This window comes from Channa argus, chromosome 5 (genome assembly GCF_033026475.1).
Source record: "Channa argus isolate prfri chromosome 5, Channa argus male v1.0, whole genome shotgun sequence".
Taxonomy (NCBI): Eukaryota; Metazoa; Chordata; class Actinopteri; order Anabantiformes; family Channidae; genus Channa; species Channa argus.
The window spans coordinates 18,012,876-18,156,195 of record NC_090201.1 but is presented as its reverse complement, the minus strand read 5'-3'; the positions used below and the strand labels follow the sequence as shown (position 1 = coordinate 18,156,195).

Here is a 143,320-nt window from a genome sequence, read left to right as displayed (position 1 = left end):
CTGTGACGCCGGTCACAGGAAAACATGAGCACAATTGTTTTTTTAAGCATGTTCACATGGTACATACAGGGTTACAGCTGCCTTATATAATGTTTTGCAGATCAGATAAAGTTGCTGAAATGCAATGTTTGGTTGCCTCCTAACATGTTTCTCATTCAAGCCAAACAATTCTACTTTGATCTCATCAGTCCACAGAACATTCTTCCAACAGACTTATGTCTTATCCACACGACCTCTAACAAACCGTAGACAAGCAACAATGGAGAGTAGTGACTTTGCCTTTATGACTCTGGAAGGAACAATATTTTTGTTCATTCTTACCTGATGGTGCATATAAGGTCCTTGTGGGGGCACTTGTGACCTGCAGGACTATCACTATTGGTATGATCTTTATTGGTTGTCCATTCCTGGGGAGGGTAACAGTAGTGTTGATTTTTCTCCATTTATACCTGATCTTCCTGATAGTCAACCCGTAGAGCCCAAACTCTAAAGAAACTCTCTTGAAAAAGACGCATTTATACTAGAATAATGTATCTTAGCAGCTTTTACAACGTAAGATATTTAAATTTTAGTTGTATTTATTTCATTATTTATTTTTAACTGATTTATTAAATGGGTTGGTTGTTTAAAACACATTGATCAAGAGAGAAATGAGACCAGCCCCTGATCTCCATAAATGTATTGTATGTGGCATTATGTTTCCCATTAACCATTTAGGAGATTAAAAAAGGTCTATCTATTCAGAAGGCAACTGCACCCATTAAAATGCTCAAATGGCAACTATTATATACAAAATAGTAATTTTGCATCACTGCATTAAATCAGCTTAGAATAAATGGTGTGAATGGAGAGTCTCAGCTTTAGTGGTGAATATAGACAGAGGTGGCCTGTGTGAAAAGACAGAGAGTGCTACTTCCAGCTCCACATTGGCTTCACACAGTTCTTTTATCCTGGCAACACCCATATAAAGCTCAAAACTCATTCTCTTTGCTTGCGTCCTCTTCTTACAAAGTCTCTTCTCTGCAGTGAGCGATTGCCATGCCAGAGCCTCAACCAGTGAACCCATCCCATGTCTTCCAGTCGATGGGGCCTTTTGCCACGCCACATTTATCACCAAGTGTACCGGCAGTGCTGGTCACGCAGTGCATCTCAGCACTCTGACAGATCATTTAATTGTGGCATCATCATCTTCAATGAGGCAGATGAAACAAAATGGTTCAAGATGGAGTATGGTATAAAAGAAGGTTAAGTTCCACCTGTGAGGGAGATGCATTAGGGAAAGTAAAAGTGGAAAGTTGGACAGTCAGATGGAGAGTTCCTGATCCTTTCTTCTTTCTTTGCTTCTTCTTTACTCCATTTATTCATATATTTTCACACTCGATGCTGCTCCGGTCTCAAAAAGCAATTTCTTTGCACCAGTGCTGTTGGACATCTTGGGCTGAAACCTCATTTGCAGAAATAGGTTTTGATTAACTTGAAAATGTTTTTACTGAAGAAGGTTTAATTACTGATCCACTTGCTGTTAAGAACCATCACCTCATCAGCCTTGGGCCCTCTAACTCAGCCAGGTTGTTACTGCGTTTGTGCCTCTCAAGAAATCATGCACTTGACACCATTTTCTGTCAAGAGTACAACCCACACAACTGAGAAAAAGGCTAAAACTGAATCAAAAGTATGTCTGTTCATGGTGAAGCAAATGAGAGAAAGAGGTTGAGTTCAATACCTTGGACAAGAGAAATGGCCTGTTTGAGATCGGCCATAGTCATTGCCATCATGGGAACGCTGTGAAATCTACCATCACATGTGTTTAACAGCATTCTTTTAATGAAAGGTTACAGCATACAGAGTTGGAACATAATGTATAATGAAAATTATACATTATGTTCCAACCTTCCGTGAAGTGACCTAAATAAATGATTTATTTATGTAAATTCAATTCAACATCAACATTTTAGGAAAAACACATACATATATCATCCAGCACCTAGCTTTACATACAGACTGAAACAAAGTGGAACAAAATCCACCTACCATCAATTAGTTCACAAATGCAAACATTATCTCATTTCTTTGGTTTGAACTGTAAGTTCAAGTTTAAAATGGAACCTTGCTTGGGAATCTTATAAAAATGAGGGTAAGGCACCATGAAGAAACAGCAACATTCATGCTACTAAATGCTGCATTTGAGTTCCCATACCATCCTACTGCTTGGTTTCTATCCTATCTACATATCTCATTTGAAATGACGAAAAATATTTCAGAAAAAAATGCTAGGTGTTGAAAAGAGTATGTTTTTAGTATGTTTTTCAGAATGACAATATCTTGGCTGGGTTGAGAAATTTCCTTAAAGATGGATTTGGGTGGTTTGATAGTGGCAGGCTGACTGCATTCACCGTTTACAGCAAAGCAAATAGATAATAATATTATTTCTAAACATGATAATTTACAAATGCCTCATCTAATGGTCCTAATAAAGCAAAATACAATATCTCAAAAACACATTACCAACCAATATCAATTCGTACTTTAGGATTAGTACGGCACAACAAGCAGTCATGTTGACTTTAAAGAACTTAAATGTGATCTTGTTCCTAGAGCTTGGTCACATGACTACATTACTTGATCCAGTCTCCAACGAAGAACCTGTAATTTAGGGGGCCTCAATACAGCTACATGTCTGTACATTGCAGTAAACAAAAACCTTTCCGAGAATAAAACAGAAATGCTACAACTCTCTAACACTGAAGAAATGCTTTCAGTGACTCCTCCTCATCAACCACACAACATCCAACTATGGATGCATGGATCATGTCACCACTCCCCAGTCTCGCTTCCTGTCTCTCTACTGCTGCTTATGCTGAGAGGAAGAAATCTAATGTCATGCCTGCCTGCCTTTGACTGTCAGGCCTTCTGACACACAAATGACACATACATGGAAGATAAATGTTAGTTACAGTATAATTTCTTCCTTGACAGTTCAGACGCAGGCCCATCACTCAATATCATCAAACTGCCGAGGCATGTACAATAAATATACAACACAGAAGAATAAGCCTGACTTCCATTACAAATCCAAACACCTCTGACACACATAGCACATTTCTAATCAAATTATTTCTACACTCATCTCAAAAAAGTTGGCTGAAAAGGCTGAAAAAGTAATTGCTGCAAAGCAAATGTGTGAGCATTTGACAACTAATTAGGTTAACTGGAAACAGGTCAGTAACATGACTGGGCATAAAAAGAGCATTTCAGAGTGGAACAAATATTAAGATGGGCAGAGGTTCAGCAATATGTGACAAATTGTGTCTAAATGTGTCTAAAATTGCAAAGACTTTAAAGATCCCACCATCCACAGTATATAATATCATCAAAAGATTCAGCGAAGAAGAATCTCTGTGCACGAGGGACAAGGCCAAAGGTCAAAACTGGATGTGTGTGATCTTCGGGGCCTCAGAAGGCACTGCATTATAAACAGGAATGATTCTCTACTGGGCGTCACTGCATGGGCTCAGGACTGTGAACACAGTTCACTGTGTAATCTACAAATGTAAGTTAAAGCTGTATCATGCAAAGAAGAAGTCATATGTGAACACAATCCAGAAATGCTGCTATGCTCTCTGGACCAAACCTCATTTAAGAAAAATGGAAAACTGTTCTGTTGTCAGATTAATCAAAATTTGAAATTCTTTTAGGAAACCATGGACACCATGTCTTACGAACTAAAGAGGAGAGGGACCATCCAGCTTGTTATCAGCAGACAGTTCAAAAGCCTGCATCTCTGATGGTATGAGGGTGCATTATTGCCTATGGCCTATGGCTTCCACATCTGCAAAGGCAGCATCAATGCTTAAAAGTACATAGAGGTCTCTTTCAGGGAAGACCTTGCATATTTCAGCAAGACAATGCTAAACCAAATACTGCATCCATCACAACAACATGGCTTCGCAGGACAAGATTCCGGGTGCTGAACTGGCCTGGCTGCAGTCCAGACCTTTCACCAATAGAAAATATTTGGCTTATCATACACCAAACAAATCTGGCAGCAAAGCCCCAGGACTGTTGAGCAGCTAGAATCCTGCCTCAGACAAGAATGGGAAAACATTCCTCACCTAAACTACAGCAACTGGTCTCCGCACTTCCCAGATGTTTACAGACAGTTGTTAAAAGAAGAGGGGATGCTACACAACGTTAAACATCACCCTGTTCCAACTTTTTTGAGATGCTGCCATCAAATTCAAAATGACATAATATTTTCCATGACATGGTACAATTTATTAGTTTCTTCATCTAATATAAATAAAATGTGGGTTGATGATATTTGCAAACCATTGCATTCTGTTTTTATTTACATTTTACACATTGTCCTAACTTTTGCATTGCAGTATAAACTGAGCTTTCTTTCTGGACATCTTCTTCTAAATAAACATGTCTAAATATCTACAAATTCTAAATTCATGTAGCCACTTTCAATAATACAAACAAACCCTTGGAAGCCAGAAGAACCCATTTGAATTGGGTCCTTTTCCTTCTATTACTATTCAAATTTAGGCTGGTGTGTGGAATTTTGCAGAGAATAGCAGGCAATGGATATTTATATACAATTCTGAAGGATACAGTTACTATGCATATCAAATGTGGATAACTGAGGGATTGTTTAGAGACTCTTCAATCCTGCTGTTCTTATGTCTCTCCCCATAACCTGACCCACCAGAGCAGAACTTGTCTTTGCTTCATGGTTCAACATTAATGTTGCTAAGAGAATTTGGTATAATTAGTTGGATGTTTGAGAGGCAGTTGGATATTAAGATGGCTTTCACCACTCTACATGATGTTGAGTGCACTGCAGTCACTTTGTTTCGAGACAGATGTTACAGCCCCCACCACCATATAGAAACTGTGGGGAGTAAGCAGGGGTTGTTTTTCTTGTGCTTTTTTATGATGTGGTTTGAAAAGAAGTCGTTTGGTAACATTTTTGTGTGATCATATTACTACAGATGTTAATGAGCTGCAGCTCAAAAAGTTGAAATAAAACTATTTATCCAATTATACGAAGGAGGCATTATCTGCCTCAGTTATGTTCAGTGGCAATGGTTTTCCACTTAAACAAGGTTAAGGTTATCATGACAAACAAAACGCATGGCTTTACTTTGTGTTTAGTGCTAACTAAGTAATCTCACATGATGTGTTTCATCAGAGTGAAGGTTTCTTGTAAAGTATGTGGAAGTTCACCAGCTCGTGCCTAGAACTCTCACAAAGTCAGTGTGGTCATCTTGGTGTGTCAGTTTCTTCCCTGATGCTGCAGGGCACTGCCTTTCCTTCGGACTGTCACATGACTGAATCCCAACACTGAGCTAGATAAACTTCCCCCAGCATTCAGGTGTGTCCCCGCTACTATTTGGACCAGCAGTATCTGTCAATTTCTCTTATCAGCTTAACTGTGCAGTGGATGGATGAGGATTTTACAGTCCATGACAATAGTTTAGTACTCCTTATTAGTACTTTGTAGGGACAAGTACTCAAATGTAGGTACTTGTACTAGTGGTATCGGGACATTCATAGGTCATAGAGTTTAAGAAAATGCTATATTGGAGTATTCAGGTGCTTTTGTGGATTTACACTGGGTACTCTGGTTCCCTCCCACAGTCCAAAGACATGCATGCTAGGTTAATTGGTGACTGGAGACTGTCCATAAGTGTGAATCTAAGAGTGAATGGTTGTCTTTCTGTTTGTGTCTTTCTTTGTTACTCCTGAGACAGACTCGAACCCTTTCCAGGGTGTACCCCACCTCTCGCCCAATGACAGCTGGGATAGGAGAAGTGTTATAATAATAGAAGTGTTCAGTGCAGATTGAAAGATTTAAAGGCTGACTACACTCGTGAAGACTAGCGAGACAAAGACAAAATGTTTTTGTGCCATTAAACAAAAATGCCAGCAATCAGCAAATCACACTTTTTTAACAGTGCAGTTTGTGTTGCAGCAAACAAAAGACAAAGAAAAGCGGTGAAATCCTGGGAAGGGAAGCAGAGAAACCAAGGACCATAGAGCCTACAGAGGGAATTGGAAGTAAAATAATGGTAAAATACAACCCACTTCAGATAAAGCTGTAGGTACTGTAGGTCTCTCTCACATGTGACATCAAAATGTTTAAAACAATCTTATGGAACGGACACAGATGGGACCTTATGTCTGAAGGTTAGAACCTTTGTGCAGCACACACTTAAAATTTTTATCTGCCGACTGTCAGAACAGACTGAGCTAGACTGGAACAGACCCAGACACACTCAAACACTCGTCACAACCAATTCACAATCATTATTGGCTCTACAACCAGTATGTGTGTGTGTGTGTGTGTGTGCTGCCTTAATATCCATTTACGTCAAACCTTGTCAATTTGGCTGATGCCGCGAATAAAGAAAGGGCATACACATAATATGTGCTGTTTAAGTAGACTGTATATTCCATGTGGCATTATACATATTCTTTAAATTATGTGATTATTTCTTGCTGGTTTTCTTTTTGTTTGTTTTGATAGAAACACATTTACTGCTAATTTTGCAAAGCCAACAATGACATTTAATTTTTACATTTAGTTTTTTGGAGGGCATCACTTTGAAACAAGTCATTTAATTCACAGAAATGTACTGTGGTTACTAGTAGGGATGCAGCCAAGAAAAACACAAGACTGAAAGAAAAAAGGAAACGTGAATGGGACATGCTTCGAAGCAAAATGGCAGAGACAGATTACAGATTAAGCGTGCCACGTCCAACTCTCTAACTCTCCTCTCTGCCTCTTTTCTCATGGTAAAAGCTCTACTTTTCTCTGTTTGGAGAAAATAGTGGGAAACAGTGAGTCAGGCTGGAGTGTTGAGAGCTGGATTGGACTGTTAATGTAACTCAGTGAATTAAGAGTCGGTTCTGCTGGTTTACCATTTGAATGCCTGGGAGGCTTGGGAAGGTGTCGAACTCTGGGCTCAAAGAGATGCTTCACAGCCTGAATGCACTTTGGCTCACAAGTACATGTCTAAATATTTGCTTCCAGGAACACAGTATGTTGTGCATAAATGGAAAGGCATTAAAATGTAAAACAACAACAGAAATTGTTATTTAAATTGGTTGTCACAAGTCAAGTCAAGTTGTTCAGTTTTACTTGCTTCTCAATACTGATTTCTGCTTGTTCCGAAAAAAGCACAGATAACAACATGCACACATAAACAATGCACAGTGTGGAACTGGAAATAGTAACATACCATGTTTTTTTTATTTGCTTTCTAGATGCATGCTCAGCAGGAGTTGTATCACCTGTTTCCCTGTCTACAGCCATTTTAATGTGGATGGAGGTAAATGTAGACATAACTTCGACCACCTGCAGGGTTTTAGAATGTAGTCAGCTAAATGTGGACAGAGTGTGAGACCTGAAGTTAGGTGGTGGTTTACTTAATGTAGCTTAAAGTACGACTTCACCAATTATCAACTTGCTTTCTATGGATTTTGTTTAGGGTGCAAATGTACATTAATGTTTTTTTTCCATAGTATGAACAACGAGATGCCACGAGATTCCTCCAAGTGAGGTACCCTGGAGGCATTTTTCAGCTAGAAGTAGAGAGATGTCTTAATATGGGGAAATCAGAGGAAACTTTTATAGCATTCAGTTCCATGTACTACCCATTCAGAATGGATCACCAGCTGTGGTGAAGTCTCCTTATTGTTTAAAAATAAAGTCAATCAGGCTCAGTTAATAAAGAACTATCTTCCTATATTAGGCATTCTAATCAGACTCACCAGGGCAGGAGTGCAACATTGTTTTTCCAACTTTATACTTATTTTTTCTAGGGATTTTTTAGGGGGGTTGTAATTGTGGGATCTAGGGAATAGGTTGGGAGAGTGACTTTATGCAGGTGAGCACTTTATTTCCCAGCAGGTGCCTTCATACACCTCGCCATCAGTGAGGCGAGCCCATCAACCGGGTCCTGATTACAGACAGAATATTTTACTGCAGCCTTACAAAACACCAGCTCAGGGTGTTATTTATAGATTTCAAATGTTCAAGTCAAATTTCGGAGTAACTTCTCTTTCAAGTTCCTAGGGAAAACCGCAGTTTGTGATGTTACTGTGCCCCATCTCCAAAGTAACCATGCAGGCCATAGGCAGCATACCATCTGCATGCTTTGTGAAAGCAAATTCTAATGAGTTTAACCTTTTAACACCTTAAAAAGGAAAAGTTATTATTTATGCGTAATGCAGCAGATTTCACATTCAACAACTTAAGACCAAACTTACACCCTCAACCAATGAGCTTCCTGATGTTTTATTTGAGTAACGAGGGATTTACAGTCAGATGTCTCAGTGTTTTAGGATGCGTGTCTGCACTGAGATTGTGTTCAGTAAGTACAAACATAGAGAAATGCATATTTTTTTCTTGTATGTCAGATACATGTTTAGCATATTACTACCAGAAGAAAAAAAGATATTTACACTCAAACCAATTTAAGTTAACCCCTCCCTAATGCTTAAGCCATTTCAGAAAATGCTTTAAATGTGAACTGCAGAAACAAAAATGTGTTTTTGTAAACTGTAAGGAACTGCGGGAACCAAATAGCATGGAGATGGGTGCCTCTAGTAATGGTTCAATTAATCATACAGGCCACCACATGTGTCACATACTAGAACAACACATTCTTTCATTTCCACATGGCGCGAAATTCCCCCTGTCCCACCGACCTCGCTTCCTTCTTTGCAGCAGGAGTACCTCCAGGCAGCCTTGCATAACAATAGCTCACAATTACCCAGACCAAAAGGCACTGTGGCAATGACAAATGTACTTTTTACAGCACTGGAGACATTATGTTCTCACATCAGAGTTAAATACCTCCTATTTATCTCAGCCAAGGCGAGGTAGAAAAAAAAGGAGCAAAAGGAAAAACGAAGCCAAGGGGGAGAGAGAAAGTCAGAGTGATCAAGACGGACAGCGAGAGCGGGGAGAAAGCCATGGGCAGTGGAGACATTGCGAGACGGCCCGTGACAACCGAGCAGGAGGACTCTGAGCTATTTCTTCCGATGTTCCCATTAGAAACGTCACATTCCAAGCGAGGAACTGCACAGTGAGAAGGTGCAGCTGCATAATGACCTATAGCTTAATTCTCAGGCACAGATGAGTGGCACAGGTTGGTCTGTGCACCTCAAATGAATTTAAACTACTGATGCAATCTAAAAAAACTTTTCTTTTATTATATGCGATTCTTAAGGTTTTTAATCAGGGCTGAGAAGTCAGTCGCATGCTTAGTCCAGAGTTTTGTCATTAAGTTTATCTTTATTTTTCAAGCCCTCAAGTGTATTGAGGAGTAGCTGCAGAAGGTTTCACATTTTGCCAATATCATCTACCTATCATGTCTACTTACTACATCATTTTTTGTCAGTTCTGCACACCATTACATGTAGGGACATCCACATATAGGCCGATTTAAGTAGATTAGGGTTTGATGTCCAGTTTGCAACACCATGAAACATACATTTAATTGCAATCATTAAAGGACGGTGGTGTGCGAGGTGTATCTCCTGCCTCCTACTTAAATGACTGGGATTCCATTTAAACACAGACAAGGTTGTCGGCAATTGAATGTCACTGTGCTGCAAACACCAAACATCATCCTGCAGTGTTATTATTACATGTTATTATTACATTACAAGTTAATCTCGCTTTGACTACAAACAGCTGACATCAGACTGAATGTCACACTGAAAGGCGTGACTTTATTTTTGGGAGCAACCAATTTCACAGTGTAACCATGACAGGACTGTCTGCCTTGGTGTTCTTTCATTTGTGAAAGTTCAAAATATAACTGAAATGCTCCACATAGATGACTTCTGTTTGTATTTGGTCAGTCCTCTTCACCAGAGGTGGCCTGTCTTTTTGTCTTACTTTCCTTTCTGAAGCAGTATTTTAGATTAGATTTAACTTTGTTTTCATTACACATGATATTATGGACATAATGTGGAAGTTCTAGGGTACTATGGACTAATATAAATTGTGCCATTAGTAAAGGCACCCAGTTCCATGCTATTTGGTTCCTGCAGTTCCTTAAAGTCTTGATTTTTGTTTCTGCAGTTCACATTTAAAGCATTTTCTGAAATGGCTTCAGCATTAAGGGGGGTTAACTTAAATTGGTTTGAGTGTACATATTTTATTTTTTTTTGTTCAGTGCTAATGATATGCTGAACATGTATCTGACAGCCAAGAAAAATATGCATTTCTCTATCTTTGTACTCAGTGAACACAATCTCAGTGCACACATGCATCCTAAACCACTAACATGGAGTGGACACCAAATATATACTGTCTATTCCCAGAAAAACTGCCATTTGGACCCTTTTATATCTATTACACAACAGTCATTTTCAGTACCGAAGCAGATCTTTTACAATCTCTGTGCCTCTGTGCCAGAGTTTGTTTGGCTCTGAGGGATTTCGTAAGCTGAGGCATAATGCATAAAGCTACAGACAAGAGGTATTTGAAAAGAAAGCGCTCATAGTATTCAGTCTTTAGCATTTAGACCATTTCATAGAGCAGTAGGCACCAGGGGGTCACGAGACATTAATCCATGTCCCTGTTATGAAGTTAGTGAATGCCCTGAAGGCCCAGCAGCATTAGGAACTGATGATACATTATGTTTTTAAGCTATGCTGGTCTTCATCACTATGGCTTCTTCATTTGCTGTGGCTGTATCTGCTGATGGGGAAAAACTGCCCATGCTGTTCATACTACTGTCCATACTACTAAAGTCCCCTGCAACAATGTAAACCTCAGGATACCTGTTCTGCTGACTGATAGCAGTGTTAAATGGCTGACCAAGTGCCATGGAATGTACACAGCTGGATCAGAAACCTCCCTGGTACTGGCATAGAGAACAGGATTATTCAGGATTTCCTTAAAAATGAATGAATTGCTAAACACAAAAAAACAGGTTTCTATATTTATGAAACAGTTATTAGTATATGCAGTGGAGCAGACTTAGTTACAGAACAGTTCAGATAAGCCATGGCCATCAGCGATATAATTATTAGATTTTCTGCCCCGTAGCCCTTCCCCCCAACAGGGATCTTAAAATTTCATAGTAATTATCCATGTGTGAAGATATTGCTATATCAAGCTGTTTAGCTTATACTTTATCGTTTTTAAATGTCCTATTTTCTTTAGCTTTACTATGTGTTGTTGCTTGAGTATAGTATGTGTGCATCTCACTCTCTTTCCATGCCAATACTGAACCCTCATACTACATGTTTTTATATTAAAAACACTGCTGAGAGGATCACAAAGGCTTTAGTGTGACTTTCATTTAGTATGTAAATGTGATACTTTAAACACAGACACTTTTATAATGTATGGGCAGGCAAATTTCACAGAGTGCCTCAATGTTGCTACAGTACATTCAGAAACCTACACCAAGACCCTTTCTATTCTGAAAGGTTTACAGTCACAGGAAGACAAAGAGTCCTCTAAAACAGTACATCAGTTGCAAAATATTCTTTTCAGCGTCAATGCCCATGTGCAGAATTAAGATGATATTCGATAAGAGTTCATTGTGGTGTGTTAGGCTCTGTCTATACCAGTCAACAGGGCTTCGCTCAAGAAGGATTCACTGCTTTCCTAAGCCACAGAACACGATTTGAGTTTGGTGGAATTGTTAGCTGACATAAGCCATTTCCTTCATTTCAAAGAGTTTCTAAAGGCTGCAAAACCCCCAGATCCTCAAATGACCTACATGTGGGAATGAGTAGAAATGTCATAGCCGTTGTTTGCATAATGGTCATGACATGGGTGGAAAAATCAGACAGCCTTACATACTATGGGTAAGAATGTGTATATTCTCGATGTCAGTGCTGACAACCGTGTCACCGAAGTCGATATCGGAAAACACAGAACTGTCTTTAAACTGTAGCATTGGAGTGAAGGCAGTTTTCTCTTAAATGAATTTAGTCTCATGGGAAAATAAATCAATTAAAAGCCTCTTATGCTCAAACAACACACAAAAGTAAACCCTCGTCTGTTTTAGTCAATAATTTTGGCCCAAAGGGGTGAAGCACTAAATAATTATACAGTTTTTCCATTATTCCAAAGTAGTAAGAGAATTGACAATTACATTTTTCTAATAAACGATGAATAGAAATAATCAAGAAATTTGTACGCCTGAGGCAAAGCAACTCAGACAGCAACACAGTTCATTTTAATGATCTCATGCCACAGTTAACTCATTGCTTTTATTGCTGTTTGTAAGGCTGGTGCCCTCCAGGCTCGTGGGAGCTCTCTGCCTTCGATGTATGTGCAAAAACTACAGTAGTTGGAAACCACATGTGTGACATGGAGTGCATTTGTCATGAATTGTACAGTACAGATTTTCAACTTGAATTTTGAAAAATAAGAAGTGTGTTTGTATCTCATTTAGGCCACGGATAGAGCAGCTGGGACCTTTTGCTCAATAATCAAAGTTTCTTCAGCTTGCTTAGAATAAAACTATACGTATTTACACATGTATATGTGTTTTTGGACTGAATTGAAATGTAAAAATAATAATTAGCTGCTTGAGGGACTCCATCATAAGGCAAACATCAGTTTATAGGCAATTTTTTCAACATTTAAATTTTTGCAACAAGGAAAATCATGTTGTACAATTGCTTCCACATTTTTCCTATACCCCTTGCTTTCCACATGAACAAATCATATAAAAAACAATTCAAATTCTCAACATAAACATGTCAGCTTTTTTGCATATGATTTATTGGATTGACCTGGAAAAGAGTACACATTCAGGTTATCTATAGCAACTGCTGCTGCACACACATTGAAAAATCACAGTCTGCTTAAAGTATCTATTATTAAGTCTCCAAAAACTCTACTGTAAATAAATTATGTTACAATGTTTTAAGCTGGTATTACTGTGAAATGATGCAGATTGCTGATGTTTTACCCAAAATTGTTTGAATGGAGAGGTTACAGTGAGCATTACTGCCTTAATATAGTTAATAGAAAAAACAATGATAAATGTAAAGAAATGAAGAAGGTCAAATGGCACGGGTATGAGTCAGGCTATCATGTGCGATCTCGTGTGTGCTTGTGTGCACCATAGATTTAAAAAAACAGAAGTAAATCCAAATAATATTAAGACTAACACACTTTTCTTGAAGGTTGGGTTGATTGCACATCGGTTATTTGGGATGTTGAGTGACCAACCGTCATTAAACTAGGTCCATTGCACCTCCAGAAAAGGTCAACACTACGTGCTATTGACATCACTTAACCATACTCACCCAGACCCAAGACTCTGCAAATTAGGTCATTTGTTGAATTCATCTATTGTAATTAGAAAGATTTATTATAATAACCCTGCATTGGACATAAGGAATAACTGATTTTGATGCCTGCAAACTATGCAGCATCTGATATTTGTGAGTCTACCACAGTATGTGTCTGTCTGACCTGTTTCTCTATATGGTGTTTGCTGGAACTGATTCAGTCTCCAGTGGACCAGAGAATCCGAACTAGCCTGGGTGGCTGCTGCTGATTCATAGAGGGAAAGAGTGAATATGACCTCAAGTGTCCCCTCCATCCTATTCATCCATCCATTCTTAATGGGATATTCTAACCTGGCTGTTTAACACACATTAACATCAAAGCTCCCCTCAACTGGAAGTCTGGTTTTGGAGGTTTTGGGCTACAATAGCTTGTTTTGTGTTTCTAATTATTTGTATTTTTTGTTTGTCAGCAACAGCAAATCCACCTTTCTCACAGCAGACAGTTGTTAAGTTTTTAAATACAGGTATGACTAAATACAATTATTAAAAACTGCATTTTATGTCCACTGGCCCTTGTATTGATCATACTAGCTTCGGATTGTCCTCACAATAAAGAGAGCAGCTTTCGTTTTTGTTCAAATGCTTAAACAACTTATTGTTTTGTTTCCTGACAATGGAGAGAGTCACAGAGGTTGAATTGTGCGGTCAGCAATCCATGTGATGCTGATACGGGGGCCGTTGTTTGCTTCCCTTTTCTTTCCTCACCCACAGTCAACTTTGTTTTCTTTTTTTGTAAAACTCATTTTTCAATGACAATGACAAAAGTTGCACATTTAGACTACAAAAATGCATTAACATGTCATTGTATACAGTAGCCTTGCCATCGAGCTTTATGACCAAACAAACAATGCATTTCTGTCCATGAAAGTGACTAGCAATCATAAATATGCAATGACCCTCCTCAGTTGTGAAGTATATTAAGGGTGTAAAGTCAAGACAACTACAAATAAATAAATGAATTAAATAAGTCAAATTGCTTCTAACATTTTGAAGTATGTTTAGGAGCATGCCACTTCTCACTAATTTTACAGCACAGGACATCACAAAAGCAGACAACATCAACATTTTCATCTTCACACTGTCATGAATACAGGCTTTTAAAGCAAAAGAGGTTCTGCACAATTTGGGCACACAAACAAAATTGTCAAATCCCACTGAAGGCCAAGAGGAGCTGCAGCTGAACCACCATAAACATGCACTTCTTGATCCCAACATTACTGGTGTGTTTGACTTGTTGCACAGAGCATCCTTACTGGGAGGTGTCTTAAATGCATGATGTTGTGTGCAGTATCCGACCTTTTTTTTTTTTTTGAACAGCTTACATTACAGCAGTGTTCATTTCTCAAGTTCCCACTGGAAAAAAAAATGCTCAGGCAATTTTATGTCATGAATGCTGCTGCTGGCGCCTCAAACTTTAGTGAACACACTAAACCTATTCTCCAGTCTTTTTACTAGCATCTGTATCTGAAAAGAGTTTCACTTTCAGCTGCTTGTAAATAAATGTCTCAGTACCAAAATTCATCTCTGTCCTCAACCACAAGAACCCTCTCAGCCTCTCAAGTCATCCAATGGTCTGTTAACCATCATCCAGTACCATACTTTTAAATGACCTTTTATTAAATGTGTTATACAAATGTGGTTCCCTTGCCATCCACATAATAACCAGATAAAAAGTTTCTTGAAGGGCTTTTATTGACTGTGGGAAGTCCTGTGTTCATGTGTTTTAGAAACTAGTGGAAAGCTGAGTAGTTGCATTGTGTGTATTTCTTTACAGATGCATCAACCAGCCAACAATTTCACATAAACATATTTCTTAGTCAGTATGTCTTTCACAAAACAGTTTAATACTAAAAGGTTCTTTTATGTGGTTGAAAACACATCATGTTGCTGTGCGGCAATTAACTCCCACATTGACACTACAACAAGTAATGAGGTAAAACGAGTTCCCATGTTTGTTTATCTATTATTGATGAATATCCATTTACTGAGGGCAAAATGAAATGAAGTGCTGCTTGACACTGAGTTCATTAATCTGTAGTGAGAAACAGTAGGAGATTGGATATTGAGAACATAGGTTCCCTGCTGTTAAAGCGGTTCTGGTTGACAGGCATAATGATGTTAGTTTTACATTAACTTGATAATATTTTTTCCTAGAGGCACTACAAAATATGCTTCCATCACAGAAGACTGTGATGAAACTTATTCTTAATGATGTTGACAGTGTGCTCATTTCTACCATTTTTTTCCCCTTGTTTTTCTTCTCATCTTTTAAAAAGGGGTAAATAAACTTTTGGAGTTGCAGCCCAAACATTATCAGTTAATACTAGATAGAGTTCAATCAGTTTGTGTGAATGGGTTTGCCCATGCAGATGGACCATTGTGTCTTTTTATGTGGTTTCACATTCATGTGAAGCTGCATTAAGCACAGCAGAGCTTTGAGCCAAAACATCAGCATGTTAACATGTTCACAGTGCAATGTTAACATGCTCACGTACAAAGTGAACTATAATCACCATAACAGCTTGGCATGTTAAAGGACTAACATTTACTAATTTGCACTGAACCCAAATGGAATGTGACGTAAAGCCATTTGTTTGGAATAAATTAAAGAGCAAGTTCACCAATTTTCAACTTGCTCCCCATGGCTTTAGTTTATTTCTATATTAGTACCCTAATGCTTTTAAACTCCTCTCTGTCTTACATATATTAAAAAATCCCTCTTCCTCTGGCTGAAAAAGGCCTTTAAATGACATCACTTGGAGGAACCTTCAGTTCAGATTATGTCATCTCTTTGCTTACACTATAGAGGTTGTGATTGTGGTCAACGTGCTTTTCCAGAGCTAACCCAGTTGATATTTTCTGAACTCCTAATCATGTAAAACAAAATCGGTGATGTCATCAGGAGGCATTTTTCAGCCAGAAGAAGAGAAATATTTTAAAAAATGGAAATCAGAGAGAAGTTTAAAAGCATTATTGTATATTTACACCCTAAACTAAGGCCATGGGGAGTAAGTTGAAAATTGGTGACGTCCTTTAAGTGATAAAACAAGCAGTGCACAATTTGAACTTTTCATTTGTTATGGTACTAGAGGCAACATACACACAGAGGTACAGTACATGGAAACTTCAATGTGCATCTGTACAAAATGTACTAACCCTAGTAGATGCTAAGATATTCCACAGGATACTTTAAAACCCAACATGCTGGTGGTACTAAAAGAAAGATGAGGAGTCATCAAACTCAGTGCACATCCTCTGAGGACTAGGAATTTGTGTTTTAAATATCACGACAAGTCATCCAAAAGTGCTCAAAGCATTTTATTCAGAAAGTCAGTGTGATTCATCATCTGTTCATCAAGGCATTCTGAACTAAAGTGGCAGACACCCTACAACCATTCATTAGTAAGCACTGAGAAGGTTAAAAAATAAAATATCACAGATGTTTTATGAAACATCTCAAACCTCTGGACAGAATTGTATTCACCATAATGAAAGGCTGTATAGTAAAAAATTTATATGCGAAAATATTTTTTTAAAATCAATTCCCATAAACTCATATAAAAAAAAAACTCAATTTCAGCCTTGGCTTTTTGAATGTGGGTCTTACAGTTGGTGTTTTTGTCTGCAATGTCTTGCTCAGCTCATGTTTGATTAATATGAAACTTTGACTTCCACCACCCATGGGTACAGACAGCAATTAACCTGTCACTTTCAAAACTAGTCCTTGGTGTATCAGAAGGGCCAGCGGGCTACCACAGCACAAACACAATGCACGCACACACACACATACAAATCCCTGTGCTGCTTCAGTGAGGTTACCTTACCCAGCAGGTAGTAATGTGTGTTATTGTTCCAGAGGGAGACGGCTCCCCCACAGCTCTGGCTGAACGCTCTTCTTTGGTTTCCAGCAGGTTGCTGCTCTCCTGTCAGCACATATGATTAGTGGTTTACCACCGTAAATGTAGGTCACCAGTGACAGCATTATTGTAACATTATGTAAATTGATTGCCATTATTCATTTTAGGAAAATGAATTGTCTCATTAGGAATATTGAACGTGTGGGAACCAGACTGATCATGGAATCGTCACATTCTCACAATATGTCCATAAGCAATACTAAAGAACATTTTATTTTCGGGAACACCCTACGCTTAAAATGATCTTTGACAAGTTAATGCAATAAAATTATTGTCATCGCTCAAATACCATTTTAATCTCTGCCTCTCAATTTTTCATTCAAAGGTGCTACAGAACAACATGTTTCATATAACCGTGGACCTGTGTGACTGAGAATCTTCCCCAATGTCTTTCATTCAAACACAGTAAAAGCTATGATGAGTACATGATTTGGGGGGGCTGCAACATCTAAGCTGTGACTTACTGTAAAGAGCAATTCTTAACTTAAAATCTATTGGTATTACTGTAATCACATCTAATTCTTTAGATGTTTTATTACCAATAGTGCATAAGATAACTATGCACTCATAAGGATGGATTTGGTGAAGTCTTTTCAACCTGCGTTAGCTTACCAATGTACGTAACACTTTCCAGAAACGTCAGCCACCTAATTACAGTAGAAAAAAACATGCATACTGCTCATAATGTGAGTGGTATTCAATCATGCTCCATTGAAGAGACTGCTGAAGAGACTGCTGGTTTCCGTTCCAGCCTTGACTATAGTCACTGATTTCACTGATTACAGTTTCACTCTGAGTCATGAGTATGGAGGGTTTCAGTATGTGGATTTCCAATGGTCTGATATTTTTTATGCAATCCTCATTCACAAAACGAATAGGAGAGAAAAGGCTGAATAATAAAATGTCAGTATTTTGTATGTGTGTTGCATATTATGTGCCTATACCGCATATGCTGACACAGATATTGAAAAGTTTTTTAAGGCCCAAGTTGCCCTATTTGGCTAGTATTTACAGTTTTTTGTTTTTTTTTTTTCAATTGCTAACAAGCATTGGTTAAATCGCTTTCAAATGGCTTTTCATTGCTTTCACACAAAATGCATTCACTGACCTCAGTTACCAAAATTCAGGAACTGCTTTTTCAGAGACTATCTCCTGCAAAGAATGTACTTTTGCAGCACAATTTTCAAATGCTAACATACTTTGTTTTACAACAGTTAAAAATGCAATCAAAACAGAATAATGGGAGTAAAGTGCATTTCTCTTGCAGCCACATTGAAATCTATAGAAAATCATGTTAAAAATATTGACAAACAGCTGAGTGCAGTCTGAAGCTGAAAACCTACCCAGGTGACATATGTTTAGCACAATAACAAGTAGATAAGGGGATGGAACATGGAGAATGTGTGTTGTCAAGGTAAGATGTCTGTTCAATAAACAAACAGAATACATACATAGCTATACTGTGTTCTTTATTTCAGATGGTAATGGAGATGGAGGCCAGACCAACCCCACATATATTCATTTTTGTGGGTGAGCGCAGAGGAAGACACATCTTTGGGCAGTGGGCAACATGTCCCAGGCCAGAGAGGAGCAAACATTACAATGTGTGCAGCGCTCTCCAATGATGGTTTGCTTTTGTACAATCCTCTCATTGGTCCCTACAATACAGAGAAGCTAATTCCTTTCTTGGATAACCTCCATAATCAACTTGTGCCAGTGGGGGAGAGAGGTCAAAGGGCAAAGAAGAAAAACATTTGTAGTTGTATGGGATAATGTGCTGCAGTCACTGACTGACTTTTTCTCTGCACGGAGGTGGAAGGTTTATGAACACTCTCTACATGACCAGCTGTCCTTACTGGATGCTATGAATGCAGGGAGTGGAGTTATTCCTCACGAAGCCTGCCAGGGTTGGATTAGATATTTTAAAAGATTCCTCCCAAGGTGCATTACCAGAGAAGACATAAGATGTGATTTTGATGGAAACATGTGACAAAATCCAAAAGAGAGGGTGTGAATGAAGTACTGTAAATCACTATGCAAAAAATATAGTGATGAATACAATGCACCATTATTTAGTACACGGAATAAAGTGCAAAGATCTTATATTATAATAAAATATTGATTCATGTGATTGCATAATTTTATTCTAATTCCAATGCATATTAATTAACATTTCTGTAAATATGCCAGTTATCTATTTTTCATCTGTAGCTTGCATTGCTCCATTGTTGCATTGCAGTGTCTTTTACAACCGCTCCAAATGTTGGACCACACTCACTGACATGTGTAATGTCGAAGGGGTCAAGCTATTCGAAGAGATTATCATTTTCATCCCAAGAAAGAATGGGCTCAAAAGTACCTACAGTGGTTTCTACATTCTCCAATTTGACTTCACCACCTCTCCTGCCCTCCTGCAGTGGAGATTCATAAGGTCCTTGACCTGATAGCACAAACAAATTATGCAAAAGTATAAACACGAGACCAGAATATTTAAATTGTCCTCCCTTAAGAAATAACAACCCTGGCCAGTGTCCTGAATGGTAACAGTACATAATTGCACATAAAGTCTGAAATCATCAGTTAACCAAAATGCTATAACAAAAATCAGCAACGGCACATTTAATACCGAACATAATGTCACCATTGTGCTCATGAAGGTCCCCTATCCACTTACATGTATTCCCTGACTTAGTTCAGTGCAAAGACTTGAAACAGAGTGAAACAGCTATACTTGCACAAAAGGTGATTCAGCTGTCAGGACCTATAAAGCTTATTAACTGACCCATTTCATCTAGTTTGTTTTTATTTGTACAAAAACCCTTTGGCCAGATTAGGTAAATTCCCATTTTATGGAGGGTTTTTTCTCCACTAGTTCCCGGCCAACAGTTTTTTTCTGTTTTGTTAATGTAAATCAGCAGATGTCAAACTTTTTAAAATTCCTTATGTAGCAAAATAAATAGTTTGACCTAAACCATATTTGTGATTCATTCAGTGATTTGAAATTGAACGAAAACCAAAATGACAATAAAAAACTGCATTTTCATTATTTACCTGGTGGCAGAAGTGTATCTGGGATCCAGTTCAGATTTGATTGGTTAAACTAAAGTAGCCACTCGCAAAATGTCAGAATATACTGTACAGTGTACAGTGTGATCAAAACTCTCTCAGTTGCTACCATTTTATTTAACTTTTTGTCCATAAAGTACAAGCTTTAAAGAATTATACTAACTGTGCATATTCTACTCCTGAGAAGTTGAATTATATATAAAAGCAAAATATCAAACAGCCTGTGCTTTGCCTATACCCACTGCTTTGCAAACTGTTGAAATCTTTACCGTTCTCACATGTGAATATTCGTACATCCATCATTCTCCTCATTGTTATGAAAAGCAGTAAACCTAAAATATGCTGAGCACTGTACTGAACAGTACATGGGTGCCATGTCACGATGACAGCACTGTTGTTAAGGTGAAAAAAAGCCATAATAGGTGATAATTGAGTGTTTCGTTCTTTATTCACAGTAATCCGAGTTAAAAATGCGGCACAACAAAAACCTATAAATCAAACTGTCAATCTGTACAGCAAAGATGAATTTCATTGCACATTAAGGATCACTGAGTTGAGTGTGTGTCTGGGTGTGACTATTCTGGCCATTTTCAGTACATTTATTTGCCACGTTAAAACTCCTTACAATGCCAATGTTCAGTATCACAAATTTAGCTGGTGACCTTCAAGATATGACTTTTTTCACTTTGATATGGAGTTAATATTGCACTAAAACCTTATTTACTTCTGGAAATCAGAAAAAAATGCATCCAAATAATTATTGCATTATATTAACTCCTCAGACATACAGTAGGTTATTGGATGAAAAGAAAAAAACATGTTTATTATTTTATGACTTCTAATGTTTAGAAGAGAAGAGAGCTTCTGTGAATATGTGTGTGTCTTTGACATTATGATTTATATCTGCATCACACTATGTCACACCTATATCTGACTGTTGAAAATTTCCCAAAATAATGGCTATTATTCAGGGTGCTATAATAGCCTCCACTTTTCTTTTAATAATTCCCACAAGTTTTGGGTCCTGGCTGCAGTGATGTGTTCTCTTTCAGCCAGAGGTGTATCACCTGGCTCACAGCCAGCAAAAGGGTGTTTGATTGGGTTAAGGTAAGGGCACTTTTTAGATCACCGAAGTTCCTTTAGACCAAACTACAGTAAGTAAAGTAAGTCTTAACAAGCCTCAATTTGTGCACCGGGGTAATGTGAGGTGAAAATGTATTTCCAAAACTAGTTTCCTAAAGGTGGACGCATGCTAATGCCACTGTTTAATGTGCAGTTGATTAAAAAATCCTAAAACCTATAAGCTTAAGAACAGAAATCCAGAACAAGCCTAAAGTTGTTCTGGAGTTTTGATTTTTATCAGCAATTGGAGGTGCCCAGTTGTCATTCTCATGTCAAGAATTAACTACAATTATACTTCCATATGGAACTCAACAACCAACAAAATAATCTTCCTTAGGCTATGTTCTTATTACAAGTGATCTTTTTGTCTCCAAGAGATTACATTTTTTCTATCAAGGTGTGAGCAAATTAAATCAGATTTCCTCCAAACAGGTCTGGGTAGCTATATCCAATCTCTGACAATGCAGACACAGACAAAATAGTTATATTGGACTTCATGTCTGTGCTCATGTGCCTGCCGTCATCGGTCAGTTTGGGCATCTCACAGTCTGGTAAAACTAAACATAGAGAATAGCAACAATAGAGATGAGAGGAAGAGGTGAGGTATTTTCAGATTTGGTGGACATTTTTTCAAGATTCAATATTTTAACAACTTCATTGATCCCACAGGGACATTGTGTTGCCTTGTTACAGCTGCTCTCCGCCTGAAAAGTAGAAGAAGGGAAAAGAACTGCCACCAAGACAATAAACAAAGACAAACTAGTGATCAATAAGTAAGGGGAAAAAATAGCTAGAGGAATAAACATAAATGAAATAAAAATTATAAATGAAATAAAACAATACAAATTGTCCATTTGGACCATTTAGTCCCCCTCCTTTTACAGAAGGGGGATGAGTTGAACAGTTTAATGTCATCTCCTGTGGCATTCTGTGGAGCACTTGACTGTAATCAGTCTCTGGCTGAAAGGAGCTCCTGTCAAACTGGAAGGAACCAAGCAATTTGTATAGAAACTCTGCAATTAGATAAGTCCATAAATCATGTTGTTATTACAGTAAAAATGTGCCTCACAGGTTTCACATGCATGTCCAGACCTCAACGGTGTGCACACCAGAGCTGGATACATGTCACTTACAAACAGGAAGCATCAACACCTAAAGGTGCTCTGACTGAAGTAATCGAAATAATTGAGCATTAAGTCATGCAATGTAAATGTAGGGGGCAGACACAAATTCCTACAAAGCTGTATGAAAGACCAAGAGAGTGAGTGTCCATTTACATTAAAAAGGAGCCGTTTGGATTCCAGATCAACAAATCCGTAGCCAGAGGAGAAAAACATACTACTATTCTCTCATCAGCTTTGCTGCACACTATACTATTCATTTTGTGACTTTTTTTTGGGGGGGGGGGTTAACAACTCAAATGTCATTGCCAGTGAAACTATGCAAAGAAAAACAGACAGAGCAAATCTGTTTTTTCCTCATTTCCCCCATCATTTTCAAACATTTCTGTATATAAATTGGCATGAATGCCAAGAAAACAGTATGGTGAGAAGCCTTTTCTTGTCACCATTAGCAGGTCCTGTGTTTCAAAAGTGGCATCAAAGAGAGAGAAGCAGGAGCATGCTGGGGGGAGTCGGGCTGTAAGCTCCAAGCTGCACACAGAGATAAAGACCAGACATATCTGTGTGTGTGTGTGTGTGTGTGTGTGTGTGTGTGTGTGTGTGTGTGTGTGTGCGTGTGTGTGTGTGTAAGGGATTAGGCTGATTTTGACTGGCTCTGCTCCATTGTGCTCCAGTGTGAAGCTCCTAAGAAGCTGCACACTGCCACATGATGGACAGGGCTTGGAATTGCACAGTTAAACCCTCCTTTCTGTGTAGCGTCTGCGTAATAAAGTCTCTTAGCCCCAGGACTCTTGAGCTGTACAAATTTGTGTAACTGGAAGAACATGCAGCAGGGGCACTGTCCTTGAATTTGTGCAATTATATACATTTGATGCTTTGTATGTGTGTGTCTGTGTTTCTATGTGTATACATGTACTGTAAAAAAATTGTGTACAAAAGTAAGAGAAAGACAGAATGCATCTTCCTCTTTCATCTTCAGACAAAAGGTGAGTTTTTGCAGTGAACTGAAATTGGCACATGAAAACAAAATGAAGAGTGCTTCTAATATACATTGAACAAATAAATACAATGATAGTAATAATGTAAGGAGGTTTAAAAGTGAAAGCAGAGCAAAAGAAAAATCCTTTTCTTCTTCTGGCACAACTGAATTAGACATTAACATAGATCCCACTTTAAGAGTTTTCTTCTGTACTTTAGTTGAAACGACATGAGCTTGTTTTACCAGTGAGTGTTTTTAATGTTTGACTAAAATCCCTCTGCTAAGTCCTGCCATGCCTGACCCTCCTCAATCCCTTCATCACTGAATAAAATCAGCTACGACACAATGAAATAATTGTGCAGCTGCTCAAGGGAACTGTCTTTGTTGCCTTTTCCATGTACTTTTCCCTCATTATCCAGGCAATTTTCTAAGATATAATACTGTAATCATAATAATAAGCAAACAACATAGTTATTTATGTAAAATTATAGAAAGGTGGAGCTGGCACCTTGTTAAGCTGAATTTTTGTTTCTGTACAGCATGTTGTGAGGATCCCCATGCCTTTCTGTTGGTGAGTTGAAGTCTGTGTTCCCATCTTGATTCCAAAAAGCATCAACACTTTAGGTCAGTGCTGCTGACGTAGTGGGTCAGGAGTGATGATTACCTTTGCCCCATCTCCTTAAAATCTGGCTGTTTTGAGCCAAACAAGATGGCGTCCCCGTCCCCCAACACAGCATGACGTAACTTCACATTCTCTACTGATGCATCTGTACATATGCTTTGTGTGTATTCTTTGCATGTGTGATCTATTAAATCCTGGACTGTTAATGGGGCCTGCAGTGTCTTGCTGTGATTCCCCACCAGCACATGTGTCTATGTAAAACACACAGTACATGACTGAATAAAGCAGTGTGTTTGTGTGTGTGTGTGTGTGTGTGGGTGTTTGTGTTACTGCGCGTGCCTGTGTGTGAGAGAAAGGTTTGTATCTGTGTCCGGTGCAGGGCATAATTCTTTATTAGAAACAGATGAATGACTCTGTTTATTCCAGAAGTGCCCCTGGGTTCAAGTCAATCCACCACGCTGGCACACACACTTACACATTTGTGCACAGTGTCTGGTAAAAACAATGAGAAGTGCGTCAGATGCTGAGTAGAAATTAGCATTTTGTTTTTGTGTCTCTGCCAACATAACAGTTTCGTCTCTGCACATAAACACAGGTAGATGAATAATAGTGTTATTCTATATCTACTCTAATGAATGCTAAAATTAAACCTTGTCAGAAGATAAACATCTTATGTGCAAAAAAGGTGTGCAAGAAGTAATTAAAGTTTTATCTTAGTTTTAAATCCTGTTTAAGTTTTTTAGCTTAATGTCCCCATCACATTTGGTCTAATTAGCCTTTATGACAAATAATCCTTCACAAAAATATGAAAGTCTCTATTTTAATTGACCTTTTGTCAACTATAAGTCCTTATTTGGCATGTTACATATGTACTTAATTCATAAAGATGTTTTTTCAGCTATAATTGGAGGAATATAAATTGAATTTCAGGGTGGGTAGAATTGCATGACCCTTGAGAAATGACATTCATTGCTATCTATCAGACAGACATGAGGGAAAATTGCCAACCTTACATTACTGGTTGTTGCTGGGATGGAATTATCCAGTACACTAACACCTCACTATTTCTGCTTAGTCAGGGAGGATAAAGCTTATTAGGTTTGGGTAGAATTTTTTTGTAAATATTCATCACTGTTCAGCATATTATCATATACCAGGATACCAGAATGTGTGACCATATGTATTTTGACAGCATTCGTATTTTTGTTAGACTACTTAAATAGAATATAATTATTTACATAAATTAAAACATGTTGCTACAGTATACCATAGATTAAGGAAATAACTATATAGGTAGCTTATTTGCTTCAAAAACAGGGAAACAGCAGCACATCCAGCTGTGTGCACAAAAGACTGCATTGTACTGCATTTACAGTACAATTCCACCACATAAAAGCAAGAGGTGAATTTGACCTCTGTAGCCTCAACTCCAGTATCAAATTAGCAACTCTCCAGACCAAAAAACATACAAAGAGAGACAAAGGCAAAAAGAGACTATATGGAGAGAGTAGATTACATAAGTCTTTCACCTCACATGCCTGACTATGTGACTGCAAAATGCCCAAGAGGCGATGGAGGAAAGCAGTGAGAAAAAGGGGAGGTGGGGGGAGCGGAGTAAATTGGAGAAAATTAAGTGGAAGCGGGGAAAGAAGAGGGATTTGAGAGAGAGACTGGGTGAAAAAGAGGGGGGAAGGAGAGGAAGGCTGATGAGAGGTTTATAAAAAGGAAAGTGAAGATGATGTAGAGGGCGCATGAAGTGGGCCTCTGTCATTCTAGTTAATGCCAGTCGCCTCGCCTCAACAACAGCAAAAAGGCTGCTGCTGAAGAGGGCTCTGATACGCTTCCTGACAAAAGCACTTATCAGATGCGGCATGGTTCAGAAAATGCTGACGTGCCGACGAAATGTTGAATTCAAGTCCACTGGAAGGCAGATTTATGACCTTATTCAAATTGTCTGGCTGATGCAATGTGTCAGAGAATGTGTTAGTAATCATTTTTTACTCATTTCAGAAATTGCTGCATTCATCCTATATAGTTTTAATTAAAGAACAATTTTTAATTATGTGATGACATATCATTTCTGTATTAAAAAAAAACCTAATGGCATAGGTTTAAAGTAATTGTAGAGAATAAGTCATCAAAATATTATGAATGAGAGTTTTGATGTTTTTTCTTTTGTTTGTATATTGAGATTCATGTTGCATGGCTGCACAGCTAATGCTATAAATCCAAATCACTGGATCTAGGAAGGATTAAGTGTTTTGCTCAAGGACACTTCAGAAGGATATGATTTGATACAGTCCCTCTGGCTGAAAGTCAAGCTCCTTACTGATCTTCCCACTCCAGTGGTGCAATGCAACTAAGTATATTTACCACTTGGGTACATTTACCCACTTGGTACTAGTTCTTTATTTGAGCATTTATGTTTCGTTCAAACGCATGAGGAAAACAGTGCTTTTTGCTCCACTTCAACTATTTGTTAGCTTAAATTACTATAATTTAAGAAATCTATCAGTTATAAATAGACGCACCAAACACATGGAGATTTATGTTCAAGTAGTATGTTAAATTTGGGTTGAAATTATTGATTTTCAGTGCATATGTTTTTTTTTCAGTGAACAAACAGTAATTTTCTTTGCATATACATCTGCAAGCACGAAACATTCTATAACTTCTGCTTCTCAAATGTGAAACTTTTCAGTTTTTTCATACAAAACACAGAATAGTTTGAAGGTTTGGACCATTGTTTAGACAGAACACGCAATCTAAAGATGTAACTTGGGTCTGCGTGTGACACGGGCATTTCTCAGAATTGTTGCAAGAAAAATCAGACGATTAATTCATAATAGTAATAGATTTTAATATGAAATGCCGTCCCTCTAATAAAAAAATAATAATAATCTAAACAGTCATAGGAGCCATTTTTCTGCACGGGTGCATTTACTATATATCACATAGTTTTGTTTTTTTTACTTTTGCTTAAGAGGTACTTTGTCCACTTGTGTTTGACCCTGCTGTGTCAATATTACTGGTGCATTTAGAAATCTGGACAGGCAAGAGCAGCTGCAGTGAAGTGGTGAGTAAAAAAAAGAGTGAAGATGAGTAAAGGATTAGGTGAGAGTAACTGAAAAGATGGTTTAAATGAAAGTCAACCACATATTGTAAAATGAAGAGAAACATCAGTCTCTCAGTGTAACAGTGGTTATTCCAGAGTCTCCTTCGCTGTTCACCTTCTCTGTGTTGACATTTGTTGGACTTGTTTACGGAGGCTGAACAAATGGTTGCAAAGTCAACTCCCAGTGCTAACAGCACAGTAAATCCTACATGTGAAGAGAAATTAACCAGAGCGTTTCTTCTCTTTTCTGTTTCTGGTGGCTGAGAAAGACATTGAAGATTATTCAACTCTCCTTTGGTTTACAGAGGGTTATGCTGATTTCACTAAAATCACTAGACAACCTATTTGACTCCTTCATAGCTCACAAATGTCTTTAAAATTGCCACATAGAAGGTGACTTACAGGTAGCTTATGATGATATATTAGCAGCACTTGACCAGTAGATGTCCCTGTTTACCTGCAAAACACAGTGCTGTGGAAAGGAATTACAAAAAGAAAGAAATGTAAAACTGCTTTTTTGTCCAATAGATAACAGTTCACAAAGAATGTGTTATGACAAGACACTTATTTGTGGCCTCTGAGGGATTTTGATATACAGAGAATAATTGAGGGAACTCAGAAGCTTAAATGATAATTCAGATATTCTTGGTTAGTGATTGATTCCCATTAGAAGCATCTGGCGTAATCTGAAAAACAGAATTATTGCACAGAACAATGTAACTGTCACTGGCCTGTGTCTTTCCCTCCAATCTGTAATTACAGGTCTTTATGGGCTTGCATAGTACAGATTGACCTTAATGCGATTAGGAAGACCTCTGACGCACTTATTGACACACACAGGCACACGCACATTAGAATACACATCTTTAATGTGCCGTTTGCGGATTGATACTTCAAACACATATACACGTGTGCAGATACACAAACACACACATATACACATAAGAAATCTGATTAGTCAGACACACAGCTGTGGAGCAGATGCAGAAAACCCTTACCACTGTTGCACAGTCTGTCTGTCATTTTTTGTACAGCCACATAGCATAATAATGACACAGTGTTTGTATGGATTATGGATTATAAATATTGATCAACCCATCTTGCAACTCATTTATCCCACGGCCCCATTGCTAAGCCTTGTTTTGTCCTCATAAAAATAAACTCACTTTCATCCAGAGGAGGAAAACTGAATGCTCAGGCTGTTTGTAAACAATGGCGGGCTTCCTGTTTTCGCAAGTACATTCAAGCTGCTCAGTTTTTCACAGAACAGCTCTGCTCAGCAACCTTGATGATATCTGTGATAGAGGAGATTTTCCCAAAGGGATCCATGAGTTCAAAATGCTTGCCTAGTTTGCTTATAAGATATGATAAGGATAAATTTTTCAATTTAGGGAACAGTTTCCTCCTTATCTCGTTTTCTCCATGACACACACACACACACACACACACACACACACACTCCTGGTCCCTTTCTTCGAACCTTCCTTTCCCTTTTATTCCCATCTTTCTTTCTTTCCCTCCTGCTCACCCCCTCCCGCCCTTCCTTCCTTCCTCTCTTTCTTTTCATCACCTCTTCACCCGCAGCTTTTCCTGCAGTAGAGAGCAGGGACAGATGGTAGCAACGCTGTATCCATTCTCCCCTGAAATCGAAAAATGATTTTGTTGGTGCATCCCCCGCTAGAACAGCGACACAAAATATGCCCGATGAATTAAAGAATCTGTGCACCCACAAAGCTGTGTCTTCACCAGGGATCTCTCAACAGTGATTTTTTTTTTTATCATGCAACAGTTATGTTTCCATTTTACGTAATCGATACAGCTGTCTACTCTGTCTGTTTAACTCCTCAACCTTCACCCGTGTTTATGCGTGTCACACTGAACCAAAGACACTTTTAATGGCTTAAGTCTGTGGCTGTTTGATGGCCGACTCACAGCTGCCACTGTTGAGCTGGTGGTGTGTTGGTTTGGCGGCACAGCTTGTGAGTAGAAAAGTTGATTTTCTGACGGATTTTGACCTCCTCTCAGGCATATGTTGAGCAGAAAGATGTTAGGAGTTTGCTAAAATCACTAAGCTTCAGACTCCAGAGGAAGTAATTTGTTGGACCAACAGGTGCAACCAAAAACATAAACAGTCAGTGAAGCACAGTCTGTACATGCCCACACAGAAAACACCTGTGTATATCTAAAATGAGAGGAATTTCAAAAATCAATTTATCATCAAAGTAACATTATATGTTTCAGTACGTGATGACAATTTTACGGTAATGACATCAGAAGAGGCAAATAAGGGGCCTAAAAAATAAAGTAAGCAACTGATAGCATCTTCATACTATCTGTGCTGAATTTCTAATTCAATTATCTTGTGTGCTTATATATTCGTTTCAAGAAATGTTCAATTCTGCTGCAAAGTTTTTACACATAGGTCACTGTCAAGCAAAGATCAGCAAACCCAGCCGTATGTTATCTCAAGGTAATAGAATAATTAAGTCTGTCCTCAAACAAATAGTCTATGGCAGAGTTATGACAAACCACAGCTGCTCTCAGCCTCCTTATGGCTCAGCACCATTTGCTCTATAAGCACTATTGTCAGTGTTTGAATAGATCAAATTATTGTAGCCTGTAAATTGTGCAAAAGTTGAAAGATAACATGAAGATGGCTATGTGTTGGGTTATTCTAATAATGATGACTCTTGTGTATTTTCTACAACAGAAATAGTCCAAGCTTTTCTAACAATAAGGCTTAATGAACCAGATGAACAAATTAAATTTTAAGATTTATAAGAATTACCTGGATATGAACCTCAAGGTCTGTCAAAGAGTGGAGTTATTGTTGTGAACAACATATTTAATATAACCACTCTGGCATAGAATTCAGTGTATTTTCTCACATTGTGGGGAAAATCTATTCACTACAGCAACATTGCAATTATGTCAAAGTTTTTATTTTGCAATGTCTTCATTTCTTGACCGGTTACTTAGATATAAACCAATAAACTGTGACACAGTTCACGCACCCGGCAGAAACAACACTGTGAAACAAGTCTGTCCTGAAAGCTCATCATAGATGGCAAACGTGCACCATTTCCTGTATGTAAAATTCCTGGAAATAAACACCAAGACCTTTCCTCTATAACTACCATTGTATGAGCCAACCAAGGGTTTTCTCAGTTTTAGTTTTATGTAGTATGTATTGTGTATTGTGAACTATACTCTATTGTGGGTTGTCTTACGTTTCTATGTACTGGATGATGTAATTAGTGACATCATATAGCTTCATACTAATGAAGCTATATGATGCCATTAGTGACATCATATGGATCATATGGATACGGATGTCGTTAGTGACATCAAATAGCTTTGATAGTTTGCCTTTGATGGTAAACCTTTGTAGTTTATATTTTATTGTCCAGTTGTCAAAGAAACAATGGATAGCAATGATTTTGTGTAGCTGTCGAGGCAAACAAACGGTTTCTGTTCTGTGAGTTCAGCCATACTTTGAGAAACTTGTTTAATGAATCTGTTTTCGACCGTGCTAGTGAGATTACTGTACTTAAACTTTTATTTACTATTGATCCGTCATCGGCTGAGCTGAGAAGCAAGTACAATAAATTTTTAATGTTCCTTCATACAACGATTTCCGGAGTGAAGTGTTTGCTGGAGCGTCAGATTCATCATATTTGAGTAAGATTGCCTCTACAACCATGCTGTCCTTGGGTCACACACACACACACACACACACACACACACACACACACACACACACACACACACACAGACACACAGTAACCTTTGTCAGTGGGTCTAAGCCCAGAGGAGTCCAGTAGAAATATCAGACAGGCAGGATTATTGCAAGATGGCTATTATAAAAGATACTTCATATTTTTATTAGTGCTCTCATACCCTGCCTCAAACTGTGCAGATGGTTCTAGCAGAAAAACAGAACCTAGATCAGAGAACGTCATATCAGTTCAGACAAAACATTAACTAAGGGTGTGTAGGGGTGTACAGCAGCTGTTTGGGGCATCGGTCATGTTTGTGTTATTTGTGGAGCAACCTGACGCTTTACATTACTTTTAAGCCACAGTGTGAAGTATCAGATACATCAGAGTCAGGGTTTATAGTTCAATTCAAATTAAATAATATCTGCTATAAAAAATTCAACAACAGATTTCCATCTGGACTGGTTGTAATAAAAGGTGTAAAACAAGGGTCATAAATCTTTGTGAGGAGGGCCAGCAAGCACTCCCTCTAACCGAAGTTTCGCTCACTCCATACTATTTTAACTCTGCTACTCTCACACATTAAATGAGCATTACTTTACTGATGTTATAGTTACAGGCTACCTTCTTGGATTGGTACCAAGAAAATGCAGTGGATTGGCACCTTGACAGCGGTAGCAATAACAGTGGGGATGAGGTGAGATACTGCATGCAGAAAAGAAGAACACATATTACACTTTAATGTTATACTTGTATGCTTACCCAGTTAATGCTGGGGTCAATGAGGACAGTGTGTGACAGTGTGTGTGTGCACTGTACTTTTGTGCACTGTTGCAGGAAGACAGGGGACACTGCTTAGTACATTGTCTGCTGAGTTTCAGTTTGAGTGTTGTGGAGTCCATGATGTTACCATGGTCCCTGTGCCTTGTCTCTATTGAAGCTCCCACTCTCACCTCACACTGATGCTGAACATACAGAAAATGGCTCAGTTGTATATAAAACTTCATTATTTGAACAATTAAGAGTGATGCTTTACAACAGTGTGGAGACCTGAAGCGCTCCTGCAGACCACACACTGCTTCGCGTCCAGATTCCGTGTCACGGGGGAAGTTATGAATCATACACACTGCACCATGGCAGTGGGAATCATAATGCGCCACTCCATCAAGTGAAAACCTGTTACCGTAACAAGGTAATTTATATGGCTGTAATTTTTCAGCGGGATATCATGTGAACTATTCAGTGCAGACAGAGGCACAGGGAGTGAGCTGGAGATACGAGGGGAGGGAGGACGATTTTTTTCTCTTTCTCACTCTCTCTCTCCCTTTGCAATTCTAACCCGTGTCCGTCACTCGGTTTCTCATTTTCACCCCTAATACAAGCTGGAATTACCGCGGGCTTCCCTGGAAATTCATTTTATAACGTAAGTAATTCTGAACGACTGTAGGCTACATTATTATAAACATTATTATTTTTTCAAAGTGATCAACTTTTTTTCTGCGTGTGAAAAAAAGTTTAAAAAAAAAGTAATTTTAATGTCAGACTATTGTTAGAAATATATACCTATATATACATGAGTTTGATGCCTTGGAGTTTCCATGTGTGATCCAACGGCGGCTCAACAGGTGGTTGTCTGCGCAAACACTTATAGTATTTTCGCCTGAGAGCCATTATTCATTTCGATAGATAAGGATCAGGTCTCTGCAGAGCACAATTCATCCGTTTCTCCTTTATAATGACACCAGGCAGCCAATGATCATTACACTTAATCATATTGAACAATTAGTGTTCGATGTATACCGTCATTTCCTGGCGCGACAACAGCGTGTGTTGCTCTAAAGCAGAAAACACGCAGCACATGCTTAGATTTTTTTCCCCTCAATCCATCCCTTTTTAACCTCTTTGCGAAAACGATGACTAAATATGAAGTAATCTCAATATTTGTGTTGCGGAGGCAGTTATTGTATCAACAGCGAGTCTATATAAAGAAAAAGTGTTTATGATCACGCAGGTCAGCTTACAGTGGAAGGTTTTAATGATAAATCAGCTCTAGGGGTCTATTAGTTGTCTGTTTATGTGAAGCTAAAAAATTGAGGGGCAGCATATGTCATAAATTGTATAAAGTATATACAGGTGTGTTTTCGTTCCAAGTACTTTTTCATTGGGACCACCAATGTGTAGCTTTCATTGTTAAGAGAGTCTCCACTTGGTTCAGTGGCTTGGGTAGACTGTAAAAATCCTCTGACACGGGGTCCAGACTGAACATCCATCACACAGCATTCACAGATGGTGCCATAGTTCATTAACAAATTCTAATAGTTTCACTCCCTCTGTCTTAGCTAATATTTACTATGTGATTTAGTGGAGGGAAGTGGGGCTGCATTCATCCAGCATGGCAGTATTTTAACATCAAAAGCATCATGGCCATTACAATGAATCATATTCTGAGGATTCTCCACTGAAAACCTTTCAGCCCCCACTACTTTTGTGACTACACCTCTGCGAGCCTCTTTCCTCCTTCTCAGTGTGTGTCATCACTGAGCAAGCTCAGACACAGATATACAGTATACACTGTATTGTATATTCAATATATATACAATCAAAAAAGATCAAAATGAATATAATTTTTGTATATCTTATTTTGCATAATGTATTACATATGTGTATTTTGTGATTACATTCAATGTGAGTGGAATTGTTATTGGCAAAATAATACATACTGTAAAAAAAATTGTGAGTATTGCTCTATACTTAGCTTTTAGTTTGACGGTCCTAAAAAGGCCAAATGACGTATTGGCGTGCTCAGATTAATCACAGAAAGACAAGTCTGCATAAGCTGGGACGCCCACCTGCCTCCATGGCAACGGGTTTATTTCAGTCTACCCTCTTAAAAATCAATATCCCAAACAGCCCAGTTAATTGATTTGCAGCTTGTTGAAATGTTTTACTATGGAACGTCCTGCTGTGCTTTGCAAATTCAAACATGTCATCAAACATGGTGCAGTGTTTTAAAAATCCTAAGACACAGATTCCATCATACAGCACAACATTGGCAGCACATTATCACCTCCTTTCTTCCAATTACACTGTTTGTCTACTGCTGTGTTGTCCACCCTCCCCTTGCTTGAGTGTTAAAGAAAGCCAGATGGACAGTGAAACAGAAAGAGCAAGATATATTTTAGTCTATTAAAACTGTATCCAAAGAAATAAGCAAGAAAAGCTTAAGGTTTAAGGTTTTCTTCTATAGTATGGACACTTGTGTCCCACTGCATCTGCTCTTTGTAGTTTATTTCTCTGCAGTCTACATTCTCCTCACTGAAACATCAGTATTGTCTACAACAACATTTTCTCTCTCTCTCTGCCTATTTGAAAAATATATTCAATTCGTGAGAAAATATAGTTGATTTGATGTTCCACAGTTGGTCACAACATGAAAAGTCCATAATTCAAGTTTTCAAAAGTTTAAGTTATATACCGGATTTTATGCTAAGGCACGAGTCATAAAAATATCCTTATATGTTCACTGTGCGTTAAACCCAGGTCAACTCTATTGAGAAATAGTTTTTATTTATTTATTATTTTTTGTCCGTTCGACTTATCCTGCAAGTTCAGGGTCGCCACAGTGGATCATTTGTCCGCATGTTGATTTGGCACAGTTTTTACGCTGGATGCCCTTCCTGATGCAACCCTCCCCGATTACTATCTGCACTATGAATGTGAAAAAAACCTAAAAGAATCTGCACAGTAAAACATAAACACCCAGATAAAGTACAACAAAATATATTTTTGAGAAAAAAAATATTGCATATTACTCAAACTCCTAATCTGTAATGTTGTTTGTGTTTTCCAGATGTCAAAAGTTTGGATTTGTGTACTAAAATGGACTATGGATTAAGGCAACATTGGTTAAGAAATGTCATTTAAAGCTGAATGTTCTGGACTGGAACTAAGTTTATATGTGATTCAACATGCTTCGGCAACAGAGTTGAACACACACCGTCCAACTGCTGTCCACAATATGATTGGATCTAGAAGTGGCCGTCCTGCCTGACATGATGGAATCTGGTCTGTCACCTTCCACAGACCCTCTACATCTCAACACCAACAGCTTTTTCAACTACAGCAACAACAGCTGGAGTGGCCTCCTGGACAGTGACACTTTGCGGAGCAATTACAACCGGACCCTACATGACCACTTTCACACTGCCCTGCTTGGGGTCTCTCTGGGACTGCTCTCGCTCCTCACCATCATAATGAACCTGCTTGTTCTCTATGCCGTGAAGAGGGAGAAGACCCTCCACACGGTTGGGAACCTCTACATCGTCAGCCTGTCGGTGGCAGATCTGATTGTAGGGACCACAGTTATGCCACTGAATCTCATGTACTTGTTGGAGGATGAATGGAAGCTGGGCAGGGCTGTCTGCCAATTTTGGCTTATAATGGATTATGTGGCTAGCACAGCCTCAATTTTCAGCTTATTTATTCTCTGTTTGGATCGGTATCGCTCTGTCAGACAGCCACTTAAGTACCTGAAATATCGAACGCGGGGGCAAGCAAGTGTGATGATTTGTGGTGCCTGGGTGCTGTCGATGATGTGGATTATTCCTATTTTAGGATGGAGGTCCTTCACACATGTTGACCTCAAACCTGAAGAGGAGAACAAGTGTGACACTGATTTCCGTTTTGTCACATGGTTTAAAGTTATTACCGCTGTCTTCAACTTCTATGTACCCTCAGTTTTAATGCTGTGGTTTTACACGCACATATATCTGGCAGTAAGGCAACATTTGCGGGACAGAGAGAGAATCATTCATCCAACCGATTCTTTTGGGGAAAATGAGAATGGACGAAGTGCTCAAATGCCTGAGAAAAATGGCTCCATCACACCAAAGAGGGAAAATAATGTTCCAATCAAACAATTTAAAAAACAACGATTGCTGGACCAGAATACTCTCGATCAGGCGTACTCCTGTGAGGAGGGTGATAAAAGCAAAACTGCTCCGTTGAGAGCTCACAGAAAAATTGGTGTAAAGTGTCCACAGACGTCATTGCTTGACATGACAACTAAAAGACTGAGAATGGCACCAGAGTCCAGAAGGTGCTCCATGTCTCCCGAGGAACCAGACACAGAGGTTCCCCTGAGTCGACTCGCTGCACCTCAGGAGGTGGTCTCAGAAGGGATTAAGGAGAACAAACTTCAGGCATCTTTAAATGAATGTCATGTCACAGTGCCAAACTCGGTGAGCGTCTGTGACATCAACCAGGTGTCAGACGTGCAGACATACACGCTGTACAACAACTACGACCTGACTCGCACTCCACCTTGGACTGAGGAGGGAGTTGAAGAAGCCAAATTAGACCCAGCTAATCATGCGACTCTAAAAGAGACGTGGCAAAAGTTTATTGACCAGTCACGTCAACGCATACAATGTCTGAGGATCCATAAAGAGCACAAAGCAGCCAAGCAGTTAGGCTTTATAATTGCTGCCTTTTTGTTGTGTTGGATACCTTACTTCATAGGTTTCATGGTTATGGCGTTCTGCAGGGATTGCGTGCACCATGACCTTCACATGTTCACCATTTGGCTAGGGTATATCAACTCCACTCTCAATCCTTTTATATATCCTCTCTGCAATGGAAACTTTAAACGAGTTTTCAAAAATATCCTTAACATTAATTTGTGACAGGTTTATGGAATAAACAGAAGAGCAATGAAACAGAACAAAGTCATGTGTCTAAGTTAACCAGTTGAATCAATTAAGTTTCAAGGTAAGATTCAACGTGTATATTAAGCAGTAAATGTATTTCCGATGTTCGTTCTATTTGGTCTTATTCTCGTAACTTATTGCACATTGTCCTCTGACTCATGGCAACATTTGAAAGAAGTTTCTGAATCTGCAGTTATTTGTTTTGTCCGCATTATGTTAACGATGACAAAAATATTGTCTGAGGCCAAAGGCCTTTAAAGGCAAAAGAATTTGACCTGTTGCCCGCAGAAATAGGGCCACAAATTTACTATCTTTATTATGGCTGCGGTCCAGAATGAGAAGGGAAAGTACTCAATGTCAAAAATGTGTTTTTAAGGGGGAAAAAGATTTTTTTTCAGACATGTAACATGATAGAACATGATGTTGCTATAAAATATTCCAAATCGTATGAGCAATTTCTTTGATTTGTCAGTTGTGACAGTGTTTTCGACATTAAAACGGGATATGGGGCCTTGCATGTCCTCTATTAGTTGTCTAATGTGAGTCCAAAAAAAGGCCTACATCTTTGGTACTGTCTAGTGATCCGTTCCCATGGGGAGGGCTAATTCATAATCCATTCAGTTGTCCCTTTATTTCACACCTCCTTTAAACATAAATGGTTTCATTGTGTTTTAACACAGTTAAATCACCATTTAGTGACAAATAGAACTGTCCTGGTCTGGTTTTATCTGTTTGTGTTTCCTCTTTAATGGTAAAGTGGGGCCGTGTGATATGATATGAAGCCCAAATAACGTATCAATTAAAACTACATCAACTGTATGCAATAGCTAGATATTTGGTATATGTTGGAATCAGTTTTAAACTGTCATAAAGACCAGTACAGTTTGTTTATGGGAACCACTTAAATTCTTTTGTCAAACTGCAGAGGAAGTTCTTCTACCAGTGCTGTCCTTTAGGAATTGATTGATAAGCCTTTTACACTCATCTGCTTTATGATGTGATGTAGGTCATAATTTCATTAGCTAAAAAGCACCAAATTTTATTCCACAATACTGTGGAAAAGCAGCTATAAATTTGAGACTAAAATGCATTTGCATTGATCAAATACTTGAAGCATCCATTAGGCTCTGGAGACAAAGCATTGTAGCACAACTAGAAAAGACTATGTCTGCAGTTCTGCTGTGAAAACAAAGCTAAATGCCATTGAAATTAACATATTATTTCATATATTATGTAAATTAAAACAATGTTCAGATTTTCTAAAGGTTTATTACAAATAAATTTGATGTTTCACATGTTACAAGCCTATTACTTCAAATAAAAGTGTGTAAACTTTAATGGCTGACAGTGGGATGCAATGCATTAAACGGCCATGTTTCACACCAACAAAATATATTGCAGACCAGGAAATGCATAATGTTTCCTGTGTGCAGTGTTCACAGACGGGTTGTGAGTCACTACTTAGCCAATCAAACAAATAAGAGGGACGTGGAACTGGTCCAAAAGAGGTGAGGGTGCGATGAAGCATGTGTATGATTGCACTGAGTGCATCTCTTGTCAACAAATAAGGCCAATGTATTCAGGAGAAAAACATTTTTCTATTAGAGTTTTTTTCCCCCCACAAATCAAAGTTCTATAAGACAAAAATAATAATGTGTAAATATGTACAGCATATTCTGTTCCATTGTGACACTGCTTTTATCATAGTGGCCACTCAAAGTTTTTATGTTCATTTAGCCATTTCTTTAGGTCTCATTCGAGCCACTCAGAGGTTAATTAATTGCACAGAGAGCAAAAGCATTGGCCTAGCACTTAATAATCACTTTCGACACATACAAAGCTTAGCTACTGTATTATGTTAGGAACAGTAGTCAGAGTACCCTTTAAAATGAGGCAGTACTACATGCAACAATTAGTTGTGTTTTAACATACTCTGCCTTTCATTGTTGCTGATTTATTAGCTACATGTAGTACAACTAAGTTTAATACAACAGTTACAAATAAATCATTTTATTAAATTATTACATTATTTTACAAATTTCATTTTTGGAGGTATGGACTGAAATAATTTGAGCTGTATAAGCCTTGTCTACAGTTAGAGTTAGGGTTACTACAACATTGTATATATGGTTGGAGTAATCTGTCTTGTGGATGTAAGGGCCAAAATGTTAGGCCCCTGTTGCACCCAAGCTGTCATTATGTACAGCACACAGCAAATTACAGATTGCAGCTGTACTGTATTTATGCTCAGAGATCGCCACTACCTGGTCTTGGGTTTTCTATAAGTTTGTGTTGAGTAAACACAACTTTTTTTCGGTATGTACAATACAGTATAGGTACAACTAAATGATCAGATAGCAGAAGCTACATTTTGACCCCCCTACCAAATAGAACCAAAGGATTGCATTATGATGCAGACATGGATTCTTTTATTTCATTGGGGGAAAATTCCCAAACAAGTCTGCAAGTAAGCCAACTAGTAACAACCATCTGGTATTTAGAAAACAGTTTGGGGTTACTGGTGGTGGGAACTGAGGAAGTTGCCCGATTTGTTCAAGTTGGCAATCCAACACTTGTTAAACATATTGATATTTAATGAATTACATCAGTCAAGTCAGTTTTAGTTATCCAGCCCAAAATCACAAATGATAGCTGAAAGAGCTTCATAATCTATATAAGTAACGCCCTCTATCCTCAGTGGCACTTTTATGTGTTTTGAAAGTGTACTGTAGTAACTGAGAACAGCAGCAACGCGACACAGCCCTATGCTGGCTGTTCCCAGTGGAGCAGTACAAACATTACCAGCTCAGTGACGATTAACTCTGACAAACCTAATAGGCATTACCTGTTGGCCAGAAAGGAAGTTAACACTCTGTTAGTTCTGCAAATATAGCCTGCATATTCGAAATTGCCAAAACTAACACCAGACTTTAACAAAATGTGGAAAGGGAAACCTGAAATACCCCAGCTGCAAATGAACAAATTTTGCAAAACAATCTGATGTGGTGTATATGTCAAATTGGTTAGCTTGGTTTTTTTTCCCCCATCCATATCTTGATGATAGGCCAGTGAAGCAGTAGTACTGGAATGACAAATCTGACTTGTTGGCAAAGAATCCAATGGATTTGAATGCAAATGTTTATTATCTTGCACTATATGTTCTAGCATGCACATGCAGAGCGTAGCAGCCAAAGGGGTTCAAGCTTTTCAGCTAAAACATCCCCTTGACCAAACATTGACACAGTGTGCTATTTAAGCAATGCCAAGCTCCAACCCAGTGACTGAACACATCATCACTTTCAGTGTTGGCATTCTTTTTATTTAAGGCAAGGGAAGCGGGTTGCAGACAACGAAGGCAGAGTACAGACCTTAGCAGGAAGTAGTCAATATTAGCCAGAAGTTGTTATTCTTGGCAGCACACGGTTCTAAAGACAGAAATGATTAGGATTTGGCAACGTGGTCAGGGGGTTAGGGAAAGCCAATGGTCTGGGCAGTCCTAGGAAACACTCTAAAAGGACAAAGTGAAAACTTTCACTGCACCCAGGTGCTTCTCTGCTCAGGGAGGAACCTCTCCACTTTTTTCCTATTAATTTGTCACTGATTTACGGCAGGTGGTTCATAGGTTTGGATTTTAATCTTTAAAACGAAGGTGCTTATTATTCAGACAGCTGTGCAGCCAACATGCCATATTTATGGTGTCTGAGTCGTTTAAGTTCAGCGGTCAGTGTACTTAAACTGCTTTGTGCAAGATCAAACATGTATCAACAGCTTTGTGTGACATTGTTTAAATTTACGGTCAGTCATTTGGCAGGTGCTTTAATTCAAAGCAACTTACTGTATTTATGAGACAAACAAGAGCAATTTGGGCCTCACTGTATTGCTTAAGGACACTTCAACATGTGGACTGGCCACCCTGAATCACGGGATTTTAGAAGTTATTGAGACTTACTGTTTACAGTGGACTTCATAAAGTACATCTGTCTGACAGGGCATAGCAGAAATTGGCCATGCCTTAGCGGCTTTGACACCTCATTGACAAAAACACCTTACGAGCTCTCCCAACACTCCTGTTGCAAAACACAGACCTATAAACCACTTGCTGTAAGTTACTGTAAGTATGTATCTCGAGTCGGCCGTGCAAAATAACGACGTAATACCACTGGCAATTGTATAAGACAGATACTGACACCTATCTATGTGCTGAGAACCTAATGCTGCAATTTGCACAAAATAAAATGCAAATACATATTTTAGAAAATTGATATGACAATTCCTACATTTTCTACACAAAGGATTTGTGTTTGTTTTATTCATGTGGCTTGGAAAAAATAGGTCACAAAAGTGACTTATTTCCAGAATAGTTTATTAAAATTATTAAAAGTTTCACATTAACCCAGATGATGTATTTGTTCTTTTCTTCCAATCTCTGCTTTGGCCCTGGTTCTTGGTGTTTATTTTCCTAATAATAATAAAAAACAAAAAATCGTGGAAATCAAAACTGCCTGCACTTCCTTTTCTTGTCCCACATTTATTATACATCTAAGAACTTAAAAGTACCAACTTAAAAGTAAAGAAAAGTTCAAAAAAAGTTACTTACTCATTTTTGCAGCTATGTACAAAACTAACTTTAAAAGCAAGAGTGTTCATTTAATTGTTCAGTTGTTTTATATAATGTAAGAAAAAAGCAAAAATGCCTTGTATGTATTTTTCCACACTTACATCTTCAGATGACTTGTTTATTTCCAAGCCAACAGTCGAACCCTCAAAGACATATATCCATCCACTACCTAACTCCTTATCCTTTTAAGGGTTGCAGGGGGGCTGGAGCACATACCAGCTGTCACTGAGCATGAGGTGGACAGGTCACCCCTAGATAATCTGTTTCAAATATTCAAATTCCCACAATGGAGAGACTGTAGGCCAAAATTTTGCTTGTAAAATGAATTAAATGATTTGTTTATCAAATAGCTACAGATTAATATTTTGTTGCTAGACTACTTAATCATTATATATCATTAGAGAACTAGTCCGTTAAAAGCCTTAAAACTAATTTTTAATTCTTAATTATACTGCTTCAGACAATTTCTTGTAATTACTACTATTTTATAGAAAACAAAGATAATTAGACTTTTAGTCAATTTATGTTGCCTACCTCTAGTATCTATGTTTAACTAAACAAAGAGAATTTTAAAAGTTTTAACTCATAGCAAGTTTAACAACTTTTACTTATTCTCACGTATAAGTTTGCGACCAGGAAAAAAGTTATTAGACGTTTAACTTTTAAGTCTAAAATGTTACGTTTGTTACGTTGGTATGTTATGCACTCACTTTGAACTCAATCCCTTGCGTTTTTCCGCAGCAGTAAAGTTACACTTTTTAGTCGGTCCCTTGCTCACTGTGGCACATCCTGGTGTCTAGATGGAGATTTACCGGTGATCACTTTAGTGTAAATGAGCTCGTAGCTACTTTGTTACCTTTTCAGAATCGCGGCTTGTATCTGCTTTAACAAAACTGTGTTTGGTTCTCGAGTTCCCCTGCTGAAACCAGTGGTAAGGATAACGCTGACAGAATATACAAACGTTTCTGATCGGTGGTTGCAGCGTTATTTAATCATTTCTTTACTCCGACATGAAAAGAAACGGTGCGTACAGGTTTTTGTCAGTTTTCTCCTGCTTCGTCGTTTGCGCGTTCTTGTTTTTGTTTTGGTTCTTTATATTTTATTCACTGGTGCTTGCACCATAAAACACACACATCTCTGTAGCCGCTAAGCTAACTGGACGGCCAACTTACCCACAGTGCTTTGCTTTATTGACAAGTCCCGCGATCATATGATCAACTCCACCAGGAAGTAAGGATTTCTGGTAAGTCTATAGACTTCAGTTTATTGACACTTGAAATATAAAAACGTACCTGACTTGTTTTCTACTCCTTTCGTTTTTCTATTTTGGAATACATTTATACTGCCTGACTATGATTTGTTTCCCTCGAATTGTTGGCTGTTAAACGATTAAACACGTTGCCGGGTGCAAAAAAACCAAAAACCAAAAACCAAAAACAAAAACAAACAAAAAAACAGATTAAGATATCAAAGCTGCTGCTTTCACGTTATGGCCTGTGTTAACTTACTAAACAGGAAGTGCCTGAAAATGTAAACATGGAATCTAAACCTAAATATAAACCTAAATTAATTGACCATAGAGCTTTTGAGTCAGGTGACATAGCATGGACATTGGGTGTGCATTAAATATTATAGATTCAATTTGCCTTGTGATGTGTGGAGGTACAAAGTAGAGTAGAGTAGAGTAATTTATTGAATCCATCAGCAATTACAGTATCTTGATTACCGAGTCATCATTTAGGTTATTTATGAAGCTAAAATACTAAGTGGGGCGGCAGTGGATCAGATAGAGTGGCTTCCTACCGACTATAGGGTCGAAGATTAACGCCCTGCTCTTCGTCCCTGCCTCCCTGGTTTAGAAACTGAACCCCTATTCCCATCCACAGCTGTGCAGTGCTGGTCCCAAGCCTGGTAGAAATTGGGGAGGGTTGCATCAGGAAGGGCATCCAGTGTAAATAAACTGTGCCAAATAAACATGAGAACAAATGTTATCAGAAACAAGAAGATGTTGCCTTGGACATTTTTGCCACTATTTTGCCATTTTGAGATCAAAAAACTAATCAATAATGATAAGAATAGGTGCACCCCTAGAATATTTTCTAGCTTCAATGATATTTATTAAGTTATATTTCCTGTAAATTCACAGTGGTGATATACTGTAAAACACAAAATAGCAAGGAACTGTGTGTTTTGTGTCTTGTTTGCAGCTAATAAAGTATTATAATGTTATATTTTTGTGTGTGGTGTGTCTTTCCTAAACCTGTGGAATACAATACAGGAATGTGAATGCAAGCAACATTCTGTAAATGTAAGGTTTGACAGATTATAGAGCCTTCAAGTGTTTTGTAACCCACAACTGTTTCATTTCACCGCTTGTAGAACTTGGCTGTGCAGTCTTTTAGTGAAGCTATCATGGCATCTGACACCAAAGAAGCAGCATCGTCCACAGCAGACCTCAAGCTGCAGTTTGCCCCCTTCAGCAGTGCTCTGGAAGCAGGTTTCTGGCACCAGCTTACTCAGAAAAAACTTAATGACTATAGGTTGGACGAGAGCGCTAAATATATTAAAGGATACTACTACAATGGTGAGCATTGTGGTTATTGTTGTTGTTGTAACAGTGACTTGTTTCTTTGTTTGACAGTTAAAGAGACCAACTTGCTAATCCAGAACAGTAATTTTTATATGACCACTCTGAACTGTTTTTATTCATGTTTGTAATTTATAGGTGATGCAGTTGGTTTGCCCACCCGCCTGACTTTAGAATTCAGTGCATTTGACGTGTAAGTATGATATGGGTTGTGGACAGTACAAATGTGAATAAATAAGACAGAGCTATCAACAAAAATCAAAACACAATTTAAACTAAAGTCAAGTTATTCATTTAAGTAAAACAAAAAGTCCTGTGATAACCATTTGTTTGAAACATAGGACACACACATTAACTGTGTGTGAAGGAACAAATTTGTTGAGACTCATACATTTATGAATGCTAGTTTCCATTTTTCACCTGTTAAAAAATAAGTGAAGCTTTTGTTGCAAGGAGAATATTTGAAGCCTGTAAGAACTGTAGCAATTGTGTGACAATTATAATGAACTATACAGTCATCAAATTGAATATAAAGACATGTATGTATGTATGTATTTATTTATTTGGTTTTATTGTTATTATTTTAATTTAAATTTTAATTTGTTTCTTTTAGGGATGGGCCAACCCCAGCCCGTTGCTGTCCAGCTGTTGGAATGCTCTATAACACCAATACACTTGACGCTTTTAAGACCACTGATAAGAAAGCTCTGCTGGAGAAAGAAGCTAAGGAGGTAAAAAACATCCAGTGGGAATTTTCTAATAAACATATTCACACACATACATTTAATACAGAATCTTTTTTTAAAGCACACCGGTCAGAATTCTCACTCAGTTGTAAATTTTCCTTACATGCTTTGTAGATTTGGGATGCCATACAGTCTGGGGCTGCAGTGAAGGACCCATCCCTTCTTTGCAGATTTATTCTGCTGACCTTTGCAGTGCGTATAACACATTTTGTTGAAATGCATAAATAAATCAATGTAAAATGTCATTCTATTTTTGCTTTTTATTTATTTATCAATTTGTTTTACCGTTTTCATCTTATTTTTATGATCTTTTGTCAGGATTTGAAGAAATACCATTTCTATTACTGGTTCTGCTTCCCGGCGCTTTGTTTCCCAGAGGGGATAAAGATTGTCCAACAGCCGTCTGTCCTGGAACAAGTTTTCTCAGCAAAACAGGTCAGCTTTTTAAATATAATTATTGAATAACTGTAGTAAAATATTTTTGAACAGTCCACTTTGAAATGATTTTGTAGGTGCATTAAATGTTCCTTCAATTAATTTTTTTTTGTTTTTGGGTGTTTAACACAATTTGTCTGTAGTGTCTATGCTCAGTACAGATTTATAAATTTACTTCATGATAAAAGTGCTGTTGTGAATGTTGGCCTATAAATTAATTTTAATTGTTTTAGTTTATATTTAATATCTTCTATTTGCTTACACTCATTTTAAAAAAAAGTGTTGTTGCAGCTTCTTAAATGTTTGTTTGTTTGAATATTCTGTGTTGGTCATAAAATTGTATAATAAATTCTAGTGAATTGCTAAGTGTCAGGTCTATCTGTGGATCCGAGGAATAAAAAGGCCTCATTAAGTGAGGGTGAGCATGAGTCATGAATAGCATGATGCCAACCATAGGTCTTTCTAGCAATATAAATTGTCAAGTTTAGTCAGTACAGCACATAACTGAGATTTACTTCATGATTAATCAGTTTTAACTCTAAGATCAGGCCAGAATACGAATGCGAACGAACTGTGTTAACCAGTCTGTCCGTGATAAACTGACACAAATGAGGTCAGCAAAGGGTTTTCTAAGGTACTGAATAATGCAAAAGTAAAACTATTAGCTACTCTATTTAAAATAAATTACGTAAACAACCATGCGTACATTATGTTCCCTCAAATGTTTCCGATTGCCAGTAAAGAAATTCCTTGAATCATGTTTCCATCTCTTCAACATAGCGATTACATTATTGCTTCTTTCTCCATTGGGCAAAATTATTTGCATAGGAATTTTCTGTGTATGTTTAGGAGCTAACTTCCTAACAATCTTTCAGAAGACCTAGGACTTGAAGTTTGCAGTTCTTTATCTAAATATCTAAATCTGCCCTCTTTGAAAACTCCTCCTTTGAAAACTCCTTTGTGGTTTATCAAATACATGTGTACATAACTATTACAATATTTATCAAGTTTTATTTACAATAAAATATTTTAACTCATGTGTTCCACAGTGCCTCAAAGCATTGTTATTATTCAGGATTACACTTTACACAGCTTTATATATGATGTACAGCATTAATACAGAGTACATTATTAAACTGTAAAAAACATTAATGTAGCGTAAATATTGCTGACTGAATTTGTTTTTCTGTCTCAGATTGCAGCCTTACAAGAGGCTTATGATGGCCTGTGTATGAAGAGAGGGACCACTGCAGTTTCTTATTTCCTAATGAAATACACAGATGACACTGTTCAGTTGGCTCCACTTCAGGACTGGGATACATTCTTCACTGACACAAAGAAGGTGTTAAGACCATTTTATTTATATAACCTAAGTTCTCACATTTGCCCACTTTTCTCGTTTGTATTATGTTTTTTAATATTTGTCATCTTTCAAACCATCACATACAAGTGGCCCATTTACAGTGGCTCATCTGTCTAGATCAGAGTTGTATTGCACATACACACAGAGATAACATAAACACACCTTGTTTTGGGTTTTTATAGGTTACTGTGGGGGTCTACGATCCATGTACTCTGTCTCAACATCCAGGCTGGCCTCTGAGAAATCTGCTGGTCCTCTTAGCTAACCAATGGTAAAACTTTTTTCTGTGTGTACGTGCTTAGAGAATATAAGGAAGTTTGGAAGATGACATCTACGTAGGTCCACACCATGCATTTAAAAACAAGTTGTTTTGAAATTTGAAAGTGTTTTTCGACTTACACTGACTTTATTCAGGAACTAAGCCAAGAAGTAAAAAACAGGAAATCCGTGCTTGACCAATTTCCTGATTCTGAAGTGTAAGGAACAGGTCACATCTGTGCAGACAAGGTGCAAATTATACTGCATGTTTTGAGGAGTGGGGGTTGTGGGGGGGGTACTGAATTGACAAATTGTTGACAAATGCTGATGTGTGCAGAGCATTTACCACATAAATGCAAAAACTAGCTCATAAAAGCAGTATATGAGTCCTGATGACTAAAAAATTATGTTACATTAGGAACAGCACATCAGTCAGATATCTGTTTCCAGAGAGGTGTTCTCATACCAGAAACATATATAATCTCCATCTGTTCCACTTCCTTACTTTAGATGAAATACAAATTGAAAATCAGTTTTTTAAAATTTTATTTTAGCTTTATTGATCCGTGTAGGGAAATTCAGAACACACCAATGAAGATACACTACACCTTGGGTTCAGTGTCTTGTCCAAGGACACGAACACTTAATTACGCTTACTCCTTTATGTCAGAACATGACAGCTGCTGTTAAGGTTGCGCTACTTGTCTACAAAGCTGAAAATTTTCTTCAGAAACAAAATACATTTAGCCAATTACCAATACAAACTGCTCATGTTATGTCCTTAGATAAAGTATCAGGGCCCTTTCCTCCTTATATTACACCCCTTCCAAATAATTGTGTCATTTCAATGAAATAGGCCATGCTATTACTCAGCATGGGTGAATTACAATGACTGGTTCATTAACCCAAGACAAACCCATCTGTGAAACACGCGACACATGGCAGCTGGTGGATGTGGAAAACACACACACACTCTTTTATCCAGGATTCTCAACCTAGGAAAACAGCATATTTTGATGATGATATATTTTGGTGGCCATTGTATTCGCATAATTTTCTGTAGTCGTTCGAATAGTAAGAACAGACCTTGTTGTGCCATTCATATACGTTCACAGAGTTTGTGGCTTGGGCAGCAGAAAAAGGAACGAATTAAAAGCTATTGTGCATTTTAACTTAAAGAATATTTGAAGAGGACAGTTATCCGAACTGAAATATCATAGTTTACTACACTGTAATGTTGGAACTCCGAATTGCGATGGTTTATTGACTCAAGTTGTTGAAGAAACGGCAGTGGCACATTGAAGCTTGTATGTGTTTCATAAGGGCACAGCTGTGGGGAGTTTTTCCAAGTTGTCAGATTTATGACACTGAATCTGAGCATCCTTGTTTACACACACTCCAGCATTTACACAGGGATTAGGAACAAGCGACAGATGCTACAGGTGTCACTCAGCTTTGTCAGATCGGAACTTTGCAGTGAAGTGTTTAGCTGATGCCGTGTATTTACATTAGTCACAGTAAAATATGAACCTTTAGAAATAAAAACATTATACTTGGATCGTGTTGCCTTTTGTGTAACAAATGAGAAAAGAAATATTAAAAGACATGAAATTTTATTGCATTATAGTATGAAAGAAAACAGCTCTGACCTCCGTTATCTACAGTGCTTAAAATAGTTTTTTATTGTATTTATTTTAACAACACTCCTACAGGACTATATTTTAGTTTTGATTTTAAACAAGCCTGCCCCTTGCGATTGTATTGCTTTTCATGTCATTATCTTAGCAAGAGATTTATCAAAGCAGAATAAGGAATGTTTTTCATTATATACACAGCAAAAGTCTTTATTTCTGCTACTGTCAGCCATATCAGTGTACTTGCCATTTACACAAATCACATATGCTTTTTATTTGTGCCCTCTGTTTCCAAACCGGTCTGCTGATGCTTTATACATATTACGAGTGTGTTCTTCTTGCATTCCAGATAGAGTTTATTTTTTATTTTTCAAGTTTAGGTATATTATTAGACTGCAATCTCATGCAGTGCTTTACAAAGCGATAATACGGGTAAATAGTTAAAACATACACACTGACATTACACATACTGTAATACATAATATAAACATGCACACCAGTGATAAGGGGGAGAAGATGTTAAACTAAAGAAATTAGAGTTTTAGAATAGATGTATAGATTGCTGAAACTCTGTGCATACAACTCTAAACTCTACATTTATTTTCTGTCACACATTTCCCCACAGAGCATGGTTTTTCCTGGCACATGTGTTGTTATTTCAAAAAGTAAAAATATTTTTTGCAGTGCATAATTATTTTAAACGGAACTCCCGTTGAGGCTCGTTTAGTTATGGTGACCTGTTGTACCAGTGGCTTATCAGCAGCAAATACCAAAGAGTTTAGTGTTCATGCACTGTATTCAGATACTGTCTTTTTCCAACACAAACCTCATCAATCTTGTGCTTGACTACAGTTGTCCCAGGGTTAAACATAAATTGTTGATACTGGCTTAGATGGGAGAAAAAAGAATTACAGCGTAGCCACAATGTCTCACTTCTTCATTTTTTTCACGAGAGTTTCGTCAACTGAATCCTTTTGTTCCATATTAGGGGAAAATGTGATTGTGTGTGGATCATATATCTGTGAGTGTTCATTCATCGATATGCTGTTTAATGTGATACAGCAGGGGACAGAGCACTTAAGTTGCAGTATATCTTAGCATGATGTGATATTGTCATAATGTCATGTTTTCTTTAGTTGTCGTTCACATTTATAACTTCTTGCATCCTCTTGTACCTTTTGAATGTGTGCGTATGTGTGGCAGGGGCTCTAAGCTGGACATAGTGGAGGTGCTGTGTTTTAGGGACAGAACTCTGCAGGGAAGTCGCTCCATTCAGCACAGTGTCATCCTACAGCTCAAACTACCTGAACTTCCCAGTAACTCAGGTAGTCTCCTTTTCTTTATTTGTCTACGGTTATATCTGTACATGTGATAGTATGCATTCACTCATTTACAAATTCATAAAAGTGCGTCTGTGTGTGTGTTTGCGCATGTGCGTACACTTATACTGTAACTGACACGAACCCTCTGTCCATCTGCTGAGACTATCAGCTTCCTTTTCAAGCTGCACTAATCTTACACAGCTTCTCCATTATTCCTTTATCTGCTTAATAAGGAATGAAAGTCATTTAAATGGTAATCCCAGGATTGGAAGGCTCTGTGATCTGTGAAGGTTTTGTGGAATTGATGATTAGATGAGGTGTCTTTGTTTACCTTAGTCTATCTTGGGTTTTATTCAGCTCACAGAGAATGTATACATGCAGCAAAAATTGATTCAGCTATTCTGTTTGGTTTAACATGTACAAATTTGGTATTGTTTCCAAAGAGATTAACCAGTCCACCTTGGCTCAACTTTTCAGATACAGACTTAGCTCTGCAAACATCTCAAACTAGTGTAAAATGATGAAAAGAGAATGAAATACAGTGGCCTCCGGAAGTATAACAACAACGAGGAGTGGAATTGGAAGGCCTTTATTAACATTGCATGCTACCATGCAACAAAATGTTTTTCTTGTTAAAAACTGGTTAAGGGGCTTGATTAAACAGGCTAATTCATTCGTTGTTGCTATACACTGAAGCCATTTAGTTTTTAGGTTTAAGATCAAACAGTGCATATAAGATGAAAGTGAAGAAGTTTAGCTTTCATTTGATGGTATTTAAACATCAATTGTTAGCAACAAAGCTCATGGGAGCTTTTGTATAAGATCACCCAAATTTGATCTTTTCCAAAAGTATTAGAACAGTTCATTAAATAAAACTTAAAATTTGGTTGCGATTTTCCTATTTTCTATAGGTGCATGTATGACTTATTGACATCACCAAATTGTTTGCTTCTTATTTTGATACACTTCTTTTTTATAAATGAAACATGGTAAGCAAAGTCTTGATTACTTGATGATCACCTCCCCCCCAGAAAACACACTATGTGATTGGCACACAGGACTATTTTCTTAAAATAAATTAGTTATGATGAAAACTGTTGCACTATTATCTAAAGTAAGAGGGACATAATGCTTGAAATGTTAAATGTAAATTTTTTATGTTGTTAGTATCTCAACCACATTTAACATATCTTCACTGTATTTATGGCCACAAACCCCTGGATGTAAATAAGAAGAAGTGAGTTTTTTAAAATAGGGTGCACCAACACAACCTGCTTTTGTGCATGTCTCCATTTGTATGAATCTTTTGCTTATTATACACTTATATTGTGTTTGTTTAATATAGCATGTCCCAAGAGTGTAGGCTGGGAGAAGAATCCTAAGGGTGCAATGGGACCCAGGATGGTCAACCTCAGTGAGTGCATGGACCCCAAGAGGTAACATATAACATACAAAAAAAGGTGCTGAAGGGGCTCTGGCCTGCTCTGCAACTGAGGCCAACACTCTACAACTGGGCTCTGGCCTGCAAATCATTAATGCATTAATACAAAAATTAAATTGTTAAGCTATTCTATCAAGACAATATGCATTGGGCAAAGTAAAGATAACTTTAGTGGTTCATAATAAGGACTTCACAATATATCTGTGCAATGGAGAAATGCAAGGGTTTCAGTTTATTCAATATACTGTCTCCAGACTTGCAGAGTCATCCGTGGACTTGAACCTGAAGCTAATGAGATGGAGGCTGGTTCCTTCCCTGGACCTGGACAAGGTGGTCAGCACAAAGTGTCTTCTCCTCGGTGCTGGGACTCTAGGCTGCAACGTAGCCAGGACTCTAATGGTAAGGCTTAAAAAACAAATGTATGGATGGTTAGGGTGATAAAAGTGAATTTGAAATATTGCATGGAAAATTATATAAACTATGATAAATAATTAGTTTGTTCAGCAGTGCCACTCATTATTAAGTATGACAGTCTGAGAAATTAATGTTTTCTAATCAAGGATAGTTTTCTGTTTTACACTAATTTAATCAAATTTTCCTGTGCTCTGTGAAGAGAAACCAGCACACTGTCATCATTTAAGTGAAAGTTCAACTTGTTTAAAAGGAAAATGTAAAGAAATCTGTCATTAACCAATGGTTAAAGTGGCTTTTTGTTATATAGTAGGCATCTATGAGCTAGAGTGTAAAGGATCATTTTCTCTGGTAACGGCACCTTTTTAGTGTTAGATAAGACACTTGGACTCAACCCAAACACAGACCTGCAGACAAACTTTGATGATTTGTGTTCTTGTCTCTTCCGTGGCCCCCATCAGGCACTGCCTGACTTTTACCTTATACTGTAAACAATTTACATTCAGTAACATCACATTCTCAAAATCGGGATGTGGTTATTTTATTTACCCAGAAAATCTAGACTTAATATAATGCTAATTAAATGGCCAGATACAAATGGCTGTTTTAAGATAATCTTGTATAAATTACAAATTTGTGGATATGTTACCTAAAATTATTCCTAACTTTCAGCTCAACTGTAGCTTATAAATTTTTCACTATTACTGGTTTATACCGTTATTAGACATAGACAACTGTTTATACATTTTGTCACTTCATTATCAGTTATCTTCTACAAATAAGTACACGTAAGAATACAACTTTGAAAGTGAATAGGATTATTTAAATAATGCATTCATTATGTGCAAACTGTGCACATAACTTCAGTTGCTGCTGCTAAGGGCAACATTCATGTCAATAAATAGTGAAAATAGCAATTCAATATTTCAAAATTGTTGTGATTAAAAACATGGATTTTGATTTATCTTTGTTCTCCAGGGATGGGGTGTGAGACACATCACGTTTGTAGACAATGCAAAGATCTCATACTCTAATCCAGTTCGTCAGCCGCTTTATGAGTTTGAGGACTGTCTCGGAGGAGGGAAGTCCAAAGCCGTGGCAGCTGTTGAGCGACTCACCAAAATCTTTCCTGGAGTGGTAAGTTCTTCAGAGGAACCTTCTCAAAATGTGAATTGTGTTTTTTTTATCTCTCCTGGTATTTGAGGAAAGGAAACTCTTTCTGCAGTTTTTGGTGAGTTTAATGTGATAGTTATGTTATTATTATGTTATGTTATTATTATCTTTAATCTTTTGTACATCAGGGCTGTGCAGTTAATAGAATTTGATTTCAGATATAAATATGACTTCCAGTGATTACAAAAACATAATAACTGAGACAAAACAATTATTGTGACCCTTTTCATTCCAGTCCTTTGATGCTAGGGAGTAGTCAGAGATAATGGTTAAAGTTGGTTCAGACTAGTGTTTTTATAGGAAAACAGACTTCACTTCCCTCAGAATCTACTCCTGAGCCTCTGGACCTAACATCAATTCTAAACTGTATTGCAGCGAATGAGAAAGACTGGTTCTATGAACAAATGTTCATAGGTGACTGGACACACAAACATGTCTTCATTCACCCTACAATATTTAGCATGCACAGTAAATATGCTCTCCTTTGGTAAGTTCAAGAAATCAACTTGTAAACTTGAACTGTAAACTTATAATCAACTTGTTAAATAATCATGATCACAATATTGAACAAATTAATTGTAATTAGGATTTTTGCCGTGATCGAGCAGGCCTAACTAACATTATAGTAATCTGAATTTTGTTTGCTATTCTTCTAATATTCCTGTTTGATGGGCTGTGTCTCAGACATGATGGCCAAGCCATCCTTGTTACTTGCATATTAATTCTGGTCATTCATCACTGTAATTATTGAGTGGGTTCCCTGGGGGAAATATTTTGCAGTACTTAATGAACAAGCAGCCAAACATGCAGCAGGACTCTGTTTCGGTGTGAAAGGGTGCTCCCATCTCTTAATAAACCACTTGGAAACACATAGACTAAATGCATATTAATTATTTGAATTAAGTGTACACCTGTACACTGATGCATGCATGTTTAGTTCTGAGAGATGCTGCTAGTAGTTCAATATTAAGATGATTCACTTTCCTCTCTTCCTGATGTCCAATATCATGAGGAATTAGCAAGGCCATGAAAGCTTGAAATAAATAAATGTAATAACCTGTTTGCTAAGTTGCTTCCCATATATATATATATATATATATATATATATATATATATATAAAAATAATAGCAGTGGCAGGCAAATAATACTCTTCCCTTGAGCCACATTTGGCTGAAAGCTGAGGTTTTCTCTTTTTAGTTTGCGCATTTACATATTTTTTTACACATCTACTCTAGTTAAAAATGTAGATACACTGCTTATGTCAAGCCCGATACATTATGACCTTATTTTTCATGTATATCAACAACAGCTTTAGGGAAACTTGTTAGTTTTGGCAAAACTGACTAAGACAAGGCACCGCACCGACTCACTTGCTGTCTGTGGTGTGATTTCCTGAACACGTTGGGTTTGAGGCCTCATTTTTGAGTAACTGATTCCTGCAAATCATCCAACTTATGATTCAATAATGTATTGTTACTGAAACACGATGGGTCTGATTTATAGTGTGACAAATGAGATGATGTCCACTGTACATGCACACATGCACACAACCGCCCACCCACATTCACTATTTCGACTGTCATGTCATCAACTTGATCTCTGAGTCTGGTTCTCTCTAATTCTTCTGGGAATAACATAGAAAGCAAAAGAACATAGCCTGACTACATTGATGGATGGCCCTGTGTTGTCACAATGTGTCTAGACAGTGTGTTTGTTTACCTCTTATACTGGCTGCAGCCATCTGCCCTCCCATTTTCATTAATGTGGGGGTGTACCTGCTTCTCCCTCCTCTGTGCTTGCTTTCCTACAAAGAAAGGGGCATCAGGTGCCAGTGGGAAAGATAAAAAGGAGTACTGGACCAATCCATTAATTGACCATAGTTCAACAAAGTGATTGTTGTAAATGTCAGAGCATATATTATATTTTGTATGTGTACATAAACTATTGAGTGAAATATATAGGCTAGTTTTGTTTTTGGGTGATGGGAGGGGGTAGCTGGTTGAACATGTCAGTTTAGAGGTGGTGTTGGTTTGTCATGAAAGGTCTTTTATGTTTTCAGTGAAGGCTTTTTCCACAGTTAGACTTATGTACGTGTGTTTTTCTCAGCTGCAGGTTGAAAATGTTTGTTGTGGAAATTGGGATATTATTATTATTTCTGCAGCCTGAAATTCCCTCTGAATGCTTAGTAACACTTACAGCAAAGTGAAAAGTAAATTCAAGACTTGATTAACAACTCCCACTTTTCAAATGTGGAGAGCAGTCCAGTGATTCAGAAAAAATTGGCTTTTCTTCTTGTTAAGATTTCACACCTCATCTCTGCCCTTTTCTTTCCTTCTCTTAACTATGAAATTATTCTTGACATTTCCATTTGCCTCACTGTCGAGTCTGCAATCCCTGGAGATGCACAGCAATACAGAATCACAGTAATACAGTTTGGCAGTGGACAATAAAAGACATTAAGTCATTGAACCCTTAGAGACCCAGTTTTACCTGTTTCATTTACTTTGCTGTGTTTCCTAAAGATGTTTTTTGTAGAACTGGAAGAAGACTCAGTGCTTTCTTTTCATACACTGCCTTGGACCTTATACAAGAGACTCATTCATACTTGTGCTTCCTGAATAAAAAAAGTTTCATTAAACCGGAACTTAGCACCCTCTTGAAAACCGTGTCTTTGCTAACCTCCAGAAGTTTCACTTCTAGTCTTCTTCTAGAGATATACAGATGTCCTCCCAGACAGGGAGATGACAGTGAAACTCTGCTTTTCAATGTCAAACAAGATTTGAGGGCTTGAATGCATAGTCCCACTTGCACCTGCAAGGACAAGAACAGTTACATCATTTTTAGGTGGGACAAGTTTTAGTATATGTTTATTTAGCATGGTTGGTGGAGGGTTTACTCTGTCCTCCAATTTCTGCTCCAGCTTTACAATTTGGATACATTTTTCATACAGTACATGCTCATGTAGATTAAAACTGAACAATGTTTTAATTGTCACGCTGGGAAAAAAGAGCCAACCAGAAATTATTCATTGTTCAGGTAAGTGAGGGGCCATTATAAAATAAACCTTGTAACTTATAGATCCCCTGCAGTATTCAGCCTCCAATTGTAGCTACTTTAGAGTTTGATATAGTTTGTAAGCTTGCTATCTCTGCCTCTTTGTCACTTCTCCCCCTCTGTACTTGCAGAAAGCAGAGGGCTACAATATGAGCATCCCCATGCCCGGCCACCCAGTGAATTTCTCTCAGGCCACTCTTTCCCAGGCCCAGAGGGATGTTGAGCAGCTGGAGAAACTCATTTCAGAACATGATGTGGTCTTCTTACTAATGGATACAAGGGAAAGCCGCTGGCTGCCGACAGTGATCGCTGGCTGTAAGAGGAAGGTAAGAAAAAGCAGTTCAATATGTACAAGGTGCAGAATAGCCACAGAAGTTTGGTGAGAAAAATCTATTTGCAGCTTTGTTAGGCTTTTAGCTCACTGTTTTGATTTTGCATATTTACTGTGAAGTACATTAGTGTCTCATCAGCGCCCTCCCAGTACCAGAAGAAATTCTGATAATTAAGCTAAACACTCAGATGTTTTGATAAGACATCTACAATGAGAGTATTAGACTTGTATCTATCAGGTGGCCAGATGCATTACTCTGAGTCAATGCTTTATTACTGCTGAATGTGTAAATATGACTAAGTCATTTATACCGGTAGCCAAAGCAACCTTTTAAATTGATTATTTTGTGTGAAGTTGTGCTTTATTATGGTTTATTTATGCTTTATTATTCTAAAGAGTCTTTTAATATTTTATGTTGTTTTTTTTTTCTAAATGATTCAACACAGCCCCCTTGTTGTGTAAAACAAGCCATTAAGTTAATTTGATTTGCTCGAAATGTTATGTTGTGTGTTTAGGAGAAGTGGAAAATAACCCCATTCAAGTCAGAGCATTTAAAATCTTTTGTTGCTGCTGCTTTATAAAACCTTTTTATTACCACGATTTACCATAATTGATATCTCAAATTTTACAGCTTGTGGTGAATGCTGCTTTAGGCTTTGACACATTTGTCGTGATGCGACACGGCCTGAAGAAGCCCCCTGTCAGTCAGAATGTCTCTGCGCGAACAGACTCGTCACCTTCTTGCTCCTCTACTTCCTCTTCGTCGTCCACACCGGCCGGGTCTGTGACGTCTGTCCCTGTATCTTCTCTGTTCTCCAACATCCCAGGGCACAAGCTGGGCTGCTACTTCTGCAATGATGTTGTTGCACCAGGAGATGTAAGAAAAACACATTTACCAAGCATACACTCAACACTCAGTGCCTTTGTTTCCTTCCACCAGCATTCATTTTTACAGCTATGCTAATTAGTTTGCTGGATGATATTCATACAATTATATTGTCAGTCTTGTGCTTAAAGCTTGTTCCACTTCCCTCAAGTATTAAAAATCAGCATAGTGGAAGAGAATTCTTCAGATTTTACAATTTTCTAGGAATGGTTTTAAACTTTCTTAGAGTATGTCATTAGCTCTAAACCTTTAGCATTTAAAAATTTCACACCTGACATAACCTTTTCCAATTTCGAGACTCACGATTTTCTCGCCACACACATTCTGCTTGTGTCAGATTTTTGTGCTCTTGGCTCTTTGTTTTTCTTTTAGTTTTTTGTTCCTCCCTCATGACCTTTTGATGGGAGTAATTTATAAAAACTGTCCATCAACTATTGAGACCTGCAGTCAATTGTTGGAGACTATTCATCTCTGACTTCTTCTATAAATGCCCTGTGGCTTCAGCCTGCTGTCACAGGTTATACCATTATTACCATTTGAATTAGAAGTACAGCTTGGTCACACCAAATTCGAAATGTTAGATATGTATTTTTTTGTCCAGAGGGCAAATGAATAGAAAGTCGGAAACTGTGTTCTTGGCATGAGTGGCTTTTGTGTTGTTTTTTTTTAAACATTGTCGATTGAAAGAGAAAAGTACCACAGACCTTCAAATACATCTGTCAATACAGTGTCATTGATCAACAAAGTGAAACATACTGAGTATGTAAATTTAGGCTCTTAACAGGCCCACAAAGAAGATTTATTTCCTTTTTTGCTGTAAAACCATGCTAGTGGTGCAACTTTATGCATTTTAGTTAATTGTTCAATGACCCACTGTCTGTTGAATATCTGCTCACTTAATCTACAGTGCATCCAGAAAGTATTCCCAGCGCTGAACTTTTTCCACATTTGTTATGTTACAGCCTTATTCCTAAATGGATCAAATTCATAATTTTTCTCAAAATTCTACGAACAATACCCCATAATTACAATGTAAAAGAAGTTTGTTTGAAATCTTTGCAAATATATTAAAAATTAAAAACCAAAAAAAATCAAATGAAATCAATAAGGTCCCACAGTTACCAGTGTCAGAGCACAAACCAAGCCAGGAAGTTCAAGGAATTGTCTGTAGACCTCAGAGACAGGATTGTATCGAGTCACAGATCTGGGAAAGGGTACAGAGACATTTCTACCGCGTTGAAGGTCCCAATGAGCATAGTGGCCTCCATCATCTGGAAATGGAAGAAGTTTGGAACCACCAGGACTGTTCCTAGAGCGGGTCGGCCAAACTGAGGGATCGAGAGAGAAGGGCCTTAGTCAGGGAGGTGACCAAGAACCCGATGGTCACTCTGAAAGACCTCCAGCATTTCTCTGTGGAGAGAGGAGAACCTTCCAGAAGAACAACTATCTCTGCAGCACTTCACCACTCAGGCCTGTACAGTGGGCAGACGGAAACCACTCCTCAGTAAAAGCCACACGGGACAACTCTGTGAATGTCCTTGAGTGGCCCAGCCAGAGCCTGACTTGAACTTCTTTCACGTTGTCATTATGAGGTACTATGAGGAAAATCATGAATTTAATTCATTTTGAAATAAGGCTGTAACATAAAATTTTGAAAATGTTAAGTGCTTTCTGGATGCACTGTACATCTATTTGTATACAGAGTGCATCATCTTAGCCTGTTAAAAATAAAACCTAACGCTCATATCCTCATTTAACAAACTCAATGGCACTTTAGACTCATGTTATTGCAGTTTTTAGTTTGCCAGTTAGTTAAAATATTACATTGTTGTGTGTGTTTGTGTTTCATTTTTTTTTCTTTTCTTCATTTTGTGATCAGTCAACTAGGGATCGGACTTTGGATCAGCAGTGCACAGTGAGCAGACCAGGCCTCGCCATGATTGCTGGAGCCCTAGCTGTAGAGATGATGGTATCCATTCTTCAGCACAGTGAAGGGTAAGCCCAGTAAAAGTTACCGCAGCGCAGAAGTCTACTAAGAACTACTATGCATGTGCTTGCTTTTATTTTTTAGAAGCTTTGCATTCAGAACTCCTGTCATTCCTGTGTTATTGAGGTAAATGTTTTTTTTTTAGTTTATTGTTTGGATTTTAAAACATTGTGTTTTAGGAAAAAATCATATGTGTAGCACTTTACATTACCTCTCTAGAGAGAGAGAGAGAGAGAGAGAGAGAAATTATTCATAATTATATACAAAGTGCACTGTTCTAAACTTAGGAAGACCAGCTGCCAACAACAAGCACCTCTGGGATTTATTTTCAAAAATATGAATCCAATGAAAGATTGTTGTAATCACGCTGTAAGACACTCCCCTATCATAGCCACTACAGCCCTGATTGCCAGTTGGTGTGTGACATCTTCTCATCAGAGCTTTATAGTGGTACCTCATTCAAAGCATAAAAACTAAAAGATGTTTTACCTTTGATTCCTTTGCTCCTAAACTTTCAGTAAGCTTTACTTGGTTACTTTTCCTTTTTGATCAAGCAGCACTGCAGGTGAGGTCTTTCTGCACAGGTATTGTTTTTAATTTTGTTGTAGCACAGCTCCAAGAAGTTATATTCCCAAGACAAGCTTTCTTGTGGTTTATTGTCCTTCTCTCACTCTCTCAACACTGCGATTCAAGTTCACAATCTGTACCAGCTCGATATTTTCGACTCTGAGACTGTTTTGGGGATGTTTTTATGACAATTAAGTTTATTATTCGTGTGTGTGGATGCGTCTTTGTGAAATGCAGTTTTGTGTGCGGGTTTCAGTGAAAGTCATACTAAAGTGGCTGCTTGCTGGACCTGATAAGACATCCATTTTCTCTCTGACTGTTTTGAGATGTTATAAGCCCTAACAGAGCTCCTCTGCCTGTCCTGGATAAAAAGCTTAGCAAAAGAGATAGAAAGTTTTCATGTGTCTTTACCTCCTACCTTTACAAGAAGAACTCTTCTTTGCAGTTCTGTGTCCTTGTTTGTTACTACATACCTTAGTAGTGCTTATTATTTTCTTCATAAAACCAATTCCTCCATGCCTTTACCCCTTTTAAGGTCCTCACACCAGCTTTCCAGTGGACGCATACTTTATAACAACATCTTTGGAAGAGATTAGCGATTAATGTTTCAGATGTTTGACAGACATTTTTTACATAAACTTATAATTAATTTTATTGTTATCTGTAGAGAGGGTCTTATTTAAACCTGGCTAGATTTACTGGTAAGCAGGAGCTTCCAGTACATACCTATTCATGCACAATATAGTGGAGATTAGCTAAAACTAAACATACACAATGTTTATTAAAATAGATCACTGTGCTTTAAATTATGTGTTCTTCTGTTTGGCTCATTGCATTGTGGGTAGTTTTTAGCAAAGTGCACTGCCTTTATTTCTCTTTTTTTTTTTTTGTTAAGAGTTGAAGTATATAATGTATATAATCATGCTTTGCATCCAGAGGCTACGCGGTTGCCAGCAGCAGTGACGACCGAATGAATGAACCTCCCACCTCTTTGGGTCTAGTGCCACATCAGGTCAGACACACACACACACATCTATGTATCCACATCTTTACACAGAAAAAATGTTGTGCTTTTTGCCCATTCACATCCATCTGCTAACTTGTCAAATGCATGCCTTTGTTTGTTACTACCTATTATCTACGCCATGAGATATTTAGAGAGCACTTTCTTTATGTTATACTTTTCTTACAGATGGGATTGTTAGAAGACTCCTTTATTGCAAAAAGAAGGATGTGTGAATGCCTGTGTGTTGTACTGTAGACTGTTTTGGGGTAAACACTCATTAACAACCATCAGCTACTTTATAGGTGAACCTTTAACTTTAAATTAAAGGTAAATTTTTTTTTTTTATCTAAAAAAAAATAAAAATGCTAATTTCTTAATGAACCACAGGGTCACCATCCATGAAAGTGGTACAGAGGGCCGGTGAAGAAAACCCTTAGTGACATGTGTAAAGAGTATCGTGTGGCAGGGTACATTTTATTACAGTGCATGCGGGTTTTATTTGTGTCATTTGATGAATTCAGAATGAAAGATAAAGATGAAATGAAGAGACTTCACATTCACTGAACGTGTTACAATTAAGAGAAGACAGAGGGCTTTGAGTTACCTTACGTAGAAGTGTGAGAAGAAGATATGTTATATGCAAACTCTGGCGGAAGATGTGCACGTCTTTGTGTGTTATCTATTAGACTTAATCTCATTCAGTCTTTCATGAACTTGGATGCCGGGCCAAGGATAAAGCCCTATCGCTCATTATAAGAGACTCTAACTAGGTTTGAAGTGCTTCTGTTGGGAAGAGCAAAACAATTCAATTTCATAGGTCGAGGGGCACCACTGTTGAGGTAATTTTTCCTATATTCTGTCCTTGGCCATCATTTTTGTTCTTCAAAGGTTGGAACGCCACACACACTTTTGTGGAGAGGCTAGTGTGTGTCAGTTTTTATAGACTTTTTCCTCAAAACTCGGGTTGGATTGGATTTACAAACAAAGTGACGCATTTAAAGTTCCTAAACGTAATTGAATCACTTTCAGTCGGTTTGATTGAAAAAATCTAGTCAAAAACAGTGAGTAGTGTGGCTGTGAGTATCATGTCGGAGTTGTGAATCTCATTGTTCCTCTCTAGGGACCGGAGACAAAGAGACCAAAACAAATCAATAAAACATCTCCCAGCCGACCAGCCTCTGAAGAGTAACCCTTTAAGAAACACTGGCAAATGGTGCACACTTAGTTTGAGAAAAGAAAATGTATATATGATATAAGAGCCTAAACATACAAAGAATAATTTAAATGTTGACCATATAGCAGAGTTTTGCAACTGCATCCTGTGGCTTATGAACTTGTGTCGCATATTTAAGTATCTCACCACCTCCACGCAGATTATCCTGAGTATTCACCCTCTGGGGAATCTGAATTTCCGCCATTTGCCTGACACCTTGCTTGTCGTCTTTTAGCCAAATAAGCCACAGAAAAATGGCAATACAAATGGGGTATGTTTTTTGTGTGTGTGTGTTTGTGTGTGTGTGTGTGTGTGTGTGTGTGTGTGTGTGTGTGTGTGTGTGTGTGTGTGTGTGTGTTTGTGTGGGTGGGTGTGGATAATGATGACCAGAGAAATAATTTCTAGGGTAATAATAATAATATGTGTGTGTGTGTGTGTGTCCAGTTTTGTGTTTTCTACCTCATATGCCTGGAATGCCTATTCCACCAGCAGTGGCAGGCTAGTGCAACACACTGCAGCTGCCACAGTGCCACAGTGACAGCTTGTGGTGATTTATAACAAGTACATGATCTCTTCAACTGGCTACGCAGGTTCAGTGCAAAAACTGCACAATGTGACATTTTAAAATGGTATAACATCTACAGCATTTTACCATGAGATGTAATGTTTAATGTTAGGAAAAATGCAGTGTTATCCTAGATGATCAATAAAGTCCAGTTAACTCCAGGGTAACTAAGCCAAACAAAAATATTACAAATAGAAAAATACAAGTTTCTTTTAAATCTCACAAGGACTTTACAGTTTGTACTGGATATGCAACCTTTACCCGTGGACCTTATTCTGATTAATTTAGATAAAAAAAAATTTAAAAAATGGACAAAGCCTCAGAAAGAGAAACAGAGACTGGCATGCAATAGATATTGTGTGTAGAGAATGAGAAAATAACAAAATTACAATGTTGGAAAATAAGGATGATGACATTTGATATTGTCATGTCTGAAAAAATATACAGTAGGATAACAAACAATGTACAGAATATTTATTTCATATATGACTGGCCTTTTGTACAGTGCTGTAAGTCAGTTTGTAACAAGTCAAGCAAAAATGTGGTGCTTTTAATCTCAAGATCCAGGATTAAAGGATTTGCTTTAAATAACATTAGTTTCACGTGCAGCACTTCATCAACTGCCAGTCATGTCCATGTATTATTATACAATGTAAAAGTGATAACTATTCTCAGGGTTGTCTGGGTAGTTACAGCAAGCAGCAGACTACAGTAGCTGAAAACACATTATATTTACTCTCATACCTTTCTCATTGCACTCAGTGTGTGTTAGGACTGTCACACACAGGCCCCTTGCATTTTGTTTTTTATATATCATTCATTTACTGTCTTTAACTCTTATTGACACAAAAGACACAAATTCCTTTTATGTGTTTGCATTATTAAAAGAGATTCTGTAGTATGTATGTTTTTGGAAAGGCTGTGCTGTTTTATAAAGTGGTGTTAGCCTGTTCACGTCCGTTTTCATTGCCCACACTCACTGATGGCTCTGACTCATCCACTCATCACTTCAGTTTTCTTCTTACATTTATTTTTAAATGTGTGCTGCCTGTAACTGCAGTAAATCATCCAATCTCTATGTTGGGTTTTTAAACAACTCTTTGGATGCCCTTGGATATGCCATTTTAATTGTAATGGACAGCATGCATATGGGAAGATATTAAGCACAATAAGATGAATGAAGAACAATTAGCAAAGAAAATGTAACAACCTCTGGCTTTTGTGTTGCTAGCTTTTGTAAATTGAAATGTTTTGCAGAATTGGGCACTGGACCACATTATATTTGATTAGCAGTTGCACCGTTTGAGATGTATATCTTGACCACCCATTCTTAGGTTACCACACAGCCTGGGCTAGTGCACATTCAGTCCCATAAGGAATAATTTAAAAGGGGTTGAAATACTCATCACAAATCTCCCTGCCAAGAACTGAAAGCTTCTCATTTCCCCCCTTGTTCACTTGCTGTGGTAATTGGTCACAAATGTTTGATGTATTTGTCGGCGTCACCACCAGATAATTATAGCGAGGAAGTCAATTTCTGCTCTGGTCTATGTGCAATACCAAATAAAAAAGCATAATGGATGGAGCTTTTATTAAAAAAAAAAAAAAAAAAGGAGGATGTGGGTATGAAAGAAGAGGAGGACAGCAATAAAAGGAATATGTTGGTGATGAGTGGTGTTTCAACATGAGTTTTTGGTGTGTAGGTGTGTGTATGTGTTGAAGGGTCTCTTTAGTTAGTAAAAAGCCATAATTACTGTAGAGATAAATAGGAGTGAAGGCTTTCAGCAATAGATGTGCTGAAAAGGTTTCACTAAAAACACAGCAGAGGGCGCTCTCAGCATGATTTTTAAATTTGGAAAACAGAGAAAGTCTTAACTGCTTCCCAATGTCTAAGTGCCAGACTTATTGTTAACCTCTCTACTAATGTTATATTTACTTTGTGTTTACAAGAATTAAAGGTCTAAAAATGCTTTATCCCTTACAAATTAGACAGTATATCACTTACTGTATATGACTCACATAATGTAAACATGCAGTATTAATAAATAATGAGAATGTGGTTTTGCTTATGAGTTTTTCTGCGCCTCTGTTACATGTCCGCCAGGTTTGTGATGTGTTGGCTTCTCCTCCACAGATCCGGGGCTTCCTTTCGAGGTTCGACAATGTCCTGCCTGCCAGCCTGGCCTTTGACAAATGCACAGCCTGCTCACCCATTGTAAGTGACACAATAATGGCAACTGAATAGTTAAAAAATCAATTTCTTTAGCAATTTGTTAGAAAGATTGATGCAGCAACCATAGATGCAGATGCATAGGTTCAGATTCACTTATGAGATCAGATTCTGTGTATTAACATTGTTTTGAAACACAAATTGCAGCTTTAGCAGAAATAGGGGGTTTCCTATCTCTCCCATTTCTACAATGTGAAGTCAATGATGTGTTGAAATATTGTTCCATAATGAATACTGAAGACACACACACACACACACACACACACACACACACACACACGTGCACACACTGAGAAAAGCTAGGAAAACCATATGGTAACAATCAGGCAGCAGTTGCTCATTGATGTCAGTGACTGTCGAATGAGTAGAATTAGCTCCCACCACTGAAGTGTGTGCATGGACGTGTGTGTCTGTGTGTGTGTGTGTGTGTGGGTAAAGACTGGTTGTTGAAGGGTCTACATGTCCCAGATCAGCCAAGTAGGGTGGGAGAAACTGCGTTTGTGTTTTCTGCTGCTCTGTTATTGGTCCAAAGCCAACTGGTCAATCAGTGTCCCAGGTGGTTCTGTGGTTAGCAGTGTGATTGGTGGATGCAATGTACATTAGTATAAGACTAAGTGGGAGGGAGAAAAAAAGACAACTGGGAGAAAGTTTTTTAAATAGGGGAGAAAAAGCAGTGTGCACGTTTGTGGGGGGAGAGATAAAGAGAGGAAGTGCTGGGCTGAAGAACGGGTGTTGTGTTGTGTTGAGTGGAGGGCTGGTTCACTCTCTCTCTTTCTCCCCTGATCTCAATGCAGTCTTTGTGTCTATAAAGAGGTCATAAAGCCCCAGATCTATCACTTTCATGAGAAGACAGAGCAAGAAACCAAAAGGCAGTGGGGGGAGGGAGGGCTTGCTTGTCCTCTAAAAGTTTAAACTTGCTCCACCTATGCTGCTCCTGAAAAAAAATGGGGGGGGTTCCCACCCCATTTTAAGGTATCATGTTTCTGCTGTGTGACTGATGAGATTATTCAGTCTGCACACAGGGTTCATATGGTTTGATAGGATTGGGTAAAGCCTGTATGGTTAGGAACAATGAGCAACATGTGTTAGTAAAGACTGTCCTTTGATAAGGCAGGGATAAAGGTTTTGTAGTGAAATTGGTGAATATGTATTGATTCAGTTAATCCCACTTACACACCTTTACGCTTGCTGCTTTGCATATCTGCCTTTTCTACCAGAATACTCCTATTTCACTGCTCCATCTGCCTCAGCACTGTCTCACCTTCTCTCCCTTCCTGTTCTCCCTCCCCCATATCTGCCCTCCCTTTGTGTGTCCCCCTGTCCATCTATCAGTCCGTTCACTGTAATGTGTGTGTCTTTGTCTTGTGTGTGTGTGTGTGTGTGTGTGTGTGTGTGTGTGTGTGTGTGTGTGTGTGTGTGTGTGTGTGAACGAGTGCATGTCTGTGTGCTGCAGTCAGCTGTATGCTGCCCTGTCACTATGGAAACAAAACAGTTCAGCCCCTGTCTGGGCTGGAGCAGTTCCTGTAGAGTTGGTGCTTTTCTCTGTGTGTGTGTGTGTGTGTGGGTGTGTGTGCATTTTCTGGGCCTGCAAGCCAATAAAACTACACGCCAGAGAGTAAATCATAGCTGACGTGGCTTTGTCTAAAATCATGCCAGACAGTTCTTACTACACCTGCTTGTACTAACACTGCCAAATATGCTACCACTATTTATAGTAAAAACAATGTTCAAAGTGGTACTCTGTTAAAGCTTTGATAAATGTTACTGTCCCATTTAAGGTTTTGTAGATGTAGACAAGACGAAGCATTTCTGAAAAAGCTGTAGTAATTTGTAATTGTGTTACAAGATTTCATCAAGCTGTGGCTCAATACTATGTCTGATGTTGGGTGTGCTAGTAGTTTTACACAGAGGTGGCAGAGGTACACAAGCTCAATACTAAAGTAAATGTATTTGCCTTAAAAAATACTTAACTTAGCTCAAGTTAAGGCACTAATTTTTCTTAAATTACAAAAGTAAAAGTACTCCACTAAGAAAGCATTGTGTTTTGAACACTATTGAATATGATGCAGCAGGTCTAGTCCACATGTGTTTAACAGATTCTCAAAGATGAATATTATGGCAAAAATGCAATAAAAATCTTTGAAAAGTAACTAAAGCTGTAATTGTGAGTATTGGAGTAAAGATATAACGACTTCCTCTGACTTGTAGTGGAATAAAAGTAAAATAGGAAAACCCCTGTTAAGTACTTAAGTAAATGTATTTATCCCTTCTTCTTTTACGGCAGTTTTAGTGTCGAACTTTTTATTAACTGTACAGCTGAAACAGACAGTTGATCAACTAATAGAACATTTGTTTGTGACACTGCTGAAAGAGAATATTGCACTTTATTACATGTTCCACCTGAGTAACCAACAAGTAAATTAATCTTTGGTCAATAATGAAACAATTTTCTTATGTCTCAGATGTGCTGCAGTTTCTATCTGGAATGCTCAGCTAATATTTCTTTACTTGATGCAATCTTAAGAAATGTTTCGTTTTAGAATAAGACTCATAACACATAATGTCTGTACAACAACCAAGTTTGTATGTTTGTAAGAGAAGTCTGACCTGTTATGTTGACTATAAAAAATTCAATTCAAATTCAAAGCCACTGAGTCGTTAGTAGCTGTTGTCATAAGTGTACAGTAAGTATGTACATTGCTTACTGTACATGTTTTACAACAATGCAATGCTACATTGCATTGTTGTAAAACCTCTAGCTTTTTGAGGTAATTATTCATAGTTGTGTGTTAACATTAACTATTTTGAAATCTTACATCCTTACTAATACTACTGGTATGATAATGTGGGCTGTGATCAGTCTTAGCTGTTTTTAGCATTGTCACAATGAAAGGATCAGAAACTTAGGGCATCTCTTTATAAACCATCGTCCTATATTTACGTCATGGGGCGTTTTCTGCTCAAATGACCTGGTTTAAACTAGACACACCACTTATGGAGTTTGTGCCCAGTCACCAAGCTTTCAGTTACTTAAAGTTAGTAAATCCTTATGAATCTCAAAATCAGAATTATTGTAAGGATGCAAGCATAACAAAATGTGTCTTGGTTCCCAAAAACAACACATTGGATAAGAATAGATTTGAAAATAAAACAGGGCAAAAAAACTAATCATAACAGAAAGGCAACATAGACCTGGTGATTAGAATCAAGCAAAACCTTTAGCAAAAATTAGAACCGTTTACATTGGCAGTTATTATAAACAGTTGACATTGAATTTGGAATGAAATCTGTGCAAGCAATGTGGAAGGAATTGAGGTATGAAATGAGCTGTAGTATAAAATTTGCCACCACTTTGTCAGGTAGCACATAAACATGTAAAGGTATTTCATGGTGACAGTGCAGGATTTAATGAGAGGAATGAAGCAGGTAGTTGAGCGAGTAACAGCAGATGATATAAAACTGGAGGTGGATGCAGGGATCAGTGTGGGGAACGGTTTGGATCTGCTGTATTATTCAGCTGTTAAGTAGAGAAACAGCTTGTCGGAATATGCTGTTTCTGTGTTTGCTGGTGGAGGTGTTTATTGTTGTCAGTCTTTTTCCTGAGGGTAGCAGTTCAAAGACTGTGTGAGTGTCCAGGATGGGAGGGGTTGGATTTCATCTTGACTGCACAGGAGTGCAGCTGATCATGGGGGGAAGTTTGCATCGTTTGCGATCGTCTTGTTTGAGCAGATGATGCACTGCAGACTCTGAACGTTCTGTTTGGTAGCCGCACAGCACCAGACAGTAATGGATGATGTGAGGATGGACTCCAGGATGGCAGCTGTGGAACTGGATTGACAGCTGCCTTCTTGGAGTCCATCCTCATATCATACTGCATATGTCTTTAATTCAAATGGTTCTCTGGCCCCAGTGATGCCAACATGTGTTTGAATTAGTCAGGTGTGAGTTGTTTTTTTAACCTTCCTCTTGTGTTAGGGTCGGCACCGACCCATTTTCAGTTTTAAATGCATAAAAAAACCATATACATTTGTTTGTTAGATCAAGGCTTTTTGACTTTGTCAGTAACCTCTATTTCAACAAAATAAAAAACATTTAAAACTTCTAACTAAATTATGAAATGCTCTTATTGAAATTATGACATTTGTGATGTTAGGGTCGGTTTCGACCCACTTCTAAAAATAAGGTTATAAAGCAATATTTAGAGCAAAAACTGAAATAATAAGTGCACTGTCAGCCTAAACACTGACAGCCAGCTCTTCTGCCAATCATGTGAGCTTTAGGTGACTCTTTTTTTTCTGTATAACTGCAAAAATACAGAACAATCAAACAAACATGGACGCGTCCAGACGTGTGAATTCAGTATTGAATTGGTGACTTGCAGAGTTCACATCTCCAATTTACAGCTTCAAAAATGAGAGATTTTAAATGAACGAAGTTCTGGATAGTATTTTTGGTGAAAATGAGGAAATAAACACAGGGGAACAAAGCGACATGGATGAGCAGGTTTCTGAGGAGGAAGACAATGTGGACTTTCATCCAGAAGAGACAGACACATCTGATGAGTCTGATAAGGAGGTCACCATTGAAGAATTTGCTGAAAGTCCAAAGATGGTAAGATCTTTTGGAGGTCAGTACCTCATGATGCACATGGCAAGGCAGCTGCTGCAAATCTCATCAAAATGACCCCTGAAATCACAAGGTTTGCTGTGACGAGAGTCAGTGACATCAAGACATGTTTTGAGCTTTTTATGCCATTGTCACTAAAAAGAGTCATTCTTGCTTTGACAAACCTTGAAGGAAAAAAAAGTCCATGGTGACACGTGGAAAGACATTGATGAGGAACACCTAGATGCTTACCTTGGTGTTCTTCTTCTTGCTGGAGGATACAGATCCTGCAATGAGGCCACTGATAGTCTCTGGGACGCATCAACAGACAGAAATATTTTTCGGGCAACAATGTCACTTATCTTATAAATCTGGGCAGCCTGTGATTCAAAAACAAGCTATGCCTGGAATTTACAGATTTACACAGGCAAAGTTGCTGGTGGCATCCCAGAGAAAAATCAAGGCAAACGTGTGGTCCTCGATATGACTACTGGACTGCAGAGTCACAATATCACTTGTGACAATTTTTTGTACCAGCTATGACCTTGGACAAGAGCTTCTCAGGAGGAATCTTTTAGTGAAGTTTTAATGAAATAATTTTAATTTTTGGCTTTTCCTTGAAGTAAATGTATACGGGTCAAAACTGACCCGTAACACTATAGATGTTACTATAGTTAAAAATATATATAAAAAAAAAAAAACTGAACAAAATTATTAAAGTGATGTGTTCTAACAACCCTTAATAATGGTAAGGTAACAAAACAATCTTGTATTTATTTATATTTTTCTATTGAGGTTCATTTTACAATGTTGTTATATTAAGATTGAGGGGTATGCTGACAAAAAAAACCCCAAAAGGCCCACACCTAAAACATTAAAACTAATATTTTCATTGAAAAAGAAGCCTAACAAGGTAACCAACAAATGAAAAACAAATTAGATGAGAAATAATTGTTTTTTTGTGTATTTTAGAGCTGATTTAGGACACGGGTCAAAACTGACCCGTTAACACAAGGGATGGTAACAGAAATCTAACACAAGAGGAAGGTTAATTAAAATTCTTTATCAATGTCAACTGTAGCATTAAAATTTCAATAAACCTCCTTTGAAAAAAAAAAAGATAAATAAAAAAAATCATCTACAGCAGGTACACATTTTTGGTCATAATCTGCAACCCCATCTTCTCTGAACCGGCTGATTTTTTTATGATGTACCAAACAGACATAGTTCAGTGACATAAATGTGTGTTTTTGTATGTGTGGGTGACTTTATTAAAGATCATCACAGTTATCAAGTTGCTTGATGTGTCATGAACAGCTACTATATTTCAACAAAGCGGGTTTTGGTTGTTAGTATCTCATGTAATGGATACAGTGGACGGAAGTGGAGAATCACAGGAATAAAGGAGAAGGAAGGAAAGAAAAGAAAGGTTGAAAAGATGAACAAGGGACACGTCAGTGTGTATTGTGTGCAGCTTGTCTGGCTCCAAGACTAGACGCCAGGTCAGTCTGTGAACACACACACACAAAACATGCACACAGGCAGCGATGCAGGCAGAGTGTGTTGATGTCTGAGGCAGAGGTAACCCTACACCTGCAGAGGAGGGTCTGTGGGCGTCCATGAAAGGCTTGATAAAGTTTAGGAAGAGGGCAGAGGATTTCTGTGTGTGTTTTGGAAAGAGCGTATGGGTATTTGAAGTCAGTACTGGTAGGAGATCAAGGCAAACATTTCAGCATGATTGCAGAGGTGCTGAGATGTGGTGTAGATGCTGGGACAACAAAGCTGCAATTTTTTTTTCTTTTTAACCTATTAAAATATATTATTGGCATTTGATTGAAAGTTGCACTTCTGCCACCTCATAATGTTTTTCAATCAAGTAGACTCACCTTCCCAGTTCAAATATATACATCATGTTTAAAAAATACCCTTAATGCATTTGATGGTGAAGAGGCAAAATATAGTATTTTAATGAAAAGCCATAAAAGGTGAAGATGTGCAGTTATTTTAAGGATCCTTTTGTCAGGGATTGTTATATTAGAGTATCCTCCTTCCAGTTAAGTTGCCGTAATGCAGATGTAAAACATTTACAGGTAGCTGTCACAGTGAAATATACAATAAAACCCCAGATGCCATTACTCCGCATAATTTCAGAAGTGCAGTACAAACAGTAAGCTCCACAGTATGCTTCACGCTTTGAAGGTTGATTAAATGTGCTGTAGCTAGTTGACTTTACTGCATTCTAAATGTTTAGGTAAATGAGTGTATTATTGACCATGCAGAATACATTTCCTGTTAAATACCCTAGAATTGAAATTGTTGATTGTTGATGCTGTCTTTTTTTTTTCCCCAGGTACTGGACCACTATGAGAGGGAAGGCTTCAACTTTCTGTCCAAGGTTTTTAATTCTTCCCATTCTTTCCTGGAAGACCTGACAGGGCTGACGTTGTTGCACCAGGAGACACAGGCAGCAGAGGTAAATCACACCCTCATATATACCTGCACAAAAATAGTAGTAACATGCAAACAAGGCCCTGCTGCACTAAACGACCCACAGTGGGAGCATATTCATGGATAAAAACTTGTTTCACTTAACTGCACATGCAAAAATCTTCTTTCAGCAACTTTATATGCCTTATTTGTTTGGTTTGCTCAGTTTTTTAAACATTTTTTGGTGCTCTGGAGCTACTCATTTTGTTATAGGGAAACCAGATCTTGTTGTTCACGAACGACCTAATTCAGGGCCACTGCCATGTGACTCCAGCATCAGGAGAAGGCACCGGGTGTATTGCAAAGTAGGTGGCCAGAGGGTTTGTGGTGTCTGCCTTGGCAGCTACCACAAAACGTTCTGTTGGACAGTAATGAAAGAGGCGACCAAACTCCATTACTGCAACTTCAGTGGTTCTGAGTGAGGCCACTGTACTCTTCTGTAAAGGTTTTTAGGTTGCGTCTTTAGGTCAAGGAAAAACACAAATACATTGCCTAATCAAAAAAACTAATGGGATAATTCAATTGGATAATTACTGCAGTGACTAATAATACTGGAACGGCAACTTGTTATTGAACACTTACTGATGTGATGAGTAACTGACTAAGTATACTCTCCTATGATTGATACAAATTCTTTATTAAAATGAATGCAACTCTGCACATAGGCTTATCAACATAATGCCATGGTAAATGCATACTATAAAGAAAACTCAACATGGTTCAAGCATAATTGAGGTTTTGGGAATCTCCCAAGATTCAGTAAGAGAAGTTCGATATTATGGCATCCTTGTATAAGTTGATTTATGTTTTCACACTTCCACTGTGTGGAGGTGAGAGTGGAGCAAAGCATTGCACTTCTATATTTGTCACTTTTATTTAATTTGTGACACAACTATTTGAGACACCTTTCATGCAAACAACCGAATCTAACACTATGCATATCCTTCCTTGAGAGCTGCATCTGAAAATGTGCATTGTTTTCCTGTTATCCATCTTCCCCCATTATATCATGGCTCTTTTCAGTGTTGCTTTTGAATTGTGTTCGGACAGCATGACTTGCAAAACCAAGTCTGAGAGGCCATAAGCTAGCCACAATGTTTAAGTAGAGCTGATCCTGTTCATTCAGAAGAAAGCACGTTTTATTACTCTGGGAAATCCACGCAGAATTCTTAATGGACTTTTAAAACGGATTGGTTCACTTCTGCAAGCTAAGGCTTTTGTGAGAATGTATTTAAAAGGATTTCTCAAATGTAACATGTACTAGCAGATCCAGAGATATTTTTGTCCTGTGACCTTCTTCCAATTATTGTGTTACCATAGCAGCGCACAGTTGATGTCTATGGAACAACGAGTGGCATAAAGTTCCAGCATACATCCAGAATACTTAGTGGTGGAATATGAGTGGTTTTCCTCAAGACTCCCCTCCGACATGAGACAGAGTGAGAGACAGAAAATAAGTGTGTGGGTAGAGGGGGTTGGGTCTGATCCTGCCGAGCTGTGGGAAAATCCCACGTACTTTCTCCCCAACTCCTACTCATAACACACAGATGGAGGAGGGGAGAAGAGAAAAGCCTGGAAGCTAGAGGGAAAAGAGGGAGAAAGGAGTGCAGATAAGTGGGAAGGCAAGAGAAAGGAGAAAAGACAACACAAAGAAAGAATGGAAGGCAAAAGAGGATAGGAGAGGGAAGAGATAAAGTTGTTGGAGGAAGAAAAATAGAAGGCGGGAAAAGAAAAACACAATTTTAGCTTTTTCTGTCTTTCCCAGTCTTCTCCCTCTCTTGGGACTCCTTTCTATTCTCTTACTGACTCCTGCTATCAGTCTCCACCTCATTCCCTATCATTCTCTTCATCTCTAAGGCTTGTTCCTTCCTCCTCTTTTCACTCGCCCTCCCCGATGAGTGTGATGTGTGTTGTGTGTTGAAGACTCTGGCGTAGATCCCTTTCTCCTCAACCAGAAGATGGAGAGATTGTTTTGATTGCTTAGCCCACTAGCGCCAGAAGTCTTAGCGCCTGTTTCCTGTACACAGATTAGCTTTTCTGAAAACTACTGCTCTTGTCCCTTCAAGTTTTTTTTTTTTTCCCAATTCCAGGAAGGAACATAAGTTATTTTCTTGCTTGTGAAAGTGTATTATTACTTATTTTATGCGGGAAGCCACTAGAAAAACCCTTGTGGCTCTTTCAGGTTTTGACTAATATTTAAAGAAGTGCTGGCCTGAAATGATGGTAATTCTTAATGTAAACATTTGAGCGTGTAAAGTTCTTTTATTAGATTCCTCCAGCTATGAGTCATGATCAGATGATGATTATCACTTCCAGCGGCTACTTTAATGACTTGTTCCTTCATCGTCACTATAAGTACTTTGCCTTTTTCCTGTATCCTTTGTTTAGATGTACCGAAGGTCTGTGATGTCTAAACCGTGTGTCACTATAATGACTAATTAGGAACACAATGGCATTGGTGATAAATTACAATGCTCAGGCATGTATTACAGTGTACGTCAATGGCTTTTTTTTTTTTTTTTTTTTTTTACTGAAGTTATTTTTACAATGCTGTCCTCTTTCCCTAAATTGTGGTAGTGAATTCATTACAGGCCTTGTGTAACTGTGTGTTTCTGCTCATGCTAGTGTGTGTAACCATTCTAAACTATAATTCCCCTTACCAGATAACAGTACTATGTACTTATGGTCTATTTTGGGCAAGTTTGTAACCTGAGAACTGCTTTTTATGCGGTCATTACAGGGTTTTAAGGGAGTTCAAGTTCGGTAAAAGTTTAAACTTTCTGTGTGTGTGTGTGTCTGTAAATAGATTCTTTGTGAAATCAGTCCTGTCGAGATCTCAAAATGCACACATGGTGGAAAATATATTAGGAATTTGGCATCTTGCAATTTAGTTACATGTATTTGAAACTTTTCTTTTATGTGTGCAACATTCTGTATCTTTAGCCACATGTAACCATTTATGTTTATGGCAAGGAAAATCGAAAAAGATAAATAGTTTTTTACTTTTTTTTCCTATTAAAGTTGGACACTGTACGGCTAGTTTCCTTTTTACACCACAGCAGTAATCTACTGTAAGTCGTTGTTTGCTTAGGGAGAATTTAAGTATACTAAGTGCCTTCATATTATGAAACTGATATTAAGCAGTCTAAATGACCACATCTCACCATCAGTTTTAACAAATAAAGACATTTTAAACCCTGTAACTGTATGGTAGTCCTGATACATGTTTGCATGTCAGACCAGTGTATTGGGTTCTGGCTGATTGGCCTTCCTGACCGTAACCTCGCTAGGTGGCTGGAGCTTAACATATGCAAACTTTCAGAGAGAAAGGAAATTGGTGTCTGTACAGAATGCTGTGCCTCTGATATCTTTTGCTTGGCAGATGAAGTTATATAAAATTATGAATTTTTATTCAAACATGCACATACAGGGATCAGGTTCATCCTTATTATGTACGAGGACAAAGAACAAAAGTGATGGCTTTTCTTCACATATTGGCACAATAGAATAGGGCTATAGCACCATGAAAACATAATCACGATGATGTGGTCCCTTTAATGCAGTGTTAATGTTCTCCTGTTGTGGGTCCATCCAGTAACACTTGTAATGTTGCATCCTATTCTGTTAAGTATGATTTTCTAGTTTCTTCAAGGTACAGTGGTTTGTTTAGATGTTGTAGTTGTTGTTCCTTTTTCTTTTATTAGTTTGAAATCCAGAGAAAATACCCTCCCTTGTTGTTTATAAAATACTTGTTCATGCTGCTATTAACTGTGATTACATAACTCAGTACATCATTAAGTGAAGTTGGAAAAGCTTGTGTGATTGCTGTGTTTTCCTGGGCTGTTGAACTTGATTCTACACATCATATCAAAGGAAGCCGATGATTATGTGTCATTCTCAGTCTTCTTGCTTCCCATCGTCATTTTCAGTAATGCGATGCTGTTTGCTTGTGTTGTCTGTTCCCACACACATTAATCTGTCAACTTGCAAATGCACCAAACAGAGGATGTGTGACCCTCTCAGTACAAAGGGCCTTTCTGCAGATTTCATGTTCCACTCCCTTTCCATCTACTCTGATTGGCACTGCCAGTAAGTCACGAGATGAGACGTCTACATTGAACTTCTCGAAGAATGTGTCACTTGTCACACTTTGTTTTATGGTTTAATCTTGTGAACTGAATTTGTATTTATTTGAATACAGTGCTATTCTGTAGCTACTCTATAACAATATAATAATAATCCCCGGATATGCAAAAGCTCAATTGATATAATATCCCATAGGATTTAGTAGAGGACACAGAGACCCTAACATTGTGGATAAAGTTATGCAACACTGGAGCGGGTGAAGCCTGTATTTTTAATAATAATCATCCTCTCACAGTTGCATATTGAAATGAAATTATTGTAAATGAACTCGATCTATACGTGTGGGATCTTTGGAAGTTGAGATGTTTTCAAATTTATGGGATGTGAAGCCACCGATTTGAGAGATGTCCCGGTTGACTTACTGCAAATCAATTGCTCAACCACACTTCAAGTCCTATGTTCAGTTAGGGGGACTATGTTTGTGTCAATCACTGGCTAAATTATTACTCTTTTAAATTGACTTAAGTTTAAACTGTCCCGTCTGTCCAATAAACAATTTGGATGTAAACCGAGTCTTGATTAAACTTCTAGGCCTTGACATTTTCTTGCTTCTGGAGGTGTTCGGTTCGGTGTTCTGTGTTTTTCTCCAGATATGTGTGTTTTGCTTTTTGATAACAACCTGTGCACCATCAGATGCCACTAATAATCACCTTGAGTCACACTAATACTCAGTAGAAGCAGAGGTTACCCAGCCACCCACGCTCGGCCTTGCTCTGGTCTTAGCTTCTCTACGTAAAACACTGTGCTGACGATAAAGTTGATTTAGCTCTGTTGGCCCATCACCCACCAGCTTGGAAAACATACAAGTGCGAGCGAGCATGCACGCACACACACAGTAACACACACACTCCTCTCCACTCACCACTCTCGTTTCTTCCTTTCTCTCTGTCCTGCTTTTTGCTCCCACGCACACACACACACACACACACACACACACACACACACAGTTACTCCTTGAACGTCAGAGGGGCCCATGTGTGTCAGGGCTTTATCCAAACAGAGCTACGGTTGCTACATGCTACAATTATTACCAGATGGACTCAGGGAACACATATATTAAGTCTACTTTGCCATTAGGATACTGCAGTGTACTGTGGGAGTGAGAGATGGAGAGACATTGCAACGATTGTACATAACTTCAAATTGAGTGTAATTGAGTTGTTGTTCCCTGTGATTGCAATTTTCATAACAATGTAATTGCAATTATTTGCCCATTAAAACTTATTTTTCATCTTGCTATGTTGTCAAAACATGGCATTTTATGTCAAAGTCAAAGAGGTTTTCTTTTTAAAATTACACTTGATGGAGGTAATTTCGGTGTAAATCCTAGATTCTTAGTCCTGCTTGCTTCTCAGATCATTTTAAAACTATGTCCTGAACCAAAATCTCATTCCAAGCAGAAACGCAAACCACAGAGGATGTTAACAACTCAACACCATTTCTGGAGACGCTTTTTTATTGATGACACGGTGAGAAGAGTTTGATAATCAGTTTAGCACACATTAACACCAGTAATGTTGAGATTTATTGGAAAGAACTGTTTAATTTGGCGCTTATTATAGCTGGAGTACACACAAAGTTCTGTGAAACTTATTAGTTAGTTTAGTTTGTTTCTGTTCACTTTATGACTGGAAGAATTCTTACTTCTGGATTCATTAAAACCTAAATAAATATTCATTCAGTATTTATTTTTTCATTCTTGGAGTTCATCATATTAAGTATGTATTTTGAATTGTAATGACTTTTTTGTGAAAAAAATGAGCACTTTCTAAATTTGTTTTATAGTCACTTTTAAATTGCAGTGGAATATTCCTAGTAAATCCAGCCATCCATTATCTAACCGCTCACCTGTGTAGGGTTGCAAGGGGTCTGGAGCCTATCCCTGCTGTCATTGGGCCGAGGTCACCAGTGTATGTCAGGGCCAACACAGAGAGACATTTACTGACAGACAACCATTCACAGGCACATTCACACATATGTGCGATTTAGATTCACCAACTAACCTAACATGCATGTCTTTGGACTGTGGTAGGAAACCAGAGTACCAGGAGGAAACCCAAACAAGCACTGGGAGGACATGCAAAATGCTGCAGTTATGCTCTCCTTTGACTGAATCTGACAAATCCCATTCATCCTCCATGGTTTTGTATTGCTGCATGTTAATGAGGTGTTCCTAATGAGGTGTGCACATACTTGCACATATATACCAGTGTCATCATGTATTGCTGCTCTTCACCATGTGTGTATTTATGTCCCATATGTATGCAAGTTATGCCTGCGTAACATCTACTGCACTGCTAATTATAAATGCATAGGCATGTCCACTATGTAGAGATGCATCACACCTCTGCTCCTTCTCTTCTTTACATAGGTTTTTTTTTCACATACACAGACTTCACATACAATAGATTTAAATCTCGCCTGATCATTCCAGGCTAAATTCAGAAGCTTTGTGTCACTCAGTTGCCTTACTCCCTAATCTTCCTAACCCTCTCTTGAGTGCTTGACGGTTGTGTGTATATTTGGTAATACAGATTCCTGTATGTTTGCTCATAATTCTCTACCTGCAAAATGTCATGTTTCTTTTTGGTACAGTATGCAGTGTGTATACAGTATGCTGGCACGAGAGTCCTCTTGGGTGGACTGGTTGATTCTAAAATTCCTAAACTGATCAGCATGGCAGCCAAATTAGGTGTATTTTTCAAAAAATGTATTTATATTTCCTTACATACACTACATGGGCAGTGCCCATGCAGCCTTATCCTTTAGGCTATCGTCTATTTTGAAATATAAATTTAGGTCTTGGAGTCACAATAGAGAGCAGATACTTTATCCCCAGCTTTCTTTTATTATGGTTTCAAGTAAGCCCACTCATGCCATTGAGTCATCATATTAAATAGCAAATGTTCTATGACATGGTAGCTGACCAATAAGGAGTTAGGTCAGGTGGGACAGGTGGTCACATCATCATTCCTTTGACTCCCTTTTCTGTTTCTGTAACTTGGGTAATAGTATTACGAGAGCCAGCATAGCTGCTCAGTGTTTCCCTGATTACAAAGTGCTATCTTCAGCAAAATACCCAGCATACATACAGTCCATTTTAAAAAAAGAAAAGCAATTTAAGCATCAGATTGGTGATGTATGCTGTTCATTTGTCTCATTTTGCCACCGTAACAAGTACAATTTGTCTGCTTTCAGTTCTACTTATAACTCCTTAGCCAACCTGCTGGCATCTTTATACTTTATTTTTCTTTAATTTGTCCATATGGTGATGTGGAGAGATATGAGATTAATTAGAAGAAGATGGCAGTGTGCAGAATAGCAGGTGATAAGATCTAACTTATTTGGCAGGCACATTACTCTCATTACTCCACTCTACTGGGACACTACTTTGGTGGCCTGTTTATTATTAATACACTTGTACACGGGGCTGGAACCGGTTGAGAGGTGTACTGTAGGTGGGGGGCAAAGGGGACACATAGCACCAAGGATATGTGAAAACAGGGACGACTTTAGATTCAAGACACAGGAAGTCTTGAATCTAAAGGAGCTCATATAGAATTGTCACCAATCATTAATCATAAGGAAGTTATTTTCATAAGCCATAAATAGGACCCTTAAAGCCAATTTTTCCCTCACTACATGTGAAAAATTAAAGTGGTCCTGCTCCTATACATGGCATCTACTCTGCGGCGCCAGTCAGTCCAGAGTGATGCCTTCGTCTAGCCTGGCAGGTGGCTGTATGCATGGACAGACAGACGAGTGGGTTGCGACAGACTGAATAGGAGTCAAGTCGTCCCTGTTTAGCTCCACTCTTCTTCCTCATCTTTAGCTTTTAAGAAGTATTTCTATATCTGTATCAGCATTGCACTTTTAGAATAGACTTTCACTTCTGCTCCCCCTCACCCCACCTACTCACACAACATGGGGGTCATGTTTCTTCAGAGCTACAGAGGCTCATCATCTCAAGTATGTTGCCTATGGGAAAATGCATTAGTTATTGCATAGTGTAAGTTATGATTTTAAACAAAAGAGGGTAAATATTTTTTCATAATTAGCATGTTACTGGTGTATATTTACTTTATATATTTCTGTCTCTTCCTGTTTAGTTTTGCTATGTTTTGTGTTGTAATGGACATCCCAACCTAGAAAAGCTCATTCTAGCCTACAGTTTTTAGTAAGACATTGAAATGCAAAACCCAAACTCATTCACTGTTTTTAAACAGGGAACATCAAACTTTCAGTCCCTCTGTGAATTCACAATGTTGTGATCACAACAGTTCATTCAACCAATCCCTGCACAGATCAAAAGCTGTGCATTTTGGCCCCCATCACTTCCATTGTAAGGGGTTTAGGGTAGGCTCTGCTCATAGCAAGCATGAACAGGAGGAATGGTAACAACATGAAAACACTCCTTCATTGTTCACTGGACTGTTGCTTTAAGACACTCTTGAAAAATTATGAACCCATCCTTTAATGCTTGTCAGCCAAGCATAATGTTTATCAGAATGTACTTAGTCCTGTTTGAGTGCGGCATTAATCAAATATTCCTTGCCAGTAAAACTCTTACTAGAAACTGTTATTAAATGTACATTAGGATTTCAAAGAATGGATAATGTGTAGTTCAATAAAATGCATAGAATAAATAATAATAAAAAAAAATTCAATCTGCAGTGATGCAGAAACAATAAAACCCAACCAGAAAGCTTAAAGATAGGTCCAAGAAGTTTGTTAATGGTGATAGATGACGGATGTTTACCTGACTGATTTATTGTGGAGGTCATGTGTGCCACCTGCATCCTTCTGGACACTGTTGGGCAGGTGATAGGTCATTTCATTGAAACCTCAGGAAGTGAATGTTATCAGTATGTGAAGCAGACATTGTTTCTTGTTAATGCCCGATTGTTTGATCTGCTGTTAGCTAACATTCCCTTGTTGTATTGTAGATTGTCAGCCGAGCACAGAGCAGGTAATAAATGATGTCTACAAACTCATGCAGCCTAAATGTATATTCCTATTTATGATTACTGAAGTAACTCAATGGCATCTCCTTCACTGCCTTTGTAAGACAATCTATCACAATTTTTGCACGGTATAACATTTTTTTTAGTGTGTTAAATGGTTACATACATACTCCACACGTAATGACTTTTTTTTTTCGAGTCAGGACTATTTATTCTTCTGTTCCTGGTTCAGCTAATCTTTGATACAGAAAAACTATGCAGCTGCAGCAAAGACAGATAAGAGCTGGCCCTCTCTCTGTGTGTGCGTGTGTGTGTGTGTCCGTGTGTACATCTCTGAATCCTGTATAAGCTAATTCTGGCCTGCCTGGCTAGTCACAGGTAATCTGCCCTGGAGCTCTGGCCTGAAAAAGAAACAAAAAAACACACATGCACGCACACAACCACACAATGTACTTCTGGCCACAATATCAATTCTTATCTTTTTTCCCCCCGGTGCTGCTGTACCCAGCACATGGAGGGCAGTGATATCATCAAGCCTCTGTTTCAGATAATTGTTCACACACACACACACACACACACCTACACACACACACACACACACACACACACACACACCTACACCTACACACACACACACACACACACACACACACACACCATCAGAAATAATAATGTGTATCTACATGTATATATGGATGTTTTCATTTGTCCTTTTAATGCTGCCTATGTGCGCATCTGTGTGCCCCTTTTTTTCTGATGCACAAAAACACTTTTACTCATCCCACACTAAATTTCTGTATGTGGTGTGAATTAAAACCACAAAAAAGCTAAATACATTACTATTAATATTCACTATTCAGAAACCTCTATGCCCAAACTACTCAGCCTTGTTGTTCTTAGTGGTCCAAAAACGGATGGTTGTATGTTAAAAATAGGGAACTGATGTACAACGATTGCATGTCTGAAAACGATCAGTCACTGTTAAAATGTAGTTAAAAAGTTTCTGTTAAAAACTTTGCTCCATTCTGTGAAGATGAAGCTCTTGTCATTGACTGATTTCCAGAGTGAAAAGATCTTTGTAATGAAAACAGTGTTTTTAGTAAGGATCAAAAGATTTCCTCCACTGTGGGTTTCTTGGCACTTTCTTTTCTCCGGGGGGGGGGGGGCGTACAGAGGAAAAAAGAAAGAAAGAAACTATTTTGATTTCATAATTTTTATCCTCTTGAGGAGTGTTTGTTACCCATGCTTATGTGCGAGTGTGTGTGTGCCTGTGTTGTACGTGGGTCCATGCACATGTGTTTGTGCATGTGCCTGCGGGGGCCCTACTTGGGTTTGATTGCTCCTCTGACCACACGTCAGTTGGCTTTGACTCACGATTCTAATTAAACTTAGGGCAGGTCTGAACTGGCAACACACACAAACACATTTACACAGTGCCTCTGAAGTTGATCTGTTGTTGCCCTTTGGTTAGTTAGCACACACAGAACAGTTCATTAGGTAGACTTTATAATGCTTGCACACATGCATGCAAAAGCAAATCTCTTAAAGCAAACAGCAACTAAACAAAATCAGGAGTTTTCATATTGTACAGCAGTTGTGATGCATAGCAAAGTGTTAATTGATAGTAACAATGTTTTTTATGTCAGAAGCAGAGGTACTGCCATTTCCCCGTCTTTTTTTAACCACAATGACAAACTTGTGGCGTTGTGAAACACTTGTGTAATTCAGAACATGAGTTGATGACCTTCTCTAGTGTTCAGGAAATGTGTCAGAGGGAAATGGGGATCCAAGGGGAGACAGGAAGAAGGAAGGGAAAAGGGAGATCAGGACTGACAGATTAAGGAAGAGAAAGAACAGAACAAGCTGAGTGAAGCAGATGGAACAAGAGGAGATTCAAACATTTCGAATAGAAAAGAGGAGAGAGAGGATGTGCTGCCTGTTTGAAGGTTTAAGAGCTGTTACCTGAAAAGAAGAGAGATTCATTCAGCGAAAATGAGTTCCGAGAAAGGCAGATAAGAGTTATCCCTAAGAGCAAAATGGATAAATATTTAAGATAAAGTTAAGGACATGGAAGGAAAGTTGTCCTGGAAAGGACAAAGTTGTCGGTGTCTCAGGAGAAAGAACAGGACTCAGCTGTTGCTCCGCAGGCCACCACACCCAGCCGAGAGAGACTCCGTTTGTTGTTGTAGCTGGCCTTTTATGACTCTGACTGAGAGGAGGTGGTGGTGATATTGATAGACTCTGACCAACTTGTAGTAAAGACAAGAAAAATAAGGAAGAAGACCAAATGTCCACCCTTTATTAGGAAAAGGAGGGAAAAGTGAAGAGGATGCTGCATCACTTCCTGGTTTGTAGTTTCTCACATGAGGTCTGGTTCCAAGGTTTGCTATCAGGGCGAGTGTTGTGAAGGCTGGTGTTTTGTTTGATTACCCCAAGACTCAGAAGTTTATAAAAACACAGCCAGGGGACATGACCTCAGCTGGGACCTACACACTAACACTGTTCCCACCACAGCCATCTTTTTTCCTCGTTTGAGCAGAAACACTTTCACTCCCAGCCATCTTATCCTTCACCTGCCCTCTGCCATTACTTTTTAAATCGTCTCTGTTTTCCACTCTTCTGTTACTCCACGGTACCAGCTCAGCTCAAATCGCCTACCTCAGACAAAACCTCAGTCGAGATACTAAAGGTGATGTGAAAACCCTACAGACTACTGATTGGTAAGAGAGAAGCATGGCTACCAATGTGTCTCCTTTAAGCCACCAGAGTCATCTCATTGTCTCTGAGCGTTTCCCAAACCCTTCAAAAAAATTTTCTCACCAGTCTTTGGTCTTGGACCCTTCAGCCTTTTCTGAAATTAAAATAGTATCTTTGCTATGACAAACAGCCACATAAAGAGAATAGAGAAAAACCTTACTTTGAAATTATCCATTGTTCCTGTTTGTGCGTGTGTGTGTGTGTGTGTGTGTGTGTGTGTGTGTGTGTGTGCTTATGCATCATTGCTATGAAATCTAGCTGCATGGAGGGGGTTCTGTATCTGCAGTGGAAACTGGAGTACCTGGTACTAAGAGTAGAGTTGAGTGGACCCGGCACCATGTGATGTGAAAAGATTATTAGGCTTTGATCTCTCCTTTCATAATAAATATGCATTTCAGATCCTTTTAGCTTTTCAGCTCCGTGCTTCACTATGTCTTTCACCTGTATCAGCCATACTGCATTTTTGGCTAATAGAACTTAATTTTAGCCTAAAATAAAGGCCTAGTATGTAGTAGTCACTCAGAAATAAACAAAGGCAACAGGCATACTATGTGAAACCTACCACACAGAGATGTATTTTACTAACCCGATCATCTAAACATCTAGTGGAGTTTGAAAGAAGTGAGCTCACAGTATCTCTTGTTGGGACTCACCCATTCACTGATTAAACTGGTGCCAGTTGAGTTGTGGGTAATGTAGGCACCAGATTTGCACAAGGAGAAACAATCTGCTGAATCTCTGAATGTGCTGCATTACTTTCTGAGACTTTTTAAAATCATCGAATATTTAATGTCTGTGTAGCCAAAGCCTGCCAGAGCTTATTCCTCTGTGCCATAGAAACTGCCAAAAAACTGTTAAAAACAAATCGGTGAACCACGCAGTTGCTCTGGCTGACAAGTTCCCATGGATCAGCCTGTATTTGTGACCCATTTTAAGATTTATCTCCTTGGGTGGAACAAATGGGTTTAGGGTTGAGAGCCACAGACTGGATAGGAAACTCAAAGAACTGAGGGATTGACTAACACTTAGTTTGTTCTCTTTTTCTCGTGTAATTAGTTGACAATAACAAAAATATAGAAAAACGGCGTAACAGAGTGTTGTAGAGTCAGTAAAGATTAAAGACAAAGTGATTATAGTTATTCGATTTGTTTAATTGAGAATCACACATCCATCTAGTGTGTATTGTGTGAGTCCAACCACGCAAGTGCACTTTGCATGATTCATCTGAGGCCATTGTTACTGGCTTTGGTGTTAATGTGGGTGTTCGGGTCAGTTTTTATCTAACCCTGAGAACAGGACATGTGCTGCTGAGAGGGCAGGTTAGCTTGGTGGGTACTCCTCCTCTTCCTGTCTCCACCCATGTCCTCTTCCTCTTCCTGTCTCAACTCTTTGTGAACGGAACGTGCACCCGTACACACAGGAACGCACGCGCACATCTATCCCGCGGCCTGTTCCCTGTGTAACCCCCTGAGAGCTGTAGCCCTGGAACAATGAGGACACAAGAGAGAACACAGAGGATCACTGCAGGAAATGGAAGAGCTCAAAATGATCATTTAAAAACCCAAGAGAAGGGTGGAGCAGGACTTTTTGATTTGGCTCGCTGAGTTTTTGTCAACATTGGGAACAGCTAGAGTATCAAGTAAGAGGCTACTATGTTGCATAGGGGTTTGAGTCACTGAGACCTACTGAGTTCTGCAGGCCGAAACATGATCACCTTTATAACAGTTTCATGAAAGAGAAAATAGAGACACTGTTTATTTGACAGGACACAGATTAAAACTGATGAAATGACCATGTTATAATGTTTTGGTCACCTTGGAGTTTGGGTCCACATTTCTAGTCTTGTTTGACCAACAGTCTACGACCCACAGATATTCCGTTTACAGTTCTTTATTTTTGAGAGGCTGAAGACAACACCTCAGCTAATTATAACTGATAGACCAAATCTGTTCATGTCTGTTAAAATGTGAATATGTTTTCAAAATATATTGTGTGTGTGTGTGTGTGTGTGTGTGTATGTATATATATATATATATATATATATATATATATATATATATATATATATATATATATATATATATATATATATATATATATATATATATATATATATATATATATATATATATATATATATATATATATATATCAGCAGCCCACATCATGAACACACAAGAATTACTGTCCTCGTGGAATCTTGGTTGTTGGCCAAGTGTGGCTGTCATCTGCAGTGATTCAACACGTGCCCTTTTCTGACCATTAACATATTAAAATCTTTGTATGAAATAGCTGTTATGTTTGGGATGTCTAGACTCGTGTAGGTTTCACAATCTTGTGGCCTGTTTCCAGTTTTATGGGACTCCCTTCATGTCCAAGTTGAGCACATCTACAGCTTTGAATCCGGATCATACAGTCCCAACAGCTTACATCCACAAAAGCATCTGGAACAACTTCGTCAAATTAGTGTTTTTACTGCCAGGCAGTATTATCCAAAGCTATGCTTATTGTGTGGAAATCTGCACGCTGCCTGGAGACATTAGTTTATTAAACAAAAGGCCTTAGGAGCTTTGAAGTCCTTCAGTGGTTTTTACTGCTGGATGGATTTGGATTCTTGAGGTGGTGATGAAGAGAAACCTGAGTGCACAGAGAACATGAAGGCCCACTTTACATATGCACCGACATGTCACCTAAAAGACTCACAGTGGGATATTGTACAGATAAGTTGTATAGATTAAATATTATTTATAGTGTTACTATTTAAATTAGCCTCAGATTTAGTTTGGCTTTGCAGTGTGTTTTGATTGCACACGTAATATTGTCAGTATTGCAACATAAAGTCCTTTATGTAACCCACAGCAGATGTTTGCAATAGTTGTAATGCCCAATATTTGTAAAGCTGTTCATACACTGTTAATGTTGTTTTAACAGTAATTTACATGTTGTTTTTATTGTACCGAGTTCCTTACATGTTGGAAACTTGTTCTGCACTAAGCTGCATATTTTACACAGAAGAGAATCAACTGATTTGTTTGGGATTAAAAGTGTGTACTGCTTAAATGAACCCAGCTCGTCCTCAAAAGCCCAGAGAGGACACTGCTGACTTAATTCATATGAATGGGCTCCCTGGAATCAAGTTGGACCTGCACTTTGTTAATAATCTTTTGACTTTAATGGTCTGTGCTTATTTTTGCATCTCACCAGTGACGTTTAAATTTAAATAAAATGTATATGATATGATATGTATCGATACAACAAATGTCTCCATGTAGAGGCCAGCGATTATTAAGTGCTGTTTGCATAATCTTAACCTGGTTGATGTCCAGTTGGAGACTTTGTGTTGCTATTTTTCAATGCTGCAGTCCATGGCATCATTAGAAGACTAAATGAGGACATATACTGTATTTTGAAATAGGAGTAGATTTTAGATATTTGCAGAAAATTAGCAAATATGTTCCTATATTACAACATGTACTGTAGTAGACGACGACCTTCCTAAGATCCCTTTAGTCCGTTTTCCTTATATCATTGTGAAAATATTAATTCCCAGGACTTGCTTTCGATTTCTCTCTTGCTGCTTTCCTCCGACCTTCACAATGAGGCAGTCACAGGTGTGAAACACACATCCAGGTCACAGCCTTTCTTCTTTCCAGACTTTGCAAGAGATTTGACCTTTTAACATTCGCCCTACTTTCAACTGCCTCTCTGCTGGTGAAACCACCACAACTGCAGATTCCTGCCACATTGTGCAGAAATGTATAAAGGGAATTCAGGAAATGTAGTTGGGAATGCACCGTGCCACACAGTTGTGTTACATGCACATTGGGCCAAAGGAGGTCAATTTTCCAGCTTAAAGTGGGTTTGCAGCCCCACACATCACCGTTTTTGTCTTTCTGTGTTCATTTGCTGCCTTTATTGAGTGCGGGTGTGTGACTGTGATCCTTTCATTGTTACTGGAAGATGAGACATGATAGGGTTTAAAACTCTTAATCTGAATTGATCTTTTTACTGGAACATAGAATGACACATTGTCTCTCCAGACCACGATTAAGTATTAATACTTATATAACAAATGATAAGTCCAGCTGCATTTTCCTATAAATTGTGCAAGAGTCCCAGTGGAACAGAAATGGTAGACACCTATAAATAGACTTACCCACAAAGACAAAAACACACCTCTCTCATTTTAGGACCCGAAATGTTAAGATGATCTGTTTTCTAAAACAATCACAAGTAAAGTCAGTGTAAACTCAAGCTTCTTATCATCTATTTTCTGATCACAGACCTCAAATTGGGCCTAAAAAAAGATTTATTTTTATCTCACATAAAATCTCCTGTAAAACCAGATAAAGGTTGGAAAGGTTGTTCCCTGAGCTGCCACCGAGTTGAATGTAAACCTTATCATATCTCTTGTAGTTCAAAGCGCCACTGTTTCACAGCTAACTACTCTTTCATACCAGAAACCAAATACTTGGAAAGGCTACACCCAAACTACATTATTTATGAACTGGCCCAAACCGATTGACAGCGTGTATGTGTCATATGAGTGGTTATGCATATGTGAATGAGTTGACAGGTCATCCAGGGTTGCAAAACAATTTTAGCATTGTTGTGTCAGCAGACACACACACAGAGATATATAAACACCTGATGTTGTTTTGGTGATTCCCATTACACTGTATTTTCTATGTATTTGCCAGTGGAGAGGAATTCAACTGAAAAGAGGGGAAAACAAAAACAGACAACTGTAGAGAAGAGGGAAAATAAATGGGGAAATAATAGTTTACCTTAATCTTTGTATAGGCAGTGTTGTAAAAGTAAAGCAATTTGAAAATATGCATATTCACTATGACCCAGCATTGAGTTCAGTTCTCTTTGACTGTAAAGTAGCTGCTGTAAAACCTTCCCTCTGGGGGTCTTATGAGATGGATGAAAGAGAAGGTACACCCACTATTAACATAAATTATTACATGCATCCCCCCTGGCTGACAGATCCATGGCTGCTACCACTTTGTGAAGTTTCTCTCCTGTGCTGATATTTCTGCACAATAATTAATCAGGGTTCTTTAGATCTGAAACACAACACAGTTGTGGTTCAATAAAGACAATATTACTAAAGAATATATACCACATTTGTCTATTTAATAAATCTAAAAAATGTAAATGTATTCTGAATCATAATTGACATGCATTTTTTGAGTTTTGAACTAATGTATTAATTCTGAAAATAAACAACTCTCGAGCAAATATTCAATTTGAGATATTAGGAATAAACAGTTACCAAATTTACTCCAAACACAGGAACTGTATGAATGTATTTATTTGACTGTGGTTCTAAATAAAGTCACTATCAAACATGGGTCTAATCTACAGTATAGTAGTTGGCCACAGTGGCAGTGTTTTAACATCAGCCTAATAAAGTTTTTGTAGCATTTCCAACGCGTCACAAGCCTGAATTAAATTGTTTTTGTAAAGCCGTCAGTACAATAAACTCAAAATTAAATGTGCATTGTATTATAAACAAACCATTTCTAGGTCTGCAATGATAAGTTGCTATAAACAGTGAAAATCTGTTAACATCAATGCTTTAAAATGATGCTTCACCTTTTTTAGGACTTTGCTGGGATAAACTCAGTGATAAAAACAGTGATAAATTAGGGACTGCACATATACTCATAGATCTGGGGTTACAATAGGTAACTATCATATTTCAATAATGTTTTTTTTTTTTTACTACTACTTCAGCAGTCAGCTTGTGCGACTTGTTTGCAAACACGGGTTAGTGTGAAAGTTCATTTAAAGACAGTAGAAATGCTGGACAGACGGAGCTGCCTCAAGTATTTTTTTTCTTTGACTCCCAATTTCGAGTGATCAGTCCACTTTTCACCTATGCTATGCAAAGCTAAACTAAAATCAATATATTAAGATAAACTTCAACAGCGACATATTTTTAAAAGCGATGCAACCAATGAGAACTAAAAACTCTCTGTCTTCTTATTTTTGGAAAACTCACCTCACAGCACCAAATTTAAACAACGGCTGAGCCTTTTTCTCTAAATGTCCAATCATGTCTGAATGAGACAAACCGGATAGCGAACATTTCTGAACACATCTAAATAACAAAAGGCCATCACTTTAACAAACGGACAAATCTAGCAAAGATACGTTTTCGTATCTGTCTATCTGCAATGTTTGTAATGACAGATACAGTTTTTACAGTTTGTTCAGCTTTGTAAAAACACTCTCCAGAATAAACCAGAAACTCTGTTAGTGAGCAGTTTTTCCTTTCCTTCCTCTCCATTCAGCACACAACCACTGCTGTATCCAGCAGCCATAAACCACGTCACTCTGTGTGGTCCACTAATTGCATATCAGATGGAGCCAGTCTCCGTGATGAAAGCTTGACTTTGCGCTTTGTGCTTTGGTGTCAGTTCTGATATGTAAAGCACATGTGTGTTTAATAGCAAAGCCCATCAGTGCTTGTGTAGCGCTGCCTGGATGAATGGCTTTAGAGGTTGGATTCCCACTGGGGCCACCCGCACATAGGATGTGTTCCTGTAAAGAGGCTCAGTGTTTTGAGTCTGTTTGCCTAAGGAGCGAAAATCCTGAGCCATCTGCCAGTAAGTGGTGGAGGTGTTGAAATATCAAACATCTGAATAGTTGCCTCTTGACACACTTTGATGCAGGACAGAAAATATATTGTATTTCTGCCGGTACTAATTATTGCTTAAGACCCTCGTGCAGAAGCTTGTGTTGTTATTTTTCGGGGAACAATAATCAGCAGTCGCAGTGAGTTGGCCATGACTCCACCGGCTGCAGCTTCCAGCTAAAACCTCCTCCATCTGATCAGATCCCTGCCTCGTTTCAACAACTAGCCTGGAATAATCCTTGTCATGTCAGCTGGAGCCCAACTGATTAGTGACACAATCACATTCACACAATGATTACATGCAGCTTAATAATGGACATTATGAAACATCTAGAGAGCCGTCTTTTGTTTTGTTTTCTAACCTGCAGTGACTCAAGGTCCTGAAGCGATAAGGCTGCTTCAAAGGTAAAGATGTGTTGTTGATTGTGATTTTGCCAATCCCTTTAAGGTGCTGTCATGGTGTGTGTGTGTGTGTGTGTGTGTGTGTGTGCGTGTAATACAGGAGTCATGGGAGAAATCTATTTCAGCTCTTGAATGTTACTTATTCTTTCCCGTTATTATGCATAAAGAAGGGAAAAATGTTCATCGCAGTTTCCCAAAGCCCAAAGTAACATTCTAATACCGACTGCTCACTGAGCTTTGTCTCCCTCTCTTACTGTTGCAAAGCCTTTTGTGTTTTCAGCCCAGCGTATATGCGGTTTACAGTGATGATGGCGGCCGGGATTATTAGTCGATTGCCTACTTTAAATGTTAAACATTTTAAAACAATGCCCCTGTAAAACGTTCTTAAATGTGCAACTGATGGCAACATATATGAGATTGTGCTAAGAGAGGAAGCACAGAGCTCCAAGCCTCAGCTAACAATCATCCCCATCCTCCCCAGTCCCTGTAAAAGAAGAAAGGAGTTATTAAGTCTCTGACAGTGAGGATTAAGTGAGGTGTGTCACAAATGTTGCACTAGCTGGGATAACGCCTTTAAACAATAGCTGAATCCCAGGACAGGACAAGAAACCTTATTAACGTGTGCAATATCAGTTCAATCACATACTATTATTTATAATCACTGAATACATAAACACAGCTAATTTTCACATTAAAAAATGAAAAAAGCGTGTTCTGCATGTTTGCTATTCTCCTAAAAACAATTTGACTTCTTGTTTTTACTTGGTTTATATTCAGGTCCACATCATCTCACTCAGAAAAAACAAGTTTGCAATTCCAGTAAGCTCCCTAATTGGACCAAGCTGAGAATGATTTATTTTGGTCTCAGCTTTACAGAAATCTGCTTATGGATTGCAGCAACAACAGAGGTAAATGATTGAGAAACATCCCAAGTATTCAGTCGGGCTTGAAAGAGCGTAGTAAAGTTGCTGGCTTCAGTTTGACGGAGCTATTCACGTTACATAAGGTCTCTCCCCCCTTCAGATTGCCTCCTTTCTCTCCCCCAGTCTCTTTCATTTTGCACAAAGGATTTCTCAAAACCAAACACACACACACACAGCATCAGTGTGGCATGGCAGTCGTCCAGAGAGGGGATCTAGTGTCGCTTTGTTTCAAAGAGCTCTTGTCTTGCTGTCCTTTTGATGCTCGCCTCCCAGCAGCAGCGGAGCAGAAATGTTGAACATGCAGCTTTGAGATGAATTTGTCCCTGATTCTCCAAAGTGCCCCGCGACTCTCAAACTACACTGAGTTTCTGCAAAATAAATTCTAAACATAAGACCAGAACAACTTGGACCAAGGAGGGAGTGTTGCTCAGGTTATGATGGTGTAGAACAGGTTAGACAACTTTTGCCTCTCGAGCCCAAATGCTGGTGTACGGCTCTTTCTGTCTTAATGACAATGATTCACTTCTGCTCATCTCAAATTGATTTAGTCCATAATACAGCCTCCCCTTCACACTAATGTGTCCAGCATAAATCACTTACTGTGATTACATGACCAAGATGCATTTAGAAAGGGACATTTGAGCTAATCTTTTCTTTTACAGATTTATTTATTGACAGTGGTATTAGTTGTAGAAAAAACAGGAATTACCCTGAAATAATCCACGTCAGCCTACGGAAATATGAATCCGTTATTTATCTATAATCAGAAACTTTCCTTTCCACCAAACTTTTTGCTCTCCTGCAAACACAGTCACACATTTGCATGTTTTAGTTGAACTCCTGTGCACTGACCAGCAACCTCTTATGGAAAATGATTTGGAAATGATTTGGGAAATTACGCAACCAGAGAACAAAGCTTTGCCAAAAACACTTCTAGAAATTTATGAACAAATTATATTTGTTTATTCCCTTTAGTACTCAAACAGTTAATCAAAAAAATTGTAATTTAGTTGCAGCCCTACTCTTTTCACTTATTTTGTAGCCATTTCAATTATTCTCCATAAGTTGACTATTTTGTCTTGGTTTCTTTTATATATTTAGGGGTCACTTAAGGACCTTAGGTTAGTACCCCCTCTTTTAATCATATCATCTGATCACAGCTGACATATAACCATGGCAATCTTCATTAAACAAAAATGAAGCCAAAAAGAAAAGAAAAAACATCTGGGAAATACTAATTTGTAGCCAGGTGCTGCTAATAATGAGGCTTTTATTAATTGATCATCTGCAGACCTCTATAAAAGTAGAAGGTTTGGAACTTTGCGGGTCTGTTTTTTTCTCAATGCCAAGAGAAAAAGAGATAAGCAATGGTTACACAGAAGCACATCAGTCCAGAAAGGATTATAAAACCATTTCCAAACATTTTGGAATTCAACATTTAGTTGGAAAGGTTCACAAATGGAAAGCGTTCAAGACAGTTGTCAGTCTTCGAGGGAGTGAGTGTCTGAGCACATTCACCCTGTGGTCAGACCCTGCAATGCTCAAAGAAATAAGAAAAAACCCAAGTGCTTCATCTCAGACTCTGCAGGCCTGACTAAGCATGTTAATGTTAAAGTCCACGACAGCACAATTGAAAGAAGACTGAACAAGTATGTTTTGTTTTTTTTGGAAGGGTTGTCAGGAGAAAACCTTGTCTGTCAGAAAAGAACATAAGCTAAGGTTCGCAAAAGTGCATCTGAACCAAGCACAAGAACAACATCCTATGGACAGATGAGACCAAAGTGGACTTATTTGGCCTTAATGCACAGCACTATGTTTGGCGAAAACCAAATGCAGCATTTGAGCAGAAACACCTTATGCCCATTGTTAAGCCCAGCAGCTGAGGAGCGATGATCTGGGCTTGTTTTGCAGCCACAGGACCTGGGCACCTTGCATTCATTGAGTGGACCCTTAACTCCTCTCCAAATGTGAGGTTGAAATTGGGTCTTGCAACAGGATAGTGATCCAAAGCAGATCGGTCTACATTAGAATGGCTAAAAAATGAAAGAATCAAGGGTTTGGACTGGCCTAGTCCCAGTCCAGTTGAAATGCTGTAGACCTTAAGAGAGCTGTGCATATGTGAATAGCCTCCTCTGAGGTAACTGAAGCAATGTTGTAGAGAAGAATGGGCCCGAATTCCTCCAAAACGTGGTGAGACACTGATAAAGTCATACAGGAAATGAAAAGTTATTGCTGTTAAAGGTGGATACACAAGCCATTGAATCGTGGGTAGTACTTTTTATTGCCTACATCGTGTTTCTTTTTGGCTTCATTTTTGTTTAATAAAGAATATCATTTTGCCATGATCAGATGATTTTGTTTTATGATGTTTTTACACATAAAAAAACAAAAAAGAACTTATTTTAATTCCTAAATGTACATCAGGTCTACATGCTCAACATTACTTAAACTCTGCAGACAGTTTGGTGTTTGTTGTCGCGCTGAGCTTTTTGGTCAGTGAAGCAGCTCATTCAGAGGAATGCAGCGTGTATGTGCCAAAGACGTGTGCGTGTATGTGTGTACACACTCAGTCATGTGTGTGTGTGTGTGTTAGAGGTATGTGAATTACGTCTTACAGAGAGAGAATGTGAGGAATTTGCTGCCATACGAAGACTGCTGTTGTTTACTGACACAGTATTGCAATGCAGGTTGGCGTGTATCTCTGTCTATGACAGAGAGAGAGCTAAGAAACCACTCAGCACTGATTGTGAGTAATTATTTTTAAAGCTGTGATACAGTTGGTGCTGTAGGAAGCTGAGGCTCCAGCTCTAAAGTCGTCTTTGAGTCTTAACTTGTTTGTGTAGAATTCTGTTTATCTGTTACCTCCTGGTTTTTAAATTCAATCAAAGATTTGTGTTTGTTTATAGAAGTGTGTTAATAATAATGCACTGTACTGGAGTTTGTGTGGAATCATTTGAATATCTCATTGTGTACGTCTATATAGCACTTACAGTACAGGTGCTGTACCTAGTGTATTACAAACAGGGACTGTCTGACATGGGATTTTAATTTCATTTAAAAAAAATCAAGCACTCATTTGATTTCAGGAAGACCTCCCAAACCTCAGTGTGGTTTTGGTGCAACTGTATTTGCCAGAAAACTATACAAAATCCCTATAAAGTCCACATGCTTTTTTCTGAAATTTGTTTCCACATTTAACTGATCAAAGTTTGCTCGAGCCTGCGAAAAGAAAGCAAACTGGCTTTGATTTAAAGACTGTTTAATAAAACTCCATAGGCATTAATTTAGTAGCGACTTCTTTGTTGCTTATTTCAGTCTCTTGTCTTTTTTTTCTTATTAGATTTGGGATATGAGTGATGACGAGAGCATCTGAAGGCCTGAAGGACCAAACCCGGAGCCATCGAAGGACTGGACACTTTATTCCATGTTTTCTGTCTGTTTCTTTTTAATGACAGTCGGAGTGAATGGCTCAAAAAAGGCTTCGCAGTAAAAAAATCAAACAAACAAAAAAAAAATATTGTGTAATCGAAGCCAAGCAAAGAGGTCGATAAAAGATCTCCCATTAGTTTTTCTTTTGGATCCAAGAGCCAAATTGTCAGAAGTGAGTAGTCGTTTTTTCACTATTGCATTAGAAACGGGATCAGAGCTTGAGCAAGTCAGTATTTCACACTGCACGTATGATGCTTTTGCATTTAAAACAGTATCTGATGTGACACATTATGCTGTTATCTACTGTATTTAGTCAGTTTGGAGTGAATTCATTTTCACACCAAAACTCAAGGACTTTATTTTGTCTCGAAAGCTTCAGAAGCCTAACAGTCTCTCCATCAACGCGTTTAATGGGTTTTCCGAAGAGTGTTTTGGCGGGTCACTAACACACCTCGTCTGCTCACTCATTCAGTTTGGGGGAAAAAAAAGCTTTAAAATAATTATGAAGATAAAAAAACACAGTTAACAAGTCAGCAAATTTGTCTGTTTTTTACTCCATGATACATAAAGTAGGTACTAAAACCAGCTCTATTCCTGTTACTCAGAAAACTCAGCATGATGCAGATGTTACTGCAAATAAACTGAACTGGGGTTTCTGACATGGAAAAGGCTTGTTACTGTACACAACCTGAAAACTACAACTGCAGTTCAAACCAAAAGCCGACACTGCAGAGAAACTGTGTTTTTTTGTTTTTTTTTCATTGATGCATTGTTATGTCTCAAAGGATCAACAGTTTTCGGCTTGTCCCTGCAGGGGTCGCCACAGCAGAACGTGATTTGGCTTGAGTTTTTACGGCAGATGCTCTTCCTGCCGCAACCCGCACCAGGGTGGCACTTGGTGGCTGGGCGTGGCTACACCTGGTGGGGTGGGATTTGAACCATGACCTTTGCATCCAAACCCAGTGATCTACCACTGAGCCGCCAGGCCCCCAAATTCAAATTTTCATGTGTATCTGTCCAAAAAAAAATAAAAATCTACAGCAGCTTTGATGTTTATAGAAAATGATTAGTGAATGAAAATGAAACGTGTTGTATTATACTACACATTTCTTTCTTTGCACCAGTTTCCGAAACATCACCTGTTTGTACTATAACCACTACACACCCACAGACACACCAACACACAGACAGTGGTTTAAAAGCACTTTATTGTTCATCAAGGCTACTTTACATACAAAAAGGTGGCCTGCCAAAACCTTTTTAGTAGGAGACAGAGCCACAAATTGTTTTCTTGATACAAATTTTTCTTACAGTATTACTACCACTAAGTACATACTACTTCCACTTCAAAAAGGTTCAAAAAGGACCTGGAAAATGTGGTACAGTCAGAGTAAAGACCCACTCCTCTTTAATTTATTACCACAATTCTCATGTTGTTTACAGATGCAAAATGGCAGATGAGAACTGATTTGAGAATGGCAGCCCCCAAAACTGAGCTGCCATTTAGATCATTTCAGCCCAACAAGAACAAAGTATGTAGGAAAATGCTGTCAGTTTTTGATCAGCTTTACTGTTAGGATTCCATTGATTGAGAACAACACATTCTCAAAATGAATGATTTTTTATATATTTTTTGTTTTTTTGTAGCTCAGTTCCCATCTGTAGATCTGAAGTCATCAAAACAACCCAGAATTTAAAATGCTTGCGTGCAGTGGTGTAAAAATCTACCTGCCTGGTAGCCCATGATTACAGTTACTGGTTTTATATTTAAATAAAAATGATTTGGAAATTGTTGGCTAAATGCAAGTGCAACCGCTCGAGAAGTGAAACATTTGTTCAATGTCTCGAAAGTAAAAAGATCGAACACAATTTAAATAACTACATAACATTGGGGACAAATGGAAGTAGCAACTGTCACTGACACACCAGCGGCCTATTGTGGTTTCATACATTTACTGTGTTCCTGCACTTGAACCTTTACTCTAACAAGACAAACTACAAACAAAAAAGATCAACTTTTTCACAAAAACGAATGCAATGATTACAATATAAGGACAGGGGGGAAAAAAACAATTAAATAGCTACATATCATTAACAAATTAATTGTTCCTCAAAAAATACCTACGATTTGTTTCTCTGTACATTCATTACGCACAGCGTAATGATGGTCTTATAGTTGCCTATTATAAAAAAAGTACTTTTTATTAAGTAATTCTCCTACACTGTGTAGGGAGTGTGTGCTGAAGCAGAAAGAGAGCCTCCTACCTACTGGGTGGTAGTGAAATGATAATGTGAAAGAATATTTATAGAAAAAACTAAATCCTCTGGATACCAGGCCCGTTTCCCTTGTTTTCTAGAAAGTTGCGAGTTTGATCCAATCATAAATCAGGGTCAGCCGATCTGACAGGAGTCTCTTGGCCTACAGATGGCTCTTACAGGAGCTCAGCTCCTTACACTTCACCTCTCCCCAAACTGCTAATAATCACCATCCAAACCACTCTGAACCTTTAGATCGTGGAGTATAGACTAAGAAAAATAAATTCAGTGGCTGTTGGGTAATACCTCAAATGTTATATATGTGAAGATTCTAGAACTTTTATTGTCAGTTCTGGTTTTGTTCCATTTGTTCTGATAGTTGAGAGTGGAATGTGTGGACATCCTAGAACACTGTGACCACATTCCATGTAGAGAACTAATAGCTGAACCACGTTATCTGTAAAAACCTCATCTCACACTCATTAAGTGGTTAAGTAGTGGAGTAACTACAGACTGACACTGAACTCCTTCACTATGTTGAGCACTCTAAGAGTTCTCTTAAAGTGAATGCTCTTAATGTCCTCTCGTGAAATTGGTTGTTCCTTTCTCAAATGGTAGAAATATTTGCCCAGCAAGGGGAAATAATGTTCTTCTGGTAAAAGGTACAAGAAGCGCTGTTGGCAGGGAACTGTGGAACACGTGGCCCTGTCTAGTTATTAGCTCTGTCTCTATGCAGATACTATGTTTTAAGGACTACAACGTTCCCTATAGGAGGAATGTTTACCACCTTGGCGCAGGCTCTTTTACAAACTAAATTTTGTTTCCTCAGACTGCAGCAGTCTAGCTTAACTGCAGCAACAATACAATGTTGTTCAGAAAGAAAGCATTAAAATAAGAAAAAAGCTGGACACCAAGTCGGGACACAATATCAACTGAGAGCTATGAAAGTACACCATAATATCAGATGAGGCCAAATGTTTCTTAAATCTGTTTTCCAATGTTTTTTTCCCCTCTTGCTCTTTAGCACACTATGATTCTTGACCACTACAAGAGAGTTCAAGTGTCAACACCATGTGTTAACACCATGTGTTAGAGCCATCATCACTTGCTCTTACTATAAACAATACCTCGTCTTACAAAGCATCATAGCCCGTTAGCCGGTCCTCTTTCAACAACTTTTCAGAATGCTGCAAGATCAAGACTGATATTAAGGTGGTGACTTTAAGACGGTAATCAAATAGTGCCGATTTGGTGTCTCAGCTCAGTCATGCTAAAAGTTGTAGCATCCTGTACCACTGATGGATCAACATCTTAAAAAAAAAAAAATAAAAAAATAACAAAAATAAAGGGGCAGCGAATCCCAAAGCCAACTCAAAACCAGAATGATCATTTCTCTGTTGTGTGGACAAGCCGATCACCCATCGTGCTGAGATGGCTTCGGGGAACGCAGCTCTCATCATTTAACAGAGCCTGTCCGGAGGCTGTCCTACTATGTTTGTTACCATGCTGATATGAATGGAAAACAAAAATACAAAACTGAAAAAATAACAACAGCAATTATAATATGGAGTACAACTGACCCAGCAGTGAGTGTATAGTTTCTATGTCTGTTACTGACAACAAAAGAAGTAACAACTAACGTCCAAATGAAAAGGCTAATATTAGTTAAGTTTGAAATGCTTAAAATCACTAATAGATACCAGCTATTAAAAACAAAACAAAAACATGCATCTGTAAAAGCATTAGTTTACCCTTCAAACCTTGTAGGAATCTACCAACCACAGTGTGTAGGGTGAGGAGGGATTAGCAGGGTGTAAGCCGAATATAATTACACCACCTGTGTTCAAAGGGTTACAAAAACTAGGCATGTTTGAAAAGACCTGAATAAGCTTCTCTCCCGTTTCAAAAACCAGACTTTTTTTTTGTTTCTTACAACTGCAAAGTGACATGCATCTATCCCCTCATCGCTGTCAGCAGTTAAGCCTGTAAAACACATCGAAGCCCATTGCTCAGCAAAGCCCAACATTCAACACGCTGCAGGTTGTATAGCTGTTTTCGGTACCAATCTCCCCTCATTAAACCCGTGAGGTTAATCAGCCCCGCAACTAACTGGACTGTTCTTAGACAAGTGCCAAGATTCTAGCTGGCAAAATTTAAGCTTGAAAAGTAATGGTAATAGTTTTGGTTTGTTGGGGCAGCAATATATAATATGTATTAAGAAATGGAAACATAATTTATCCCTAATTCACCTGATTTGTCATTTCCCGGGAAGTGACCTATTACTGCTGTATGATAAATGCTTCTATCAGCATCTATGGTGATGGATGCTTACTGAAGTTAAAGAGTGGCCATTTTACCCAATTGTGTACACCCCTACCCCCTTAATATGGAGAGCTCTAAGCACCTGCAAGTAAGATTCAATGCAGATTGACACTGTACTGGAGTGCTGGTGGGGAGAGATGTTCAGTTAAAGGCAACCCAACAGAGGCAACCAAGTGAAGAAGATACCGGATGTGGTTGGTTTTAGATTGTCAGACATTACTGCAATTGCCTGTGTGTTTATACTCAACAGTAAAATTATTAAACATGCATCGATGTGACTTTTTATTGGGACATGCCGTATTCCAATCAATAATACTTTTCATAGATCTACCATGCTATGCTGCTTAATCCCAATGGTAAATTTTTAGTTTTTAGAAATGCATTTCATAAATAATATGCGGTTTATACTGTTGCCAGTTAAATTATGCCCAATTTTAAATACAAGTTAATGGGACGTCAAATAGGTTCCATTAAGTTTGATTTTATAAGTTTACATCTAAATGAGAGTCATCAGTCCCAGTGTGCAGCGCCAGATTACAATATGACCATGAAACCCTCTGCCCTCTACGAGAGTAGTGCAAGTCAGACCAAGTCGATCACGTAAGTATACACATACAGTAACAAAATCCCCAGAACACGTACACAGGAGGGAGAGGGAGGCGAGGAAGGTGAGAGAATGAAGAAAGATACAACAAGGATGGCTTTTTGTTTCTTCGTTTTCAGGGTGGCCATTGATAAACATCAGCGTTTGAGGTTTCTTTGGAAGCACAGTCAGGTGGGTGTGTGTATACTGTCACCAAAGTGTTTCTTTCTTATCTTTTCTTTCAAATGTCGGGCATCTCATAATGCAGAAGCAATACACAAAACTACTGTTTAAAAAACAAAAAACGACAAAGACAAAAAAAATGAATCATTAAAACGCAGCCTTCTCTCTCTCTGTCTTTATGTACATATTACTACAGTCACTTGCTCAAATCCAAGTTTGATTGATATGCAGGGATGATGAATGGTTGGAAGGAGCAGCCCGATGCTCCAGTCAAGTCCCCAAGTCGAACCCTCATCACACATTATTGATTAGTGTCTGACATTAGCATACCAGAGGACACAAAAAAAACGAATTTGTTATTGCTTAATTGATCCTCTATGGGTGCATAGAGAGAGAGCAGGCTTGATGGTTTACAATGTTTTTTAGCAGACCAGCAGGCAGGCATTCTCTCTGGGATGCTGGTGACAGACCAGGAGTGACAAGGGTGTGGATGATGGGGAGATGAGCAAATTTCACTCAACTCCCTTCTCCTTCAAGAGACCACAGATGGGGAGTGGTTGTGATTGACCATGTGACTGTCAGGAGAGGAGTTTGGGCTGCTGCTGGATGAAGAGGGACTCCCCTTATTTTTGATCTGCAGCCAGGTCTCACCCAGTGCTTTGGCGAAGTGATCGTCCACCGAACCTGTGATGGACACAGAGTTGGTGGCGGTTGGCTCAGGCTCCTTGTAGTTTTTCCCAAGGCTGCGGCGGAAATGCTCCTCAATGACAGGGTCACACGCTGTGTTTGCTGGAAGGAAAAGGATAAAAGTCATAAAATGTTTTGTTGCTGCAAAGCAATGGGAAAAGCTCAGTTCTATAATAATCCGTGGGTATTTTATTGTCAAACATGAGTTTAAACATTGGTAATGCACATTTTAGTAATTGGACAAATACGGACTCCAACACCAACTTCAGTTTTTATTTTCATTGCATTTTCTTATAATAAATCACAGATTTTAATTTCATTGTTAACCTCAATGAGATCATAGGGTTTTCACTGGGTTCATGACTGACACTCAGACACGGGATGAATAAAACAGCCCTTTGTTTGCCTGAAGTCTCAAAGTAACTTTCTAACTACAGAGATAACAGACAAGGTTGTAAATGCACAACTGATGTGCTACAAACTGACACTTGCTGACATAAAGCCAAGATTTGTTTAGCATCACCAGTTATAAAAAAAGTGAATGTGTAGAGTATGAGCTGTTGTGTCTTCTCTGAATGATTTGCTCTAGCAGGGAGGTTTCCTAAAAATACACTGGTTGGTAAAAGAGTTTGTTTGCAAAATGATACCCACTTTTGGGGACAGAGGCCCCCAATACAGGTCACGAGGTAATGATCAGTATCACATACTGTCTGAGAGGTTCATCTGTCACTGCCTCTTAAACCCAAATTCTAAAAAAAATAAAAATAAAAATCATCGATGGCCGTCTGTGCAGGTTCATTGAAATGCATTTGCACTTACTGTTGATTCTCTTGTAGTTGTTAGAGAGGCTTGAGCAGCCATTGTGGGAGACTGGACAGTGAGACAGGTTGCAGTTGCGGTTGTTGGCTGGGGCGCATGTTATCACTGAAGGACGATTCTGCAACACAAATATCTTATGTTAAGGGGCCATCAAAACCAACCAAAAATACATTTATATATTTAAATATTTTATTTTTTAGTTGTCGTTGAGAGTAAATCGAAAAGGAAAATAATTAAAAAGGCACAGAAATATTAAACTTAAGAAAATCTAGGCAATTGGAGCTTGAATGAGAGAATAATTCTGTAACCACAGGACTTTAAATCATTTTTGGTCAAACGGGAGATTTCTGCTTACAACCAATCAGCCAAGGTGTTAGGCTGTTAAAAGCGAATTCATGTTATGTGGAAGACCTACCTGGGTTGATGTATTACAAGACTATTTTTTTTTTAAAGAAATTGTTTTAGGGCCAAAGAAACAGGATGTGTAGGTTACCTGCTGGCGTTCCACAGCACTGAGCGTGTGAGACACTGTGGTCATAGCTGCTGTGCTGCTACGTCCAGACTCCACCATGCTGTTTTTGGTGAGTGCCAGTGGCTGGTCAATACCAGGTAAATTGGCGAGATGGTGATGGTGGTGGTGGGCATGGCTGTACAGATGGTTGCTGTGGACTCCCAGACCACTGGGCAACACCATGCGTTCAATGGGGCTCCGGCTTCGGTCCTTAGACACAGGAGAGCTACGATAATCTCCATTAGGTTTCCTGAGTCATAGTGGAAGGAAAGGTAGAGATGGAGAGCCGCATTAATTTACACAAAGGACATTGTGTAAATTAAATATTTATTCTACTAATTAATTGGGTGGATATCATTATACTGATTCTAATTCCTTTAGTTTCCAAAAGATTCCATCACCGTATATTGTTCCTTGGTAATATCACCGGGTATTTGACCAATGTGACAATGGATCCAAAATGTGACTAGCTATGAACTACCAAACCCTGAGCTCAATTGCAAAGAAAGAAAATAAGAGGAAGACTTATGTTGAGACAAAAAGAAGAATGAAGAGATGAGTAAAAAGGAGGAGATGAGGGAAAAGAAGGAAAATGAAAGGACAATTTTAAACAGAACAGAAGCTACTGATAATGACATCATACACACGTACTTTGTCAGATTGGTAGGGGGTTTCATAAGACTTTTGTACAAACACATGTTCAAACACCCTTGTGATTTTCACTGTTAGCTAGGAAGGAGGAAAGAACAATCTCCTAACTTCATCCATCATGGATGAACTCTATGGTTTCCTCACTATAACAAATCAGTTTTATCTCATTAATGAACCTGCCGTCACTGATGTCAAATGTAAATCTGAAAACTCCTTTAGTGATAATGCAGCATGATGTGGGCTGAGAAGTCGTCTTCTTCTCTAGCTTCATCTCACCGTCGACGTTTACTTAAATATGCCAAAGTTTTCTTTTACATCTTTGTTTTTTAAACTCTCTTTTTCCTCAATTATTTTCCACTATGCATTTTAGAGAATCCCAACGATGAGCCTGCTCTCTCCAAACCATAGGCTCGAATGTTAATTGCCAAAATAAACAAATTAATTAATCAATCAATTAATTAAATAAAAAATGATAAAGACAGGGAATTAAAGTAACAACAGTTTAACACAAACGCTTTTTGTCACTAGCTCCTCGCTCTGAAGATACATTTAATATGTTTGATATGTAGTGGACTGGCTGTGCTTGACACTATGCACACTTGCAGTTTAACAGGTAGTTATTATTTTGGTAAGTGCGTCAATTGTGGTCTGTGTTTCTCTCTCTCTCTCTGTGTGTGTGTGTGTGTGTGTGTGTGTGTGTGTGTGTGTGTGTGTGTGTGTGTGTGTGTGTGTGTGTGTGTGTGTGTGTGTGTGTGTGTGTGTGTGTGTGTCAACCTTGCTGGAGCTCCACTCCCCTCCTACAATTTGAGGCCCAGTTACAGGGAGCAGGATTTTCTGTACTTGCCTGTTGCCATCTCTTTTCTTTACAACTCCATGCACCCACATCCCAATTCACAAATCTACATATTTACACTGACTTCCACCTTTCTACATCGACATACACAATACCCAAAACAATTAAGTCTTAATTGGAGAAAAGGCTATTACATTTACTGCACACATACAGTGTTGAATAGAATTCAACATATAATTCCCTCTTTATTCTTCACCAGATAGCGTGCAGGAGTATTTCCCCATCCACATAAAAAAAGAATGGAAAAAAGTGTGAATCAGAATACACAACAGACTGAAAAGAGAGAAAGTGGCAGCAGGCCTTAAAAGTTTGTTTGGATGCAAAACAACAAGTTCAGACTAACAGTTGTAGATCCATGTGGCCAGGCAACCTGACTGCAAGGTCAAGCATCTGGAGCCCATAGCACTGTCCTCCACAAATAAATAGTCTCCAAAGAATACAGAGAGGGAGAGAGGAAAAGCTGAGGAGAGATGGGGAGGGGGGAGCTGTGTTTGAATGGTCCAGACCTCTACTATAACAGAGTGAGGTCAGTAGTTTCCTTCGTTTGTGCCGAGTGCTTACATTAGCAGAGACCCCCTCTCTTTTGTTCTCTCTTTGTCTTTCTTTCTCTCACTATCGGCAGCAAACTTCCTGAGACTTGGCAGTGCTTACATAAACCTGTTCCGACAGCTCACCAACAAGCCTTTATGCTTTTCCGTAGTGCCATCTATTTTCAGCTTCTTTAATTGTCAAAAAACTCCAAGCTTTTTGGCGTTCATGATAAAAATCAGATCACAAAAATTACAAAGAAGTGAGTAAGTGAAACATCAACTTTTAATTAAATGCTACAAACCAAAGTCCTCGTGTACGACTTGGTTATCTTCAAATATAAACCAACCTTGATTAACTTAGAGCAAAAACTGATAAAGTGCTCTCTCTCATCCCCTCCCAGCAGCTGGGTCTTGAGTTAGGTTGTGGAAGTTGTTCCAAACTTAATGACTGCCAAAGAGCAGGAATCCTCACACAAGAGAGACCGTCGCAGGAGCCAGTGAATGGGATCAACAAATCCAACCAATGAATGGCGTAGCTGTTGAATCTAGCGCCCCCACCCTCCCTCGCCTGATTGCCCACCGAACCTCGGACTACATTTCATGCCAGCGATCAGGCATTCAAAACCACCCTGAGTCTTTGTCTCTCTTACTCACCTCTCAATTATCGTTAGGGCTGCAGCTGGGAAGAGAGGGAGAGGATGGAAAGGGCGGATGGTAAGGGCTCCACATGAGACATAAGCATGGGGGAGGTAAACGGCTAGAAATGAAAAGAGAGGGTTGCCAGGTCTGAGGCCAGAGGAGATAATGAGAGCTAAAAGTGTGAGGGTGAAGGGAGGGTGGGGGGAGGGGGGGGGCAGCATTTGAAAAGTAAAGAACTCTTGGCAAGATGTGGCATGTACAAGGGGTGTGAGTCGACAAAGTGAATAAAAAATGAGCCAACAAGAGTCAAGATTGTGGAAAAAAGACAGGAAGAGTTTAGGCATGCAGCTCAAACTTATTTCCCAATAAATTGCAACTGGGCTACTAATGACTTTTGGATCAAGTATTAATAAGGAGTTTCACACAGTAGTTGAAGGCTATTACTGCAGTGGGGCAAAAAGAGAAGGGGAACCTCAGATTTACAGATGTATAGATGGGAAAGAAAATAGCCATTTATGCAAACATTAGGTTAGTCAGCATCAGCATTCTGAATGCAGAAATGTAATTCATGGCCCAAAATGTACATTTCACATATGTATTTTAAAACTGACCTCAGTTTCGATAGATTGGGGAAAAAATGAAATGTCTGCCTTCCTCAAGAAGAGATTATCCCTTTCTTATTGTCAAACTGGCTGAATATTGATAAATCCCAACATTTTAAAGGTTGGATTTTCCAGAGGTAAAACAGTAATTAAATATAAAAAGACTAAATTGTCTCTTGACATGTTGTGTGTCCAACAGATTACTTAGTTTCCATTTGGAAATAATCTAGATGATTGCGCCATGTTTTAACACACATTTAGCTGCTAAAAAGGTAGAAGCTGACTGTAAAGCACTATATTGCCGTAGTCAGAATCTCATTTAACTCTCTAATGTATCTGATTGGCCAGTAAAGTCCACAACTTCACCACTTTTAATAGTGGTGTAGATCCACTGAATGAATTGACATATTTAGGAGATTTAAAAAAAAAAAAAAAAAAAAAAATCAAAAACAGACAACTACTCACGAAAGACTTGTTATGTTATCTTACATGCCGCAATCCACATGGATAATTACGATAACCTAGACTGAAAAGAAAGACTGTTGTGAAATTTACATCAATTGTCAGCGACAATCAGCACTGGCTACAGGGACTTTTTTAGGCTGACTAATTTAGGAAATGGCAAGTAATTACTATGTTGCATATGAAGGTTGTGCTGGGGGTATATAGAGGTATGTGTATCCCACCTGAAAGTAAAAATGTATGGCATATAGTCTACTGAAAGTCTTGACACAATTTTTATCAATGTGATTCTATTTTACTAAAGTCGGGGTTATGTGCAGCCTAGCATTAGTGAAAGTCTCTGTGGTAGGCAATCACTGTAAGATGCCTGATTTTAAAACCATCTAGAGTCCAGCCATAAATGATGAGAGTACATAAATGATGTAGCCATATACCCTAAACAATATTGCACTATTTGGGTCTGTCATTAAGTACAGTCTTTTAAAGTAACCATTTATAAAACGCCCTGTCTTCAAGTCAGTCTGAAGTTAGAGATCATGGCCTGTGACCATGTGTTTCAATAAGTTCAACGCAGGAGGAACAAAAATGCTGTCATCTTTTTGTAAAATCCGAAAAGTTGGAATTATGCTAGATTCCCAAGCAGCTTCCTATAAGCCAACTTGACAGTTGGCCACAGTGATAAACTAAATAAACAAATACAAATATTAACCAAGGACATTAAAATTATGTTTTAGTTTTGAAATGTGTGCCAGGTTTAGCTCTACAAGCGATGCAAACTTGGTGAGTTATATTTTACATTGAAGGAATGATACAGAAGCTATAAAAGCTGTAGGCTTTTTCTCACAATTGTGCTCCAGAGCCTTCAGAGAAAACCTCACTACAAATCTTTGGTTAAGCAGAGGTTCATATTCTTCTTCTTCAAGAAATAAATAAAGAAAGGCTGAGAAGAGAGCAAGAGATACATATACAGGAAACATCTGGGAAGAATCAGCGTGTAGAAAGAAGATGAGAAAACATAAAAAAAAAAGAGCAGAGGAGGAGGATGAAGGCTCAACCACAGGTTAAAACCAGGCCCAAACTCTGAGGGCTACAGAAAACCACAAAATGGACACACACACACACACGGCTTATCCGGGCTATTCATGTAAAAGGGTATAAACATATTGATGCAGTTTGCTCTGCTCAGCATGGCTGTAGTAGTAGGACTAAACAGCAATAATATGTATCATTTCAAATACAATAGTTAAAAGCAAAGACGTTATTCATCTTATCATGCACACAATATGAAATAAAAACAAAATGTATGAAAATTATGTTAAATCTTATTAACCCTTTAACTGTCATTGTAACTGTGGTTGACGTCCCCCCCGTTTATTCTCATTCACATCATTTCATCGATTACATCCACTGTGTGGCGACGCTGTGAAGTAATAATATTGTCTGAAAGCTGTTAAAACACAGGAATGTGACTCTGCTGTGATGTGCAGCTCCGCAGAAATGAGATGGAATATGTGTGAAATTTGAGATTTATATAAAAAAAAAATCTTTTCAGATATAATTTCTAGCCACCCTAACAACCATATTTTAGCTGATGTTCATACATTAAACAATAAAATATATCTATGATTCATCAGAAAACAGGTTCAACTGCTCTGTTGAGCTGCCACTTTAAGAAGGAGTTTAAAAAGTTTAAACAGTTCGCTCAAGGTTAATTTCTCATTTTGTACCCGTTTTCTAACCGTTGCTAATTATTCAATTTATAAACTACACAGACATAATACTATCACAACATTCACCTACTTATGAACACATGTCATATGTTTAAATATCCAAGCTGTGGCTTTTATACAATTGGAGATACTAAAAGACACATTTTGCAATACTCACTTTGACTCACAAACACACACAACTACTCAAAGTATGTATTCTAATCTGTGACATTTTTATCCATCATCCGTCACCGCTTATCCTATGTGGGTCACTGGGGGCTGAAGCCTATCCCAACTGTCATCGGGAGATAGGTGGGGTACACCCTGGACAGATCACCAGTCTATCGCAGGGGCACAGAGGGATATAGACAGACAGACAACCATTCACACCTATGGGCAGTTTTAGATTCCCCAATTAAACTAACATACATGTTTTAGGACTGTGGGAGGACACTGGAGTACCTAGAGGACACCCACGCAAGCACAGGGAGAACAGTAATTTTGCAGCAAGAAATGAAATCCTTTCATGCCTAGAATGAACCACCAGGTTGACTTGCACATAATGTCCAAAATTACCCTAAATTGGCAGCTTAACCAGCTGGTGGACTTGGATATCTACTTCCTGATTGGGTAGTCTGACAAATAAAACCTGAAATATTGCTAAATGAAGAGGCAGCAACACAATTTCACTAATATATTTTTGAGCAGAATTTAAAGGGTAAAGCTCATCTAAAGTAAGATGGGCTTTTTCACATTTGAAAAAACTTTTGACACAACATTGAAAAATTTTACACTTACAAGACATCAACTACATCTCTACCAGTTAACCGAGTACAAGGAAAGAGAGCTAAAGAAAATCTTTTGTTATCAAAGCGGGGACAGATCGGATATGGGAGCAACAAGAACAAGAAGACAAAGACAATAACAGACACCCACTTAAGGAGGGGGGGGGTTGGGGGGGGGGAATGGTCTCCCTCCTTTTCTCACAAGTTCACACACTACATAAATAGTCCAATGTAAAACAAGAGGGTAACAATGACTTCACCAGCCCTGGCCACACTCACACACTTGCTCTCTCTTATTTTCTCCCCATTTGGCCTCTGGAGAAACATCCATGAGAAAAACCTACTGATGAAGTTCCCAGTAGAAAGCAGCTGCAGTTTCTATATGCTTCAAAATTTACTGCAGCAAACTGAACTAAAGAATAGATTTGGACATTTCATAAATTAATTATATTTTCAATAATCCCCATATATCCACAAAAACCAACAAAGAATTGCCTCTACTCTCATTTAGTTTCTCTCAGACCGTTGCCAGTGCCACAGACCTCAGTTGTTGACCAAAATGAATAAAACAAAATCAGCCACACACACACACACACACACACACACCGCTCAAATGGGTAACACATTTCTTTCATGCATTCCAAAACGAATGTTATCTCATTATCAGTGTGTTTTGCAAGCAGGCCAACTGTTAAACATGACTGACTCACTCTTTGTGGCAATGAAAAGTGTATTTGCCTGATCATCAGGCTAAAGAGTTTGAATAAGAACAAAAAAGCAACTTTTGTTAAAAGCATATAATTCTCTGAAAATCTTATATATCAATAACTTGTATTGGTTGTGGAAATAAAAACACAATGTTTTTTAATGGAGGATGGATATCTCTCTCTCTCAACAAACTTAGTACAAGGGTTGCCTGGCTTTTATAATCATACTGTCCCATAGCCATTCTAACCACCTAAAAGCCAATACAAAACCCTGCTATGTGACCGGTTCTTATTTATTTTTCTTTTTTAGAGGAATAAAATAGCAGAGCAAGAGAACTTTTATACTGGTTAGTCTACAACTGGAGAGAGCAAGCAGGCTGCAGCAAGCTTCCAGCCCACAGGCTCCAGTGGACAGGATAAGGCTTCTTTGTTCAAGACTCCTCCTACTCTTAAGAAAAAATGACAAAGTACTTCCCAACACACACAACACACACACACACACACACACACACACACACACACACACACACACACAGACACGTGATCTTGCCACTAGGACAGACAATATTTTTAAAAAGACTTGTATACACAGAATTTGCCATGCTCTAAATTTTTACTTATGGATCTGAATTGGTTTCAGAGCGAAAAAGGGCAATCAAACACAAATTATGCAGATAAATCTATAATGTATTTTTAAATACAAGGTCTGTTGTCAAAATCTTGCTTGGTATTGCTTTCACAAATAAATAAACCTGAGTTGGTAAAAAGTTTTCTTTTTTTATTGCAGTCTATGCCCCAACAAAGGAAACTTGAGCTTCCAGCTTCATAGCCCCTCCCTGAGTCTGGGGTGTCAGGTGAGTAGGTGTCTGTATCAACACTCCTTAAAAAAAAATGCATCTTGAACTCATAAAGAAAAGAAAACCAATGACATGCAACTCAACTAAACTCACATTATTTAGGAAATTATACAGTAAATACTAAGAAAAACTTTTAGGCGCACGAACACAAAACTTTTAAACATGCAGAAACAGTGCAAGTCCAGATAGAGAAAATCATAGACAAAATCAGCCAGCAAAATCCATCAGCTAGACCTGTGTGTACATGCATGTACATTATGTAGTGGGGGTGGGGAGGGGTTCACTTTCTGGTTTTGGTCTAGCTTTTTCCCCAAGACTTAAGTCCATCACTTTTAAATTAGGCCTAGTGACTGTACATAGAATTGAAAGATGACCTAAATTAAGCAGAAGGCTTGTGTATGTAAATAACGACAAGCTGAGAATGAAGTGCCCTGCAGTGTCTATAGAGGGTGTCTTTACTCACTATTTTTAGCTTAACTTTTCCTGTAACGACAACTCATCATTCTCCACTCCAGCATAATCACTGCTGTTTAGACAGGCACAGTAGATGTAACAAGGAGGAAAACTTTTCAGAAGCTGCCTCTGACTACAGGTTTCAACAAGTCACTTAGCAGTTACCTTTGCCAGGGAAAGAATGCCCCGAGAGAAAACTCAAATTAAGGGACTAAAAATAATAAATTTTTAGGAGGGCCCTGAGGTGAATAGGTTTCCATGATGAAAAAAAACATGATGATGCTTTGTAAATTAAAACGCCCTGAATTTGGCTTCAAGTTTCTGCAAGTCAACTAGCAATCAATCATTGTAGGGTACAGATTAACCTACAGTACTTGGAGTCAAATGACTTCAAGGTCATAGCGAAAATGAAGATTAAATAAAGGGATTATGGCTTATCATGGGTTTTTTCTAGGAAATAACGATGGTTCAGTGAGCAGTTAAAAAAGCCTTAAAAATACACTATAAACTGCATTAGTTTAGTTTTTACAGGGACTAATTCTGGTTGCATTGAAGAGGAAAGGTGTTGCAAAACCAAGTAAAGGATAATGTAACCAATGAGTCCCACTGTACTTTATCACATTAAACTTACAAAATAAAATCAAACTTGTCCTACTCAAGTGGGAGTTTTTGATTATCAAATGTATGCAGAAGCTGATCACATGGTGCATGAAAAAACACAAGAGAGTGGAAAAATAACACCAAAACAATACACGAAACAATGTGACAGATGACGTACTTTGTTTCACTGCAAGCAATAATCTTAAGTCTCCCACCACTGACAGATCCACTGAAAACAAGGTGATTCTGCATAAGTGTCAAGACGCACAGGCTAATCCGTTGCTATGCAAGGCCAGACGGCAATCACAAGGAACAAATAAGGAACGAATAACATTTCCCTTTGCTGTTAGAAAAACTTTATTAGCCTTAGATTCCTACATCTTACACAGTGCATCTATATACGTGCCCATCACACAAACAAGTAAACATATACGACTTTAGAAATTCCTTTTGTTATGTATATATTCCTAAATTTAAAGTTTAAAACAGGTAAAATAAATCAATCAAAATAAATAAATCATCTCATGTTAAATGGAAACCGATCTATTAGCTTTATGTTGTTCATATGTGTATGTGCTTGTTTTCATCGAAGACACGTTTGCATTTGCCTGAATATATATTTATAATGACATTAATGGTGCTCTACTTTTAATCCAGGGTTTCCAGTATGTCATCATAGCATCTTCCTTCCATTGTATCACCTCACAAACATGTGGGAAACAAGCAGGTGAATATGATAAAAGTGACAAAAGCCACCACATTAATTAAGTCTGGATATTATAGGCGTTTTAAGTGCTATCATGCAAACTGCACAGCACTACTACCTTACTGACTTTCTCTGCAATAAATAGCATTGGCTGATGTCCCATGACTGACTCAGTCAAACTGAGAGGGAGAGACAGAAAGAAAGAGGGAGGGACTCTGAGTCCACTGTACGCAGCCCCAGCAGTCCTTCACTGCCAATCAGGGCTCCAGAATCTCTGGAATCTCTGGAAGTGGGAATGTGGGAACATTGGAGATGTGAGTAATCCCTCTGTTGTGCAGTCCCTGTTTCCAAGCTTCCAGAGATGTGTGGCTATAAGGAGAACACTGTGGAGCCAGCTAAACCTGGCATAGCACCCTGGAGTCCAAACTGGGAATTCTAAGAAAACCTGCCTGTGCACAGCTTCATCCAAGCAAGGAGCTTGCAGAGACATGGCCAACAGAAATTATCATCTAGAAAATAACCATTTCGAAGTCTCAATAATATTTTTTAATAAAATGCATGTGTTCACTTATGCAAATGCAAATCAGTATGTCTCAGTGCGTGTACTTACAGCTGCGCAGCAAACAATCTGCTCATTTTTGCCACATGCTCGTTGTCGTCCATGTCACTGTCGCCCTGGTCACCACTCATCTTGCGCTTGGTGGGGCTTATGGGAGGAGGACCTGTCCTGTGACTGGAGATGGAGGAGGAAGATGAGGATGATGACGATGAAGAAGATGAGGAGGATGAGGAAGATGAGGACAGGGAGAGGGACTGGAGCCTGGGGTCCCCCCTCAAAGCTGCTTCACCTGAGGACAAAAAGACAGGAGCAATAGATATGATTACTCTTTATTTTAAAGTTTAAGGATTTAGGTAAACCGCAATTCAAAGTATGGCTCAAGTAAAATACCCAAAAAAAGATAACAGAGAATGCAAAGAATTTTGGACATGTAAATTACTCACAACTCTATAGTATTTTAAGGTAGGAAGCAACAGCTTTATCGACACTTTAAAGTTGGTCACTAAACTTCATGTCAGCATTTAACTGTAAAGGCTGTGATGCAGCTCAAACTTTGGATTCTGTTGACTTGTAGATACATTTTGTTGAGAGAGGCAAAACCCTCTGGCATAAGCAGACGAGTATCTGGTTGTGAATGTTTTGAGAGAAATAGTTGTGGATGGTTTCTGCATGTGTGTGTGGTGTTATAACTATTTATCTCTGTGTGTCTGACTCTCTGCTTCCCTCCAGTCCTGTCCAGTTACAGAGGGCTTACTTAGTTCTCAGTGAGTGGGAGTAAGAGCAAAAGAGAATCAGGAAAACTACCACTGGCTCTGTCTCAGCACGGGGACTTTCCACTGCCTTGGCCTCATGTATCGGTCTGACTTTTCCCAAACAAAACATAAAACTTAGACGAAACCCCCCCCCCCCCCCCCCCCATTACAATTTGCAGTTTTCTCCCTAACTACTCACACTAAACACAAGTTTGTTGCCAGCTCCAGAATGCAGTTCCATGTAATGCAACACAATGGGGGTTTCTGCTTCCTTGGAAATCATTTTATGTTACAAATTAAGCTTCAGTGTTGATTAGATTTTGGAAAATGATTTTTTTACCTTGCATTAGCGTTGCAGAATCATTTAAAATTAAAAATCACTGTTGAGTAGCAACAGCTGATATTTAATTAATTCAAACGATGCAGCTTAAAATGTGTGTGCTTATTGTGTTGAGATTGTAAAGTATTAGACTATTAGATTAGATTGTAAAGTACTTTTTAAAGAATACAGGTAATGAAACTGCTGGACAGCAACACTACTGTTTGTTTACAACGAATCTTTTCTGAGTGGTCAGTCAGAGGAAGTTGTCTGTAAACTACAGTGAACAGTGTGTATTTGGAGGAGAAAAAACAATGTTCGGATGCATGAGGTCATAAAGGTTGTGCAAACCTGTTTAAATCTAAAAACTATTATAACATAGTACAAACACACACATACACACACACGCACAGAGAAAAGGCTTTGTGAAAACGTGCTCACACAATCAGCTCCTCCACACACACACTGTCTCTCTCTCTCCTTCTGACATGTTCCTGCTCGCCCCACTTTGTACCATGGCAACAGAGGTGACATCATTGTTTTGGCAAGACAGACTGGTGGCAATAAAAAAAGAGACTCTGACACCACACTGTCCAATCAGGATCCAGGACAAGTAACACCTTATCAGAGGGTTGTGAGTGCTCAACAAGGAGAGAACCTGTAAGTGTTTCCCCTGCAAAGAAATAAGACATTTAACCTTATAGTCAAGTACTGTTGACCTACAGTAAGTGTAATCAATGGTAAACCAGAGCAACATCACACTACATACCCAAACCAAAACTACTTCAGACCCAAAATAACTACACAATTTATGAAGTCTGCAGTTTTCAGTTCAGATGCTGACAGTAGTTTAGAGTGAATACGATTCTTGTCAAATGCATTAATGGGTGTTAAAAAACAAAACAATGAACTGTGTCTAAACAGCAACAGCCACAATAAAGGGCTACAAAGAATAAAAACGCAATTTATGCAATCCATCCTCAAAAAAAAAAAAGACAGAGTACTCACATATGCACTCACATGAAGACATGCCCTGAAACACATGAGAACTGAGCTACAGCTAACACTGTATATATGAAAATAATTACTTGAAGTACAGTAGTTTACAGACTGCTATCCACTATCTGTGCAGCACATAAAGAACATTTGTCCAACCAGCTACACTCCACTCTTTCCCCTTTCTGCTCTCTCAGTTCATTAGGTTCACAGGATCAAAGCCTATTTCTCTTGACAGAACTTCAAACGGCTTGAAATCAGGATGAGATTGGATTACGAATGAAGTTGAACCTTGTCTCTCAGTTTCTCCATCTTTCTCACTCCTTTTCCTAGTCATATAGTCATATACTTGTACAACAGTTCTAGCATGTCTTCTTTTCTCTCTGCAGCAAAGACATTATTTTTTGGCTGTGTTTCTCAGTAACCAGCACTGGCCATGTGCATTGCCTTGATGCTTATAATACTCAAATTGACATAATAAGTCTTCCACAGAAGTTCTTGTCCGCATGAGCTGAACTTTTAAACCAGACGTTACAGATGGTTTCATCTAACAATGAGAGGAGCGAGGCTGACAAAAGTACATGGCTTAAAGGAGGTTTTCAGACTTGTTGATTCTCTCCTGTTTAGCAGCAAAAAGGTACGGTCAGCATTCCTCTACACCCCTCATTGCCGTGTCTACAATTGACAACAGCTTACAGAAAGCGACAGAGAAAGACACACAGAGAGAGAGAGAGAGAGAGAGAGAGAGAGAGAGACAGAGAGAGAGAGAGAGAGAGAGAGAGAGAAAGAGAGAGAGAGAGAGAGAGAGCTAAAAACACCGCAGGATGGTTTTAAAAACAATAAATGTCCGAAAATATTACCAACAACAGTTTTATATGGCTGAGGAACATTAAATTAAAGCAGACAGTTGCTGAGGTATTGCAGAACATTTAAGCATTGAGTTAGCAATAGTTTACAATTCTGTTTTTGATGCTGTTTTTTGCTGTTCATGAGAAAATTAATAGACAATGTAATGTGGACTTCTGGGTGTTTTCAAACAAACCACGGTTGCTGGCGAAGGTGCGATTCGCTTTTGTGACTTTGTCCCTCCTTTGCGGTAATGCAAAGTTACTTCCTAACCTCTGAACACCAGCATTACAATACCAACTGCAATCTGTGACTTTCTTTTCACTGGAAAGCATTTTGTATGCATACAGTCATATACCAAGTATACTGTAATTTGACTGCCCCAAACAGTTCCCATTCAAATTCAGTTCAATATGAAAAGTTATTGGTTCCACCATCCTTTCTGGATTAAGACAGATTACTATTCTAGCAACCTTTGGATTTACCAGGTATATCACATAAGATCAATGCTTATTCCAATTGCTAATTTATATAAAATGCACTGAACTTAATCAAGATTAGTGTTTTGATACTTAACTTTGTCATTTATTCAGTCGGAGAGCAACAGACATGGATAAATCAATTCCATTTTTCTAACTTTGTTATGGCACTGAGAGATGGATGCTGTATGGCACTTCACACAGCTCTTTTTAACAGCTACCTGATACCCAAACAAATCATTAAATCTCAAGTTTAAAAATGCCATTATGTACATAAAAGGTAGACAACACTTGTCCTGAGAAGCATCTGGGTGCACATGTATTAGATAACTACTTAAGTGTCACATCTGCTCATGATAATAAATGCTGATCATAATAAACATGTAAGAGCTTCAGATTACAACTAAAACCCTCGGGACACTGTACAGAGGCATGTGTGTGTGTTTGTCAGGGAATGTATTTGGAGTATGAATGATTATGGAATCGAAAACAAACAAGTACATTTACAAATTCACAAATCTCCTCCAACCCCTCAACTCAACACGTTCAAACTTAAAAGGTCATTTCTTTAACCCTTTTTACTGTCACTTTTCCTGTATTGTATAATTGTTTTTGTTTTCTTATCACAAGGCTCGCGATGGGAGTTGGATTTTAGCTTTGTCAGCTGAAAACAACACACGCAAAAGCCCAGGAAATTAAACAGATAGTCTAATACTGCAGAGATCTGCTTCCAGGGACAGAAGTCCTAAAACTCAACATGTCAAAGAGAAACCTAAAGTTTATACAAATATAAAAATCCAACAACAAGCAATCTGCTTACCTATGACTTCTTTAAATTTCTTAGAAGATGACCAGGGTGTAACATGAGAAAGATTAGGCTTTGCAGTGACACATAAACCCAACAGCCTGGCTTAAACCCGCCACTGGCCTGGAATACATCTACTATACTACTGCACAGAAGAGTGAGCAGAAATGTCGATGAGGGATCAAACTGGTCAGCAAAAAGCAAATTGTTGCACGGGTAAAAGCAACATTTCCTTTCCCCATAAAGCATTAGACACAGGCAAAAGAACGACTGTTGACAAAAGCTCTAGTTATATGCTCAGCCCCAAATAAAAGCATCCTGTGTTTACTTTCAGTAAAAATCTATAAACAAATTCAACTGTACAATAATCATATTAATATGCAACTGCAAGTCTTGTCCTTCTACCTGCTCCTATATAATGGTACTTGGGCATCTGCCAAACTCTATCTGCAAATCTGCAAAATGGTTTTCAGTCACACAGTCTGAATAAGAGTGCTATTACAAGATCACTGTATGCTACAGGCCTCTAGAGACAAGCTGCTTAATGTAGTACAGTAGTAGGAAGGGCAGGCAGGATGAAAAGAAATCAAAATGTTTGCTCTCTGTATTAAGGCTGCTTTTGTGTTTTTGTAGAGTGGACACCAGGTGAAGTCTAATCATCACCATCTGAGACATTTTTACAGTTTAGAAGCATTTTTAACACTTAGAAAACGTGCAGTTCATTTAAAAACCTCAACTGTACTTTTGCTTCAGAGCTGCAAACCTATTTGTGAAGTTAAAGAAATTGTAAATGCTGGAGGTTATATTAAATGTTGCAGCGGGAGCCACGGGGCAGGAGTGGGGAAGGGATTTGCATTAAACCTAGCCCCCAGAAAGACTTGATGATATTATAACGCGTGGTATGTGAAACGACAGGAGGTACATTACCTCAAAGTCTGGACACTTTGCAAAGATATTGGAGCTCCTGCTCCTTTGTGGTAATGATATAACATATTTCTTAGCTGATACTGCTAGAAGTTGGGGTCTGCAGTCCTACCGTAGGGCAAAACCCTGCGCTTATCAGAAAAGCACTGAGGCAAATGCCAACTGGACTGTAATCACAATAAAACACAGCATCGGTGACAAGCCTTTACCAGAATATAATTCAACTAAAGGCAGCATCTTAAACCAGGTATCGTACACGCTGACACGAATAACCCAGAGCAAAGAGCTAATAAAGAGCTAACAGAGCGAGTCAGCAATGAAAGTCACACATGATTTACAGACTGTTGCTTCAGTCTTTGATCTCCGTGATTAGTCTTAGGAGGGAAGGGGGGGGGTGAAAAGTGGTCAGCCACGCTAATAAACACATTTTCAGTCTGCCAGCTAACTAACGAGCAAATTGTGAAAATGACAGATGAAGCTAATGGTGCTAACGGCAACGACGTTGACGCCAGTGAACGTTCCGTTCTGTGGAAAACTAACGTAAGTTGAAAACCGAGTAGAAAAGGTCTTAAACAACTAAACAACTAACACATCACAGTTAAACCTACAAGTTCTCTCTTCTAGGCGTGTTGTAAGTAACACCTCGGCTAAGTCAGGTTACCTTTAGGATCACTTCGACCAGAATAAGCCACGACCGCAGCGAACTTTTGAAAACAACCGTAGCGTTCCTAACGCCCACGAACAGCCAATGAACACTTGAACACTTCGCTTTACCTTCGTAGCACAGAATGCCGATGTTGTTGTTCATCTTGTCCAGGTACTGGTAGTTCAACAGGTCCATTTTCGTGAGTAGCATTTATCGAGTTTGAACAACACCAACAAAAAAAGACCAGCTCTTTTTTTCCTTTTTTGCTCAAGCGACGATCAAAAGCTAAAGGCCCAGCCTCCAACTTTAGTTCCCCAAAAATCCCCTTAATAGAAGATAAAACCCGCGGAGAGTGCTGAAGCCGGATTATCCCAGTTAGTGTACTGAGTTCAGGATACTTGTTTTCAAATACGGGTGAATGTCTCGCAGTAATAAAGAGGAAAATACACGAGTAGCGTCAGCTCTCCTCACAGCCAGCTGTAAGTCGACTGCACTGACACGCAGGCTATGCTTGGTATGACTCCAGTGCTGCACCAGTGGTTTCATCTGGTGCCGTGTGGGGCGCACTGGGCATGCTCGCTAAAATCTGTGGAGCGCCTCAAATGTCAGGGATGTTTTACGCGCAAGATCAACCTCTCCAAACACGTTCAAGGAGAAAGACAAGAGCGAGAGACCCAGAGAGCTGCAGTAATTCCATGTTACACATGTAGGGAGGATACAGCACCGACATAAAGGAATCACAAGTCCCAGTGGTGCAGTTTTGCTAAAGGATAGCCTACTTAAACATGTCCAAGATTGCTGAGACTCACTTCCTGTCCCGCTTGGAAATAGCAGTGATAACTGGGGAGATTAAAAGGTGCCATAAAAAAAGTTATCACAAGGTGAGAGTCCCTGGAGGAATATTATAGTGATAGCATAGTGGTTGTTAAGTTTGATGAGTCGGTTTGGGAATAATGAAGTTATTGTTGATAGATCTAAAGGCATGTGAGCAAAAACACCAAGGAAATACAATGAAAAGGTTTACAGTAATATGAAGCACAAAGACAAAAAGGGGGCCAAAAATAACAAGGATTTTGTGTTTCTCTTCATTGGGGTTGTTTTAGTACAACACAACCCAATGTTCTTGTAATAGAGAGTTAAAATAAGTAAATTAACAGAAACCATAATTAGAGATATATATTTGATATTTTATTAAGCGAAATGGTGCCAATTTTAGCATTTCAAAACTGAAGATTTGCTGCTTGTCATGTATCACTGTAAACTGGATATTTGGATTTGGAAACAATTGGTTGAACAAAGACAACTGAAGTGATCCAGTTCATCTCAGTGACATCTGTTGACTTTTTTGACCCTTCGTAGACTACACGATGAATTATAAAAGTGATTAATGAAAATAATTGTTAAAACACTACTATAATAGTTTAGACTTTGTCTCAAAGAGTTACAGCATAAGGACAGAGTAATACATGTAAAATTTAAAATATTAGTAATATTATTAGAATAATTTGTACTAATAAAGTCTAAGAGTCTATCCATTATATATGGAATATGATAAATCGTACACTGCATGTAGTTGCTGCATAAAGAAAAGAAAAAAGCCAAGGGGTACTGGGTTGATTTTAATAGATAAAAAAAAGTTGTTAAAGGCTCAATGGAGTCTCAACATTTTTTGAGTGGTTCTCTTCTGCCCCCTTGTGTTCTACATGGGCTAGATCCAGGATTTGGTTGGACGTGGGAAAAGCAGGAGGAAAATAGGTAAATAGGCATCGTCTTTATAGATTAAGATAAAGTGAATATGGTTCACATGTTGTTCCATATTTGTGTCTAAAAGGTAGAGAACAACTTCATCAGGGTATTTGACTGATACTAGTATAATGAACAGGCAGCTGCAATACTTTGGGTATACTTTAGACCCAAAATAACTGAATTTAATATGTATATATACTCAGCTTTGAAGTCCAAACTGAATATATGTCAATTTTGTACAAAACAAATTGTCAAGCCTGTTGTTCCATCATTCACTTCTCATTTGCTTTTGGGCTTGATACAGGTCAAAACCACCATAGACAGCATGAATCGGGAGACTGGATGGGTTACAAACTTCTAGCATTCCCTAAAACTGGCTTAAGGACTAAACAGAATATCATGATGTCACTTTTCTCAGCCGCACATAACCCACAACTACAAAACAAACACACTTATACACCTGATCTATGCTCCATCTCAAATACACCTTTTAAACGCCGCCCTCTTCTTTCTTGTACACATGCATACACACAAAGGCTTCTGCCCTCCTCCCACACTAACCTCCCCTTCTCATGGTGGCTCAGATACATGGTTCTTGTCTCAGTGGAAGACCATTGTCCCAGTTTCACTCAAAACAAGTCTGCGTTCAAACAGAGAGTTCATTCAGTGCTGCTGCTGCAACTTATTCATAGGCTTAAACTCAAAGCAGACCATTTAAACAGTAGCAGAAAATGAAAAGTGTGGTAAATTACTCACCTTTTCTATATCATTTAAATGTGTTACAGCACAAAAATGCTGTGAAGCTCTGGGTTTGGAGTGTTCTTTTAGAAAATGACAATTTTTTAAACCACAAATCTGCAATAAATTAGCTAAACCTGCTCAGATTGCAAAGGCATGTTCAGACTGATGGGGATGGAAGTCATTAATTTCTAGCATGGCCTTCGGACTATTTACCACTGGATGATGGATATGTTCGATTACCCAGACTCTTGACTTAAAAATATAATTTAAACCTCAGGTGTTAAGCAAATTGCAGAAGCAACCCTTTAAACATTAGATTTCTCTTAGAGAAAACATTAATGTTACGACTATGAAAGAGTTTTCTATGTAATTCAACCACACTTGGGTAAGAAAAGGCAAAAGCACACATATTTAACGAGGGGATATCGCTATAGTGGGTTGATTTAGGAAGATCTATACCGTGCCTCACAAAATAATGGTAAACATGGCAAAATTATAGGGTGGTGCAACTACTATCACTGCAGCACCATTTAGAAAATGGGGACATAAACATAAGCAGTACCAGGTTTTGGTAGGTCTTGGATCTAGCAGTGATGATCTAGCACTACACATACATCCATCTTTCAGTAGTGTGGGTACACCTCAGTAACAAAAAATGGTTTCAATCTATAACGTTAGCCAAGCTCCACATGCAGTGAAATAGTGCCAGAAAAAGACAGAAATCAACACATACAGAAATTTGAACAATTCAACACAGAGTTACTGTGGAGCCACTTCAGTGAAGCTCCTAGAGGAACATGAAAACTTAGTGGCTCTTCAAATCTTTCTTGGAATATAAACATCGTGAAAAAAAATTGCTTCTACATCACATTGAGTGCATTGGTTCCTTAACTGCTTGAAATAGACCATTTAACCCGTCATACTTCTAATTCACTCGTAAATGAAATAACATCTTACCACTGATTGTCAATATTTGGGCTTTGTTTTAGCCCAATGTGCTTTAAGACTGTTGTTACACAACAACTTGTTAAAATTACATTTCTTTCTTCCATAAGTACCAGTTGTTTCAAATCACTTAACCTAGTGGGGTATGCACCTTTTCTCCCCACCGTTTCCTCAGCTTGTTTTAATCCAGTTTGGGGCAAGAGGCGGGCAAAGTCAAATGCTTGGATCTGAAACCTAAATTTAATCTAAAAATAAAATAACTAAATAAAATAATCCAAATAAATGCAAACATTTGTGGATACATATAGCCTGTCCAATAAACTTTATTATATCCAGTAATACATTTATTAATAAAGGAATTAATAAATTTAAACAAGCTCTGCTTTGACAGATTTCAGTTATTAGTAGTTATTAGTCCATCAGTAGACCCACCCTGTACATCCAAATATCATTTAGTGCTATGGGTGTACACAAACAGCAATTATTCCTGCTTTCCTGTCATTACCTTTCCTACTTCCTGCCTCTTTTATTTATTTATCCAATCTATCAGGACAAGGTGTTACCAGACCTACTTAACCCCCAGGGATCCGTTTAATATACACTTGAGTCCCTCCATGGATAAAATGGACTTTTTAGTATCAGGTCGTAATACTTTAAACACAATAAATAAATTTTTTCAATGTATATTACACGCAAACTTCTTTTGTTTTGATCATCACAGCTTAGTGTATGTCAATGATCTGTAGCAATATTGATTTTTTGCATTATTATTTTTTGTGCAGCATTAAATACTCACATTTTAGTCTCTCAGTACATAAAATGTGCTTTGTACTATCAGGCTATGTAATAATATTTTTCCTTCTTTTATTAAGTTAGCCAACACAAGTCCTAATCAAAAATGTCAAATATTAATTTTTAGAAATGTAACCCTTTAAATACCAGATTTTTCTTAAATCACGCCCCAACATTCTTAGCTGAATTATTAGCTGATGTATTGCATAGTTGAACAAGAACAGTTTGGATCAAGAACATCAACATCAAGAATGTCATCTTTCAGCAGCCGCGGTCTAAACAGCCTGTCATCGAAGCGTGAGCAGGTATTAATAAGCTTAAATTTCCTTGTGTGGCATGGTGGCCTAGAAGATGGGCCTGAGTGGTCCTTCCACAGACTCTGTGTTGATTCACTGCGTGAACAGTACACTCCAGCAACCAGTAGCCTTGCTGCCTGGAAATTCAAATATCAAACAAAAATACACTATTTTGCTGAAATGTATGCCATTTGCAGGAACACAGCCAAAATTATCCCAAAAATTACAAGGATAGGCGCTTAAAAGGGTCAGATAGGGTTAATCTCCTGTTGTGTTATGTCTTCTTTTTCTAAACAGGTTTGGGCCTCTCTGGGGAGGTGTGTCTGGGTAACAACACCACACAGGCCAGGTGGTGAGTCATCCTAATGCTTTATTAACGTGCTCCAGTGTTGTGACATAAAAAGTGTCACGGTGAAAAGACATCTGAGGGTCAAAGAAAATACTTCTTATGAAAATACTCTTAGCTCTCGTTAAAAATGACTACTTTTAGAATACGTTTCTCCAACAGGCCTTAAAGTTGACCACAAAAACATGATCTTCAATAAGCCACAGTGCAGATACCAAAGGTTAAATCCTCAATTACTTTATGACACCTCCTGTTAAAATCCCATCATATAATTACTTGATTTGTTTGGATTATGGCATAGTCTTCTAAAACTTTTTATCCTCTCTGCAATTTGTTGTTTCAGCTTTTTCTATCAGGGCAGTGACGTACATTACATAGTATCATGTATCTTTTTTTGACACGCTTTGAGGCCGTAAAATGTTTGATTACTTTGAGACATGTGCTCCAAAGCCATAATGTTCATATGAATTAAGTGTTTTACAGTTCTAACCATCTGTGAATTTACAAATCCTACACCAAGGATTAATACAAATATTGAGGTTAAAACTTTAAAGATGCATGCTTTCTAACAGCCACCGTGAAACAAACAGGTTTAGTTTTCTGTAAAGGCATTTACGTAATCCTCTGTGAGCATTCAGGGGCAAAATTACGCAGCTGAAATAGGACACCTATACACAAGGTTTCTAGGAGTGTTTGGAGGAAGAGATCAGCACACACACATACAAAATAAGGAAGTATCAGGTTGCTTTACCAAAACAATGATAACAAAAAGTGATTCTGTGGAACCACCTTTGTGTTTGCTGTGTGTGTGTGTGTGTGTGTGTGTGTGTGTGTGTGTGTGTGTGTGTGTGTGTGTGTGTGTGTGTGTGTGTGTGTTGCAGAAAAAAAAGGTGGGACCTGTCAGATTTCAATGAATTTAAAGTTTAATTAAAGACTGGATTTGTAAATTCCATTAAACAAACTCCTGCTGTAACATGCTTGTAGAGTAAACATGCTTTACATGATCAGTTTTGGTTATTGATACAAAATTCATGATTAGTGTACAAAGGACATGAGGATGCTGTCTACCACTCAAGTTGAGCACTCACTGTTCGGTCATATGTAGCGGCACTTTAAACCTGGAGCATCTGTGTACTACTATTAACAGTCATTGTGGTTTCTCGATAATAGTGTGTTATTTGCAGTGACAGAAACATGATAAGCCAGCTGTGAGCTGCGTTCTCTTTTAGCAAAGATATTTTAAATTATTTGTGACCCACTCTTTTTTCTTTATACAGTAGCTCATCTATCCTGCTCCTACTTTACCATTTCAGCAAACTTTCCAATTTTTATTTTAAAACAAGCTGCTGTCTATTTGCTCTTTTTCCTTCTTGCCTGTTTGAGTTTTCTCCTCGTTAACAGCCTTTGTTAAGTGTCCATCCTGAACTCTTTTTCTTCTCTGGCTCCAACCATTAGTGCTCCACTTTGCCCCTCTAGAAAGGCTTGTCAAAATTTGTTTAAGACATAAAGTCATAAAAGTACAAAAGGGACTGTGGGCACGTTCTGACATTTTGGCAAGTCAACATTGGATATCTATAATATGTTCCTATAAGCATGCAACTGACTGGGACACAACTCAAGTCTGATTGTGAGATGCAAATCTGGTCTGAGGAACAAATCGAGACTAACTAAAGTCGGGAAAACACTTGTTTATCCTATACAACTGTTGAATAACAATTCGAGGCATGTCTGTTTTGTTGCTAATTTAAGGACGAGGATCAAGAGTTTAAAATACATCAAACCAAAACAGATTATTATTTCTGGTAATGGAAACAGATCACAGCCTCCATCCACCACTGGGACCTATGACAACATTCTTGCCATGTTAACAATTAGCTGGTAACAAACTGACCCAGGGGGCTTATCATTTATTGGCAAGACTGTTGCCGTAGGACTACATGCTCTGTGCCACTACCACCTGTGTTTTGCATCTGACGTAGTCAACACGACCTTATCACTACATTCTACAAATAGAATTCATACCTTTCTGGAAGGAGTACGTTCACAGCCTATTACTGTGGACCACTCTACCCATCTTTTTCAAATCACATATAAAAGGGACTTAATCAAATGGAACCTTGCCAGTAAAAGTTGATTCATGTCAAAATGAAGGTAAAGAAAGACAACAATATCAGAATTTATTCCTCCTCCTTCTTCTTCAAGTCAAAGTGAGGCCAATAATGGTTTAACGCAATACTCTAACCCATACTACCTGTGTGTATTGGTCTTTGGTGAATAATCAGATTAACTGACTTATGCTATATAATACAGTAATTATTTTTTGCTATATAAAGGTTAACAATCCTTAGTGACAGGCAGTGCAATCCAGTTTCATCTCATTCCGAGTAACTATGGTGAGTGCTATCAAAAGGAGAAGAATGCAAGGTATTTGTGGTCAGCACAGCTCTAAGAAAATGTTCCCTCGCTTAGGCAGCATAGCTGGTATTGGACCAGCAAGCGTGGCATTTACTTAGAGCCAATGTAGGATGTGAACTCTTTCACATTTTCAGTCTCCAAATATAAAAAAAAGTTACTATAACTACAACCCCAAATTCAAGCAAGGTCCTATAAAAATGCAAAAACATTTGACATTAAAATTGCTTAAATTTCGATTTACAGGTGTGAACTGAATGTCACATATTGCATTTGGGAAAAATGATTTAATGCTTATGCCTAAACTTAGATGAAAGAACAAACAGCTATTGATTGATTGATTACTGGTGTGTGGAACCAACAACAAGACTGCAAAGTGTAAAACAGTAATGCTGTGTAGGGTTGATAATGTTTAAGCTTGTTACTTAGCTCTTTGACCCTTAGATACTTCACCTGACCTTTCACCTTGTGACCATGGTGGTTTGCGCCTCTTCTCCTCTTTGGCCTCTTGCAGAACCATGACTACAACAAACTAGTGATGATGACATGAGTGCCTGCCTGTGTCACAAGGGAACCAAGTGTGCAGAGGGGCACCAATAGATGAATATGGGGTGAGCCTAAGCCAACAAGAGATATATTGATAGTGAGCTTTTCATGGACCTAGAGAGAGGACTTCATGACTTTATATTCCATTGCACATTCGAATTAAGTTCTCAAGCATTAGGGAGGATGCCAATTAAGCACTTCACCTCGAATGTATGGAAAAAACGTCTGGTTATATTATGCCTACTCCAGCATCAGGAGCCCTAATTAGGTGTTTCATTGCAGTCAGATCCAGGTAGCTGCCTGCTTTTATTACACAGACATAAATATACAGTACATTTTTAATCAATGAAAGACTAATGTCAGCTCAATCTATCATGGTGCTGGACTATGATATGAACTATTGGTCGTTTTACGGCAACGAGAGGATTCCCAATAGCTCACTTATTGTAAAATGTGTTTTATGATGACCCAAAAAAATAAAATAAAATAGGGAGATTAAACAGGTGTGTGAGAATTATGGGCAAAAAAAAAAAGCCAACATAAAGAGGGATCAGTATTAACTGTACATCAAATGTGTATCGGTTTTACAGTGAGATCTTTATAGCACTAATAACTTTGCTGATAACCAAGATTTATCTACTTCAAACATGATAACATGTTAACTTGTTACTTCATTTATCAACAAAATGTCAATAAATCCCAAATACACAACTGATGTGTACTGTCAATCACCTCAGTTTTGTATTTTTATTGCGCCGAGACGTCCCAGGCAGTCACCTGTCAAGCTCATAAGATACGCCTGATCAAATGATCAAAATGCAGATTCCCGTTTATTGGAAGGACAGCAGCACCATGTTTAATGGCAAGTTTATTTTAAAGATGAGTAGAATAAAGACAATTTGTTATATTCCAGTTAAACACAAAAGAAATAAATACAGATCAGAGAACTGAAGGAAAAGACTAGACCTATGCATAATGTTATAGCTTCACTGAAAAAAGTTATATGGGGGGGGCTGATGCTACTACAACATCTATAGACTATAGACTAGCTACAACTAGAGACAGTCAGCTTAGTGTAGATCAGCATAAAGATTTAGGATAGGGCACTATTTCTTTGTGACGAGCTGCTTCCTGACATCTTGTCATAACAGGTCGATATCAAACCAGCAGAAACTCCACAAGCTATAAAAGTAGTTCTACAACATAGAGGTGACCTGGACTGGCAGACTGAAGGGCAAACCCACTACTTGCTGAAGATGGTCTTTATTCACCTAAACACTAAAACCTTTCCACTCGTAGCCATAAATCCTTGATCAAATTACCTCCCAAATTAAATTGCGTTTGTCCTAAGCAAGTGTTAAAGGCTCTCTGATACTCTGATTACACTTTAGGTGTTTTTCTGATTACATGCATCACCAAGCATCAACAAGTTCTGACTTTTCTCCATTGCTAATTTCACCTGCAGATACCTTTAATAAATCATACTGCTTGTCTCATAGTTTGTCTCAACTCATGGCTGACCACATTTAAATTTAATATAATTTTAGAGAATTACGATACAAGATTTATTAGTAAGCAATAGCCAGATTTATCTAAATGCATCCAAAAATCACAGGAACAACTGGCAGAAATCCCAAGCTATAAATACAAGAGACCTGCTATAAATTTGGTCAGAATATTGAGCTCCTATTAAAACTGATGCTGACTGAGCTCTATAGCAAGTTTACAGGCTGCAGTTTGTGTACGATGTTCCAACACCACTATGTAAAGTTTCAATGTGTGCCAAAATAGATATGAAAATAAAATATAAAAAGTATATAAAAGGGTTTTTTTTAAATGGACTGCTTCCCTTAGACCAAAACCCTCAGCATGAACTTGGAACAAATCATGGAAACTATAACAATTAACAGGGGATAATGTGTGCGAGCGTGTGTCTGTGATTGTGTGTGTGTTGTCTCAAAAAGAAACAAGTAGTGTTTTGATGTGCAGGTCTATGATCAGAGGGTACTGTACAGTTCTTAGCCAACCACCTTCACTTAGCACCAGTTATTTTGTTGCAGTCCCTGTCAAAAACAAAAAATCCATATTCCATCCCATCAGTAAGGCCCTAAACCAGCAGCCATGGTGGGAATGACTGGCTTTGATCTAGCCAGCATGGTGAAGGCCTACTGACTGGCAACCCAACTGTATTTACACCAGAAGCACAAAAATAAATTAATAATTAAATTAGACAATTTACTAAAAATATCACATTCTAAAGTAACACAGCAAGTATTTGGATGTGTTCTTGCAGCTAAACCTATAGTGAAATTTAAACTCTTAAAGTTCATTTCTAATACAGGTTTGTTTATAGGAAGGGTGGTGGCTCATGCTGATGTCAAGAATTAAGCAATTCCCTGCACTCACCATTAAATATAAAGGCCCAGATTACTTTACTGCTTTTTTAGTAAGTGTGTAATTACTGTATATTCAAGGTCAGGTCTTTTTGACTTAAAACCTGTGATTAGTGTTGCACACAGACAGCTTGTCCTCCAACCAGGAGGTAGCAGTTCAGACTCCCTAAATGTAAGGTTGACAGTTTCAAACTGTTTCAGACACGCTTTGGATGAAATTTTCAATTCGTAGATTCGTCGTAGATTTTGTCACCCTTGAAAATGATAAATAGAAACTGCTCCTTGACAAACCTGCCTGGGGAAATCAGGTTTTCTAATCCCTTATCCTGGCTTTTTGAAACAGGTAATTTACAAAAATTTTACGAAATCAGCTTGTAACCTGGTTACTTAAGTGCATGTAAACACACTAACCCACAACCACACTGTTTTGGTTTACTCACTGCAGTAATATTTTCAGTCCAAATAGGCAACTGTTTGTCTGCCAAAAAGTGAACACGGTGAATCAGCAAGACAGACATTTGTCCCAAAAGTTAATGGAGAGCAAAATGGCCAGTGGCTTTAAAAAACATTCACAGCATAATTAACTGAACTTTACCTAACGGTAAAATTGGGGAGTGTTGCATGAGGAGGGCATCCGGCGTTAAAAAAAGGAAAGTGGTTACTTTATTGCACTTTTATGCAACTATTTAATACTCATTTTGTTACTGCTACTTATGTCTACTCTGTAAATGCTTGACGTAATGAATGTCTGTTGATTCCCCCTTCTTTTATAAAAGTTTATTCTGTATTTTTTCCAAAAGGAAATTGATTTATAATCCCCTGGAGACAAATGTGAGATTCTGGTATATGCAAACGAAACAGACCAAAATTGGACCTACAGGGCAGAGTCAAGATCTGTGGTTGTGATATTTCAAATTCTAACAACTGTGGGCTGATGTCTTCTCTGCTGCTATCAATCAATCACACACATAATGTGAGAAGCCTTCACATACCATTTCCACTGCTGCAGCTTTGTATGCCAAACAAAGCTTTCTTTGGTTTTTTAAGTGCTTAAGCAAGATTGAACATATTTTTATTTATTATAGTGTTCAAACAGCCTTAATTATTCTGGTCAGCTATTCTATTTCACGATATTACTGTAGTATATTTTCCCATTTACAGCCAAACTGTGCAATCTCAGACAATGCATTTTTCATGTAATGTAAAATATATTTCCCTAAAGACTGCATTCGTGTAATTATCTGAAAAACGCATTTTCAGCAGAGATGGGATATCTGCAGGGATGTGGTTTAGAAAATGAACAATGCTTTTCATTTCAAGTTCTTGAGGTTGTGAGCAGCAGCACTGTCCTGACAAGCCCCACTCTGCCCTGTGGGTTTAAGCAGCTGTTGTGAGGGCAGGCCCCACCTTCTCCCTGTTCTCTGGCAAGTGCTCCAGTGTCAAGTGCTGCACAAGCATTACGGAGGCTTGTCTTAAATGCAAACAAGTAGCTAGGGGTTACTTACTCAACTGCCTGTTGGCCTGATTGGCTGACTGACTCATTCCTAGCTGGTTGGTTGACTAGAGTTGTGGGATGACTGTTTCACTAGTTCACCCAATTCTCCAGCACTATTGTGAAAACTGGTTGAGTGCATTGTCTTTGGACAAAGAGGCCATGCACGCCCCACAACAAAAAGTGACATCAGTGCAGAGGAAAAGAAACAAAGACACTGCAGGGGAGCAAGGGAGCCAAGTAGGAGGGGACGAGAACTCCCATGCTATTTTACTTAAAAGTGCAAGGAAGGTGATATTCATCTCATTTAAGCCACCGCATTATGATAAACAAGCCAGGGACATGGGAGACATTACAGTTTAAGCTTTTTCTAAATATACCCAGTTCATCAGTGCAACAATGAAAACCACTAATTCTCTAACAATCCCTGTAAATATGCTGTATATATAACCGCAGTTGAGTTTTTAATGCAACTTTTAAAGGCCACTCTAAACAAAAGGATTTTAACTACACACACAATACTAAAAACATAACAAGCTAAGCTGCCACCTCCAATGTGCTATCCAGTTAAATTTTAAGTGTCCCTGTAGGTTTCTCAGCTCTGGGTCCAGTTGGCTGCAGCCAGGCCAGCTGGGAAGAACTGGCCATTTCCCCTAATCTCGGAAGGAATTTTTCTTCCCCAGCAAAGCCTGAAGTCTTCAGACATGCTCAAAATGTGAGGAAGTAAAAGTCAGAAGAGGATGGAAGAGGAGGAGAAAGACTGAGGCAGTGGAACAGAGAAGAGACTAAAAAGAGAGGAAGATGGACCGAGATCAACGAGACATTGGCACAGACAGGAAGTTGGAGAAGGAGGCAGTAAAACAGTTGCAAACATCACCGCACCCTGATTCCAGTGAAAGCAGGTTAACACAAGCAAGCAAGCAGCTAGTTGCAAAGTATAGCTGATGGCAGTTGAGTGTGGTTGGTCTTATTTGCCTGTGTATCGCTAATCTTGCACAACACAAAGATGCCTATTGTCTCACGCCAGGAGGCAGGATAGGGGATTATAGCTGAGCATAATGTTGTTCTTAACCAAAGTGCAACACAACTCTAAATAATACAAATAATGAATCCACTCTTGACAGCACAAGTCCAGACACTAGGTAGGGGGAGGAAAAGTGTTCATTCCCTCTACTGCTCAACTCCTCTTCACACTGAAACCCATGAGAAACCTTAGCATTGTGAGAAAACTTACTTTCTTCTTCACTCGCATGAACAAATGATGCTGCTCTTGACAGAACATCCAGTGGTGTCTCCATATTTGGATGCCTGTAAAACAGATGGAGGAGTTCTGCATTGAAAATAATGTTAACTAAACAGTGTTTGGTTATTATGTCTATGCAGAATTTCATAAGGACATGATTTAAAATTAGATGAATAACGCTTCATTAATAGACTAAAAATTGTCAAGATCCCACAGGGACAGGGACTATGCTGGTTTGTTTACTCTTGTTTACCAACGGGCTGACCTGACAGAGAACATTTTCACAATTTACCTTGTAATCAATGGAAATCTTGTGCTTTCCAAGAAACTTTCCATAAAGTCAACAGACATAAACATTTTTGTATTGCTACAACCTAAATTTAGCAGTCTAAATTCTAGAATTAAATGGAGTTTGGTGGCAATAACCAGCTCTATCTATCCAGATAAACTAATATACAGTCCTGAAATCTAGAGGCTACTCTAAGGTCATGTTTTAAATAATGCAAATGGTCATGATGTAGGAAACCAATGTAACAAAAATATTCAGGTCAATCTGTAACTAATAATTCAATATAACCCACTGTTATCTAATTGATTATGTCTTCCATAGTTTATCATAACTACAATTGACATGACAGCCAATCATCACATCCTCACAATTCAACTTTTACTTGTTCCCCATAATGACCATCATTATTCTTGAGCAAAGCGCATTTCTAACAAGGGCAATAGCTCTCTGGGATTAATAAAGTTCTTTGATTTCAAATCAGAAATCAGAGAAAGTGGAATTTAAACATTTTGCTTAACTTTCACCTTCACTTAGGACTCCCACAGTAATTACACTTTGCTGATTAAACGTGTTTAAATTCAGTAATGTTTTGAATTTACAGGAGCATTAATTGTTGTATTGCTCCTCTTAAAGCGACATGTCTGCTAAGATGTGTTTGCTGTTTGTTAAAGTGGTTTTACGATTTTTGTCCCACATCGTTGAGCCTTCAGTGAAATTGTGCTACGAAAGATATTTGTGGATACAAAAAAAAAAGAAGAAAAAGAAAACGCTCCAGTGAGACTCTCTTCCCTCTTTCTGCATTCCTAAGATAACTTTCCCTCATTCCTCCAGGAAAATAACGTTTGGAAGAAGAGGTTTTCAGACTAACTACAAAGTCCCAACAACAACATCAGTGAGAGTGAAGCTAACGTGATTTTATTGGGAGCAAGTGCGTTCACTTGTATTCTCAGCAGGCTGGTGCAGTATTTATATCCGCCTGACTCACTGCTTCCTTATCGCAGCTGCCTTAAGAGCGGTCCACAGGAAAAAACTAAAAGTCGGATACTAAATGCACAAGAGAAGAGCTAGAGCCCAACTTTGATTTCTTGGAAGTTTTCACTCGTTTTTTCCCCTCTTCAAATTAACCAGAAAGTCAAATCAAAGCCCTACAATATGTGGAGTGAAGTGCGTGCGCGCGCGCGTGTGTGTGTGAAGGGGGGTTTCTCTTGACATGAGAAAGTTTGGGAAGCCGCTTTGCACCGTGAATGAAATTATCACTTTCTTTCGTCGTGGCGGGTTTTGTTTCAGCCCCACACGTCTCTTTTCCACGCTGTCTTCATTTACAAGCCAAGTATTTGTGTAAAACATAAAGACAGAGCAGCGTCTCACCCCACAAACCCGAAACAATTCGCCCCCACCACACACACACACAGCTTGGGCTTTGCTACCACGTACCTCCTTCAAGCGCCACTTTGGTATCGTCCAGTATTATTGTGTCCAGACGAGAAAACAGGCAAAAAGCAAAGATATGTCCAGCGCGGAGAACGAACAAAAAAGAAGCCGACAGAGAACAACTAGAGCGACAACAGAGCTGTCGACACAAACTTGGTTGTAAACGGGGAGGAGGAGAAGGAGGAGGAGGGAAGGAGGAGGGAACGGGCCAGGAATGCCTGGAATGATGGAATTCAGTTCCGAGCAGGTGGTGAAAGTGAAACGCGCTGATTGGTGCAGCGCTGGAGCAATTATATCAGCATACATTATGATGAGACATGATTGCGTAATACGCTCCGAGCTAAAGGCGGAGCTGATGAAACACTGCATCCGTCTTGACCTAGATGATCAAAGGAAAACGTTGCTTCCTTAACAACAAAAGTGTCTTTGAGCAAGGCACACAAAACCCCGAGGGTAGGTGTTGTGTAGGTGGTATGTGATAAATATGCGTTTACTGACTTAAAGTAGCAAATCAATCCAATGCTTCTTCAATTCGTGAATCTTAAATTCTACAACCGAATTGTAAACACAACGTAAGTAAAATGCTTTGTGTTAAACACTAACCAGTGCAATTGGCAATAAATGTTTATATGACAAACAATCAACCCCCGGTATATTAAGTATATTGTCATGTACCATAAAGACAAGCATAAAATCTACACATTTGGGAGGAGGATACAAGCTCCTATTTAACATTTTTTGGTTAAATAATTTGAATGACAATCATTTTCAACTGTCGGACAAGTCATTCATTAATTTAATAATTATTGCACTTCAATAAACAGGTTTTTAGTTCATTAGGTCCTGCTGGCTGCAAATGCTCCCAAGTGACACCTGAGGGATTGTCAGATGATTTAGAGTATTTGGGAATGAGATAAAACAACATTTTGCGTTACAATCTTCTGCCAATTTTGTCTAATAACTTAACCATCTCAGAGGTTTATAATGGAAACTAATGTAAAGAAGGCCATAACAGTTAAAAGTCATAAGGTAGCCATTAGCATCTTTGAGCTTGGATTTTGTTTTCATACAAATGGCTAAATATGAGGGTTAAATTTAAATACAATTTAAATATGTAATGTGCAAATACCTTACAGTTTACTTAATTACAGTATATTGACTGAATGAGTAAATGTACTCAGCCCAACTCTGGTAGCATACAGTATGTGAAGTTAAAACGTTGCTCTGAAAAGTACCAAAGACTGGAGAAATGTGAGTTTCTCTGAGTACAGAGACTTAAATTATGTAGTAAACTTAGGTATGAGTGAAGAACTTAGGATGTTAGTCCGCCTTACAATGACTCATATGTCTGTAACTTAAGTCATCTTCAAGTATGACTCATGATGATGTAAAGGTGAACAAAAAGGCATGTAGCAAACAACTGAGAGTAGCAGGAAGTAACTGTTACAATCCCTGGTCATTGTACCGAACGTACTAAGGTTTAGAGACATTTATCACCTCACTGGCTTTTGACTGTGTTTACTTTAAAAGTAACATGTTAGCCAGTTTTCCTAAATATGTTCAATGCTATAAAAACTTAGATATTGTTGTAAAATGTGTTTCATACAACATGTGCTGAGGAAGTCCAACTAATTCTGGCAAAATGGCTTTGCTTCATTTTGCCAGAATTAGTTTCACCCGCTTTAACTTGTTTGTGAAAAAGCCCTAAAAATAAAGAAGTAAAAACTTGTAAAAGTTGGGCAGATTACTTAACATCATGGTCTTTTCTAAAGACCCGCCAATCTGTTTTTATTCATTGTAAATTCATTTTTTGTTTTCTGCTAGTAAAGACAGAATAATTTTACTGAAGACAGAGTAATCACATATGTTAGAGTAAAAGGTTTATTAAACCCATTTCTTTTAAATGAATTACACTGAACTAACTGCTGCCTTTTCCTATTGAAGATGAGTTCTGCACATAACAGAGGGCAGAGGTGTAATGTTTCTTTCAATAATTAGGAACATGTTTATTATGTTAAAGCATTAAAAGGATCCCTTCAAAGGAAGTTTTTAAAAAAAAAGTCTTTATGAATACTGGTTGTGATAACCATCAAAATAGCCTTCAAACATAATGTAGTAAGGAGAGACAGAAATATGAATTGCATTTGTAACATAATTTACAAGTCAACCACTGTAACCAATAGAATAGAATAGAACTCCATGGTCTCTTTTGGGTACAGTGAAAATTGAAAACAGAAATATCGCTTTCTCCGCCATTTCGTCATCTTAGCCGCCAATCATCTGTCAACCAGGTAGCATTATCCATATTTTAACTGTTTCAGTTACAGCAATCATTTTTTCATTACCCTACTTTTACAAGCTGTGCTCAGTGATTTTGTCCTGATTGTAACTCCACCAGTTCCAACTGGAGTCTATTCAGAAGCATCTCCCCCATCAACTTAGTCGCCATCCAGAAAAGTCCAATCTGCGTCACCTTTAAATGTCTGCCATATTCAGCCAGACTTGTGAAATGTCACCCAAACTATTCAGGCAGCCTTACACCTAGTCAGTGATCCTGTCCACAGAGACAATGAAGTGAGTCTACAAGAGGTTAGTCTTTGGTCGTTCTGGCTACAGTGTGTCAGAGTAAAAGTTGAAACAATGGACCTTGAATAGCATATACATGGCTCCTGGTAAACAGACAGATTCAGGACATCTGTGAGACAGGTGGCCTTCTCCTCCAGCCTTTCCACATCTTCATCAGCTTTTTAGAGCTGTAGGACACTGTCTTCCACAAACCTTGAAAGGCCCAGACACCAAGGAACATAATTACATTACATTAAAACGGATGTCAATACACAGTGGAAAGTTTACGAACACATTTTAGTGATCTCCAGTCCTCTGTTATCAATTATTCATAGGTCTGTTCATCTTTCTAAATAAACGTATGAATAGTAGACACTTTGACAATTAGAGCTAATTCTAACAGACCTAGACAAGCAGATGGATACCACTGGAATATCTCTACAGCAAATCTCAAGAGGAACCACCTCTTGGAAACAGGTGAAAGCAGCAAGCCACTATTCATTGTCATGATTATAATTAAGTTTTTGTATTTAAAAAAAAAAAAAAAAAAAAAAAAAAAAAAAAGAGCTTCAGAGGTGCTGGTATGAGGATTTTGTATTCCACTTTACAAATTACATGTTTCCATTTTTTTTTGCAAAACTAAGCATAAAAATCATCCAGACACAAGAGTGGCATCACTATGTGTAGAAGCTATCGACAAGAAAGCAAAGAAGCTTATTTCCCAAATTGATATTGTGTTCCTTCAAGGAATATAAAAGCACTAATTATCCTGTACAGCACCACCACCAATTACTCAGAAGATTATAGGATTTTGCTGAAATATCAAACTAACATGAGAAGTGTGCTTACCAGCTGTGGCAATGCCTTTGATACTCTGTGATATACTGGAGGATTTCACAATAGAAGAGATGCCTGAGGAGAAACAAAAACATGTTCAAACATGCAATTACAACACATTTTACGGTGTGATCACTTTGCAATATGATTTTAGGCAGCTTGAAGGCAGAGCCGGTTTATTCTACAAACATTTCCCCTGGAGAATAAACTAAGCAATTTGTTGATTTCCATTTAGACTAAAATAAAAAAAGAGATAATTACAATCTGTCCATCCTTTATTTGCAATGAATCATTTTGTAACGTCATTTTGTAAGAGCGATAATAAATCATGGAACTAATGGGATGTTAGTTAAACATAACAAAACCTGCCTCTTCCTCTTACGCATCTTTTCCTGTATCCTTCATCCCTAAACCCTTTCATGTCCAAACCTTGTTGTACGACAGCTCCACAGTCCGGGTCCTGAGCCACCTGCAGCAGGATCTCCTCTACGTCCCTGTTCTTTCCCGGAGGATCGACCAGCTTTGTGATCCTTTGCTGGAGGGTACGGGGCAACGCCATCAGCTGGATAAACTGTCCCTCAGGGCTTTTGTCTACCTGCATATAAACAAGAATAAATGCACACGATCTTATTAAATCCAGTAAATATAGTACATTGTTACTTAGGCTTATGTAAGTTGATCTGATTTGAGTGCAGATATACTTGTAGTTCTTAGAATATCCAAAGCAGACACAAAAAGTTACAGAGTAAAAATGTTAGGAGAGGAGCTCCCACCCCGTGAGAGGTTTCTTCCGTCAAAGGACATTTTTTCCTCTCAAATGTTGCTTTGGTTGCTTAAGGGTTTTTTTGGTGGGGGTTTTCTCTATAAATGTGAAAAGCCTTGATGCTATTATGTAAAGTGCCCTCAGATGATTTTGGTAATTTGGCACTGTATAAATATATGTAGTAGTATAAGCACATTAAAGTACCTCAAACATATCTGTGCAATTTCAATACTTCAATTTATTATTATTTACTGGTCAACAAATACCCAGTCAGTTTATCAGTTCAGTAAACAAGTATGTAAACAGTTTTGTAATGCTCAGCATGTTTGCTTAGCCTCAGGGATTCAAAATGAATAATTTTGGTGAGTAACAGTGAATAAACATAACTATTGTTCGTTTACAAAAAAAACTGTAGTGTATCTTTAAATTAAACGTGTGTAAGGGAAATGATGAATAAAAACACTAATTAGAGGAGAATGATAAAGAAAACATTTAGTTGTTTAGTTCATGAACTGACACAAGCACTAAAGATGGAAAAGCATTTTGCTGTATGTGTCGACATCACACACTTGTATCCATGGCGTCTGCTGTTGTGTCTTATGAAAGATACAACTGTATTTCCCATATGCAGGGCCCCCAATGCACTGTTCATTGCAAAATGTGTTACAAACTTACAAGTAGACAGTACATCGCATTGTGTGGCTCCTACCAACCACTTACTAAACACGTTATTCCAGGATGGTGTGATGCCTTAGGAGTAGAGTATTTCATTAGTACAAGAGGGAGTGGTGGCAATAGCTAAGAGACACTCGAGACAAAGAAAAAAAGACAGAGGAATGTGTGTACACATCATTCAGCATGTAAACATGTGCAGTACACACACACACGTTAAACTAGCTGATGCTGTACATAGAGTAGGTAACAGGGCAGAGTGCCCTGTTAGTAAGTCACACCCCATTTAGAGTTTACATTATTATGAAAAGAATGAGCAAACTGTAATACAGCACTCAGGTTAAATTGGTGTCATTTTTAGTTTGCAAACATGTTTGTGTGTTTCACAAAAAAGGTGTGACACAAGAATAGAATTGCAATTGTGTCAGTGTCTTCTTGTAAATATTTTTATTACTGGGTTAGCAAAAGGCCTGCCAATACAAATTCAAAACAGCTATGAATCACAAAAACGTCTGCTTTTAGGAAATACAATTAAACAAGATTTTTTAGACCATTGCCTGTCAATATTTAACATGGGATCAAGGTCAAAAAGACAAACTTTATATACATTATATCTAACTTCAGTTTTGCCTCTCAAATATCAAATAAGATAGTAAAAGGCAAGTTTGAGTTCTTTGCAAGTGTGTGCACCTGGTTTTACCTCTAGTTTTCCTTGATGAGGTTTGTAGACCACTTGTGGGCAGTCTCGCAGGATGTTACTATACAGAATCCTGAAGTGCTCAGTGTTGTTTTTGACGATGTTGGCCACTTTGGATTTATCCTCTCCGAGGATCATCCTAAAATCCCCTTCAACACAAACGATGTTGATTTACATGCTTGTATTTCACCTGATTCCATTTCAACAAATCAACCAGGATAGTTATCTGTCTACAGAAAACTTTCCTTAAAATTACACATAACAGTCAATGATAAGTGCTAGGTGCTAGTGTCTTTGTTCCAAAAAAAAAAAAAAAGGGTTTCATTTTATTTTGGTTTTTGTTTATGTTAGTTACCAGCATAGGAAAGGCCAGCAATCTGCAGGAAAAGGTCTTCCTCAGTGAAGCTCTCTGGCAGCATGAGAAAGGAGGCCGTCACAGCACTCTTTAGGTTGGCCCCCAGGGCTGCACGCAGCTTTCCATTTTCACCCTGCACCAGCATTTTTACCTGCATGAGAAAACACACACACGCACACAAGCACACACGCACGTACACACAGCCTAATGAGATTGGTGAAGACAAAAAAACTGTAGATACAAAAAATACATTATACTGTACAGAGTTCAAATTAAAAGATACAGGATATGTTGTTCAGTTTTTAGAACAAATAATTAAATAACCACACACTGACAAACAGTTTTTAACAGTTCATTTTTTTTAAATGATTGAGTCACAGTTTCATGATAATACTGACTGGTTTGTGAAGGCGTCCAGCAACGTACAACGTCTTCCAGTGCATCAGATCGTCAATTAGAGACGCCGTACTAATGACACCATATTTAATTATCTAAAAAGGAGGGGAAGGTTATAGATGTTTCGATAATAAACTTTGCTCACAAAAACAAGTATTAACTATTGTAAGATACAGATATTGAGAGATAAAGTTAAAAGAGAATCCAATGTTTACCATTACTAAATCTATAAATATAAAATCAAGTAAATGACTAACATTGTTTCTTTTAATTACATTCTTTTATGCATTTAAGTTAAGGTTGACATCACAAACATCAGAAACCATCAATAAGAAAAAGTAATAATGCAGCCTCATTAGGCCATGACAGATTACACTTTCTGGAGGACAAAGGAAAAAAATCCGGGATTTGTGATTTACCTTCCCATCAACAGGCACCAGTGTGTTATAGTACACTGCAGCACCATATTCACTTTGTATGGAGCTGATCTTCATAGGTCCCAGCAGCTTAAGGATTGAGTAGTGTTTGCGGTTTTGCAGCAGATTCATGGTGTGCCACGTTACTGGGTCATCCACCATAAACACAAAGTCCAGCATGTTCCTCTGAAGTATTAAAAATAAAAACAAGTAATGAGTGACATCATTATTAATTGTAATTGACTCAATTTTAGAATTTTACTAATTGATTAATCAATCTATAGAAAAATAAGTAATGTTTTTAAGTTAAGAAAAAAGAAACAATTGCTATTAAAGTTCTTACTACTTTACATTTACAGTCGCATTGTACAACCAGGAAGTAGAATAAATTGGTTTAAACACTAGATAATTAAATTAAATATTCTTCCTTGTATTGTGATGCATACAAGATCAAAAAAATATTTTTACTAATATATTTGTGTCAATTTTTTTCACCACAAAAGTCCAACAATGGACACAGCAAGAAACTGAAAAGTAAGGTATAGCTATAGGGATTATTTTCGCTATGAATTAATTAGCAATTAATTATTTGATGGGTTGTTTTATAAAATCAAATAACAGTAAAAGAAAATAATTTAGTGCGAGTGTAATTTAGTCTAATTTAGTCCAAGATGCCATATTTACATTGCATTTCTTTTATCCAAAATCTAATGCTGTTCAGTAATTATGCTAGAGGATATGTTAAAAAATCTTTCTTCAGTATATTTACTTTGGAGTGACCCATTGAGTCAACTTTTAAACTCTTAAAGTTTTAAGGCACAATCCAAGATTAAAGTCACGAGCAAAGTTCAGAAACGTCCAGGTCTGCGGTCATTTACCTCCATTTGACCTTGGCTGGTTCCGTGTTGCTTGAAAACGCCAGATCCATAGGCAAAAGCTAAACTGATATCCTGTGGAAACTGTGAAAGAATCCTCCTGTAGACCACGCCGGTGTTGTGTAAAGCTGGGAGACTCATTTTAAACTATCTAGGGGGTCTTTCTAGCGACAACACAAGACACTTTAATAATAGGATAAAGGACTAAACAACGTGTAAAACAATCTCTCGAGTCTATAAATTAATCGATGCATTTCCAACTGTAGACCACAAGACTGCAAAACAGGAGAACAAAGACTAAATAGCACTACAATTATCAATTTTATCTTTGAAGCACGTCAATTACAGCAATACCAGCCATTTGGATCAGCTGTGTCTTTGACAGTCCCCTAAAATATGCGTCATATATTGCGCAGCGCTGTGGGGCATCACGGGAAATTGAGTTCGAGACGGAAACTAAACAACCTAAACGCTTAAACTTCACTTAAACCGCATAAATACCGACTCCTGTATGGATATATTATTTTATTAAAGAGCGAATTATAAATTGCATGTCGCATTGTTACATTTTACTGTTTAGAAACAAATAATATATTGCTAGATCTGAACTTCTCTAAATGTAGTCGACAGAGGGCGATTTTCTACCAGATTTAGCTACGTGACGGTCAGGCAATTCTAATATGTATGTTTAGGCAGATGTGTGGCCGCTATATGCGGGTAAACCAGCTACTGTCTGCTGTAGTACACGGAGGAAGTCAAAGATAAAGCAAAAGATGTTTTATGAATTCTTTGAGGTCAACACCAAGCCACGCAGTATTCTGGTTTCATTTAAAGGTTTTATTTTCTGTTTTGCTACACCCAGCGAAAACCACTGTAGTGTAAAACTGCAGCCCTGCAATTTACCTTAACTTGATGAAGGTAACAATTTTCAGTTTCTGTGGAGTTAAAACTTAAGTGGATTCTATTTAAAAGTCCTTGTTTGCGATGTGTTGCTGCCATCATATTCAAAATTGGCTAATGTTTTCCATTAATTGGTCAAATGTTTCAGTGTTGTTTAGGTTCTTTTGTGAGTAAAATATGGATTGATGAGACTAAGTGTGCAGATATTATAAAACAGCTCTATTATATATTGCTTGGATTAGATATCAGAAAATTTTTTTTCTTAGTCCATATTATCCAAACTATTCTCTTGACAGCAAATGTATCGTCCTTTGCCAGTTTAAAAACTCTCACAATGTCTAAATAAGAAAGAACAACCCTGAAATTGAAACAAATTAAGTATAAGATCTATGCAAATTACCAGAAGAGCCACAAGAATTGTGAATCCATCATTAATCTTCACAGCTGTATTAGTCACTGTGCCTTATGCACACAGCTATTTGCATAAATTAATACTAAATGTAAATTCATGACAGCAATATGTGTGCAGCTCATTATGGGATTGACAAGAGTGGCCCAAATATTAGCTTCCCAGTAACTGCAGTGTGCCATCTTTTTAGCCAAATGAATATTGATAAGGTCACTGAATCCTGACTGACACGCTCACTCACTGTGTTCAAGCCTTGTTAAGTCAGGGACAGTGAAACACCAGTCAGAGAATGAGGCATTTTACTTGTACTACACTGTGTAACTGTTATATTAACATGGACATATTAGTTTAAACTGTGCATTATTCTGTCCTTCCTTTGTTTCTATAGTCTTTAACTATAGGGCAGAACTTAATACAGTATATTAAAGAATATATAGGATTCTTTTTGTTTGGTATTTCCATGGCCAATTTAATAATCACAATAGTTATTTGTTACAGGTGCAGCAGATTTATAAAAGCTGATGAGGGTAAGCACATAGTTAACTAAGATATTTAGCAGATTTAGCAAAGACTTATACAGTTTTGCCTTGGCCCCCTAGCAAATGTAAGTTTAATATTCTTTTTCCTTTTTTGCTTTGGTTTCCAGTCCTGTGGACTACCTTGTTGCTATCTTGTACACTGGTCTATGCAACTCTTCCCCCACCAAAGGACCTCTCCACCCTCGATACAGATGCAGCCACATACAGCCTCTGCAATACTCTTTAATCGTGTCTCTGCTCCATCTCTTCTAGACTTGTTCGTCCCTCAACTTCTAATCCGTGGCTCACCGACGGGATCCGTGAGTAATGTACCATGGTCCGGATTGCTGAGAGGAAGTGGCGCAAATCCAACACTCCATCTGCTCTTGCTGAGTATCAGGGTCTGCAATTTAAAAAACAATTTAGCTGCCCCACATGTTCATCAACTAACCATTTTTCATCCGTTTGCACTTTGGTGCAGAGCATTTGTAATGGGGTTTTGGAGCTTTTTTCCTGAAAATAGCTGCCTGATACATCCAAAAATGACTTAATGAGATCTGTGAGATTGAATCAAATTAGGAGGGACAGCTAAACAATTTGCTGAAATTTGCTACAGAGCTCTGGGAATTTGAGTGATATATTTTTTTGTCTCTCCAAGTCAACCCTTTTTAAATAGTTTTCAGTCTAATTTCTAATTACATCTGCTTTAAGGAAAGCACATATGCGTGTGCGAAAATTAAGGACTGAAAAACATTTCTTTTTTACTCAGCGTTGTTTATTTTTGATTGGGTCCCAACACAGATATTCAGGGAACAAAGGAAGTTGCAGGGAACTAGACAGGAAGACATCCCTAGTGAGAGTTCTCCCATCACACCTCCATCTTCCCTCACAATGTTTGTGTGGGCCAGTGTGAAAAAGACTGAGCTGATTTGTATCTTGTAGTTTTAGAGCAACCAATTTAACCCGATCAATGTTTTCTGCTAATTTCACATTGATTTTCAAATTTGAAGTGATTTGAGCAATGTTTCTATTATGTGGACTGGTCTGAGACTCACATGATTTATAACTTTAGGCACACTCTCCCTAAGTTTGAGTGAC

At 38.3% G+C, this 143,320-nt stretch overlaps 4 protein-coding genes across 7 annotated transcripts; 2 read left to right on the top strand and 2 right to left on the bottom strand.

The window, feature by feature from the left end:
• Nucleotides 1–31,548: 31,548 nt before the first annotated feature.
• On the top strand, nucleotides 31,549–37,164 carry hrh1 (histamine receptor H1). 2 transcript variants are annotated; one of them, XM_067505961.1, is made up of 2 exons: nucleotides 31,549–31,705; nucleotides 34,859–37,164. In XM_067505961.1, exon 2 carries the CDS (start codon nucleotides 35,061–35,063, stop codon nucleotides 36,690–36,692), a length of 1,632 nt encoding a protein of 543 aa, XP_067362062.1. In that variant the 5' UTR covers nucleotides 31,549–31,705; nucleotides 34,859–35,060; the 3' UTR covers nucleotides 36,693–37,164. The 2 variants fall into 2 exon arrangements, with proteins under 2 accessions (XP_067362062.1, XP_067362061.1); XM_067505960.1 differs by lacking the exon at nucleotides 31,549–31,705 and adding an exon at nucleotides 31,917–32,431.
• A 4,933-nt stretch (nucleotides 37,165–42,097) lies between these two features.
• Nucleotides 42,098–95,951, top strand: atg7 (ATG7 autophagy related 7 homolog (S. cerevisiae)). Of its 2 annotated transcripts, none has more exons than XM_067504676.1 (19): nucleotides 42,098–42,265; nucleotides 43,714–43,918; nucleotides 44,060–44,114; nucleotides 44,535–44,652; nucleotides 44,782–44,859; nucleotides 44,986–45,102; nucleotides 46,298–46,444; nucleotides 46,648–46,736; nucleotides 49,561–49,682; nucleotides 51,025–51,115; nucleotides 51,375–51,519; nucleotides 52,510–52,668; nucleotides 55,891–56,085; nucleotides 56,722–56,967; nucleotides 58,856–58,971; nucleotides 60,467–60,542; nucleotides 64,449–64,529; nucleotides 71,500–71,622; nucleotides 94,818–95,951. In XM_067504676.1, exons 2-19 carry the CDS (start codon nucleotides 43,747–43,749, stop codon nucleotides 94,848–94,850), a joined length of 2,163 nt encoding a protein of 720 aa, XP_067360777.1. In that variant the 5' UTR covers nucleotides 42,098–42,265; nucleotides 43,714–43,746; the 3' UTR covers nucleotides 94,851–95,951. The 2 variants fall into 2 exon arrangements, with proteins under 2 accessions (XP_067360777.1, XP_067360776.1); XM_067504675.1 differs by having other exon boundaries at nucleotides 42,098–42,577.
• Nucleotides 95,952–96,096: 145 nt separating this feature from the next.
• vgll4b (vestigial-like family member 4b) lies at nucleotides 96,097–132,981 on the bottom strand. 2 transcript variants are annotated; one of them, XM_067504680.1, is made up of 6 exons: nucleotides 132,823–132,981; nucleotides 131,091–131,164; nucleotides 112,432–112,669; nucleotides 102,250–102,517; nucleotides 101,757–101,874; nucleotides 96,097–101,039 (listed from the first exon to the last, which is right to left on the bottom strand). In XM_067504680.1, the coding sequence occupies exons 2-6, from the start codon at nucleotides 131,152–131,154 to the stop codon at nucleotides 100,783–100,785; spliced, it is 945 nt and encodes a 314-aa protein (XP_067360781.1). In that variant the 5' UTR covers nucleotides 131,155–131,164; nucleotides 132,823–132,981; the 3' UTR covers nucleotides 96,097–100,782. The 2 variants fall into 2 exon arrangements, with proteins under 2 accessions (XP_067360781.1, XP_067360780.1); XM_067504679.1 differs by lacking the exons at nucleotides 131,091–131,164; nucleotides 132,823–132,981 and adding an exon at nucleotides 118,276–118,818.
• Nucleotides 132,982–134,876: 1,895 nt separating this feature from the next.
• tamm41 (TAM41 mitochondrial translocator assembly and maintenance homolog) lies at nucleotides 134,877–140,767 on the bottom strand. Its single transcript, XM_067504678.1, has 8 exons — nucleotides 140,399–140,767; nucleotides 139,524–139,706; nucleotides 139,107–139,199; nucleotides 138,709–138,859; nucleotides 138,357–138,502; nucleotides 136,651–136,816; nucleotides 136,234–136,296; nucleotides 134,877–135,597 (listed from the first exon to the last, which is right to left on the bottom strand). The coding sequence occupies exons 1-8, from the start codon at nucleotides 140,534–140,536 to the stop codon at nucleotides 135,506–135,508; spliced, it is 1,032 nt and encodes a 343-aa protein (XP_067360779.1). The 5' UTR covers nucleotides 140,537–140,767; the 3' UTR covers nucleotides 134,877–135,505.
• Between the last annotated feature and the right edge of the window lie 2,553 nt (nucleotides 140,768–143,320).

What these genes read in the sequence shown, in the direction of transcription:
- atg7 (XM_067504676.1), top strand. Translation starts at nt 43,747, where the DNA reads ATGGCATCTGACACCAAAGAAGCAGCATCGTCCACAGCAGACCTCAAG. An exon ending in TCTTCACTGACACAAAGAAG is followed by an intron (nt 46,445 to 46,647) that starts GTGTTAAGACCA and finishes GGGTTTTTATAG; the next exon opens with GTTACTGTGGGGGTCTACGA. An exon ending in CCAAAATCTTTCCTGGAGTG is followed by an intron (nt 52,669 to 55,890) that starts GTAAGTTCTTCA and finishes CTGTACTTGCAG; the next exon opens with AAAGCAGAGGGCTACAATAT.
- hrh1 (XM_067505961.1), top strand. Translation starts at nt 35,061, where the DNA reads ATGATGGAATCTGGTCTGTCACCTTCCACAGACCCTCTACATCTCAAC.
- vgll4b (XM_067504679.1), bottom strand. Translation starts at nt 118,357, where the DNA reads ATGCTACTCACGAAAATGGACCTGTTGAACTACCAGTACCTGGACAAG. An exon ending in AGATTGTTTGCTGCGCAGCT is followed by an intron (nt 102,518 to 112,431) that starts GTAAGTACACGC and finishes ACTATGACTCAG; the next exon opens with GAAACCTAATGGAGATTATC. An exon ending in CAACTACAAGAGAATCAACA is followed by an intron (nt 101,040 to 101,756) that starts GTAAGTGCAAAT and finishes TTTTCCTTCCAG; the next exon opens with CAAACACAGCGTGTGACCCT.
- tamm41 (XM_067504678.1), bottom strand. Translation starts at nt 140,536, where the DNA reads ATGAGTCTCCCAGCTTTACACAACACCGGCGTGGTCTACAGGAGGATT. An exon ending in TGGTGCCTGTTGATGGGAAG is followed by an intron (nt 139,200 to 139,523) that starts GTAAATCACAAA and finishes CCTCCTTTTTAG; the next exon opens with ATAATTAAATATGGTGTCAT. An exon ending in CTCATCAAGGAAAACTAGAG is followed by an intron (nt 136,817 to 138,356) that starts GTAAAACCAGGT and finishes GTTTATATGCAG; the next exon opens with GTAGACAAAAGCCCTGAGGG.